Raw genomic sequence first — 119,851 nt, forward strand, 5'->3', positions numbered from 1 at the left:
CCCCATGAAATAATCAGTGACAGGTCCTCTTTATGCAGAGATGGGGGCGGGGTCAGAAAGTCCCTCCTCCAGCCCCTGTCCCACCCCCACCCCCCCATGAAATAATCAGTGACAGGTCCTCTTTATGCAGAGATGGGGGGCGGGGTCAGAAAGTACCTCCTCCAGCCCCTATCCCACCCCACCCCCCCATGAAATAATCAGTGACAGGTCCTCTTTATGGGGAGAATGGGGGTCAGTAAGACTTCCCTCTGTACGCCGTGCCGTACGCTATGTCCCCCCCTCTGTACGCCGTGCCGTACGCTATATCCCCCCTGTACGCCGTGCCGTACGCTATGTCCCCCCCTCTGTACGCCGTGCCGTACGCTATATCCCCCCCTCTGTACGCTGTGCCGTACGCTATATCCCCCCCCTGTACGCCGTGCCGTACGCTATATCCCCCCCTGTACGCCGTGCCGTACGCTATGTCCCCCCCTCTGTACGCCGTGCCGTACACTATGTCCCCCCCTCTGTACGCTGTGCCGTACGCTATATCCCCCCCTCTGTACGCTGTGCCGTACGCTATATCCCCCCCTCTGTACGCTGTGCCGTACGCTATATCCCCCCCTCTGTACGCTGTGCCATACGCTATATCCCCCCCTCTGTACGCTGTGCCGTACGCTATATCCCCCCCTCTGTACGCTGTGCCGTACGCTATATCCCCCCTCTGTACGCTGTGCCGTAGCTATATCCCCCCCTGTACGCCGTGCCGTACGCTATATCCCCCCCTGTACGCCGTGCCGTACGCTATGTCCCCCCCTCTGTACGCCGTGCCGTACACTATGTCCCCCCCTCTGTACGCTGTGCCGTACGCTATATCCCCCCCCTGTACGCTGTGCCGTACGCTATATCCCCCCCTCTGTACGCTGTGCCGTACGCTATATCCCCCCCTCTGTACGCTGTGCCGTACGCTATATCCCCCCTCTGTACGCTGTGCCGTACGCTATATCCCCCCTCTGTACGCTGTGCCGTACGCTATATCCCCCCCTCTGTACGCTGTGCCGTACGCTATATCCCCCCTCTGTACGCTGTGCCGTACGCTATATCCCCCCCCTGTACGCCGTGCCGTACGCTATATCCCCCCCTGTACGCCGTGCCGTACGCTATGTCCCCCCCTCTGTACGCCGTGCCGTACACTATGTCCCCCCCTCTGTACGCTGTGCCGTACGCTATATCCCCCCCCCTGTACGCTGTGCCGTACGCTATATCCCCCCCTCTGTACGCCGTGCCGTACGCTATATCCCCCCCTCTGTACGCCGTGCCGTACGCTATATCCCCCCCTCTGTACGCCGTGCCGTACGCTATATCCCCCCCTCTGTACGCCGTGCCGTACGCTATATCCCCCCCTCTGTACGCTGTGCCGTACGCTATATCCCCCCCCTCTGTACGCTGCGCCGTACGCTATATCCCCCCCCTCTGTACGCTGTGCCGTACGCTATATCCCCCCCCTCTGTACGCTGTGCCGTACGCTATATCCCCCCCCTCTGTACGCTGTGCCGTACGCTATATCCCCCCCCTCTGTACGCTGTGCCGTACGCTATATCCCCCCCTCTGTACGCTGTGCCGTACGCTATATCCCCCCCCTCTGTACGCTGTGCCGTACGCTATGTCCCCCCCTCTGTACGCCGTGCCGTACACTATGTCCCCCCCTCTGTACGCCGTGCCGTACGCTATATCCCCCCCTCTGTACGTCGTGCCGTACGCTATATCCCCCCCTGTACCCTGTGCCGTACGCTATATCCCCCCCTGTACCCTGTGCCGTACGCTATGTCCCCCCCTCTGTACGCCGTGCCGTACACTATGTCCCCCCCTCTGTACGCTGTGCCGTACGCTATATCCCCCCCTCCCCCTCCCATGTATGATACTGACTCACCTCCTCTCTCCATCCTGCAGGTGGCGCTGATACCCCGGATTGTCATCACCCCAAACCGCACTGAGAGCGGAGGTGAGAATGTCTGACACCCCGACATTACATACTGACACCCCAATATTGTATTCACCCCCCCAGCCTGTACAGGGGACCCCCCGACATTGTATTCACCCCCCAGTCTGTACAGGGGACACCCCCACATTGTATCCACCCCCCAGTCTGTACAGGGGACACCCCGACATTGTATTCACACCCCAGTCTGTACAGGGGACACCCCGACATTGTATTCACCCCCTAGTCTGTACAGGGGACACCCAGACATTGTATTCACACCCCCCCAGTCTGTACAGGGGACACCCCGACATTGTATTCACACCCCCCCAGTCTGTACAGGGGACACCCAGACATTGTATTCACACCCCCCCAGTCTGTACAGGGGACACCCCGACATTGTATTCACACCCCCCCAGTCTGTACAGGGGACCCCCCGACATTGTATTCACCCCCCAGTCTGTACAGGGGACACCCCCACATTGTATCCACCCCCCAGTCTGTACAGGGGACACCCCGACATTGTATTCACACCCCAGTCTGTACAGGGGACACCCCGACATTGTATTCACCCCCTAGTCTGTACAGGGGACACCCAGACATTGTATTCACACCCCCCCAGTCTGTACAGGGGACACCCCGACATTGTATTCACACCCCCCCAGTCTGTACAGGGGACACCCAGACATTGTATTCACACCCCCCCAGTCTGTACAGGGGACACCCCGACATTGTATTCACACCCCCCCAGTCTGTACAGGGGACACCCCGACATTGTATTCACCCCCCAGTCTGTACAGGGGACACCCCGACATTGTATTCACCCCCCAGTCTGTACAGGGGACACCCAGACATTGTATTCACACCCCCCCAGTCTGTACAGGGGACACCCAGACATTGTATTCACACACCCAGTCTGTACAGGGGACACCCCGACATTGTATTCACCCCCCAGTCTGTACAGGGGACACCCCGACATTGTATTCACCCCCCAGTCTGTACAGGGGACACCCCGACATTGTATTCACACCCCCCAGTCTGTACAGGGGACACCCCGACATTGTATTCACACCCCCCCAGTCTGTACAGGGGACACCCCGACATTGTATTCACCCCCCAGTCTGTACAGGGGACACCCCGACATTGTATTCACCCCCCAGTCTGTACAGGGGACACCCCGACATTGTATTCACACCCCCCAGTCTGTACAGGGGACGCCCCGACATTGTATTCACACCCCCCAGTCTGTACAGGGGACACCCCGACATTGTATTCACACCCCCCAGTCTGTACAGGGGACACCCCGACATTGTATTCACACCCCCCCCAGTCTGTACAGGGGACGCCCCGACATTGTATTCACACACCCAGTCTGTACAGGGGACACCCCGACATTGTATTCACACCCCCCAGTCTGTACAGGGGACACCCCGACATTGTATTCACACCCCCCAGTCTGTACAGGGGACACCCCGACATTGTATTCACACCCCCCAGTCTGTACAGGGGACACCCCGGCATTGTATTCACAGCCCCCCAGTCTGTACAGGGGACACCCCGGCATTGTATTCACAGCCCCCCAGTCTGTACAGGGGACACCCCGACATTGTATCACACCCCCCAGTCTGTACAGGGGACACCCCGACATTGTATCACACCCCCCAGTCTGTACAGGGGACACCCCGACATTGTATCACACCCCCCAGTCTGTACAGGGGACACCCCGACATTGTATCACACCCCCCAGTCTGTACAGGGGACACCCCGGCATTGTATTCACAGCCCCCCAGTCTGTACAGGGGACACCCCGACATTGTATCACACCCCCCAGTCTGTACAGGGGACACCCCGACATTGTATCACACCCCCCAGTCTGTACAGGGGACACCCCGACATTGTATCACACCCCCCAGTCTGTACAGGGGACACCCCGGCATTGTATTCACAGCCCCCCAGTCTGTACAGGGGACACCCCGACATTGTATTCACACCCCAGTCTGTACAGGGGACACCCCGACATTGTATCACACCCCCCAGTCTGTACAGGGGACACCCCGACATTGTATCACACCCCCCAGTCTGTACAGGGGACACCCCGACATTGTATTCACCCCCCAGTCTGTACAGGGGACACCCCGACATTGTATCACACCCCCCAGTCTGTACAGGGGACACCCCGACATTGTATCACACCCCCCAGTCTGTACAGGGGACACCCCGACATTGTATCACACCCCCCAGTCTGTACAGGGGACACCCCGACATTGTATCACACCCCCCAGTCTGTACAGGGGACACCCCGGCATTGTATCACACCCCCCAGTCTGTACAGGGGACACCCCGGCATTGTATTCACAGCCCCCCAGTCTGTACAGGGGACACCCCGGCATTGTATTCACAGCCCCCCAGTCTGTACAGGGGACACCCCGGCATTGTATTCACCCCCCAGTCTGTACAGGGGACCCCCCAACATTGTATTCACCCCCCCAGTCTGTACAGGGGACAGATTCAGAGTCGTCCAGGTTGAAGTCCCTTGAGGTGGTTGGACCCCCCCAGCACCCCTCAGTTCTGTAGATGTGTCCTCTCTGGTTTTCTTGCTTGCTGACCACAGTGACGTCTTACAGTTTCCCTCATCGAGTGTTTCTGGGACCATCCCCGGACTTCTCCAGAGGGGTCCGGCCTGGAAAGTCTCTTCAGGTCCTACTTCCTGTGTCAGACGCCCACCGTGTCACGTAGTGAAGGGTTTTGGGCCGGTTGCCGGGTGAGGTCCAGGGCAGAGGCCATCCGCACCAGGGTGACCCAGTCCCTGAAAGTATGGGGGTACGCCCTTCCAAGGGCGGGGATTTAAGGGTTAACTCCCTATTCGTCCCTGTGATGTCCTTCTCTGCAGGATTGTGAGTATTGCCCTGGGTGCCACCTGCTCCCCACCCCCATCTGGTTCATCCTCTGCACACCACCCAACCCCCCCCCCTTCCTGGTACCGGCGGACCTCCAAGGGAAGCACAGGGGGTAATCCCCATTGCTCAGGCATCACTGTAGACATCCTTGGGTGGTCCTTCTACCCTGTCTTAGGCTTTACAGTGGATGACTACATCCTTCATACCATAGAGCCCCTGGTGACGTCGGTGGAGATGTTCGTACCTAACGGCATCCGGTGAGTTCATATTACACCACCAACTGCCGGTATAATGTGATCTTCTCCACAATCACGTGTGTGACCCCGACGTGTCCTCCACCAACTGCCGGTATAATGTGATCTTCACAGTCACGTGTGTGACCCCGACGTGTCCTCCGCCAACTGCCGGTATAATGTGATCTTCTCCACAATCACGTGTGTGACCCCGACGTGTCCTCCACCAACTGCCGATATAATGTGATCTTCTCCACAATCACGTGTGTGACCCCGACGTGTCCTCCTCCAAATGCCGGTATAATGTGATCTTCTCCACAATCACGTGTGTGACCCCGACGTGTCCTCCACCAACTGCCGGTATAATGTGATCTTCACAGTCACGTGTGTGACCCCGACGTGTCCTCCACCAACTGCCGGTATAATGTGATCTTCTCCACAATCACCTGTGTAACCCCGACGTGTCCTCCTCCAACTGCCGGTATAATGTGATCTTCTCCACAATCACCTGTGTAACCCCGACGTGTCCTCCACCAACTGCCGGTATAATGTGATCTTCTCCACAATCACGTGTGTGACCCCGACGTGTCCTCCGCCAACTGCTGATATAACGTGATCTTCTCCACAATCACGTGTGTGACCCCGACGTGTCCTCCGCCAACTGCCGGTATAATGTGATCTTCTCCACAATCACGTGTGTGACCCCGACGTGTCCTCCGCCAACTGCCGGTATAATGTGATCTTCTCCACAATCACGTGTGTGACCCCGACGTGTCCTCCGCCAACTGCCGGTATAATGTGATCTTCTCCACAATCACGTGTGTGAACCTGACGTGTCCTCCACCAACTGCCGGTATAATGTGATCTTCTCCACAATCACGTGTGTGACCCCGACGTGTCCTCCTCCAACTGCCGGTATAATGTGATCTTCTCCACAATCACCTGTGTAACCCCGACGTGTCCTCCACCAACTGCCGGTATAATGTGATCTTCTCCACAATCACGTGTGTGACCCCGACGTGTCCTCCGCCAACTGCTGATATAACGTGATCTTCTCCACAATCACGTGTGTGACCCCGACGTGTCCTCCGCCAACTGCCGGTATAATGTGATCTTCTCCACAATCACGTGTGTGACCCCGACGTGTCCTCCGCCAACTGCCGGTATAATGTGATCTTCTCCACAATCACGTGTGTGACCCCGACGTGTCCTCCGCCAACTGCCGGTATAATGTGATCTTCTCCACAATCACGTGTGTGACCCCGACGTGTCTTCCACCAACTGCCGGTATAATGTGATCTTCTCCACAATCACGTGTGTGACCCCCGACGTGTCCTCCGCCAACTGCCGGTATAATGTGATCTTCTCCACAATCACGCGTGTGACCCCGACGTGTCCTCCTCCAACTGTTGGTATAATGTGATCTTCTCCACAATCACGTGTGTGACCCCGACGTGTCCTCCGCCAACTGCTGATATAACGTGATCTTCTCCACAATCACGTGTGTGACCCCGACGTGTCCTCCGCCAACTGCCGGTATAATGTGATCTTCTCCACAATCACGTGTGTGACCCCGACGTGTCCTCCTCCAACTGCCGGTATAATGTGATCTTCTCCACAATCACGTGTGTGACCCCCGACGTGTCCTCCGCCAACTGCCGGTATAATGTGATCTTCTCCACAATCACGTGTGTGACCCCCGACGTGTCCTCCGCCAACTGCCGGTATAATGTGATCTTCTCCACAATCACGTGTGTGACCCCGACGTGTCCTCCACCAACTGCCGGTATAATGTGATCTTCTCCACAATCACGTGTGTGACCCCCGACGTGTCCTCCGCCAACTGCCGGTATAATGTGATCTTCTCCACAATCACGTGTGTGACCCCGACGTGTCCTCCACCAACCACTCCGAGGCTTACCAGTGGGTCATGGTGATGATTTCTCCCCAACATACGCCTTCCCTCCTCCAAAGATCCTCCCCATCTGCTCCATCAAAATGAATCGGAAGGTATTCAAGTTATTCTCGTGGCCCCAAATCAGCACAGCAAGAGCTTGGTGCCCAGACATACTCTGGCTCCTGGTACATCCTATGACCATCCGGATCCTTTGTCCGGTGAGGTGTCCCATCCTGCTTCATGGTCCTTGGCTTTGAGGGCCTGGCTGTTGAAACCCAAGTCCTAAGAGATTGAGATCTGGACGATCCGGTCATTCCTACGCAGTCAAGTGCCGGGAAGTCCATGATTGCACCTGGAAGGCTTTCTATACATGGTGGGATTGGCGGAAGGTTAGTCCTCACCGGTATTCCGGCTTTCCTGCAGTTGGGACTAGATCGGTCCATTTACCCCCAAATATCGGCCTTGGCTATTCTTTTTTCGAAGGCCCTTGGCATCGTACTCTGGTGAGAGGCTTCATGAAGGAGGTTGCTCATAGAGTTCCCCCCGAGATGTTCTTCTATAGTTTCTTGGGACTTGAATTTGGTTCTTTCAGCGTTGCAGACTCCTCCCCTTGAACCCCTCAGAGATACATCCTCATCTAACCTTACTTGTCATTTCCTGTACACTAGCACCTCCCCTTGGAGGGTGTCAGAGCTAGCTGCCTTATCTTGTAAGGAGCTCTTCCTGGTCATTCACAAGGATAAGGTCTTTCTTCAGTCTGAGGGAGGGGGCTCCAAATTTTCTAAATAAAGATCCGGTTTAGGTGGGCCAGAGTGGCTAGTGGAAGTAGAAAATGCCCCGGTGTCAGTGAAAAAATTGCATAGTGCCTGTAGTTAGTAGAAGAACAAGGAAGAATAGTGTCCCATCTCTGGTGTCAGTGGATGGAATAGTGCCCCATCATTGGTGTCAGTGGATGGAATAGTGCCCCATCATTGGTGTCAGTGGATGGAATAATGCCCCATCATTGGTGTCAGTGGATGGAATAGTTCTCCATCATTGGTGTCAGTGGGAGGAAAAGTGCCCCATCATTGGTGTCAGTGGGAAGAATAGATCCCCATCATTGGTGTCAGTGGGAGGAATAGTGCCCCATCATTGGTGTCAGTGGGAAGAATAGATCCCCATCATTGGTGTCAGTGGGAGGAATAGTGCCCCATCATTGGTGTCAGTGGGAGGAATAGTGTCCCATCATTGGTGTCAGTGGGAGAAATAGTGCCCCATCATTGGTGTCAGTGGGAGGAATAGTGTCCCATCATTGGTGTCAATGGGAGGAATAGTGCCCCATCATTGGTGTCAGTGGGAGGAATAGTGCCCCATCATTGGTGTCAGTGGGAGGAATAGTGCCCCATCATTGGTGTCAGTGGGAGGAATAGTGCCCCATCATTGGTGTCAGTGGGAGGAATAGTGCCCCATCATTGGTGTCAGTGGGAGGAATAGTGCCCCATCATTGGTGTCAGTGGGAGGAATAGTGCCCCATCATTGGTGTCAGTGGGGGGAATAGTGCCCCATCATTGGTGTCAGTGGGGGGAATAGTGCCCCATCATTGGTGTCAGTGGGAGGAATAGTGTCCCATCATTGGTGTCAGTTGGAGGAATAGTGTCCCATCATTGGTGTCAGTGGGAGGAATAGTGCCCCATCGTTGGTGTCAGTGGGAGGAATAGTGTCCCATCATTGGTGTCAGTTGGAGGAATAGTGTCCCATCATTGGTGTCAGTTGAAGGAATAGTGCCCCATCATTGGTGTCAGTGAGAGGCTTCTTTTTGGTTGGGCTATTGGAGCCTCTTTGGTTGTTTTTGAGGGGTATGTTGGCTGTTTTTGTGTGTTTTTTTTCCCTCTGTTGTCCTCTTCTCCTCCGTTGTCCTCGTCTCCTCCGTTGTCCTCGTCTCCTCCGTTGTCCTCGTCTCCTCCGTTGTCCTCGTCTCCTCCGTTGTCCTCGTCTCCTCCGTTGTCCTCGTCTCCTCCGTTGTCCTCGTCTCCTCCGTTGTCCTCTTCTCCTCCGTTGTCCTCGTCTCCTCCGTTGTCCTCTTCTCCTCCGTTGTCCTCTTCTCCTCCGTTGTCCTCTTCTCCTCCGTTGTCCTCTTCTCCTCCGTTGTCCTCTTCTCCTCCGTTGTCCTCTTCTCCTCCGTTGTCCTCGTCTCCTCCGTTGTCCTCGTCTCCTCCGTTGTCCTCTTCTCCTCCGTTGTCCTCGTCTCCTCCGTTGTCCTCGTCTCCTCCGTTGTCCTCTTCTCCTCCGTTGTCCTCTTCTCCCTCCGTTGTCCTCTTCTCCTCCGTTGTCCTCTTCTCCTCCGTTGTCCTCGTCTCCTCAGTTGTCCTCGTCTCCTCCGTTGTCCTCGTCTCCTCCGTTGTCCTCGTCTCCTCCGTTGTCCTCGTCTCCTCCGTTGTCCTCGTCTCCTCCGTTGTCCTCTTCTCCTCCGTTGTCCTCGTCTCCTCCGTTGTCCTCGTCTCCTCCGTTGTCCTCGTCTCCTCCGTTGTCCTCGTCTCCTCCGTTGTCCTCGTCTCCTCCGTTGTCCTCTTCTCCTCCGTTGTCCTCGTCTCCTCCGTTGTCCTCGTCTCCTCCGTTGTCCTCTTCTCCTCCGTTGTCCTCTTCTCCTCCGTTGTCCTCGTCTCCTCCGTTGTCCTCTTCTCCTCCGTTGTCCTCTTCTTCTTGATGTTCCTTGGAGACATCTCAGTCTTCTCTGTATCGGCTCGTGTACTGTTCAATATGAACAAGAAAATGTGATTGTTGACTTTTCCTGTAAAGTCCATTTCTTGGAGTACGGGACACCCTCCCATCTGTGGTCTCCATGTCTTCATACGGAACTGAGGATTGCTGGGAGGTGGAGGAGTTCATTTGGGAGTCCTCACAGCTTTTTTTTTTTTTTTTTTTTTTTTTTAAGCATCCAATCACCTGTAGGTAGCAGTTACCGTTGAATCTGCCCTGGACTGTACCCCAAGTTATAGATTTGACCGGTGAGTCACATCCCATTGGGCGACTGAAATATGCAGGAGCCAATGATGGGTTCACCGACCCCCCCCCCAGATTTTATTCATCCAGCAGTCTCCATACATCTCCATGCAGCCCTTTGCAAAGACCTATACAGGACCTAGAACACCAGGAAGTGTAGAAATACTCGTAGCCTGGCCTGAAGAGCTGACACTCTAATGTGAAAGGCACAGAGGCCACAGCTGTAGTGCAGTGAGCAGTAATGGAGTCCACCATGCCATATCTGCTGTGACTTGTTTTCTCTTTGTCCTAGGTAAGGGGGCAGAGCGCTCAGGAGGCAGTAAGACGCTGGTCTCCTTTCCAGTGAAAGCGCCTCATGTCCGGCCATCGGTGTCAGGTGAGAACGCAGTCCACCCATCCACAATTCTCCAACATCTGGATGTAGGAAGGGAAAGTTCTGTGGACCCGGGGGAGAAAACAGAGAGATCAGAACCTCGTCAAGAAGAAGATGATTCCTCCTCCTCATCCTCCTCCTCATCCTCCTCCGACTCTGACTCAGACAGTGACCAGGAGGAGGCAGATCAGAGGAAGCAACCTGCTGAGAAGGAGAAAGATCAATCAGACCAGAAATGGAGCTCTAAGGACCAGCAGACACAAATAGGAAGACCAGAAACCCGAGAACAGGAAAGTCTGGGTGGAGAGAAAGCTGGAGAAGGCTTGACAGATGTTCTCCCACCTGGGAGCACACTGAAAGAGAAACACAAGATACAGAATGTACCCCACTTTAGGGAGAGGACACTCAGCGGTGGCCAGGGTCTCATTGGAGAAGAATCAGCAGATGTCGCCCAGATACTCAGTGGCCAAGATCTCATTAGAGAAGAATTAGTGGATGTTGCTCCAGCTGTGGGCGCACAGTCTGCGGAGAAGACACCCATTCGTGGCCAGGATCTTACTGGGGAAGACTTGGTGGATGTTGCCCCGGCTGTGGATCCACAGATACAGAATATAACTCAGTGTGTGGAGACACCCAGTGGTGGCCACGATCATACTAAAGAAGACTTGGTGGATGTTGCCCCCGATGTGGACACACAGATACAGAATATACCTCAGTCTTCGGAGAAGACACCCAGTGGTGGCCAGGATCCTACTAGAGAAGACTTAGTGGATGTTGCCCCCGATGTGGACACACAGATAAAGAATATACCTCAGTCTTCGGAGAAGACACCCAGTGGTGGCCACGATCATACTAAAGAAGACTTGGTGGATGTTGCCCCCGATGTGGACACACAGATACAGAATATACCTCAGTCTTCGGAGAAGACACCCAGTGGTGGCCAGGATCCTACTAGAGAAGACTTGGTAGATGTTGCACCTACAACAGGAACAGAGGAACCAGCACATGACGAGGCTCAGGCTCCAGAGCAGGCTGAGGAGGCGAGACATGCCAGCGGCCAGGGTCAGGATGTCGAAGAAATGCCGTCTTCTGATGGGAACAAAGATCCATCTGGAGAACCTTCAGTGTCTTCTCCTGATCTTCTGGGTGCATCTGATGATCTTTCACCGGCAGCTTCATGTGAGCAGAGCTCCATACAGAGATACATTGTTCCCTCTGCTTCCTTCCTGCTCTTTTCCCGGACACATCACCTGACCTCAGATGGTGCAGGAAGTCTACTCTCTTCCTGTGGCCATTTTCTGTCACTATAGGGCGCTGTGTGCGGCTGATGTGTCCATGCTCAACCTTCTTTTGTTCCCCTGCCGCCTTCATACTAGGTACTAAAACTTCTCTCGTTACTGACGCTCGCCTTGTGCGCTTCTGTCACTTCATATTCTCGCTCCCGCTATCTCTCCCATCGCTGTTCAGTAATCTCTCCTTCCCTGTGCGGCAATCTCATGGCGCTCTCTCTTCCTCTGCATCAATCTGTCATACATGGCGCTCCCGGCATGTGTTCTGTCTGTCACATTCTGCCCTCATGTGTCTCGATGTATTTTCTCTCTGGTATACTTTGTACATGGTGGTCTCCATTCTGTTCCCCCTTCTTTTTGGCCCCGCACGTTCTCATGTTTGCAGTAAGTTGGGTTTGTCATAAGACACTTTTGGATCGCAGGAGTAAGGTAAGTAGTAAGAAGAGATGAATGGCAACAGGAGCAAAATCTGGATTTCCTGCTATGAAGTGTAGGGAGCACCTGGAAGGCCAAAATCCCAACCAAAATTTAGCCTGTTACTGGGCACCTGTGAATGGCCCAGACAGAAGAATCACAGTCCAAATCTGACGTCCTCACCCTGGGAGACTCGCAGCCCCAATGTGACACCCTCACCATGGGAGACTCGCAGCCCCAATGTGACGCCCTCACCCTGGGAGACTCGCAGCCCGAATGAGACACCCTCACCATGGGAGACTCGCAGCCCCAATGTGACACCCTCACCATGGGAGACTCGCAGCCCCAATGTGACACCCTCACCATGGGAGACTCGCAGCCCGAATGTGACGCCCTCACCCTGGGAGACTCGCAGCCCGAATGAGACACCCTCACCATGGGAGACTCGCAGCCCCAATGTGACACCCTCACCATGGGAGACTCGCAGCCCGAATGTGACGCCCTCACCCTGGGAGACTCGCGGCCCGAATGTGACACCCTCACCATGGGAGACTCGCAGCCCGAATGTGACACCCTCACCATGGGACACTCGCAGCCCGAATGTGACGTCCTCCCCATGGGAGGCTCACAGCCCGATTGTGACGTTCTCACCATGGGAGACTCGCGGCCTGAATGTGACACCCTCACCATGGGAGACTTACAGCCCGAATGTGACGCCCTCACCCTGGGAGCATCGCAGCCCGAATGTGACGCCCTCACCCTGGGAGACTCGCAGCCTGAATGTGACGCCCTCACCATGGGAGACTCGCAGCCGAATGTGACACCCTCACCATGGGAGACTTGCAGCCCGAATGTGACGCCCTCACCCTGGGAGACTCGCAGCCCGAATGAGACACCCTCACCATGGGAGGCTCACAGCCCGATTGTGACGTTCTCACCATGGGAGACTCGCGGCCCGAATGTGACACCCTCACCATGGGAGACTCGCAGCCCGAATGTGACACCCTCACCATGGGAGACTCGCAGCCCGAATGTGGCGCCCTCACCCTGGGAGCATCGCAGCCCGAATGTGACACCCTCACCATGGGAGACTCGCAGCCCGAATGTGACACCCTCACCATGGGAGACTCGCAGCCTGAATGTGACGCCCTCACCCTGGGAGACTCGCAGCCCGAATGTGACGTCCTCACCCTGGGAGACTCGCAGCCCGAATGTGACGTCCTCACCCTGGGAGACTCGCAGCCCGAATGTGACGCCCTCACCCTGGGAGACTCGCAGCCCGAATGTGACGCACTCACCCTGGGAGACTCGCAGCCCGAATGAGACACCCTCACCATGGGAGACTCGCAGCCCGAATGTGACACCCTCACCATGGGAGGCTCACAGCCCGATTGTGACGTTCTCACCATGGGAGACTCGCGGCCCGAATGTGACGCCCTCACCATGGGAGACACGCAGCCCCAATGTGACACCCTCACCCTGGGAGACACGCAGCCCCAATGTGACACCCTCACCCTGGGAGACTCGCGGCCCGAATGTGACGTCCTCACCCTGGGAGACTCGCGGCCCGAATGTGACGCCCTCACCATGGGACACTCGCAGCCCGAATGTGACGTCCTCCCCATGGGAGGCTCACAGCCCGATTGTGACGTTCTCACCATGGGAGACTCGCGGCCTGAATGTGACACCCTCACCATGGGAGACTTACAGCCCTAATGTGACGCCCTCACCCTGGGAGACTCGCAGCCTGAATGTGACGCCCTCACCATGGGAGACTCGCAGCCGAATGTGACACCCTCACCATGGGAGACTTGCAGCCCGAATGTGACGCCCTCACCCTGGGAGACTCGCAGCCCCAATGTGACGCCCTCACCCTGGGAGACTCGCAGCCCGTATGTGACACCCTCACCCTGGGAGACTTGCAGCCCGAATGTGACACCCTCACCATGGGAGACTCGCAGCCCCAATGTGACGCCCTCACCATGGGAGACTCGCAGCCCGTATGTGACGCCCTCACCCTGGGAGACTCCGAATGTGACGCCCTTACCATGGGAGACTCACAGCCCGAATGTGACACCCTCACCATGGGAGGCTCACAGCCCGAGTCTAACTTTCTCACCTAGGAGATTTACAGCCCGAATCTGACGTCCTCACCCCGGGAGACTCACATTTCGAATCTGACATCCTCACCCCGGGAGACTCACAGCCCAAATCTGACATCCTCACCCCAGGAGACTCACAGCCCGAATCTGACATCCTCACCCCGGGAGACTCACAGCCCGAATGTGACGCCCCTCACCATGGGAGACTCGCAGCCCGAATGTGACGCCCTACCCTGGGAGACTCACAGCCCGAATCTGACATCCTCACCCCGGGAGACTCACAGCCCGAATGTGACGCCCCTCACCATGGGAGACTCACGGCCCAAATGTGATGCACTCACCATGGGAGACTCGCAGCCCGAATGTGACGCCCTACCCTGGGAGACTCGCAGCCCGAATGTGACGCCCTACCCTGGGAGACTCGCAGCCCGAATGTGACGCCCTACCCTGGGAGACTCGCAGCCCGAATGTGACGCCCTACCCTGGGAGACTCGCAGCCCGAATGTGACACCCTCACCCTGAGAGACTCGCAGCCCGAATGTGACGTCCTCACCCTGGGAGACTCGCAGCCCGAATGTGACGTCCTACCCTGGGAGACTCGCAGCCCGAATGTGACACCCTCACCCTGAGAGACTCGCAGCCCGAATGTGACGCCCTCACCCTGAGAGACTCGCAGCCCGAATGTGACGTCCTCACCCTGGGAGACTCACAGCCCAAGTCTAACTTTCTCACTTAGGAGATTTACAGCCTGATGTTCTCACCATGGGAGAAGCACAGCCCGAGTCTGATGTCTTCATCTAGTATTACAGCCTGTGAACTCCTTCCTCATTTAAGAGACTCAATGTCCGTGTCTGACCTCTTCACTTTGGAGACTCGCGGGCCGCGTCTGACGCCCTCGCCATCGGACACTCGCGGGCCGCGTCTGACGCCCTCGCCATCGGAGACTCGCGGGCCGCGTCTGACGCCCTCGCCATCGGAGACTCGCGGGCCGCGTCTGACGCCCTCGCCATCGGACACTCGCGGGCCGCGTCTGACGCCCTCGCCATCGGACACTCGCGGGCCGCGTCTGACGCCCTCGCCATCGGAGACTCGCGGGCCGCGTCTGACGCCCTCGCCATCGGAGACTCGCTGGCCGCGTCTTGACGCCCTCGCCATCGGACACTCGCGGGCCGCGTCTGACGCCCTCGCCATCGGAGACTCGCGGGCCGCGTCTGACGCCCTCGCCATCGGAGACTCGCGGGCCGCGTCTGACGCCCTCGCCATCGGAGACTCGCGGGCCGCGTCTGACGCCCTCGCCATCGGAGACTCGCGGGCCGCGTCTGACGCCCTCGCCATCGGAGACTCGCGGGCCGCGTCTGACGCCCTCGCCATCGGAGACTCGCGGGCCGCGTCTGACGCCCTCGCCATCGGACACTCGCGGGCCGCGTCTGACGCCCTCGCCATCGGAGACTCGCGGGCCGCGTCTGACGCCCTCGCCATCGGAGACTCGCGGGCCGCGTCTGACGCCCTCGCCATCGGAGACTCGCGGGCCGCGTCTGACGCCCTCGCCATCGGAGACTCGCGGGCCGCGTCTGACGCCCTCGCCATCGGAGACTCGCGGGCCGCGTCTGACGCCCTCGCCATCGAAGCAGCACAGCCTGAGTCTGACGTCCTTCCCTAGGGTACTCAGAGTCCAAGCGTGGCGTCCTCACCTTGGAGCCTCACGGTCCGAGCGCGGCGTCTTCGCCGTGGAGCCTCGCAGTCCGAGCGCGGCGTCTTCACCGTGGAGCCTCGCAGTCCGAGCGCGGCGTCCTCACCGTGGAGCCTCGCAGTCCGAGCGCGGCGTCCTCACCTTGGAGCCTCGCAGTCCGAGCGCGACATCCACATCACAGGAAAAGCAGAGCCCAAGTCTGATGGTGGATGATGTCCTAGAAGGTGATAGAAGATCATTTTGTCCAGGCACAACAGAAGTATCCTACAAAGATGTTTTTCAGTGTCTTTTGGTTACCGGTTTCCTGTGACCTTTGGGATCATTTGGTAAAAAATGTCAGCTAACCCACAAGGATGTTTCTTCTAAAACTTCTGTGGAAAGGTCAGCAGCCTGGCCTCTACTGGCATCACCGAGGGGGCTCAAGCATTGGAAGACGTCTGGAAAATGTCCTCAAAGACTAAGTGTGAGAAGCTGTAGTTCCATAGTTGGTCTGGCTGAAAAAAGACAAAAGTCCATCCAGTTCAACCATAGTGTAGTGTCATCCGTTGAGATTTCAATGGGTGATGAGAGGGCTACAGGAAGGACAACTCTGGGCAGATCTTTAACTGGAAGATGAAAAAGTTAAATATTGGGAAGAGTCCTGAGGCTTGCCGTATATAATGTCTGCTGTATCCGTATAGTCTTTGCTAAATGGCCTTGGTTTAGAGTCCATATCTGGTTGCCCCCATGAACTGCAGATGACAGCTGTGAGATGGAGGTCCTGGTATTGCTCTTCTGGTGTCATCTACTAGATATTCTGCCTTTGCCTCTGCTCTTAGATTCAGGGAAAGTCCATATTCATCCCGTAATGCAGAACATCTCAGGCTGTACACCCATAGATGCCTCACCAAGGGTCCTACAGACAGATACAATATAGGGGGTTTACATACAAATCGAATCCAGACGTTCGTAAACATTAGGCGGTGGTGACTATTTAGGAGACACGTCGGGTGAACACTCATACTGGGACTGGTGACAGTGCAGATACTCGGGGAGGGGGCGGGACTGTAGAATCTCCCATCTATTCCTATCACCCTTCCCATGTTTAGTTTTAAATGTTTGTATTTCTAAGAAATTCTGATTTACTGCAGAATGTTGGCCCCCCCTGCGTGTTGTCTGTAGTACTGCAGTGTGCAGGTCTTTCCCTTTTTTCTGCTGACTTTTATGATTTCCAGATTTGCACTCTAACATGTTCTCCTCTTCCTTTTCAGTGACTCCACCTCCTACATCTGCCGCTCCACCCCCAGAGGAGCCCTTTGATAATTCCAAATATCAGAACCAACAGCACCACTCATACACCCCACTTACCTTTGTGAATTATGACGTAGACCTCGCCAAGTACCGCCTCCCTCAGCCTTCATCTGGGAGACCCTCCCCCCAACATTGAGTGGGTCGGCTTCTGGGAGACGCTCCTGCTGACACTGAGACCACCTTCATCTGGAAGGCCCACCAGCCTGACGCTGAGACCATCTCCATCTGGAAGGACCACCTTCATCTGGGAGGTCTTCCTCCACCCAACAGTGAGACCACCAGTGATGGCACTGCAGATGTTCAATAAATAATAAACATGTATATTCTCTATGAATGGCTCTGTGTTGTCTGATTATTGGGGATCAGGACTTTGCAGTGTTGAAGGTTTTTTTATTTTTAACAGAAACAATTTTAGAGTCTTTTACAGCTTTCTCCAAAGGTCGCTGCTCGCTAATCAACTACAAGCACTTCTTTGAATTTGAGGGGGTCCTATGGCACTGGCATGGACCGGTGAGGGGTCCTGTGGCACTGGCATGGACCGGTGAGGGGTCCTGTGGCACTGGCATGGACCGGTGAGGGGTCCTGTGGCACTGGCATGGGCCGGTGAGGGGTCCTGTGGCACTGGCATGGACCGGTGAGGGGTCCTGTGGCACTGGCATGGGCCGGTGAGGGGTCCTGTGGCACTGGCATGGGCCGGTGAGGGGTCCTGTGGCACTGGCATGGGCCGGTGAGGGGTCCTGTGGCACTGGCATGGACCGGTGAGGGGTCCTGTGGCACTGGCATGGACCGGTGAGGGGTCCTGTGGCACTGGCATGGACCGGTGAGGGGTCCTGTGGCACTGGCATGGACTGGTGAGGGACCCTTGACTTGATGCCAGACTGGGATCACAAAGGGTTCCTTTCAGTTTTTGGAGCAGTGTATATTCTTCCCAGACCGAGCCATAGGCTTCTTCTGCTGAGGAAGGTGGACAGTCTTGCCACCACTGGCATTATTGATGAAGGCATCCAGGGCAGCCCTGAGGAGGTATTGTCCCTCAACAGTCATGTGCAGCAAGTGCTTCCTGCATGCCTGCTCTGCAGATTAACACTTTGGACAGAGATCTGTTCATGGTCACCGACAGCAGAAGAGGCCAATAACTCCTCTACACTGCAGAGATGACCTCCCAATGTTCTATGGCCAAGCGATCCAGTTGCCAAGATTGAATAAAGACACCAGTCCATCCAGTCCAACCTGCATGTGTGTTTACGTCAATATGATTTCCCATATCCCTGTATATTGCTAAGATGCCCATCTCATTCATCTTCTGAAACTATTGATACTTTCCACTGATTGCGGAAGGGAGATCCACATCCTTACCGCTCTAACAGTAGCAGGAACGGTCCTTCATGAATCTATCAATCGCTACTAAAGCTACTATTATCACGTGCAAACTCTTGGATATGGTCCCTGATCATCCCCTCCAGTAGTTTACATACTATTGATGTTAGACTGACTGGCCTGTAGTTTCCAGGAATGTATCTTGGCTCTTTTTTCTCTTTATTAGTACCACGTTTGCCTTTCTCCAGTCAGCTGATATCGTTCCAGTCCTTCAGCTGTCCGTAAATATTAGGAATACCGGCCTGGCAACAACCTGGCTAAGTTCTCTGAGGACTCTCGGGTGTCAGCCATCTGGTCCTGGTGATTTATGTTACGTTTTTCAAATCCCATTACGGTCACCGGCCACGAAGGTGCATTCTGTAATGTGCTACTAACAATACAGCCTTCTCCTTGTCATCTGTGACCATCTTCCCCCGTTCAATATTTTATGGGACCAGTAGGCTCTGAGCTCACTTTCTTACTGTTGATATGGGACCAGTAGGCTCCGACCTCGCTTTCCTACTGTTGATATGGGGCCAGTAGGCTCCGACCTCGCTTTCTTACTGTTGATATGGGACCAGTAGGCTCCGACCTCGCTTTCTTACTGTTATGGGGCCAGTAGGCTCTGACCTCGCTTTCTTACTGTTGATATGGGACCAGTAGGCTCCGACCTCGCTTTCCTACTGTTGATATTGGACCAGTAGGCTCCGACCTCGCTTTCTTACTGTTGATATGGGGCCAGTAGGCTCCGAGCTCGCTTTCTTACCGTTGATATGGGGCCAGTAGGCTCCGACCTCGCTTTCTTACCGTTGATATGGGGCCAGTAGGCTCCGACCTCGCTTTCTTACCGTTGATATGGGGCCAGTAGGCTCCGACCTCGCTTTTTTAGCATTGATATTGGACCAGTAGGCTCCGACCTCGCTTTCTTACTGTTGATATTGGACCAGTAGGCTCCGACCTCGCTTTCTTACTGTTGATATGGGGCCAGTAGGCTCCGACCTCGCTTTCTTACTGTTGTTATGGGGCCAGTAGGCTCCGACCTCGCTTTCTTACTGTTGTTATGGGGCCAGTAGGCTCCGACCTCGCTTTCTTACTGCTGTTATGAGGCCAGTAGGCTCAGACCTCGCTTTCTTACTGTTGATATGGGGCCAGTAGGCTCCGACCTCGCTTTCTTACTGCTGTTATGGGGCCAGTAGGCTCCGACCTCGCTTTCTTACTGTTGATATGGGGCCAGTAGGCTCCGACCTCGCTTTCTTACTGTTGATATTGGACCAGTAGGCTCTGATCTCGCTTTCTTACTGTTGATATGGGACCAGTAGGCTCCGACCTCGCTTTCTTACTGTTGATATGGGACCAGTAGGCTCCGACCTCGCTTTCTTACTGTTGATATGGGACCAGTAGGCTCCGACCTCGCTTTCTTACTGTTGTTATGGGGCCAGTAGGCTCCGACCTCGCTTTCTTACTGTTGATATATTTAAAACATTTCTTGGGTTTTTTTTTTTTTTTTTTTACTCTCCTCCATTCTGTCTCCCACGGTCTATTTTAGCCTTCCCAATTGCGTTCTTACACCTCCTATTGCATTCCCGGTAGTGTTGGAATGCCGAAAATGACCCTTCGGCCTTATATTTCTCAAAGGCCTTTTTTCGTTCGATTTTAGCCATCCAGGCCTTTCCTTCGCTCTTTTATATTTGTTGCCCATAGGAATGCATTGGCTAATACCTTTATGTGTTCCTAAAGAACTCCCATTTTTTTCTCTCCATGTTCAATGTTTCTAGGATCCGATCCCATTTAATGTCTTGTAATGCCGAGTACAAGAAGAAAAGTTGGCTCACTTGAAATTCCGTGTTTTCGCGTTACCCTCGTGCCCCTCTTTTATTGTGGTTTCCTTTGATTACCCTGTGATCTCTGTCGCCCAAGCTGTCCCCCATTTCCACCTCTGTGACCAGAGCCATGTTATTTGTAACAGTAGAACTAGCAATGCATTCTTTCTAGTCGGGGCATCCACCAATTGACACATAAAATTGTTCCTGCAGGACATTTATGAAACGAGGAGCCTTTGACGAGTGAGCAGTGCCTTAGTGATCAGATCCTATCCAAAAGCCTTAGATCCATCCGTCAGGGTTGGACAAATCAGGGTCATAGCTGAGAGGTGGCTGCCAGGAAGAACTGAGTTCTAGAAAGTGCCTCCTACTGCTTGTTGGTTGGCTTCACATCCTCCAATGGAATGGTAGACACTTTGTTATGACGGGATACTGCCAGATCCACCTTTTAACAAAATCCTCCTCAAACAGGTACAAGACTGATAGATACTTGGGTGATACAAACACTGTGTCAGGATATTTCCAGTCCTGCAACAGAAAGCTTTTGGTGGCCTTGGAAGCCCTAAAGGAACCTAGACTTGGAACATCGCTGGTAGCAGCTACAGGTTGACCTTCCAGTTTTAAAGTGGTGGTGTGCTGTGTACCCTATCAATAGGAGCCAAAACAGTCTCTTTGGGTTTGGGAAAAATGGCAAAAGACTGCAACTCCTCAGATGAAGGAAAACAAACCCAAAGTAGATCTTCAAAGTCCAGACAATGCTTGGACCTACAACTTAAGGCGGTGGTTACAGTGATGTGTTTAAATAGACTAAAGCACGGGTGTCAAACTGGTGGCCCTCCAGCTGTTGCCAAACTACAAGTCCTATGAGACATTGCAAGATTGCCAGTTACAAGCATGACTCCCAAAGGCAGAGGCATGATGGGACTTGTAGTTTGGCAACAGCTGGAGGGCCACCAGTTTGACACCCCTGGACTAAAGGGCAGAACATCACCGGCACTCCAAGAAATGCATTTCAGCGATTTATTGTGAGTGAAAAAAAAAAACAAAACACGGGTCAAACTACCGTACCAACCCTTAGGGTTCCCTTACTAGGGGCAACTCGGCCTGGCTTGCCGTTTCTGGGCAATGGAAGTCACGGAAACCACTCAGTCTCCATGTCAGGTGTCACTCACATCTATGGTCATGCTGTAGGAACTGGAGCCATTAGTGGAGAGTGAGCCGGAGGCACCCAATACAGTGCGATTACCCTCTCTGTGTTGAGAACCAGACATGTCGCATTGCATGGCAGAAAGCAATGTAGCTCAAGGTACGAGGCGGAGGCTCAGGTACACATGAACCTGACTATTTTAAGCAGGTGTAGGGATGGGTGACTAATGGTGACCAGGTAGTCTGGCGCAGTAGGAATGGTCCAAGGATTAGAGTAAAATGGTTTCTGCAAGCTTCCTCAATGCTGCTCGCCAGAAATGCAGCACAAACGACCCTCTCAGTGCTCAGTCCCTCAGTGCTGGACGTTTCTGTGGTAAACCAATGGAAAATTGGGGATTTAGGAGGGCCTGTCAATTCCAATGCAAGGTAGATCCCAGTGGTTAGTCCCAACAGACTATATGCAAAGTGAGTCTTTGGAGACAGGGTAAGCGCAAGTGGACATTGAATAAGATGGTTGCTTAAGTGAGCAGACCTGGAGGCCCCACTAAACTAGATAAGGAGACCAGCTAGGATGGACAGATATGGATGCCCCTCTATGGTCTAGACTCCTTGTAGTGTTTGGGGGGGTGGGCAGAGTTCAGGAACAGAGGTCCATGGGATGAAGACCACAATGGCAATACAACAGGATGGTTCAGTGCCCGGCCAATGCCAAATCAACGGAACTGCTACAGCAACACTATAAACATTAAAAGGAAATTCCATAGAAATCTCGTGAAATGTGAGAAAAAGAGTCTCAATAGACACAAAAAAAACAAAAGAACCTTTATTGTCAAAACAGAAAACCAAAAATATTCCTCTAAATTGCAAGTGGATATGAGCCGCTTCTTTCGTTGTATAAACATTGGTTATTGCAGAAGAGCAGAGACTAATGACACGGATTACCAGCTATCCAAACTCCAACGTTTGCCAGCAGTGCCAGTTTTCCCAACACCAGGTAAGGGCACAGACACAACGAACAGCGGTTCATCTCACCAGAAAACTGCAAAATTAGGAAACCACCACTAATGGCAACTGCTGTGAGGAGGTGAGCAGCACCCATGAGTAGCTGAGTGCCACCCATGGGGAGGTGAGCACCACCCATAAGGAGCTGAGCACCACTTGTGAGGAGGTACCACTGACAAATGGATGAGTGCCATCCATAAGGAACTGAGCACCACCTTTGGGGAGGTGAGCACCACCCATGAGTAGCTGAGTGCCACCCATAAGGAGCTGAGCACCTTTGGGGAGGTGAGCGCCACCCATGAGTAGCTGAGCGCCACCCATAAGGAGCTGAGTACCTTTGGGGAGGTGAGCACCACCCATGAGTAGGTGAGCGCCACCCATAAGGAGCTGAGCACCTTTGGGGAGGTGAGCACCACCCATGAGTAGCTGAGCGCCACCCATAAGGGGCTGAGCACCTTTGGGGAGGTGAGCACCACCCATGAGTAGCTGAGCGCCACCCATAAGAGGCTGAGCACCTTTGGGGAGGCGAGTGCCACCCATAAGGGGCTGAGCATCACTTGTGAGGAGGTACCACTGACAAATGGATGAGTGCCATCCATAAGGAACTGAGCACCACCTTTGGGGAGGTGAGCACCACCCATGAGTAGCTGAGTGCCACCCATAAGGAGCTGAGCACCTTTGGGGAGGTGAGCACCACCCATGAGTAGCTGAGCGCCACCCATAAGGGGCTGAGCACCTTTGGGGAGGTGAGCACCACCCATGAGTAGCTGAGCGCCACCCATAAGAGGCTGAGCACCTTTGGGGAGGTGAGTGCCACCCATAAGGGGCTGAGCATCACTTGTGAGGAGGTACCACTGACAAATGGATGAGTGCCATCCATAAGGAACTGAGCACCACCTTTGGGGAGGTGAGCACCACCCATGAGTAGCTGAGTGCCACCCATAAGGAACTGAGCACCACCTGTGAAGAGGTGACCACTACTGACGAATGGCTAAGTGTCACCCATAATGAGCTGAGCACTATCTGTGAGGAGATTTTCACCACCCATACAGAGCTGAGCACCACCTGTGAGGAAAGTGAGCACTACCCATGAGTAGTGTAGTGCCACCTGTGAGATTATCACCACCTATGAGTAGCTGAGTGCCACCCATAAGGAGCTGATCACCACCTGTAAGGAGGTAAACACCACCCATGTGTAGCTAACTGCAACCCATAAGGAGCAGAGCACCACCTGTGAGGAAGTGAGCATTACCCATGAGTAGCTTAGTGCCACCTTTGAGGAGATGATCACCACCCATGAGTAGCTTAGTGCCACCTGTGAGGAGATTATTACCACCTATAAGTAGATGAGTGACATCCATAAGGAGCTGATCATCACCTGTGAGGAGGTGGGCACCGCCCATGAGTAGCTGAGTGCCACCCATAAGGAGCTGAACACCAGCTGTGAGGAAGTGAGCATCACCCATGAGTAGCCAAGCGCCACCCATAAAGAGCTGAGCACCACCTGTGAGGAGATGATCACCACCCATGAGTAGCTAAGTCTCACCCATAAGGAGCTGAACACCACCTGTGAGGAAGTGAGCACCACCTATGAGTAGATAAGTGATACCCATAAGGAGCTGAGCACGAGCTGTGAGGAAGTGAGCATCACCCATGAGTAGCAAAGCACAACCCATAAGGAGCTGAGCACCACCTGTGAGGAGATGATCACCACCCATGAGTAGCTAAGTGCCACTCATAAGGTGCTGAACACCACCTGTGAGGAGATGATCACCACCCGTGAGTAGCTAAGTGCCACCCATAAGGTGCTGAGCACCATCAGTGAGGAGATGATCACCACCCATGAGTAGCTAAGTGCCACCCATAAGGAGCTGAACACCACCTGTGAGGAAGTGAGCACCAGCTATGAGTAGCCAAGTACCACCCATAAGGAGCTGAGCACCACCTGTGAGGAGATGATCACCACCCATGAGTAGCTAAGTGCCACTCATAAGGTGCTGAACACCACCATAAGGTGCTGAGCACCATCAGTGAGGAGATGATCACCACCCATGAGTAGCTAAGTGCCACCCATAAGGAGCTGAACACCACCTGTGAGGAAGTGAGCACCAGCTATGAGTAGCCAAGTACCACCCATAAGGAGCTGAGCACCACCGGTGAGGAGGTGATCACCACCCATGAATAGCTAAGTACCACCCATGAGGAGCTGAGCACCACCCAAAAAATAGCTTAGTGACCCCTACAAGGAGCTGTGCTGTGCCTATGTACAGTTTCATATAGGACCTATCACTTGTGTCTTCACCACGGTCATGTATGGCATGATGGGAGAAATTCTCCAAGCAATAAAACATAAAATCAGACATGTAGTGATGAAATGTCATACGCCATGTAGCCTAGAAACATGAGAAACAGACGCGCCATTTTCTATCATCCAATAGGAAGAGGCGCCGTGCTCACTAAAGCCGCCTCGGGATTGGCCAGGCCAAGAGATTGTGCTTCTTCTTGGGGGCTGGTGAAGGAAATCAGTGTCCCCTCCCCCTAAATCTCATCAGCGGCAGAGAATCCTGAAGCCTTTAACTCTACAGCCAGCAACCCTGGCGCTTCCAGCTGATTGGAGAGCTCTAGTAGGGGGCGTGGCAGACCTCTGCAGAGAGACCACTGCTTCCACACAGGAGAGCAAGGGTTTCTCCTCTGCAGCATGCTGGCGGGAGACGGGCTTTCCTACTCAGGCTTTCTTTGCACACTTGTCCTGATGCCCCTGGAACGAATTTATCTTCTCTAACGTGAAGGTTCGATTGGGATTTAAAGCGAACTTTCAATATATTTTTATTTATTATCTGTATAAAACATTTATTTTACACAATAAAAAGGGTTACAAAACATTCATAACACTGAACTGCTTCTGTAGACTGACTAATCCAGGCCATCCCATTTCTGAAGGTTTCCCTCTCATTCAGCTAGGTGTGTGTAGTCTGATCTCTCCTACTATTCACAGCATAGCAGTAGATCGAGCTGGAGATGTAGCCTCAAGCTGCCACCTGCTGGCTGTAAGCGGTGATCACGCCAGATATGTTTTTTATCTCAGACCATAATAAATAAAGAAAAAAAAAACAAAAGAGCTCCGCCTTCCTTTTTACTCCTTTTGCCTCACTCCAGGCCCGGAGACAGGGAAGGGATCACTAAAAATTTGAAATATGGGAGGTGAATTGTGTGCTTAGACCCCGTTCTTCCATCCTGGCGAGCCTGAAGAGCGACAGGTCTCCTTTCAGAGGTAAGTCTACCTCTCTCTATGAAGGCTCCCTTCTTCCCTACAGAATGGGAGCGCCTCCGCGTGGGGCGGCCCAGGGCTCGGCCAATCAGGATGCTGAAGCATCTCACGAGATGGACATCGATATTTAGAGAGTTTTCCGTTTATTTTTCACAACTCTACAAAAATACAGTTCTATCTGGAGAGTAAAATGGACATTTTGTTTTATTTCCCGGTGCGGGGAACGTACGTAGGAGGAAGCCATAGTTCATACAGACCTTACACGTGGAGTGTCCATGTTGTGCGGAAATGTAAGTACCCGAGGGTTCTATGGAGAGGCCTCTTCACATTACACTCAACACACGGAGGCCCGCGCACACCGGCGCTACATGTTCATTAACAGAGTTCAGGAGTGAGACATCCCCTTCCCCCAATGGACTCTTCTACTGGTTGGGTGACCATCAGGCGGGCTGGAATCCAGGTGGTGATTAGGGTCAGAGATCAGGAGTCAACCATCCCCTTCCCCCAATGGACTCTTTTACTGCTTGGGTCACCATCCATCATGCTGGAATCCAGGTGGTGATTAGTGTCAGAGATCAGGAGTCAACCATCCCCTTCCCCCAATGGACTCTTTTACTGCTTGGGTCACCATCCATCATGCTGGAATCCAGGTGGTGATTAGGGTCAGAGATCAGGAGTCAACCATCCCCTTCCCCCAATGGACTCTTTTACTGGTTGGGTCACCATCCATCATGCTGGAATCCAGGTGGTGATTAGGGTCAGAGATCAGTAGTCAACCATCCCATTCCCCCCATGGACTCTTTTACTGGTTGGGTGACCATCCATCATGCTGGGATCCAGGTGGTGATTAGGGTCAGAGATCAGGAGTCAACCATCCCCTTCCCCCAATGGACTCTTTTACTGGTTGGGTGACCATCCATCATGCTGGGATCCAGGTGGTGATTAGGGTCAGAGATCAGGAGTCAACCATCCCCTTCCCCCAATGGACTCTTTTACTGGTTGGGTGACCATCCATCATGCTGGAATCCAGGTGGTGATTAGGGTCAGAGATCAGGAGTCAACTATCCCCTTCCCCCAATGGACTCTTCTACTGGTTTGGGTGACCATCCATCATGATGGAATCCAGGTGGTGATTGGGTTCAGAGCTGAAGAGCAAACCATCCCCTTCCTCCAATGGACTCTTCTACTGGGCAGGTGACGATCCAGCAGGCTGGAATCCAGGTGGTGATTGAGTTCAGATATCAGGAGCAGTCCATCCCCTTCCTCCTATAGACTCTTCTCCTGGCCAGGTGACCATCCAGTAGGCTGGCACCCAGGTGGTGATTGGGGTCGGGGATCAGGAGTCAACCATCACCTTCCTCCGATGGACTTTTCTACTGGTTGGATGACCATTGCATGGGCTGGAATCCAAGTGGTTGTTTGGGTCAGTTATCAAGAGTGAACTATCCCCTTCCCCTGAAGGACTCTTCTACTGGTTGGGTGACCATCCAGCGAGCCAGGATCCAAGTGGTGTCAGAGTTCAGGGGAGAACAACTAGAATCCCTCGATGGACTCTTCTACTGGGATCCAGGTGGTGTCTTACTGGTCAGGCAACCCTCCAGCAGATCAGAATCCAGGTGGTGAATGGGGGTTCTTTTGGCACGGGGGGGGGGGGGGGGGCGAGGCTCACTCGGCAGTGAAATTCTTGGAAGCGACAGTCAGTTTTTTTAAGGTGCAAATATTACGTCGCTGAATAAAATAAAAACGACTGGGCGGCGCGTGGCCAGTGCGTCATTGTCAACACAATGTGTGTTTGGCACCGACAATACAAAGCATGGGGAGACAAGGTGCGGGTCTGTCCCTCTCACTGCAGTCCTCCTCCACTCAGCACCAGACCCCTAAGTTCCCCCGCACTGAGCCCCGTGTCCGTGTCTTCCTGGTCTGTGTCCAGAGACTCGTCATCGCTCTGTCCTCCCAACATCACCTGCTGGACTGCCAACGTGGCCCCATCCGAGGTCAGGGACTGCAGACTGTCTGTGCCTAGAACGCTCGGAGAGGACAGCGTCACTTCTGCACCTGTAAGGGAAGAAACCCCAGAATGAGACCAGCGGAGAACAGAGAACACAAAAAACACCCTAAAATCTGGTCCTCGTAGTTCATTGAGGGACACGGGAATTCAGAGACTATTATGGCGCCCAAAAAGCAGTTGTGGTGCCCAAAAAGCAGTCCAACCGAGGGGTGGCCAACATCAGAAATCACCTAAAGACCAGGCCAAGTCTGACCTATAAATTTTTTTTTTTTTGGCTATAAAATTACTTAGAACCCCTAAACACTAAATATAATTTTTTTTTTTTTTACGCAGAGGCCCTACAGAACAAAATGGTGGTCATTGCGAATTATTTTTTAACGTCACACATTATTTGTACAGGGGAAGAAAAATGTGTAATGAACTTTAATGCCAAAAAACAATACAATATATAGTCCGACTTGTTGTTGTAAAATATAAAAAAGATGACGTTACGCCGAGTAAATAGATACCCAACAGGCCATGCTTTAAAACTGCGCATGCTCGTGGAATGGTGACAAACTACCTAAAAATTTCCAAAGGCGAAGCTTTAAAAATGTTTTGCGGGTTACCAGTTTACGGAGGAGGTCTAGTCCTAGAATTACTGCTCTCGCCAGAAAGTTCGCAGCGATACCTCATATGTGGTGCGAACACTGTACACATGTGTGTGCGAGACCTATGCATGCGTTCGCTTCTGCCCATGAGCGCGTGGGGACGGGGGTGCTTTAAAAAAAAAAAAATTAAAAAGCTTTTAGTTTTTAATACTGTTCCTTGAATTTTTTTGTTTTCTTTTTTTGCTATCCCAAGAAATGTAAACGTCCCTCATGACAGCAATAAGCAGCGACAGTTCCTCTTTATGGAGACATCTGGGGGATCTTTAAGACCCCAGACCTCTCCTTTACCCCTGAAAGCATCAGATTAAAAAAAAAAACAAAAACATTGATCTCATGCTTTCCAGAAAATAAATGTCTTTCCTTAACCGGGAGTGAGGAAACGCTCGTTGCTTACAATCTCTTAGACCATAGAGGTGATCAGAGATGATCTGGTCCCCGTTCAGCTCCATGATCAGTTGCCTGGTTCAGTGCCGGGCTCTCCGATCTTACAGAAGAACCTCAGAAACACTGGTGGCCGGCGGGAGGGGGTGGGACAACCTCTACCACCACCTGTAAAAAAAATTTTAAAAAAAGATCCAGCGGTTAATTAGCCACTAGGATTGCTTTTACGTTGTAGGGCTTCTTCGGATGATAAAAATAATAACATGGTTACGGTTGACCGCTACGGCCATGGCCCCAGTGAAACTGCTTGAACAAAATGGCGTGATGTGGCAAGTGGATAAAACAGGTCCACAAAAGAATAACAGAACCTGAGGACTGACTGCAGCTCAAAGAACCACCTGAAGGACCTTATACTTAAAGCTGACATTAGTTGAGGCCTGAACATCCACCTGGCAGAACTTCAATAAATGTGAACAGGAGGTATGGTGGCCCTGCAAATCTGCGATGGCGTACATGTACGTGATTGTGCGGCAAGTGGATAAAACGGGTCCACAAAAGAACAACAGAACCTGGGGACTGAGTGCAGCTCAAAGAACCGCCTGAAGGCCCTTATGTCCAAAGCTGGCATCAGTTGAGGTCTGAACATCCACCTGGTAGAACCTCAATGGTGTACATGTATGTGATTGTGCGGAAAGTAGATAAAACAGGTCCACAAAAGAACAACAGAACCTGGGGACTGACTGCAGCTCAAAGAACCGCCTGAAGGCCCTTATGTCCAAAGCTGGCATCAGTTGAGGCCTGAACATCCACCTGGTAGAACTTCAGTAATGTGAACAGGAGGTATGGTGGCCCTGCAAATCTGAGAAACAGCTCCCTGATGCCGATGGTGAAACCCGATCTTTGGGACCATAATTCCTAATGAGGTTTTGCCTGAGCAGCTGAGAAATGGCGCAATGAGGTTCCCCTTTACACAGGCCATTAAGAATGACCAAGAGGGAGTCGGTCTTTCTAGTGGAAGCCATAGCTGCGAGGAAGACACATAACATGAACAGGAGGTATGGTGGCCCTGCAAATCTGCCATGGTGTACATGTACGTGATGCAGCAAGTGAATAAAACAGGTCCACAAAAGAACAACAGAACCTGGGGACTAATCGCAGCTCAAAGAACCCCTTGAAGGACCTTATGTCCAAAGCTGGCATCAGTCGAGGCCTGAACATCCACCTGGTAGAACCTCAATGGTGTACATGTATGTGATTGTGCGGAAAGTAGATAAAACAGGTCCACAAAAGAACAACAGAACCTGGGGACTGACTGCAGCTCAAAGAACCACCTGAAGGACCTTATACTTAAAGCTGACATTAGTTGAGGCCTGAACATCCACCTGGCAGAACTTCAATAAATGTGAACAGGAGGTATGGTGGCCCTGCAAATCTGCGATGGCGTACATGTACGTGATTGTGCGGCAAGTGGATAAAACAGGTCCACAAAAGAGCAACAGAACCTGGGGACTGAGTGCAGCTCAAAGAACCACCTGAAGGCCCTTATGTCCAAAGCTGGCATCAGTTGAGGCCTGAACATCCACCTGGTAGAACTTCAGTAACGTGAACAGGAGGTATGGTGGCCCTGCAAATCTGAGAAACAGCTCCCTGATGCCGAAGGTGAAACCCGATCTTTGGGACCATAATTCCTAATGAGGTTTTGCCTGAGCAGCTGAGAAATGGCGCAATGAGGTTCCCCTTTACACAGGCCATTAAGAATGACCAAGAGGGAGTCAGTCTTTCTAGTGGAAGCCATAGCTGCGAGGAAGACACATAACATGAACAGGAGGTATGGTGGCCCTGCAAATCTGCCATGGTGTACATGTACGTGATGCAGCAAGTGAATAAAACAGGTCCACAAAAGAACAACAGAACCTGGGGACTAATCGCAGCTCAAAGAACCCCTTGAAGGACCTTATGTCCAAAGCTGGCATCAGTAGAGGCCTGAACATCCACCTGGTAGAACCTCAATGGTGTACATGTATGTGATTGTGCGGAAAGTAGATAAAACAGGTCCACAAAAGAACAACAGAACCTGGGGACTGACTGCAGCTCAAAGAACCACCTGAAGGACCTTATGTCCAAAGCTGGCATCAGTTGAGGCCTGAACATCCACCTGGTAGAACTTCAGTAACGTGAACAGGAGGTATGGTGGCCCTGCAAATCTGAGAAACAGCTCCCTGATGCCGATGGTGAAACCCGATCTTTGGGACCATAATTCCTAATGAGGTTTTGCCTGAGCAGCTGAGAAATGGCGCAATGAGGTTCCCCTTTACACAGGCCATTAAGAATGACCAAGAGGGAGTCGGTCTTTCTAGTGGAAGCCATAGCTGCGAGGAAGACACATAACATGAACAGGAGGTATGGTGGCCCTGCAAATCTGCCATTGTGTACATGTACATGATGCAGCAAGTGAATAAAACAGGTCCACAAAAGAACAACAGAACCTGGGGACTAATCGCAGCTCAAAGAACCCCTTGAAGGACCTTATGTCCAAAGCTGGCATCAGTCGAGGCCTGAACATCCACCTGGTAGAACCTCAATGGTGTACATGTATGTGATTGTGCGGAAAGTAGATAAAACAGGTCCACAAAAGAACAAAAGAACCTGGGGACTGACTGCAGCTCAAAGAACCACCTGAAGGACCTTATACTTAAAGCTGACATTAGTTGAGGCCTGAAAATCCACCTGGCAGAACTTCAATAAATGTGAACAGGAGGTATGGTGGCCCTGCAAATCTGCGATGGCGTACATGTATGTGATTGTGCGGCAAGTGGATAAAACAGGTCCACAAAAGAACAACAGAACCTGGGGACTGAGTGCAGCTCAAAGAACCGCCTGAAGGCCCTTATGTCCAAAGCTGGCATCAGTTGAGGCCTGAACATCCACCTGGTAGAACTTCAGTAACGTGAACAGGAGGTATGGTGGCCCTGCAAATCTGAGAAACAGCTCCCTGATGCCGAGGGTGAAACCCGATCTTTGGGACCATAATTCCTAATGAGGTTTTGCCTGAGCAGCTGAGAAATGGCGCAATGAGGTTCCCCTTTACACAGACCATTAAGAATGACCAAGAGGGAGTCGGTCTTTCTAGTGGAAGCCATAGCTGCGAGGAAGACACATACAGTTGTGTTGAAAATACTAGCAGTCAGACATCACTAACCGGATCAATCACTGTTTTTGGTGGAAATGATATTTCTACATGGCAGATAATTTCCTAGCCGGTGTAGTAGAGTCATAGAAATCCAACAGACCCGACAGTCATGACATGCATGCTGCTGATTCTGTGTCATTGAATCACTCATTGAAAGGGGCGTGTTCACAATAATAGCCGTGTGGAGTTCTATTAGTGACGTCATTCATTCTTTGATAAACAGGTGGCAATGATTGCCTTTATTTAAGGAAGGAAGGCAGCAAATGTTGGACATGCTGGTTACAGTGCATTTCTCTCTGAAATTCTGAGGAAAATGGGTCGTTCCAGACATTGTTCAGAAGAACAGCGTACCTTGATTAAAAAGTTGATTGGAGGGGAAAACATATAAAGAAGTGCAGAAAATGATCGGCTGCTCAGCTAAAATGATGGCAAATGCTTTAAAATGGCAACCAAAACCTGAAAGACGGAAGAAAGCGAAAAACTACCATTGGAATGGATAGAAGAATAGCCAAAATGGGGCGGACTCAGCCAACAATCAGCTCCAGGAAGATGAAAGAAAGTGTGACGTTCCCTGTGAGGACTCAGCCAACAATCAGCTCCAGGAAGATGAAAGAAGGTGTGACGTTCCCTGTGAGGACTCAGCCAACAATCAGCTCCAGGAAGATGAAAGAAGGTGTGACGTTCCCTGTGAGGACTGTTACAATTAGAAGACGCCGATGTGAAGCTAAGCTATCTGCAAGAAGTCCCCGCAAAGTCCCACTGTTGGGAAAAAGACGTGTGCTGAAGAGGTTACAATCTGCCAAAGAGCACATTGACCGGCCTAAAGAGAAATGGGGCAACATTTTGTGGTCTGATGGAAGTAAGATTGTTCTTTTTGGGTCTAGTGGGCGGAGACAGTTTGTCAGACGACCCCCAAACACTGAATTCAAGCCACAGTACACTGTGAAGACCGTGAAGCATGGTGGTGCAAGCATCATGATATGGGGATGTTTCTCATACTACGGTGTTGGGCCTATTTATCGCATACCAGGGATCATGGATCAGTTTGAATCCATCAGAATACTTGAAGAGGTCATGCTGCCTTATGCTGAAGAGGAAATGCCCTTGAAATGGGGGTTCCAACAAGACAACGACCCCAAACACACCAGTAAACGGGCAACATCTTGGTTCCAGACCAACAAGATGGACGTTATGGAGTGGCCAGCCCAATCCCCGGATCTTCATCCAATAGAAAACTTGTGGGGTGACATCAAAAATGCCGTTTCTGAGGCCAAACCAAGAAATCGAGAAGAACTGTGGAATGTGGTCCAATCATCCTGGGCTGGAATACCTGATCACAGGGGCCAGAAGTTGGGGGACTCCATGCAACACAGATGTACAGCAGTTCTCAGAAACAGTGCGACTACAACCAAATATTCATGAAGTCATTCAAAGGAAAGCAAAATCTTCAAACATTTCTCAGTTTATATAGTGAATGTTGGAGTTTGGAAAGAAGAATACAAACACTGCTATTTTTTGAACCGTCTAATATTCACTTTTCTTCCATTTTTTTAGAGGAACAACACAAATTTGATGTATTTTTCTTCATGTTGTGATTTGGAATAGAATGTGTCGTGTTCCCAATGCATTTGTGTGGATGGAAAGAAAAGGATTAGAAGGATTTGCAGCTTTACTCACTTTTTCCAACACACTGCTATGATTTTGAACACAACTGTACAACATAAATCATATCCAAGTAATGAAGAAAAGTCTCCTTCTGATGACCTTCAGCAGGACAAAAAGGATGGGAGAACAATGTTCTGGTTGAGGCAAAAGGCCGAGTCTACCTTGGGACATTCTGGGTCTCAACACCACCACAAAACGGGCTCCTTACAGGATAAACCGCCAGTTCAGACACTCTTCTCGCAGAGGTGAGGCAAAAACTCAAACTATAAATGACAGTGGAAAGGAGAATATTCCTGATTGGCTCAAAGGGTGGAAGTGCCAAGACAACAGAAAGTCCAATGGAGTCAATGGGGACCGCACGGCAGTAGCCATGACAGACTCCTGGCACAACCGTCTTTGGAGCAAGACTGACCTTTGATGGTACCCAAGGCCAACTAATGTACTAGGCCCATTCATTAAAAGGCCAGGATTTGTCCCACATAGAATTTTCGGGGGTGAAAACGTTGTACCTTGTACCAGGCGATTTATGCCTTCCAGGAGTAATGGAAAATGTTTTGGGCAGGAGATTTCTTAGCTTTTAGCATCAGAGGATTCACCGATTCAGAGATGTCCATCTCCCAGGACCTAGGCTTCAACAACCATGCGGTTTGAAGCCAGCAACCCTAAACCAGTCCCAGGACAGAAGATCTGGAGAGTGTCAGATGGGGTGGGAGTAATTCCTCCACCCGGCCCAATCTGGAGCTGTAGGAATCATTGAAATGCCCCCATCTTGATACTGTGGAGCAGATCAGTAAAAAGTTCTAAGGGAGAAAAGATGTAGATCAGACTGTACTGAACCAACAGAGCCACCAGGGCATCCACCGCTTCTACCAGAGGATCCCTGGACCTGGAAAGAAACCTGTTCAGTTTATTGTTGAACCTGGAGGCCAGAAGGTCCACATACACCAACCCCTACCTGTGACAAAGGTTCTGGAACACTTCTGGGTGTAGGGACTAATCTCCCTGGGTGTAAGCACTACCAGTCAAGGTAGTCTGTCTGCCAACTGTCCATGCCTGAGATGCAGCAGAAGACAGAAGACAAGGCTAAAACATGTGGAACACTTTTGCCCTCCTTTGTCATTGCAAGACTTCTGGTTCCTCTCTGAAGGTTGATGTACACCACTTCTGTGGCATTGTTGGACTGGATTCTAATTGGATGACCCTCTAAACCAAATCGCTTAACGTTCCAGAATGTTGGAGACAAGGTACAATGATGTCCAAGTTCTCTTCACTTACAGGGTTCCCAGAACTCTCCCTTAGCCTGGCAGGCTGGCATCTACCATGAGGATCTTCCTGAACCATCAGAAGGATTTATTTGACTCCAGTGCGTGATTCCTAAGCCACTAGGTCAGGGACAACCTGATCCTTAGGGCCAGACTGGTCCAGCATAACAGGATGTTGTGTTGTAGGAGTCGGAGATGGAACTGGACAAACAGGACAACCGTGAAATTGGCTACCATCAGCTCCAGAACTCTCATGCAGAAGTGAAGAGTTGGGTGGCTCCTGGACTGAAGAGTCCGAGTTTAGGAACGGGGAGTTGAAAGTTTCCCCCGGGCAAGAAATACTCTGGCTTGAGTTGTGTCTAGAATTAGACCCAAGTATACCAGGCAATGAGTCAGTTTCAGGAGCAGTTCTGGAGGTTCATGGACAGCTTAACCTTCAGTTGGTCTGGACTGTTGCAGCTGCACTGTCAGCCAGAACCTACGCCAACTGCTACCTCAGGCAGGAGGCCATTCGGATATTTCACAATGGAAACACAGCAAGGCTAGTGCGGGGGCTAGCACCTTGGTGCGCAGAAGATATGTCAGGGCCAAAAACTGGAATTGCTCAAATCCCATAGCAAAGTGAAGTACTGAAAAAAAATGGGGACATTCAGGTAAGTGTCCATGATGTCCACAGAGGACAAAAGGTCTCTGTTATGAAGAAAGGCTATGACAGACCTGGTGGATTTGATTCAGAATTTCTGGGCCCAAATGAAGACATTTAGGGCCATAAGATCCAAGATGGGGTGTATGCCCTTTCTGGTGTGGGGACTAGATCGGTTGGAGTAGAACCTCTGGAACCATTCTGTAACAGGTACTGGGGTAATAACCCTGCGCTCCATAAGTTGGCTGCATGGAAATCCAGTAATCTGTGCGGTGATGTAGGTAGGTTGAAGGACATGAACCGAAGAGGGAGCTGAAAGTGCAATGCAAGCCTGAAGCCCATCTTCCTCACCCAAGCATCTGAGATGCTGGATGACCAAATGTCCCCACACTTTGGATAGTGGAGGTACCCCCATCCTGGAGAAAATTTATCTGAGGGTTTGTAGGCAGACCAGTTTTGAGGCCTGAGAGTAAAGAAACTCTTTCTGGTCTCGAGGAAGAACAAGCCTTCCCAGGACTGAGCCCCAGGCTTCTTCTACTGTGGCAGACGGGTACTCTTGCCCCCAATAACATCCTTAATAAGGGTTTCCAGGGAGCTCCAAAGAGAAAATGTCACATTCCAGGCAAACCCCACAACATCCAGACCAGCGAGGTCCAGGAATGGCTTCCAAAGCTACAGCTAAGAATCCTCTGGTCTGGAGAGCTGCGTGTAGAGCCCGGATCTGCAGCTTGTCGAGGACTATTGACTGAAGAAAAACGGCCGGAAAACGGGCTGCAGAGACATCCATCCTCCTGGTAAAAAACTATATATTTGTCACCCAGAGTCCAAATCCTACTGAAAGTGCCGGCATAACCCAACAGTCTCTGAATTCTGGTGTCCCTCAATGAACCCCAATAATCCCTCCGCACAGGAAGGACTCTGTGACCACAAAGGAGACGACCACAACACCCAACTAGAAGGATGAAGAGACAGATAGATGAGGGGGCCAACCTGACACTGGAGGGGGAAGGGGGGGGTGTCTGGTAATAGGATGAGAAAGAGGGGAGGGGGCTGAGGGAGAGGATGGGGGGGAGCAGGTCGTCTCTTGTGATTGGGGCTGGGGGAAGGTTGACTCTTGTGATGGGGGGGAGCAGGTCGTCTCTTGTGATGGTGGGAGAAGGTCGTCTCTTGTGATGGGGGGAGCGGGTCGTCTCTTGTGATGGGGGGAGCGGGTCGTCTCTTGTGATGGGTGGAGCGGGTCGTCTCTTGTGATGGGGGAGCAGGATTCTTTATTGTGATTGGGGAAGCAGGTTGTCTCTTGTGATGGGGGGAGCAGGTCGTCTCTTGTGATGGGGGGAGAACAGGTCGTCTCTTGTGATGGGGGGGGAACAGGTCGTCTCTTGTGATGGGGGGAGGTCATCTCCTGTGATGGGGGAGCAGGTCGTCTCTTGTGATGGGGGGGAACAGGTCGTCTCTTGTGATGGCGGGGAGGTGGTCTCTTGTGATGGAGGGGGAGCAGGTCGTCTCTTGTGATGGGGGAGCAGGTCGTCTCTTGTGATGGCGGGGAGGTGGTCTCTTGTGATGGAGGGGGAGCAGGTTGTCTCTTGTGATGGGGAGCAGGTCGTCTCTTGTGATAGGGAGGGAACAGGTCGTCTCTTGTGATGGGGGGAGGTCATCTCCTGTGATGGGGGAGCAGGTCGTCTCTTGTGATGGGGGGGGGGGGGGGGGACAGGTCGTCTCTTGTGATGGGGGGAGCAGGTCGTCTCTTGTGATGGGGGAGCAGGTCGTCTCTTGTGATGGGGGGGGAGAAGGTCGTCTCTTGTGATGGGGGAAGCAGGTCGTCTCTTGTGATGGGGGGATCAGGTCGTCTCTTGTGATGGAGGGGGAGCAGGTCGTCTCTTGTGATGGAGGGGGAGCAGGTCGTCTCTTGTGATGGGGGGAGCAGGTTGTCTCTTGTGATGGGGGGAGCAGGTTGTCTCTTGTGATGGGGGGAGCAGGTCATCTCTTGTGATGGGGGGGGGAGAAGGTCGTCTCTTGTGATGGGGGGGGGGAGAAGGTCGTCTCTTGTGATGGAGGGGGAGCAGGTTGTCTCTTGTGATGGAGGGGGAGCAGGTTTTCTCTTGTGATGGGGGGAACAGGTTTTCTCTTGTGATGGGGGGAACAGGTCATCTCTTGTGATGGGGGGGAGCAGGTCGTCTCTTGTGATGGGGGGAGCAGGTTGTCTCTTGTGATGGGGGAAGCAGGTCGTCTCTTGTGATGGGGGGGGGGGAGCAGGTCGTCTCTTGTGATGGGGGGAGCAGGTCGTCTCTTGTGATGGGGGGAGCAGGTTGTCTCTTGTGATGGGGGGAGCAGGTCGTCTCTTGTGATGGGGGGGGGAGAAGGTCGTCTCTTGTGATGGAGGGGGAGCAGGTCGTCTCTTGTGATGGAGGGGGAGCAGGTTGTCTCTTGTGATGGAGGGGGAGCAGGTTGTCTCTTGTGATGGAGGGGGAGCAGGTTGTCTCTTGTGATGGAGGGGGAGCAGGTTTTCTCTTGTGATGGGGGAACAGGTCATCTCTTGTGATGGGGGGAGCAGGTCGTCTCTTGTGATGGGGGGAGCAGGTCGTCTCTTGTGATGGGGGGAGCAGGTCGTCTCTTGTGATGGGGGGAGCAGGTCGTCTCTTGTGATGGGGGGAGAAGGTCGTCTCTTGTGATGGGGGGAGAAGGTCGTCTCTTGTGATGGGGGGAGAAGGTCGTCTCTTGTGATGGGGGGAGAAGGTCGTCTCTTGTGATGGGGGGAGCAGGTCGTCTCTTGTGATGGGGGGAGCAGGTCGTCTCTTGTGATGGGGGGGGAGCAGGTCGTCTCTTGTGATGGGGGGGAGCAGGTCGTCTCTTGTGATGGGGGGGAGCAGGTCGTCTCTTGTGATGGGGGGAGCAGGTCGTCTCTTGTGATACACACAGGAAATGGCAGACCTCGGGGGCTGATCTTACCATCCTCAGATCCGCCCATTTCTCCGCCATGCTGGGACACGCCCCCTGCGATGGAGTCCGGCCAGAATCTCTGCACGGGGCGGCTCTGGGCGCTCTTCTTCTTTGTCTTTGGGGTGTCGCTGGCGCTGGAGTCCAGCATTGGTTGGAGGATTCTGCGTCTGGCATTTATAAACCTGGAATGGACGAACGTCATTGGGTGAGCAGAGGCCCCGCCCCTCTGTGTACTATGGATGGACTACTTCCTGCCCCGCCCCTCTGTGTGCTATGGGTGAGGACTTCCTGCCCACCCCTCGCCCCTCTGTGTATTATGGAAGGAGGACTTCCTGCCCCGCCCCTCTGTGTATTATGGAAGGAGGACTTCCTGCCCCGCCCCCCACCCCTCTGTGTATTATGGAAGGAGGACTTCCTGCCCCGCCCCCTGCCCCTCTGTGTATTATGGAAGGAGGACTTCCTGCCCCGCCCCCTGCCCCTCTGTGTATTATGGAAGGAGGACTTCCTGCCCCGCCCCTCTGTGTATTATGGAAGGAGAACTTCCTGCCCCACCCCTCTGTGTATTATGGAAGGAGGACTTCCTGCCCCGCCCCTCTGTGTATTATGGAAGGAGGACTTCCTGCCCCGCCCCCCACCCCTCTGTGTATTATGGAAGGAGGACTTCCTGCCCCGCCCCCTGCCCCTCTGTGTATTATGGAAGGAGGACTTCCTGCCCCGCCCCTCTGTGTATTATGGAAGAAGAACTTCCTGCCCCGCCCCCTGCCCCTCTGTGTATTATGGAAGGAGGACTTCCTGCCCGCCCCCACCCCTCTGTGTATTATGGAAGGAGGACTTCCTGCCCCGCCCCCTGCCCCTCTGTGTATTATGGAAGGAGGACTTCCTGCCCCGCCCCCACCCCTCTGTGTATTATGGAAGGAGGACTTCCTGCCCGCCCCCACCCCTCTGTGTATTATGGAAGGAGGACTTCCTGCCCGCCCCCACCCCTCTGTGTATTATGGAAGGAGGACTTCCTGCCCGCCCCCACCCCTCTGTGTATTATGGAAGGAGGACTTCCTGCCCCGCCCCCACCCCTCTGTGTATTATGGAAGGAGGACTTCCTGCCCCGCCCCTCTGTGTATTATGGAAGGAGAACTTCCTGCCCCGCCCCTCTGTGTATTATGGAAGGAGAACTTCCTGCCCCGCCCCCTGCCCCTCTGTGTATTATGGAAGGAGGACTTCCTGCCCCGCCCCTCTGTGTATTATGGAAGGAGAACTTCCTGCCCCGCCCCCTGCCCCTCTGTGTATTATGGAAGGAGAAATTCCTGCCCGCCCCCACCCCTCTGTGTATTATGGAAGGAGGACTTCCTGCCCCGCCCCCACCCCTCTGTGTATTATGGAAGGAGGACTTCCTGCCCGCCCCCACCCCTCTGTGTATTATGGAAGGAGGACTTCCTGCCCGCCCCCACCCCTCTGTGTATTATGGAAGGAGGACTTCCTGCCCGCCCCCACCCCTCTGTGTATTATGGAAGGAGGACTTCCTGCCCCGCCCCCTGCCCCTCTGTGTATTATGGAAGGAGGACTTCCTGCCCCGCCCCTCTGTGTATTATGGAAGAAGAACTTCCTGCCCCACCCCTCTGTGTATTATGGAAGGAGGACTTCCTGCCCCGCCCCCCACCCCTCTGTGTATTATGGAAGGAGGACTTCCTGCCCCGCCCCCTGCCCCTCTGTGTATTATGGAAGGAGGACTTCCTGCCCCGCCCCTCTGTGTATTATGGAAGAAGAACTTCCTGCCCCGCCCCCTGCCCCTCTGTGTATTATGGAAGGAGGACTTCCTGCCCGCCCCCACCCCTCTGTGTATTATGGAAGGAGGACTTCCTGCCCCGCCCCCTGCCCCTCTGTGTATCATGGAAGGAGGACTTCCTGCCCGCCCCCACCCCTCTGTGTATTATGGAAGGAGGACTTCCTGCCCGCCCCCACCCCTCTGTGTATTATGGAAGGAGGACTTCCTGCCCCGCCCCTCTGTGTATTATGGAAGGAGAACTTCCTGCCCCGCCCCTCTGTGTATTATGGAAGGAGGACTTCCTGCCCCGCCCCCCACCCCTCTGTGTATTATGGAAGGAGGACTTCCTGCCCCGCCCCCTGCCCCTCTGTGTATTATGGAAGGAGGACTTCCTGCCCCGCCCCTCTGTGTATTATGGAAGGAGAACTTCCTGCCCCGCCCCCTGCCCCTCTGTGTATTATGGAAGGAGGACTTCCTGCCCGCCCCCACCCCTCTGTGTATTATGGAAGGAGGACTTCCTGCCCGCCCCCACCCCTCTGTGTATTATGGAAGGAGGACTTCCTGCCCGCCCCCACCCCTCTGTGTATTATGGAAGGAGGACTTCCTGCCCCGCCCCCACCCCTCTGTGTATTATGGAAGGAGGACTTCCTGCCCCGCCCCCACCGCTCTGTGTATTATGGAAGGAGGACTTCCTGCCCCGCCCCCACCGCTCTGTGTATTATGGAAGGAGGACTTCCTGCCCTGCCCCCACCCCTCTGTGTATTATGGAAGGAGGACTTCCTGCCCGCCCCCACCCCTCTGTGTATTTTGGAAGGAGGACTTCCTGCCCCGCCCCCACCCCTCTGTGTATTATGGAAGGACTTCCTGCCCCGCCCCCACCCCTCTGTGTATTATGGAAGGAGGACTTCCTGCCCCGCCCCCACCCCTCTGTGTATTATGGAAGGAGGACTTCCTGCCCCGCCCCCACCCCTCTGTGTATTATGGAAGGAGGACTTCCTGCCCCGCCCCCACCCCTCTGTGTATTATGGAAGGACTTCCTGCCCCGCCCCCACCCCTCTGTGTATTATGGAAGGAGGACTTCCTGCCCCGCCCCCACCCCTCTGTGTATTATGGAAGGAGGACTTCCTGCCCCGCCCCCACCCCTCTGTGTATTATGGAAGGAGGACTTCCTGCCCCGCCCCCACCCCTCTGTGTATTATGGGTGCAGCCACCATCTCCCATATCCACACCAGTATAAATGCGGCATCGGTCCGCTCCCCACCCCCACCCAACCCCACGCCCCACCCCGGATATCAGGGGGAGGCGGTCACTCACCAGTTGTTGACCTGAAGTAAAGTCAGATTTGTCTGAGCTGCAATCTGCTTCTTCTCATCCTCTGTGGGGTACGGATGCTGCAAGGAGGGAGGAGGACAGGTAAGTAGGAGGACAGGTAAGTAGAAGGACAGGTAAGGAGGAGGACAGGTAAGTACAAGGACAAGTAAGTAGGAGGACAAGTAAGTTGGACAGGTAAGTAGAAGGACAGGTAAGTTGGACAGGTAAGTACAAGGACAGGTAAGTTGGACAGGTAAGTACAAGGACAGGTAAGTACAAGGACAGGTAAGTTGGACAGGTAAGTACAAGGACAGGTAAGTTGGACAGGTAAGTACAAGGACAGGTAAGTACAAGGACAGGTAAGTACAAGGACAAGTAAGTAGATGGACAGGTAAGTAGAAGGACAGGTAAGTTGGACAGGTAAGTACAAGGACAGGTAAGTAGAAGGACAGGTAAGTACAAGGACAGGTAAGTAGGACAGGTAAGTACAAGGACAGGTAAGTACAAGGACAGGTAAGTACAAGGACAAGTAGATGGACAGGTAAGTAGGAGGACAGGTAAGTTGGACAGGTAAGTAGGAGGACAGGTAAGTAGGACAGGTAAGTGGAAGGAGGACAGGTAAGGAGGAAGACAGGTAAGTATAAGGACAGGTAAGTAGGAGGACAGGTAAGTACAAGGACAGGTAAGTACAAGGACAGGTAAGTACAAGGACAGGTAAGTACAAGGACAAGTAAGTAGATGGACAGGTAAGTAGAAGGACAGGTAAGTTGGACAGGTAAGTACAAGGACAGGTAAGTAGAAGGACAGGTAAGTACAAGGACAGGTAAGTAGGACAGGTAAGTACAAGGACAGGTAAGTACAAGGACAGGTAAGTACAAGGACAAGTAGATGGACAGGTAAGTAGGAGGACAGGTAAGTTGGACAGGTAAGTAGGAGGACAGGTAAGTAGGACAGGTAAGTGGAAGGAGGACAGGTAAGGAGGAAGACAGGTAAGTATAAGGACAGGTAAGTAGGAGGACAGGTAAGTACAAGGACAGGTAAGTACAAGGACAGGTAAGTACAAGGACAGGTAAGTACAAGGACAGGTAAGTAGGACAGGTAAGTAGGAGGACAGGTAAGTAGGACAGGTAAGTAGGACAGGTAAGTACAAGTAGGACAGGTAAGTAGTAGGACAGGTAAGTAGTAGGACAGGTAAGTAGTAGGACAGGTAAGTAGAACAGGTAAGTACAAGTAGGACAGGTAAGTAGAAAGACAGGTAAGTAGGACAGGTAAGTACAAGGACAGGTAAGTACAAGGACAGGTAAGTTGGACAGGTAAGTAGAAGGACAGGTAAGTTGGACAGGTAAGAAGGAGGACAGGTAAGTTGGACAGGTAAGTATGACAGGTAAGTAGGAGGACAGGTAAGGAGGACAGGTAAGTGGAAGGAGGACAGGTAAGGAGGAAGACAGGTAAGTATAAGGACAGGTAAGTAGGAGGACAGGTAAGTACAAGGACAGGTAAGTACAAGGACAGGTAAGTAGGACCGGTAAGTTGGACAGGTAAGTAGGAGGACAGGTAAGTAGGACAGGTAAGTAGGAGGACAGGTAAGTAGAACAGGTAAGTACAAGTAGGACAGGTAAGTAGAAAGACAGGTAAGTACGAGGACAGGTAAGTAGGACAGGTAAGTACAAGGACAGGTAAGTAGGACAGGTAAGTTGGACAGGTAAGAAGGAGGACAGGTAAGTAGGAGGACAGGTAAGTTGGACAGGTAAGTAGGAGGACAGGTAAGTACAAGGACAGGTAAGTACAAGGACAGGTAAGTTGGACAGGTAAGTAGGAGGACAGGTAAGTAGGAGGACAGGTAAGTAGGACAGGTAAGGAGGAGGACAGGTAAGTAGAAGGACAGGTAAGTAGGAGGACAGGTAAGTAGGAGGACAGGTAAGTAGGACAGGTAAGGAGGAGGACAGGTAAGTAGGACAGGTAAGTTGGACAGGTAAGTAGGAGGACAGGTAAGTACAAGGACAGGTAAGTAGGAGGACAGGTAAGTAGGACAGGTAAGTAGGAGGACAGGTAAGTAGGACAGGTAAGTAGGACAGGTAAGTAGGACAGGTAAGTTGGACAGGTAAGTAGGAGGACAGGTAAGTACAAGGACAGGTAAGTACAAGGACAGGTAAGTTGGACAGGTAAGTAGGAGGACAGGTAAGTAGGAGGACAGGTAAGTAGGACAGGTAAGGAGGAGGACAGGTAAGTAGAAGGACAGGTAAGTAGGAGGACAGGTAAGTAGGAGGACAGGTAAGTAGGACAGGTAAGGAGGACAGGTAAGTAGGACAGGTAAGTTGGACAGGTAAGTAGGAGGACAGGTAAGTAGGACAGGTAAGTACAAGGACAGGTAAGTAGGAGGACAGGTAAGTAGGACAGGTAAGTAGGAGGACAGGTAAGTAGGACAGGTAAGTAGGACAGGTAAGTAGGACAGGTAAGTAGAAGGTACGGCCTTCCTCTGATGCAGCTGCAGGTGATAGGTGGAGAGGAGCTCTCTATATTAGGAGATCCATCTCAGGCAGCAGGTGGCGCCATACACAGCACATCACACCTCTGCAGGGTACAATACAGTGACTTGTAATCCCGTCTGGCCAGTCCTCCAATTCACACCTCTGCCAATCCCTCTGATACTTCCCCGGTCAGCTCCCTGCTCATTGGACAGAGGGAACAATGCAGAGTCACTGTCCAATGAGGAGGCAGGGAGGTGACACAGGAAGCTGAACTACCAAACCAGGTAATGTGTGTGTCACCTGCCTGGCTGTGTGTGAATCAGAAGACTGGATGGACAGACACTTTGGTAGCTGATGCAGTGAATGTATCCAATGCTCCAATCCCTGACGATGCTCTCTGGTAACGAAACATGTTGAGGGGAGCTTAATAGGTGACGTCATCACGCTAGCTGACGGTCAGAAGTGTGGTGATTTGTGTTCATTTCATCGGTGAATGCTCCAATCCCCTGACGGTGCTCTCTGGTAACGAAACATGTTGGGGGGAGCTGCATGAGGAGACCAAACACCCCTCTGTATTACCTGTATCAGTGGGACTGCCCCCCCCCTCTGTATTACCTGTATCAGTGGGACTGCCCCCCCCCTCTGTATTACCTGTATCAGTGGGACTGCCCCCCCCCTCTGTATTACCTGTATCAGTGGGACTGCCCCCCCCCCTCTGTATTACCTGTATCAGTGGGACTGCCCCCCCCTCTGTATTACCTGTATCAGTGGGACTGCCCCCCCCCCTCTGTATTACCTGTATCAGTGGGACTGCCCCCCCCTCTGTATTACCTGTATCAGTAGAACTGGGAGTCTGTAGAGACTGGCTCAGCCCTGAACCTGTAAACTGAAGGTCACAATGCAGAGCCCGGGGCCCAAAGGTCACATGAACTCCGGATCGGCCCTGAAGGTCACAATGCAGAGCCCGGGGCCCAAAGGTCACATGAACTCCGGATCGGCCCTGAAGGTCACAATGCAGAGCCCGGGGCCCAAAGGTCACATGAACTCCGGATCGGCCCTGAAGGTCACAATGCAGAGCCCGGGGTCCAAAGGTCACATGAACTCCGGATCGGCCCTGAAGGTCACAATGCAGAGCCCGGGGTCCAAAGGTCACATGAACTCCGGATCGGCCCTGAAGGTCACAATGCAGAGCCCGGGGTCCAAAGGTCACATGAACTCCGGATCGGCCCTGAAGGTCACAATGCAGAGCCCGGGGCCCAAAGGTCAATTGTCCATTCCAGGCGGGTCCAGGTACAGCTCCAGCAGACGGATGAAGAATCCGCAGGAATGAAATGAACAAAGAAGCCGAGTGAGGACGGCCTAGACGTTTCCCAGAAGTGATCTCCAGCCTCCCAGGACACTAGTATAAAACAGGGCATGCTGGGTAGAGGAGGGGCTATACAGGGCATGCTGGGTAGAGGAGGGGCTATACAGGGCATGCTGGGTAGAGGAGGGGCTATACAGGGCATGCTGGGTAGAGGAGGGGCTATACAGGGCATGCTGGGTAGAGGAGGGGCTATACAGGGCATGCTGGGTAGAGGAGGGGCTATACAGGACATGCTGGGTAGAGGAGGGGCTATACAGGGCATGCTGGGTAGAGGAGGGGCTATACAGGGCATGCTGGGTAGAGGAGGGGCTATACAGGGCATGCTGGGTAGAGGAGGGGCTATACAGGGCATGCTGGGTAGAGGAGGGGCTATACAGGGCATGCTGGGTAGAGGAGGGGCTATACAGGGCATGCTGGGTAGAGGAGGGGCTATACAGGGCATGCTGGGTAGAGGAGGGGCTATACAGGGCATGCTGGGTAGAGGAGGGGCTATACAGGGCCTACTATTCTCCTGCAGGTGGCAGTATATCCCGACTATCTGCATTCCTGTGCCCCTCAATGGGTGAGAAAGAAATGGTGATCAAGGCACCTCCATACAATACATAGGAGGGGGTGTCCCCGGGACTCACCCCAATGTGCTGGAAGAGCCAGGACCTCATGACGTTGGTGGCTTGTTTAGGGAGGACTCCGCGCTTGTTCTTCCCAGAGCCGTCATCCGAGTGTAGAAGGCCCAAATCTTGGCTGAGCTGTAACTGTAACTGCACAGGAGAGAGAGGAGAGTCAGGGGGGGAAACGAGTCAGGAGGGTGGAAACACACAATGGGGGGGGGGGGGGGGGGAGTGGAGAGTCAGGGGGGCGGAAACACACAATGGGGGGGATAGTAAGGGGGTGGAAACACACAATGGGGGGGGAGAGGAGAGTCAGGGGGGTGGAAACACACAAGGGGGGGGAGAGGAGAGTCAGAGGGGTGGAAACACACAATGGGGGAGGGGGGAGGAGTCAGGTGGGTGGAGGGGGAGAGTCAGGGGGGCGGAAACGAGTCAGGAGGGTGGAAACACACAATGGGGGGGGGGGGGGGGGGAGTAAGGGGGGGGAAACGAGTCAGGAGGGTGGAAACACACAATGGGGGGGGGGGCGGAGTGGAGAGTCAGGGGGGCGGAAACACACAATGGGGGGGATAGTAAGGGGGTGGAAACACACAATGGGGGGGGGGGGAGGAGAGTCAGGGGGGTGGAAACACACAAGGGGGGGGAGAGGAGAGTCAGAGGGGTGGAAACACACAATGGGGGAGGGGGGAGGAGTCAGGTGGGTGGAGGGGGAGAGTCAGGGGGGTGGAAAACACACAATGGAGGGGGAGAGGAGAGTTGGGGGGGTGGAAACACAATGCGGGGGGAGTGGAGAGTCAGGGGGTGGAAACACAATGGGGGGGGGGGGGGGAGTCAGGTGGGTGGAAACACACACTGGGGGGGGGGGGGGGGAAAGAGTCAGGTAGGTGGAGGGGGAGAGTCAGGGGGGTGGAAACACACAAGGGGGGGGGGAATGGAGTCAGAGAGGTGGAAAACACACAATGGGGGGGAGAGGAGAGTCAGGGGGGTGGAAACACACAATGGGGGGCTGTGAGGAGGACACAATGGGACCCACCCGAGTGTTCTGTATGCAGATGTTGGCGGGGGAGAGGAGATTCGTCGGGGGGGGGGGGGGAGAGGAGACTCAGGAGCGTGGAGATACACAATGGGGGGCTGTGGCTGTGAGGAGGAGGACACAGTTGGACCCACCTGGGAGATCTGTATGCGGATTTTGGCGTGGGAGAGGAGATTGGGGGGGTGGGAGCACACAATGGGGGGCTGTGGCTGCGAGGAGGAAGACACAGTTGGACCCACCTGGGAGTTCTGTATGCGGATTTTGACGAGGGAGAGGAGATTGGGGGGGGGGGTTGGGGTTGGAAGCAAACAATTGGGGGAGAGGAGAGTCAGGAGGGTGGAGACACACAATGGGGGGCTGTGGCTGCGAGTGGGACCCACCTGGGAGTTCTGTATGCGGATGTTGGTTGGGGAGAGGAGATTCGGGGGGCGGGGGAGCAGATTCGGGAGGGGGGGGGAGAGGAGATTCGGGGGGGGGGGGGAGAGGAGATTCGGGGGGTGGAAGCACACAGTGGGACCCACCTGGGAGTTCTGTATGAGGGTGTTGGCGAGGGAGAGGAGATTCGGGGGGGGAATGGAGAGGAGATTCGGGGGGGGAGGAGATTCGGGGGGGGTGGAAGCACACAATGGGACCCACCTAGGAGTTCTGTATGCGGATGTTGGTGGGGGAGAGGAGATTCGGGGGGGGGGGGGAAGCACACAGCGGGACCCACCTGGGAGTTTTGGATGCGGATGTTGGCGGGGGAGAGGAGATTCTGGGGGGGAGAGGAGATTCTGGGGGGTTGCACACGGTTGGACCCACCTGGGAGTTCTGGATGCGGATGTTGGCGGGGGAGAGGAGATTCGGGGGGAGAGGAGATTCGGGGAGGGGGAGCACACAGCGGGACCCACCTGGGAGTTCTGGATGCGGATATTGGCGGGGGAGAGGAGATCGGGGGGGGGAGAGGAGATTGGGGGGGGGTTGCACACAGCAGGACCCACCTGGGAGTTCTGGATGCGGATGTTGGCTGGGGAGAGGAGATTCTGGGGGGGAGAGGAGATTCTGGGGGGTTGCACACGGTTGGACCCACCTGGGAGTTCTGGATGCGGATGTTGGCGGGGGAGAGGAGATTTGGGGGGGAGGGGGGGGGGAAGAGGGGATTCTGGGGGGGAGAGGAGATTCGGGGGGTTGCACACGGTTGGACCCACCTGGGAGTTCTGGATGCGGATGTTGGCGGGGGAGAGGAGATTCAGGGAGGAGGGGAGGAGGGAAGAGGGGATTCTGGGAGGGAGAGGAGATTCGGGGGGGAAGCACACGGTTGGACCCACCTGGGAGTTCTGGATGCGGATGTTGGCGGGGGAGAGGAGATTCTGGGGGGGGAGAGGAGATTCTGGGGGTTGCACACGGTTGGACCCACCTGGGAGTTCTGGATGCGGATGTTGGCGGGGGAGAGGAGATCGGGGGGGGGGGGAGAGGAGATTGGGGGGGGGTTGCACACAGCAGGACCCACCTGGGAGTTTTGGATGCGGATGTTGGCGGGGGAGAGGAGATTCTGGGGGGGAGAGGAGATTCTGGGGGGTTGCACACGGTTGGACCCACCTGGGAGTTCTGGATGCGGATGTTGGCGGGGGAGAGGAGATTTGGGGGGGAGGGGGGGGGGGGGAGAGGGGATTCTGGGGGGGAGAGGAGATTCGGGGGGGTTACACACAGTTGGACCCACCTGGGAGTTCTGGATGCGGATGTTGGCGGGGGAGAGGAGATTCGGGGGGAGGGGGGGGGGAAGAGGGGATTCTGGTGGGGAGAGGAGATTCGGGGGGGGGGGGAGCACACGGTTGGACCCACCTGGGAGTTCTGGATGCGGATGTTGGCGGGGGAGAGGAGATTCGGGGGGAGGGGGGGGGGAAGAGGGGATTCTGGTGGGGAGAGGAGATTCGGGGGGGTTACACACAGTTGGACCCACCTGGGAGTTCTGGATGCGGATGTTGGCGGGGGAGAGCGCCTGGGCCACCACCTGTCCCTGTGGGGTGACAACTGTCACTGGCTGGTATACAGCACCCCCTAGAGGAGAGAAGGAGACACGGCACCGTGACACATTGAATCACAGGGGGACAACACATGGAGGTGGCAGTCAATCGTTCCTACCGGCCACTGTCGCCACGGCAACATTTCCTTGCTGGAGAGCGGATGCCGGGACCACGATTCCCTGGGGACTGAGAGCTCCGCTGAACCCGCTCTGTGGAGGAAGAAAAGAGGCCAATTCAGAGCAATGATAGGAAATACCAGAATGGAGTACGGCCCGGCTGGGACAGTACCACTGGTATTACCTGTATGGGGGAGTACGGCCCGGGCGGTACCACTGGTATTACCTGTATGGGGGAGTACGGCCCGGCTGGGACAGTACCACTGGTATTACCTGTATGGGGGAGTACGGCCCGGTCGGTACCACTGGTATTACCTGTATGGGGGAGTACGGCCCGGTCGGGGACAGTACCACTGGTATTACCTGTATGGGGGAGTACGGCCCGGTCGGTACCACTGGTATTACCTGTATGGGGGAGTACGGCCCGGCTGGGGCGCTACCACTGGTATTACCTGTATGGGGGAGTACGGCCCGGTCGGTACCACTGGTATTACCTGTATGGGGGAGTACGGCCCGGTCGGTACCACTGGTATTACCTGTATGGGGGAGTACGGCCCTGTCGGTACCACTGGTATTACCTGTATGGGGGAGTACGGCCCGGTCGGGGGCGGTACCACTGGTATTACCTGTATGGGGGAGTACGGCCCGGTCGGGGACAGTACCACTGGTATTACCTGTATGGGGGAGTACGGCCCGGCTGGGGCGGTACCACTGGTATTACCTGTATGGGGGAGTACGGCCCGGTCGGGGACAGTACCACTGGTATTACCTGTATGGGGGAGTACGGCCCTGTCGGTACCACTGGTATTACCTGTATGGGGGAGTACGGCCCGGTCGGGGGCGGTACCACTGGTATTACCTGTATGGGGGAGTACGGCCCGGTCGGGGGCGGTACCACTGGTATTACCTGTATGGGGGAGTACGGCCCGGTCGGGGGCGGTACCACTGGTATTACCTGTATGGGGGAGTACGGCCCGGTCGGGGGCGGTACCACTGGTATTACCTGTATGGGGGAGTACGGCCCGGTCGGGGGCGGTACCACTGGTATTACCTGTATGGGGGAGTACGGCCCGGTCGGGGACGGTACCACTGGTATTACCTGTATGGGGGAGTACGGCCCGGTCGGGGGCGGTACCACTGGTATTACCTGTATGGGGGAGTACGGCCCGGTCGGGGGCGGTACCACTGGTATTACCTGTATGGGGGAGTACGGCCCAGTCGGGGGCGGTACCACTGGTATTACCTGTATGGGGAAGTACGGCCCGGTCAGGGACAGTACCACTGGTATTACCTGTATGGGGGAGTACGGCCCGGTCGGGGGCGGTACCACTGGTATTACCTGTATGGGGGAGTACGGCCCGGCTGGGGCGGTACCACTGGTATTACCTGTATGGGGGAGTACGGCCCGGTCGGGGGCGGTACCACTGGTATTACCTGTATGGGGGAGTACGGCCCGGTCGGGGGCGGTACCACTGGTATTACCTGTATGGGGGAGTACGGCCCGGTCGGGGGCGGTACCACTGGTATTACCTGTATGGGGGAGTACGGCCCTGTCGGTACCACTGGTATTACCTGTATGGGGGAGTACGGCCCGGTCGGGGGCGGTACCACTGGTATTACCTGTATGGGGGAGTACGGCCCGGTCGGGGACAGTACCACTGGTATTACCTGTATGGGGGAGTACGGCCCGGTCGGTACCACTGGTATTACCTGTATGGGGGAGTACGGCCCGGTCGGGGGCAGTACCACTGGTATTACCTGTATGAGGGAGTACGGCCCGGTCGGGGGCAGTACCACTGGTATTACCTGTATGGGGGAGTACGGCCCGGTCGGTACCACTGGTATTACCTGTATGGGGGAGTACGGCCCGGCTGGGGCGGTACCACTGGTATTACCTGTATGGGGGAGTACGGCCCGGTCGGTACCACTGGTATTACCTGTATGGGGGAGTACGGCCCGGCTGGGGCGGTACCACTGGTATTACCTGTATGGGGGGAGTACGGCCCGGTCGGGGACAGTACCACTAGTATTACCTGTATGGGGGAGTACGGCCCGGTCGGGGGCGGTACCACTAGTATAACCTGTATGGGGGAGTACGGCCCGGTCGGTACCACTGGTATTACCTGTATGGGGGAGTACGGCCCGGTCGGGGGCAGTACCACTGGTATTACCTGTATGGGCGAGTACGGCCCGGTAGGGGGCGGTACCACTGGTATTACCTGTATGGGGGAGTACGGCCCGGTCGGGGGCGGTACCACTGGTATTACCTGTATGGGGGAGTACGGCCCGGTCGGGGACAGTACCACTAGTATTACCTGTATGGGGGAGTACGGCCCAGTCGGGGGTGGTACCACTGGTATTACCTGTATGGGGGAGTACGGCCCGGTCGGGGGCGGTACCACTGGTGTTACCTGTATGGGGGAGTACGGCCCGGTCGGGGTCGGTACCACTGGTGTTACCTGTATGGGGGAGTACGGCCCGGTCGGGGGCGGTACCACTGGTGTTACCTGTATGGGGGAGTACGTCCCGGTCAGGGGCGGTACCACTGGTATTACCTGTATGGGGGAGTACGGCCCGGTCGGGGGCGATACCACTAGTATAACCTGTATGGGGGAGTACGGCCCGGTCGGTACCACTGGTATTACCTGTATGGGGGAGTACGGCCCGGTCGGGGGCGGTACCACTGGTATTACCTGTATGGGGGAGTACGGCCCGGTCGGGGGCGGTACCACTGGTATTACCTGTATGGGGGAGTACGGCCCGGTCGGTACCACTGGTATTACCTGTATGGGGGAGTACGGCCCGGTCGGGGGCGGTACCACTGGTATTACCTGTATGGGGGAGTACGGCCCGGTCGGGGGCAGTACCACTGGTATTACCTGTATGGGGGAGTACGGCCCGGTCGGGGACAATACCACTAGTATTACCTGTATGGGGGAGTACGGCCCGGTCGGGGGCGGTACCACTGGTATTACCTGTATGGGGGAGTACGGCCCGGTCGGGGACAATACCACTAGTATTACCTGTATGGGGGAGTACGGCCCGGTCAGGGGCGGTACCACTGGTGTTACCTGTATGGGGAAGTACGGCCCGGTCGGGGGCGGTACCACTGGTGTTACCTGTATGGGGGAGTACGGCCCGGTCGGGGGCGGTACCACTGGTGTTACCTGTATGGGGGAGTACGGCCCGGTCAGGGGCGGTACCACTGGTATTACCTGTATGGGGGAGTACGGCCCGGTCGGGGGCGGTACCACTGGTGTTACCTGTATGGGGGAGTACGGCCCGGTCGGGGGCGGTACCACTGGTGTTACCTGTATGGGGGAGTACGGCCCGGTCAGGGGCGGTACCACTGGTATTACCTGTATGGGGGAGTACGGCCCGGCTGGGGGCGGTACCACTGGTGTTACCTGTATGGGGGAGTACGGCCCGGTCGGGGGCAGTACCACTGGTATGGGGGAGTACGGCCCGGTCGGGGGTGGTACCACTGGTGTTACCTGTATGGGGGAGTACGGCCCGGTCGGGGGCGGTACCACTGGTATTACCTGTATGGGGGAGTACGGCCCGGTCGGGGGCGGTACCACTGGTATTACCTGTATGGGGGAGTACGGCCCGGTCGGGGGCGGTACCACTGGTATTACCTGTATGGGGGAGTACGGCCCGGTCGGGGGCGGTACCACTGGTATTACCTGTATGGGGGAGTACGGCCCGGTCGGGGGCGGTACCACTGGTATTACCTGTATGGGGGAGTACGGCCCTGTCGGTACCACTGGTATTACCTGTATGGGGGAGTACGGCCCGGTCGGGGGCGGTACCACTGGTGTTACCTGTATGGGGAAGTACGGCCCGGTCAGGGACAGTACCACTGGTATTACCTGTATGGGGGAGTACGGCCCGGTCGGGGGCGGTACCACTGGTGTTACCTGTATGGGGGAGTACGGCCCGGTCGGGGGCGGTACCACTGGTGTTACCTGTATGGGGGAGTACGGCCCGGTCGGGTCCCCGCTCAGGAGGGTCTCGCTGTTCATCTTGGTCTTCAGGCAGGCAATATATCGGCTACAAAAGTCCTTACAGAGTTCATTGACTTTCTCCAACTCCAGCAGGTGAATGCGGAGAACCTGAATGGCCTTCACCATCTACAGAGAGAGGAGGGAGGTCATTCACATGTGTACTACAATACACCTCCATGGTATCATGTATTCTCATCCCCTCCGCTGCAGTCCCTCACCCACACATACAGACCACGAGGCATTGGCCTTACATACCAAGCTGTCCGTCTCGGGGTCATCTGAGAAGAAGTCCTTCCCCTCCTTGTGTTGTCTCCTGACAAAGGTCTCAATGTCCAGGTCGAAGCTGGCCGAGGTGGTTCCCTCCGAACCCTGGGTGCAACCCTCACACTTCTCGAAGAGCAGAGCCAGGAGCGGGAAGAGGGGGTGCCTGGAGGAGAACGGACAACACCGGGGTGAGGAGGAGAAAACCACACCTTTGTAGCCACCATAAAACCAGCTGGAGTTCATTGAGGGACACAGGAATTCAGGGGGTTATACTGCCGCCTACAGGAGGTCACTGGCAATCAAAGCAACTAACCCCCCACCCCCATTCATCCCCAACCCCCACCCCATCAGGGGGAGGGGACACTCAGGACATTATCCTGGTGTAAACACAAGAAAAGATTTTGTCTGTCCCATCAAATCTCTGGGGGGTGGGTGGTTTGTACCCTCTGGGGGGTGGGTGGTTTGTACCCTCTGGGGGTGGATGCTTTGTACCCTCTGGTGGTGAGTTGCTTTGTACCCTCTGGGGGTGGGTTGGTTTGTACCCTCTGGGGGTGGGTTGGTTTGTACTCTCTGGGGGTGGGTTGGTTTGTACCCTCCGGGGGTGGGTTGGTTTGTACCCTCTGGGGGTGGGAGGTTTGTACCCTCTGGGGGTGGGTGGTTTGTACCCTCCGGGGGTGGGTGGTTTGTACCCTCCGGGGGTGGGTGGTTTGTACCCTCTGGGGGTGGGTGGTTTGTACCCTCCGGGGGTGGGTGGTTTGTACCCTCCGGGGGTGGGTTGGTTTGTACCCTCTGGGGGTGGGAGGTTTGTACCCTCTGGGGGTGGGTTGGTTTGTACCCTCTGGGGGTGGGAGGTTTGTACCCTCTGGGGGTGGGAGGTTTGTACCCTCTGGGGGTGGGAGGTTTGTACCTTCCGGGGGTGGGTTGGTTTGTACCCTCCGGGGGTGGGTTGGTTTGTACCCTCCGGGGGTGGGATGGTTTGTACCCTCCGGGGGTGGGTTGGTTTGCACCCTCTGGGGGTGGGAGGTTTGTACCTAACGTGGGGAGGAGGAGGTCAGTCTGTTCCCAGGGTTGAGGAAAGATGGAGGGGTAGGCAATGCAAACGGGCAGTTTCTGTTCAGGTTGGGGGGGGGGGCATATAATGGGTGGCTTGTACCCAATGTGGAGGTAGGGGCATACAATGGGCAGTTTGTACCCAGTGGGGAGGGGGGAGGGGCATACAATGGGCAGTTTGTACCCAGTGTGGAGGTAGGGGCATACAATGGGCAGTTTGTACCCAGTGGGAAGGGGGGAGGGGCATACAATGGGCAGTTTGTACCCAGTGGGGAGGGGGGAGGTGCATACAATGGGCAGTTTGTACCCAGTGGGGGGAGGGGGGAGGGACATACAATGGGCAGTTTGTACCCAGTGGGGGGAGGGACATACAATGGGCAGTTTGTACCCAGTGTGGGGGGAGGGACATACAATGGGCAGTTTGTACCCAGTGTGGGGGGAGGGACATACAATGGGCAGTTTGTACCCAGAGGGAGTAGGGGCATGCAATGGGTAGTTTGTACCCAGTGGGGGGGTAGGGGCATACAATGGGCAGTTTGTACCCAGTGGGGGGATGGAGTAAGGGCATACAATGGGCAGTTTGTACCCAGTGGGGGGATGGGGTAGGGGCATACAGGGCTTGGACAAGTTATGGAAACACCAGATAAAAGATGGTTTCCTAATATATGGTGTTGGGTCGCCTTTGGCATCCAAGACGGCCAACGATCTCCTGGGGATGACAATCAGAAGTCTTGGATGGTGGATAATGGAATCTGAAGCCGCTCTTCACGCAAAAGTCGTTCCAGTCCCGGCAGAGATGCCGGAGGCGGAAAACGAGCCCCAACCTTGTTCTCCAAAACTGCCCGTGGTGGCTCCATGATCCTGAGGTCTGGGGGGAAGGTGCGAGACTTCGTCTGCAGGCTCCTCAAACCACCAGCTGGGAATCGGAGCTTTATCATCTTGGTACATGGCGTGGTCCTCAGGAAACAATGTCTGCACCATGGGGTCGGCCAAAATCTCTACATAGTCGCTGGCAGTGACTCTACCTTTGAAGGTGATGATGGAGGCTGCAGAATACCAAGATATGGCTGCCCAAACCATGATTGCACCACCACCATGCTTTACGGTTGGCACCAGACCGTCCTGGTCATTGGCTTGGGATGGTGTTGGCCACACGTGAACACGTCCGGTGATTGGGAACAATGTCAAGCTTGATTCATCAACCATATTACAGTCTTCCATCGATCGATGCACTTCGGGGGCTGGGTCATATGGTGAGTTGAGGGCCTGCAGGGGCCGGGTCACATAAGATGAAGGTTCTGTGGATGCTGGGTCACATGATGACAAGATGAAGGCTCTTTGGGGGCTGGGTCATATGATGGTGAGTTGAGGGCTCTGCAGGGACCAGGTCACATGATGACAAGATGAAGGCTCTTTGGGAGCTGGGTCATATGATGGTGAGTTGAGGGCTCTGCAGGGGCGGGTCATATGATGGTGAGTTGAGGGCTCTGCAGGGGCCAAGTCACATAACAAGATAAAGGCTCTTTGGGGGGCTGGCTCATATGATGGTAAGTTGAGGGCTCTGCAGGGGGCGGGTCGCATGACGACTAGATGAAGGCTCTTTGGGGGCCGGGTCATATGATAGGGAGTTGAGGGCTCTGTAGGGACCAGATCATATGATGACATGATGAAGGCTCTTTGGGGGCTGGGTCACATGATGGTGAGTTGAGGGCTCTGCAGGGACCAGGTCACATGACAACAAGATGAAGGCTCTTTGGGGGCCAGGTCATATGATGGGGAGTTGAGGGCTCTGCAGGGACCAGATCACATGATGACAAGATGAAGGCTCTTTGGGGGTCGGGTCATATGATGGTAAGTTGAGGGCTCTGCAGGGACCGGGTCGCATGACGACAAGATGAAGCCCCTTTGGGGGCTGGGTCATATGATAGGGAGTTGAGGGCTCTGCAGGGACCAGATCACATGATGACAAACTGAAGGCTCTTTGGGGGCCGGGTCATATGATGGGGAGTTGAGGGCTCTGCAGGGGCTGGGTCACATGACAAGATGAAGGCTCTTTGGGGGCCGGGTTATATGATGGGGAGTTGAGGGCTCTGCAGGGACCAGATCATATGATGACAAGATGAAGGCTCTTTGGGGGCCGGGTCATATGATGGGGAGTTGAGGGCTCTGCAGGGACCAGGTCACATGATGACAAGATGAAGGCTCTTTGGGGGCCGGGTCATATGATGGGGAGTTGAGGGCTCTGCAGGGGCTGGGTCACATGACAAGATGAAGGCTCTTTGGGGGCCGGGTCATATGATGGGGAGTTGAGGGCTCTACAGGGACCAGATCACGATGACAAGATGAAGGCTCTTTGGGGGCCGGGTCATATGATGGTGCGTTGAGGGCTCTGCAGGGACCAGATCACATGATGACATGATGAAGGCTCTTTGGGGGCCGGGTCATATGATGGGGAGTTGAGGGCTCTGCAGGGACCAGGTCACATGATGACAAGATGAAGGTTCTTTGGGGGCCGGGTCATATGATGGGGAGTTGAGGGCTCTGCAGGGGCTGGGTCACATGACAAGATGAAGGCTCTTTGGGGGCCGGGTCATATGATGGTGCGTTGAGGGCTCTGCAGGGACCAGATCACATGATGACAAGATGAAGGCTCTTTAGGGGCCGGGTCATATGATGGGGAGTTGAGGGCTCTGCAGGGACCAGATCACATGACAACAAGATGAAGGCTCTTTGGGGGCCGGGTCATATGATGGAGAGTTGAGGGCTCTGCAGGGGCTGGGTCACATGACAAGATGAAGGCTCTTTGGGGGCCAGGTCATATGATGGGGAGTTGAGGGCTCTGCAGGGGCTGGGTCACATGACAAGAGGGAGGCTCTTTGGGGGCCGGTCATATGATGGGGAGTTGAGGGCTCTGCAGGGACCAGATCACATGATGACAAGATGAAGGCTCTTTGGGGGCCGGGTCATATGATGGGGAGTTGAGGGCTCTGCAGGGACCAGATCACATGATGACAAGATGAAGGCTCTTTGGGGGCCGGGTCATATGATGGCGAGTTGAGGGCTCTGCAGGGACCAGGTCACATGACAACAAGATGAAGGCTCTTTGGGGGCCGGGTCACATGATGGTGAGTTGAGGGCTCTGCAGGGACCAGGTCACATGACAACAAGATGAAGGCTCTTTGGGGGCCGGGTGATATGATGGGAGTTGAGGGCTCTGCAGGGACCAGATCACATGATGACAAGATGAAGGCTCTTTGGGGGCCGGGTCACATGATGGTGAGTTGAGGGCTCTGCAGGGACCAGGTCACATGATGACAAGATGAAGGCTCTTTGGGGGCCGGGTCATATGATGGGGAGTTGAGGGCTCTGCTGGGACCAGGTCACATGATGACAAGATGAAGGCTCTTTGGGGGCCGGGTCATATGATGGCGAGATTGGGAACAGTGTGAAGCTGGATTCATCATCCATATTAGTCTTCCATCGATCGATCGTCCGCCATTTCTGGGTGTTGCTCCGCTCTCTCTTCTTCTGACCATTAATATCGGCACTCGTGGTTGGCCGCTGCGGCTCGCCCAGGAATGTTCTGCTGATGGAGGTCCCTTCGTGTTTGTGGAAGACTGAGATTGAGCTCTGCAGCCACTTCTGTTGTCTCACTATTCCGGGTCACAATCCTGCGCCATGTCCTTCTGGTGACCATGTGGGCGGGGCTTATGCTGATCGGACGCCGGTTTCCCGAAAACTGTATACGCCGTTGTGACCTCTGACCCTGAACCTCACCACACGGCAGATAAATCGGTGACTTCGGTCACAGGGGCCCCAGCTGAGCGGCACCAACAATTCGCCGTCTGTGAAGCTCGGTCAGCTCTGACACCACTCCGGATTACTATCAGCGCACGCAGTGAATGAGGAAAGTGAGGCTTCCCACCTGTTAGCTGGGTGTCTCATCACACAGCGCAAGCCAAAGAATGTTACATCACTTTGGCTTTCACCGCCAAACATGGCGGCACTTCCACTCCTGCAAGTCATGGAGGGCTTCCATATTTTTGTTGAACCCCTGTACAAATCAGCAGTTTGTGTTCAGTGTGTGTGTGTGGGGAAGGGGGGGGACATACAATTGGCAGTTTGTATTTAGTGAGGGCGGAGAGCACATACAAATGGCAGTTTGTTTGCAGTGTGGGGGGACACAATGGGCAGTATGCAGTACGGAGGGAATCAATGGAAAGTTTGCATTGCGGGGCCCCCAATGGGAAGTTTGTGTTCAGTGTGGGGGGAAGGGGCATTCAATGGGCAGTTTGCAGTTTGGGGGCGGGGGGACACAATGGGCAGTTTGCAGTGCAGGGGCACGCAATGGGCAGTTTGCAGTGCGGGGGCACGCAATGGGCAGTTTGCAGTGCGGGGGCACGCAATGGGAAGTTTGTGTTCAGTGTGGGGGGAAGGGGCATTCAATGGGCAGTTTGCAGGCGGGGGACACAATGGGCAGTTTGCAGTGCGGGGCACACAATGGGCAGTCTGCAGTGCGGGGGGACACAATGGGCAGTTTGCAGTGCGGGGGCACACAATGGGCAGTTTGCAGTGCGGGGGCACACAATGGGCAGTTTGCAGTGCGGGACACACAATGGGCAGTTTGCAGTGCGGGGGCACACAATGGGCAGTTTGCAGTGCGGGGGCACACAATGGGCAGTTTGCAGTGCGGGGGCACACAATGGGCAGTTTGCAGTGCGGGGGCACACAATGGGCAGTTTGCAGTGCGGGGGCACACAATGGGCAGTTTGCAGTGCGGGGGCACACAATGGGCAGTTTGCAGTGCGGGGCACACAATGGGCAGTTTGCAGTGCGGGGGCACACAATGGGCAGTTTGCAGTGCGGGGGCACACAATGGGCAGTTTGCAGTGCGGGGGCACACAATGGGCAGTTTGCAGTGCGGGGGCACACAATGGGCAGTTTGCAGTGCGGGGGCACACAATGGGCAGTTTGCAGTGCGGGGGCGGGGTGCACTGACCTGTATATGGACTGTTTGTCCGTCTCCATAGGACTCTCGGCAGTCCCAGGGCTCTGCGTCCTCCCCTCCACACACACAGATTCCTGCTCCGTCTTGAAATGCGTCACCACCTGAATCTGGAGGCACAGGAGGAAAATCAGCAGGATCACCATCAGATAGGCCCCACCCCCGAGGGAGAAAGAATAAAATGCTCAGCCCCCGAGGAACTACGGATAGAATACCCCGACTCTACAGCTCCCCCTGTGGCTGTGTGGGGAGGCGGGAGATGAAGAATCCAGAAATCTCCACCCACAGACAGGAAGTGACATACATTGTACATTGGGGTCATGGGAGGCGTCATCCCTGTATTGTCATTCCATCCACCAATAGCAGCCCTCCTTTTCTCCCTGACCACCAAAGTAGGGTTGTGATAGGCCTTCCTGCAGGGAGGAGGCGGAGTCATACCTGCTGGTCCTCGGAGTAGTCGTCCATGCCCAGTCTCTCTGTGGACATCATAGTACAGGGTGTGATCACCTCATCGCACAGCCGCTGGGTGGGAGGAGAATGTCAGCGCCGCCCTGCAGGGAAATCACCGTCATTACATGGGATCTCATGGCTGCTTTTCTTTTCCCGTATTTTCACCTGCTGATCCCACCAGTGACACTTCCTGTCCTAGGCAGACCACGCCCACTCACTGTACTGTATCATTGGAGGAGCAGTGTTGTCACCCTACCGCAAGACTACAGAACACCTCCCCTCCCCCTAGCTGGAAGATGACATACTGTACTCTTGACCCCTGCACTCTGTACATGATATACTCCTGACCCCTGCACTCCCAGTACACGACATACTCCTGACCCCTGCACTCCCAGTACACGACATACTCCTGACCCCTGCACTCTGTACATGATATACTCCTGACCCCTGCACTCTGTACATGATATACTCCTGACCCCTGCACTCTGTACATGATATACTCCTGACCCCTGCACTCTGTACATGATATACTCCTGACCTCTGCACTCTGTACATGATATACTCCTGACCCCCTGCACTCTCAGTACACGATATGCTCCTGACCCCTGCACTCCCAGTACACGACATACTCCTGACCCCTGCACTCCCAGTACATTATATACTCCTGAGCCCTGCACTCTGTACATGATATACTCCTGACCCCTGCACTCCCAGTACACGACATACTCCTGACCCCTGCACTCTGTACATGACATACTCCTGACCCCTGCACTCCCAGTACACGACATACTCCTGACCCCTGCACTCTGTACATGACATACTCCTGACCCCTGCACTCTCAGGACATTATATACTCCTGAGCCCTGCACTCTGTACATGATATACTCCTGACCCCTGCACTCCCAGTACACGATATACTCCTGACCCCTGCACTCCCAGTACACGACATACTCCTGACCCCTGCACTCTGTACATGACATACTCCTGACCCCTGCACTCCCAGTACACAACATACTCCTGACCCCTGCACTCTGTACATGACATACTCCTGACCCCTGCACTCTGTACATGACATACTCCTGACCCCTGCACTCTCAGGACATTATATACTCCTGAGCCCTGCACTCTGTACATGATATACTCCTGAGCCCTGCACTCTCAGGACATTATATACTCCTGAGCCCTGCACTCTCAGTACATGATATACTCCTGAGCCCTGCACTCTGTACATGATATACTCCTGACCCCTGCACTCTCAGTACACGATATGCTCCTGACCCCTGCACTCTCAGTACATGATATACTCCTGAGCCCTGCACTCTGTACATGATATACTCCTGACCCCTGCACTCTCAGTACACGATATGCTCCTGACCCCTGCACTCTCAGTACATGATATACTCCTGAGCCCTGCACTCTGTACATGATATACTCCTGACCCCTGCACTCTCAGTACATGATATGCTCCTGACCCCTGCACTCTCAGTACATGATATACTCCTGACCTCTGCACTCTCAGTACATTATATACTCCTGAGCCCTGCACTCTGTACATGATATACTCCTGACCCCTGCACTCTGTACATGATATACTCCTGACCCCTGCACTCTGTACATGATATACTCCTGACCCCTGCACTCTGTACATGATATACTCCTGAGCCCTGCACTCTGTACATGATATACTCCTGAGCCCTGCACTCTCAGTACATTATATACTCCTGACCCCTGCACTCCCAGTACATTATATACTCCTGAGCCCTGCACTCCCAGTACACGACATACTCCTGACCCCTGCACTCCCAGTACACGACATACTCCTGACCCCTGCACTCCCAGTACACGACATACTCCTGACCCCTGCACTCCCAGTACATGACATACTCCTGACCCCTACACTCTCAGTACATGGTATACTCCTGACCCCTGCACTCTCAGGACATGATATACTCCTGACCCCTGCACTCTGTACATGATATACTCCTGACCCCTGCACTCTCAGTACATGATATACTCCTGAGCCCTGCACTCTCTGTACAAGATATACTCCTGACCCCTGCACTCTGTACATGGTATACTCCTGACCCCTACACTCTGTACATGGTATACTCCTGAGCCCTGCACTCTGTACAAGATATACTCCTGACCCCTGCACTCTCTGTACAAGATATACTCCTGACCCCTGCACTCTCAGGACATGGTCACACTCACTTTCTGTGGCCACACCCACTTTCTATGGTCACACTCACTTTCTGTGGCCACACCCACTTTCTATGGTCACACCCACTTTCTATGGTCACACCCACTTTCTATGGTCACACACACTTTTTGCAGGAGGGTGCTATACACACCACATTCTACCCCGTAAAGATTGTTCCTCTATATCAAGGTTCAGGAGTTTAGAGGTGCGTATTGATGGTGCACACATTGTACAGTGATGGGGAAGTATTTGCAGGGTGCACACATTGTACAGTGATGGGGAAGTATTTGCAGGGCGCACACATTGTACAGGGATGGGGGAAGTATTTGCAGGGCGCACACATTGTACAGCGATGGGGGAAGTATTTGCAGGGCGCACACATTGTACAGTATGGGGGAAGTATTTGCAGGGCGCACACATTGTACAGCGATGGGGGAAGTATTTGCAGGCGCACACATTGTACAGTGATAAGGGAAGTATTTGCAGGGCGCACACATTGTACAGTGATGGGGAAGTATTTGCAGGGCGCACACATTGTACAGCGATGGGGGAAGTATTTGCAGGGCGCACACATTGTACAGCGATAAGGGAAGTATTTGCAGAGCGCACACATTGTACAGCGATGGGGGAAGTATTTGCAGGGCGCACACATTGTACAGCGATGGGGGAAGTATTTGCAGGGCGCACACATTGTGCAGTATGGGGGAAGTATTAGCAGGACGCACACATTGTACAGTATGGAAGTATTTGCAGGGCGCACACATTGTACAGCGAAGGGGGAAGTATTTGCAGGCGCACACATTGTACAGCAATGGGGGGGGAAGTATTTGCAGGACGCACACATTGTACAGTGATAAGGGAAGTATTTGCAGGACGCACACATTGTACAGTGATGGGGGAAGTATTTGCAGGGCGCACACATTGTACAGCGATGGGGGAAGTATTTGCAGGGCGCACACATTGTACAGCGATAAGGGAAGTATTTGCAGAGCGCACACATTGTACAGCGATGGGGGAAGTATTTGCAGGGCGCACACATTGTACAGCAATGGGGGAAGTATTTGCAGGGCGCACACATTGTACAGTATGGGGGAAGTATTAGCAGGACGCACACATTGTACAGTATGGAAGTATTTGCAGGGCGCACACATTGTACAGTGATGGGGGAAGTATTTGCAGGGTGCACTCCTAGGTACAGCAGTAGGGGAAACTTTTTCCAGGTACACACATTTTGGGGGAAGTATTTTCGAAATGCACACATTTCCGTTGTTCACAGTGTGTGGGGAACCATTTCCCTGTCGCACATTGAGGGAGGAATCATTTCCTGTGAAAAGCAGTGCGGGGGGGAAATCATTTTCCTGTTGCACATTGTGGGGGTGTGGGGGGAATAATTTTTCTATTGCACATTGTGGGGGAACCATTTCCGTTGTTCACAGTGTGGGGGACCATTTCCCTGTTGCACACATTGAGGTGGGAATCATTTCCGCGTTACATACAGTGTGGGGGGGACCATTTCCCTATCGCACAATGTGGGGGGAACAATTTCACTGTTGCACACAGTCTGAGGGGAACCATTTCCCTGTTGCACATCGAAAGGGGGAACCATTTCCCTGTCGCACAGTGTGGGGGACCATTTCCCTGTTGCACAAAGTGTGGGGGGAACCATTTCCCTGTTGCACATCGAAAGGGGGAACCATTTCCCTGTTGCACATCGAAAGGGGGAACCATTTCCCTGTTTCGCACAGTGTGGAGGGGACCATTTCCCTGTCGCACAGTGTGGGGGACCATTTCCCTGTCGCACAGTGTGGGGGGACCATTTCCCTGTCGCACAGTGTGGGGGGAACCATTTCCCTGTTGCACAAAGTGTGGGGGGAACCATTTCCCTATCGCACAATGTGGGGGGAACCATTTCACTGTTGCACACAGTCTGAGGGGAACCATTTCCCTGTCGCACAGTGTGGAGGGAACCATTTCCCTGTCGCACAAAGTGTGAGGGGAACCATTTCCCTGTTGCACAAAGTGTGGGGGAACCATTTCCCTGTTGCACAAAGTGTGGGGGAACCATTTCACTGTTGCACAAAGTGTGGGGGAACCATTTCACTGTTGCACACAGTCTGAGGAGAACCATTTCCCTGTCGCACAGTGTGGGGGGAACCATTTCCCTGTTGCACAGTGTGGGGGGAACCATATCCCTGTCGCACACCTTGTGGGGGACCATTTCCCTGTTGCACACCTTGTGGGGGACCATTTCCCTGTTGCACACCTTGTGGGGGGGAATCATTTCCCTGTCGCACAGTGTGGGGGGAATCATTTCCCTGTCGCACAGTGTGGGGGGAATCATTTCCCTGTTGCACAAAGTGTGGGGGAACCATTTCCCTGTCGCACAGTGTGGGGGGAACCATTTCCCTGTCGCACAGTGTGGGGGGAACCATTTCCCTGTCGCACAGTGTGGGGGGAACCATTTCCCTGTTGCACACATTGTGGGGGACCATTTCCCTGTTGCACAGTGTGGGGGGAACCATTTCCCTGTCGCACACAGTCAGGCTGTTCACACTGTACACAACATTCCATCCCCCTCCCCATTTCTCCTGCAACCCCGCCCCGCCAGCCTCGGCCCCTCCTTCCCCGAGCTCCCCCGGTAACAGGAGGTCCGGCGCTGTGATTGGCCGCTGGCTGAGGCGGCGGCTGTCTATTGGCGGGTGGGGTGAGGCGCGTGCCGGAGGGGAGGGCGGGTTCAGGGCGCGCGCACGGGGAGGGGGAGGTGCCGGGGACGCGCAGTGAGGTCTCGGTGGGAGCCCGGGGGCGCGCAGGGCAGGGTGCGGGGACGGCGGAGAGGTGTGGGGTGTCGGAGGGACCGGCTGGGGGGTGTCGGGGCTGTGCGGGAGGCCGGGAAGCGTCGCGGGCCGGCGGGCGGGCCAGGTGACTGACAGCTTACCCGGTGCCAATCTTCGTCACACTGACAAGCGGCTGCAGCAATCGGGACCCGCAGGGGCGCCTACGTCATCACGTATCACGCCGCATATTACCATAAGCCTGGCCGGCGTGTGACGTCATTCCGCCGTGAGGGCCCCGATAGGTCGGACCGTTGTCTGCCTCATTAATATGTATCACGAGGGTCAGCCTACCGCACGAGACTGTCCGCGCATGCGCTTCCGCAGTGTGACTCCCTGAGGAGAGCGGCTGTGCGCGGCGACCAATCACATTCCACGTTCTAGAGTTTTACTGAACAAACTGAAGGCCGAAGGTGATTGGTGGTCGCGTGCAGCCCCTCCCCTGTGTACAATCTTCACATCTTCCCCCCCTGGAACCGAATGTTGACGGATCTCTCTCCGTGTCTTCTATGTCACTCCTTCCCAATGTCAGCTTTATGGTGGGGTTCGCCCATCCTTCATATCAGGGGTCCCGGCTCCGCCCATCTATATCAGGGGTCCCAGCTCCGCCCATACTCCATATCAGGTGCCCCAGCTCCGCCCATCCTTCATATCAAGGGTTCCCAGCTCCGCCCATCCTACATATCGGGTCCACGGCTCCGCCCAGCCTTTATATCAGGGGTTCCAGCTCCGACCAGCCTTCATATCGGGTCCCAGCTCCGCCCATCCTCCATATCAGGTGTCCCAGCTCTGCCCATCCTTCATATCAGGGGTCCCGGCTCTGCCCACCCTTCATATCAGGGGTCCCGGCTCTGCCCATCCTCCATATCAAGTGTTCCCTTCTCCGCCCATCCTCCATATCAGGGGTCTCAGCTCCGCTCATCCTTCATATCGGGTTCCCGACTCCATCCATCCTCCATATCGGGTCCCCAGCTCCGCCCATCCTTCATATCAGGATTCCTAGTTCCGCCCATCCTCCATTATCAGGGTTCCCAGCTCCGACCATACTCCATTATCAGGGTTCCCAGCTCCGACCATACTCCATTATCAGGGTTCCCGGCTCCGCCCATCCTCCATATCAGGGTTCCCGGCTCCGCCCATCCTCCATTATCAGGGTTCCCGGTTCCGCCCATCCTACATTACCAGGGTTCCCGGCTCCGCCCATCCTCCATTATCAGGGGTTCCCGGCTCCGCCCATCCTCCATTACCAGGGGTTCCTGGTTCCGCCCAACCTCCATTACCAGGGGTTCCCACTTCCGCCCATCCTCCATTAGCAGGGGTTCCCAGCTCCGCCCATACTCCATTATCAGGGGTTCCCAGCTTCTCCCATGCTCCAATACCCGGGGTTCCCAGCTCCGCCCACCCTCCATTATCAGGGGTTCCGACTTCCACCCATCCTCCATTACTAGGGGTTCCCAGCTCCGCCCATCCTCCATTACTAGGGGTTCCCAGTTCCGCTCATCCTCCGTTATCAGGGGTTCCCGGTTCCTCCCATCCTCCATTAACGGGGTTCCAAGCTCCGCCCACCCTCCATTATCAGGGGTTCCCACTTCCACCCATCCATTATCAGGGGTTTGCAGCTCCGCCCATCCTCCATTATCAGGGGTTCCCAGCTCTGCCCATCTGCCATTAACAGGGGTTCCCAGCTCCGCCCATCCTCCATTATCAGGGGTTCCTAGTTCCGCACATCCTCCATTACCAGGGGTTCCCAGCTCCGCCCATCCTCCATTACCGGGTTCCCAGTTCTGCCCATCCTCCATTACCAGGGGTTCCGAGCTCCGCCCATCCTCCATTACTAGGAATTCTCAGCTCTGCCTATCCTTCATTATCAGGGGTTCCCAGTTCCGCCCATCCTCCATTACCAGAGGTTCCCAGTTCTGCCCATCCTCCATTACTAGGGGTTCCCAGCTTCACACATCCTCCATTATCAGGGGTTCCCAGCTCCGCCCATCCTCCATTATCAGGGGTTCCCAGTTCTGCCCATCCTCCATTACTAGGGGTTCCCAGCTTCACACATCCTCCATTATCAGGGGTTCCCAGCTCCGCCCATCCTCCATTATCAGGGGTTCCCAGTTCCACCCATCCTCCATTATCGGGGGTTCCCAGCTCCGCCCATCCTCCATTACCAGGGGTACCCAGCTCTGCCCATCCTCCATTACCAGGGGTTCCCAGCTCCGCCCATCCTCCATTGCCAGGGGTTCCCAGCTCCGCCCATCCTCCATTACCAGGGGTTCCGAGCTCCGCCCATCCTCCATTACTAGGAATTCTCAGCTCTGCCTATCCTCCATTATCAGGGGTTCCCAGTTCTGCCCATCCTCCATTACTAGGGGTTCCCAGCTTCACACATCCTCCATTATCAGGGGTTCCCAGCTCCGCCCATCCTCCATTATCAGGGGTTCCCAGTTCTACCCATCCTCCATTATCGGGGGTTCCCAGCTCCACCCATCCTCCATTACCAGGGGTACCCAGCTCTGCCCATCCTCCATTACCAGGGGTTCCCAGCTCCGCCCATCCTCCATTGCCAGGGGTTCCCAGCTCCACCCATCCTCCATTACTAGGGGTTCCCGGTTCCTCCCATCCTCCATTAATGGGGTTCCAAGCTCCGCCTACCCTCCATTATCAGGGGTTCCCACTTCCACCCATCCATTATCAGGGGTTTGCAGCTCCGTCCATCCTCCATTATCAGGGGTTCCCAGCTCTGCCCATCTGCCATTAACGGGTTCCCAGCTCCGCCCATCCTCCATTATCAGGGGTTCCTAGTTCCGCCCATCCTCCATTACCAGGGGTTCCCAGCTCCGCCCATCCTCCATTATCAGGGGTTCCCAGTTCTGCCCATCCTCCATTACCAGGGGTTCCGAGCTCCGCCCATTCTCCATTACTAGGAATTCTCAGCTCCGCCCATCCTTCATTATCAGGGGTTCCCAGTTCCGCCCATCCTCCATTACCAGGGGTTCCCAGCTCCGCCCATCCTCCATTACCAGGGGTTCCCAGTTCTGCCCATCCTCCATTACTAGGGGTTCCCAGCTTCGCCCATCCTCCATTATCAGGGGTTCCCAGCTCCGCCCATCCTCCATTATCAGGGGTTCCCAGCTCCGCCCATCCTCCATTATCAGGGGTTCCCAGTTCCGCCCATCCTCCATTACTAGGGGTTCCCAGCTGCGCCCATCCTCCATTATCAGGGGTTCCCAGCTCCGCCCATTATCCATTATCAGGGGTTCCCAATTTCACCCATCCTCCATTATCAGGGGTTCCCAGCTCCGCCCATCCTTCATTATCAGGGGTTCCCAATTTCACCCATCCTCCATTATCAGGGGTTCCCAGCTCCGCCCATCCTTCATTATCAGGGGTTCCCAGTTCCACCCATCCTCCATTATCAGGGGTTCCCAGCTCCGCCCATTATCCATTATCAGGGGTTCCCAATTTCACCCATCCTCCATTATCAGGGGTTCCCAGCTCCGCCCATCCTTCATTATCAGGGGTTCCCAGTTCCACCCATCCTCCATTACCAGGGGTTCCCAGTTCCGCCCATCCTCCATTACTAGGGGTTCCCAGCTTCACCCATCCTCCATTATCAGGGGTTCCCAGCTCCGCCCATTATCCATTATCAGGGGTTCCCAATTTCACCCATCCTCCATTATCAGGGGTTCCCAGCTCCGCCCATCCTTCATTATCAGGGGTTCCCAGTTCCACCCATCCTCCATTACCAGGGGTTCCCAGCTCCGCCCATCCTTCATTATCAGGGGTTCCCAATTTCACCCATCCTCCATTATCACGGGTTCCCAGCTCCGCCCATCCTTCATTATCAGGGGTTCCCAGTTCCACCCATCCTCCATTACCAGGGGTTCCCAGCTCCGCCCATTATCCATTATCAGGGGTTCCCAATTTCACCCATCCTCCATTATCAGGGGTTCCCAGCTCCGCCCATCCTTCATTATCAGGGGTTCCCAGTTCCACCCATCCTCCATTACCAGGGGTTCCCAGCTTCGTCATTCAGAACCGAAGAAACTTGTCTTGTAAATGCCGCAAAATCTGTAGTTACGTAGTTCGTCTGGTTGAAAAAAAAGACAAATTCATCCGGTTCAACCAATAGAAGGGGGGGGGGATTATACAATCCTGTACCCACAGTGGATCCAGAAGAAGGCAGAAACCCAGCAAAGCACGATCCAATCTCCTCCTGCAGGGAAAGCATTCCTTCCTGATCCCCCGAGAGGCAATCGGATATTCCCGGGATCAATAATCGGATATTCCCGGGATCAATAATCGGATATTCCCGGGATCACCTTTCCCTATAAATGTTATATCCAGTTATATTCTGTGTATCCAAGAAAGAATCCTAAACACCCGGAATTCGATGTTTGTGAGATAAATACAACAAATTTGGTAATTATTTGAGGTCAATGTGGCAAATTCTGTAAATCTGTGATGTAATCACCTGAACCCTGACGAGTATGTGAGGTAGGTCCATGAAATCCAGGAAATATGACATGTAACCACCTGAACCCTGAGGAGTATGTGAGGTAGGTCCATGAAATCCAGGAAATACGAGATGTAACCACCTGAACCCTGAGGAGTATGTGAGGTAGGTCCATGAAATCCAGGAAATACGAGATGTAACCACCTGAACCCTGAGGAGTATGTGAGGTAGGTCCATGAAATCCAGGAAATACGAGATGTAACCACCTGAACCCTGAGGAGTATGTGAGGTAGGTCCATGAAATCCAGGAAATACGAGATGTAACCACCTGAACCCTGACAAGTATGTGAGGTAGGTCCATGAAATCCAGGAAATACGAGATGTAACCACCTGAACCCTGACGAGTATGTGAGGTAGGTCCATGAAATCCAGGAAATAAGAGATGTAACCACCTGAACCCTGACGAGTATGTGAGGTAGGTCCATGAAATCCAGGAAATACGAGATGTAACCACCTGAACCCTGACGAGTATGTGAGGTAGGTCCATGAAATCCAGGAAATACGAGATGTAACCACCTGAACCCTGACGAGTATGTGAGGTAGGTCCATGAAATCCAGGAAATATGACATGTAACCACCTGAACCCTGAGGAGTATGTGAGGTAGGTCCATGAAATCCAGGAAATACGAGATGTAACCACCTGAACCCTGAGGAGTATGTGAGGTAGGTCCATGAAATCCAGGAAATATGACATGTAACCACCTGAACCCTGAGGAGTATGTGAGGTAGGTCCATGAAATCCAGGAAATACGAGATGTAACCACCTGAACCCTGAGGAGTATGTGAGGTAGGTCCATGAAATCCAGGAAATACGAGATGTAACCACCTGAACCCTGAGGAGTATGTGAAGTAGGTACATGAAATCCAGGAAATACGAGATGTAACCACCTGAACCCTGAGGAGTATGTGAAGTAGGTACATGAAATCCAGGAAATACGAGATGTAACCACCTGAACCCTGACGAGTATGTGAGGTAGGTCCATGAAATCCAGGAAATACGAGATGTAACCACCTGAACCCTGAGGAGTATGTGAGGTAGGTCCATGAAATCCAGGAAATACGAGATGTAACCACCTGAACCCTGACGAGTATGTGAGGTAGGTCCATGAAATCCAGGAAATACGAGATGTAACCACCTGAACCCTGACGAGTATTTGAGGTAGGTCCATGAAATCCAGGAAATACGAGATGTAACCACCTGAACCCTGAGGAGTATGTGAGGTAGGTACATGAAATCCAGGAAATACGAGATGTAACCACCTGAACCCTGACGAGTATGTGAGGTAGGTACATGAAATCCAGGAAATACGAGATGTAACCACCTGAACCCTGAGGAGTATGTGAGGTAGGTCCATGAAGTCCAGGAAATACGAGATGTAACCACCTGAACCCTGAGGAGTATGTGAGGTAGGTCCATGAAGTCCAGGAAATACGAGATGTAACCATCTGAACCCTGACGAGTATGTGAGGTAGGTCCATGAAATCCAGGAAATAAGAGATGTAACCACCTGAACCCTGACGAGTATGTGAGGTAGGTCCATGAAGTCCAGGAAATACGAGATATAACCACCTGAACCCTGACGAGTATGTGAGGTAGGTACATGAAATCCAGGAAATACGAGATGTAACCACCTGAACCCTGACGAGTATGTGAGGTAGGTCCATGAAGTCCAGGAAATACGAGATGTAACCACCTGAACCCTGACGAGTATGTGAGGTAGGTCCATGAAGTCCAGGAAATACGAGATGTAACCACCTGAACCCTGACGAGTATGTGAGGTAGGTCCATGAAGTCCAGGAAATACGAGATGTAACCACCTGAACCCTGACGAGTATGTGAGGTAGGTCCATGAAATCCAGGAAATACGAGATGTAACCACCTGAACCCTGAGGAGTATGTGAGGTAGGTCCATGAAGTCCAGGAAATACGAGATGTAACCACCTGAACCCTGAGGAGTATGTGAGGTAGGTCCATGAAGTCCAGGAAATACGAGATGTAACCACCTGAACCCTGACGAGTATGTGAGGTAGGTCCATGAAGTCCAGGAAATACGAGATGTAACCACCTGAACCCTGACGAGTATTTGAGGTAGGTCCATGAAATCCAGGAAATACGAGATGTAACCACCTGAACCCTGAGGAGTATGTGAGGTAGGTACATGAAATCCAGGAAATACGAGATGTAACCACCTGAACCCTGACGAGTATGTGAGGTAGGTCCATGAAGTCCAGGAAATACGAGATGTAACCACCTGAACCCTGAGGAGTATGTGAGGTAGGTACATAAAATCCAGGAAGTACGTGAGGAAAACCCCACAGATTTGGTATATTTGATGTGTCCCATTGGAGAGATTTCCCTTCACTTCCTGTCTGATTGGTCAAGGAGGAATCCTCACGGGAGGGAATGCCAACACCAGTCTGAACCCGGACCAAGAAATCACCAGGAGGGTCTACCACGACCATCGGAGGATCTCTGGACCAGAGCACAAGCTGGTCTAGTTTTTTTGGTTGATCTGATGGTCATGATGTCCATCTGGTGATCCCCCATTTCTGACACTCAGGAAAATCTTTGGGTGGAGAGACCACTCCTCTAGATCCAGGCATTGGCAAATCAGGAAGATTTCTGGGTGGAGCGGTCACTCTAGGTCCAGGCATTGGTGTCTCAGGAAGATCTCTGGGTGGAGAGACCACTCCCCTGAGTCCGGGCATTGGTGTCTCAGGAAGATCTCTGGGTGGTGAGACCACTCCCCTGAGTCCGGGCATTGGTGTCTCAGGAAGATCTCTGGGTGGAGAGACCACTCCCCTGAGTCCGGGCATTGGTGTCTCAGGAAGATCTCTGGGTGGAGAGACCACTCCCCTGAGTCCGGGCATTGGCCACTCAGGAAGATTTCTGGGTGGAGAGACCACTCCCAAATCCAGGAGTTCATGACTCAGGAAGTCCACTTGCCAGTTTTCCGTTCCTGGGATGTAGATGGCAGAGCGAGTTGGAATGTGTTTCTCCACCCAGCAGAGGATCAGACTTGCTTCTTTCTGGGCTGCCCAACTTCTAGTACCCCCTGGGTGGTCTATGTAGGTGAAGTCCTGGCGTTATCCAACTTTACATTGTCCTGGTAGAAGAGTCCAGCGTAGGAGAGTCCGTCTTATGGCTGACTGGGGAGAGGAGTCCAGTCCAGTGTAGGAGAGTCCGTCTTATGGCTGACTGAGGAGAGGAGTCCAGTCCAGTGTAGGAGAGTCCGTCTTATGGCTGACTGGGGAGAGGAGTCCAGTCCAGTGTAGGACAGTCCGTCTTATGGCTGACTGGGGAGAGGAGTCCAGTCCAGTGTAGGAGAGTCCGTCTTATGGCTGACTGGGGAGAGGAGTCCAGTCCAGTGTAGGAGAGTCCGTCTTATGGCTGACTGGGGAGAGGAGTCCAGTCCAGTGTAGGAGAGTCCATCTTATGGCTGATTGTGGAGAGGAGTCCAGTCCAGTGTAGGAGAGTCCCATTATTATTTACATAGACAATTCAGAGTCAGCGCCCCCCACAGATATTTCAAACGCTGAATGAGATCCCCATCACCCCACAAATTCCAGACAGGAAGTCACATGGTACGTGTGAATTGACTTATGGCTGACTGGGGAGAGGAGTCCAGTGTAGGAGAGTCCGTCTTATGGCTGACTGGGGAGAGGAGTCCAGTGTAGGAGAGTCCGTCTTCTGGATGACTGGGGAGAGGAGTCCAGTGTAGGAGAGTCCATCTTATGGCTGACTGGAGAGAGGAGTCCAGTGTAGGAGAGTCCGTCTTATGGCTGACTGGGGAGAGGAGTCCAGTGTAGGAGAGTCCGTCTTATGGCTGACTGGGGAGAGGAGTCCAGTGTAGGAGAATCCGTCTTATGGCTGACTGGAGAGAGGAGTCTAGTATAGGAAAGTCCGTCGTATGGCTGACTGGGGAGAGGAGTCTAGTGTAGGAAAGTCCGTCTTATGGCTGACTGAGGAGAGGAGTCCAGTGTAGGAGAGTCCGTCTTATGGCTGACTGGGGAGAGGAGTCCAGTGTAGGAGAGTCCGTCTTATGGCTGACTGGGGAGAGGAGTCCAGTGTAGGAGAGTCCGTCTTATGGCTGACTGGGGAGAGCAGTCCAGTGTAGGAGAGTCCGTCTTATGGCTGACTGGGGAGAGGAGTCCAGTGTAGGAGAGTCCGTCTTATGGCTGACTGGGGAGAGGAGTCTAGTCCAGTGTAGAAGAGTCCGTCTTTTGGCTCCCGGTTCCAGAATGGTGAAGGGGAGCATACCCACCATCGACATTACCTGAAGAATGAACATTGTTGGAGGAGGTCTTGAGTCTAATGGACATTGTGCACACTATTGGATGGACCGCTCTCTCTCTCTCTTTTCAACCAGACTGACTTGGTAACTATGGGTAACGTAGATTCCATATGGTGGGGCGTCATCTCCGGGAATAATAGAAATTCTGAGGACCCTCTGCACATTGGTATATACCCTTCCCAGCAGACTCTGCAATAAATGGGGATATTTGGTTCACACATATTGCAATACATGCTGAAGCTGGCCAACTGCGTCAAAGTCATCCCTCTCTGGCCAGTCCCTACTCTGCTCTGCCTCTATGGCCGGTCCTACTCCGCTCTGCCTCTATGGCCGGTCCTACTCCGCTCTGCCTCTATGGCCGGTCCTACTCCGCTCTGCCTCTATGGCCGGTCCTACTCCGCTCTGCCTCTATGGCCGGTCCTACTCCGCTCTGCCTCTTTGGCCAGTCCCTACTCCGCTCTGCCTCTATGGCCGGTCCTACTCCGCTCTGCCTCTATGGCTGGTCCTACTCCACTCTGCCTCTATGTCCAGTCCCTACTCCGCTCTGCCTCTTTGGCCAGTCCTACTCTGCTCTGCCTCTCTGGCCAGTCCCTACTCTGCTCACGCAAATGCTACTGTGGACACAATGCCAGCATCGGGGAAAAGACACAATGGGGAGAGCTACAAGGTTCAGGTCTGGCTACTGACCCAACAATACAACAAACAAGAGATCCCTACGCTCAAATCCATACAGCTAGTGCATGCATTTATCCATCAGGTGCTAAAGGGGTGCAACCACATATTAACACCAGAAATTCTGAAGGACCCTCTGCACACTAGTATATACCCTACAAGCAGACTATGCAATAAATAGGGATTAATGGCGGCCATGAACCTTAGCCATTGTGAATAGTGGAAGGCGTGTAGACTCCGGTACCACCCGCAGATTGTGGCTGTGATCACAGGATTGTTATATAATGTGGGGAATAAAGTCGGGAACTTTCATACGATTTTCCTCTTTTGTGCCAGAAATCATCTAAATGTACTGGAAAAGTCCCATCAACGTGATATGGCTCCATGACCGATTAGGAGGGATGGTGCTACTTACAAATGGCTGACTACCTCATGATGCCCATTATTATTTACACAGAGTCAGCGCCCCCCACAGATATTTCAAACGCTGAATGAGATCCCCATCACCCCACAAATTCTAGATAGGAAGTCACATGGTACAGGTGAATGGTGAGATCTGTGCCCATAGCTAGACCTGGGGACAGGAAGTCACATGGTACGGGTGAATGGTGAGATCCATGCCCATAGCTGGACTCGGGGAAGATACAGTCATGGCCGAAATTGTTGGCACCCTTGATATTTCTCCAGGAAATCATGTATTTCTCACGAAACGTATTGCATTAACACATGTTTTGCTATACACATGTTTATTCCCTTTGTGTGTATTGGGACAAAACAAAAAAGGGAGGAAAGAAAGCAAATTCGACATAATGTCACACAAACCTCCAAAAATGGGCTGGACAAAAGTATTGGCACCCTTTCACAACTGCGGATAAATAAGAATGTTACAAGCATGTGATGCTCCTGTAAACTCACCTGGGGCAAGTAACAGGTGTGGGCAATATAGAAATCACACCTGAAAGCAGATAAAAAGGAGAGACGTTCACTTAACCTTTGCATTGTGTGTCTGTCTGTGCCACACTAAGCATGGACAACAGAAAGAGGAGACGAGAACTGTCTGAGGACCTGAGAACCAAAATTGTGGCAAAATATCAACAATCTCAAGGTTACAAGTCCATCTCCAGAGAACTAGATTTGCCTTTGTCCACAGTGCGCAACATTATCAAGAAGTTTGCAACCCATGGCACTGTAGCTAATCTCCCTGGTCGTGGACGGATGAGGAAAATTGATGAAAGATTGCAACGCAGAATAGTCCGGATGGTGGATAAGCAGCCCCAAACATGTTCCAAAGACATTCAAGCTGTCCTGCAGGCTCAGGGAGCATCAGTGTCAGCGCGAACTATCCGTCGACATTTAAATGAAATGAAACGCTATGGCAGGAGACCCAGGAGGACCCCACTGCTGACACAGAGACATAAAAAAGCAAGACTACAGTTTGCCAAAATGTACTTGAGTAAGCCAAAAGCCTTCTGGGAAAACGTCTTGTGGACAGATGAGACCAAGATAGAGCTTTTCGGTAAAGCACATCATTCTACTGTTTACCGAAAACGGAATGAGGCCTACAAAGAACAAAACACAGTACCTACGGTAAAATATGGTGGAGGTTCAATGATGTTTTGGGGTTGTTTTGCTGCCTCTGGCACTGGGTGCCTTGACTGTGTGCAAGGCATCATGAAATCTGAGGATTACCAAAGGATTTTGGGTCGCACTGTAGGGCCCAGTGTCAGAAAGCTGGGTTTGCGTCCAAGATCCTGGGTCTTCCAGCAGGACAATGACCCCAAACATACGTCAAAAAGCACTCAGAAATGGATGGCAAAGAAGCGCTGGAGAGTTCTGAAGTGGCCAGCAATGAGCCCAGATCTAAATCCCATTGAACACCTGTGGAGAGATCTTAAAATTGCTGTTGGGAAAAGGTGTCCTTCCAATAAGAGAGACCTGGAGCTGTTTGCAAAGGAAGAGTGGTCCAAAATTCCGGGTGAGAGGTGTCAGAAGCTTATTGATGGTTATAGGAAGCGACTGATTTCAGTTATGTTTTCCAAAGGGTGTGCAACCAAATATTAAGTTAAGGGTGCCAATACTTTTGTCCAGCCCATTTTTGGGGTTTTGTGTGACATTATGTCATATTTGCTTTTCTGCCTCTGTTTTATATTTGTTCCAATACATACAAAGGGAATAAACATGTGTATAGCAAAACATGTGTTAATGCAATACCTTTTTTGTGTGAAATACTTGATTTTCAGGAAAAATATCAAGGGTGCCAACAATTTCGGCCATGACTGTAAGTCACATGGTACGGGTGAATGGTGAGATCCGTGCCCATAGCTGGACCAGGGGAAGAGAAGTCACATGGTACGGGTGAATGGTGAGATCCGTGCCCATAGCTGGACTAGGGGAAGAGAAGTCACATGGTACGGGTGAATGGTGAGATCCGTGCCCATAGCTGGACCAGGGGAAGAGAAGTCACATGGTACGGGTGAATGGTGAGATCTATGCCCATAGCTAGACTCAAGGACAGGAAGTCACATGGTACGGGTGAATGGTGAGATCTGTGCCTATAGCTGGACCTAAGGACAGGAAGTCACATGGTACAGGTGAATGGTGAGATCCATGCCCATAGCTGGACTCGGGGAAGAGAAGTTACATGGTACGGGTGAATGGTGAGATCCGTGCCCATAGCTAGACTCAAGGACAGGAAGTCACATGGTACGGGTGAATGGTGAGATCCGTGCCCATTGCTAGACTCAGGGACAGGAAGTCACATGGTACGGGTGAATGATGAGATCCGTGCCCATAGCTGGACTCGGGGAAGAGAAGTCACATGGTACGGGTGAATGGTGAGATCCATGCCCATAGCTGGACTCGGGGAAGAGAAGTCACATGGTACAGGTGAATGATGAGATCCATGCCCATAGCTAGACTCAAGGACAGGAAGTCACATGGTACAGGTTGTCACGGTTCACCCGCACGCCACACCCACAGCGACTAGCTAACCTAGGTGCGCACGTGCGGCCGTGACTTGGGGTAAGAGGGAATAAAGGGGACTTAACTTGAATATATGAGACCGGCCGTGATATACTTTCACAGCCCGCACTACCTCTGGCCACCACTAGACGGAGACTCCAATCCAATCCAGATGGCTGACCACACACACAGGTAGACACAAATCTTACATACAATCTGGTGCACTGATTAGAGTTGAGGAGCAGCTTAGCAATCACACCCTTCTAGAGTCCCTCCAGCTATCCTACAGCTTGAACCCCTGTGTTATCACCCTTCCACTGTCCACACCTCCCCACACCACAAAAGGTAGCCTGCCACCACCCAACAGTTTATCCGCAGAACAGTCTGCTGGGACACCCCACACACACAGATCTCTGTTGGCCGATCTGTTACCTTTTACAATCTGAATGCAATCTGCCCACACACAGTGCAATTACATACAGATTAGCAATGAACTTGACTGAGCGTTTAAAGGCACTAAAATACGATACCATCTAATCTCTCCGGAGATATGAGCCCGTGCCTAAATACCCAGAAGTCACTTATTAATTTTATGATTTAATATCCCGAAAGTGGGTGGAGCATAAATGTACAGATTTGAGTAGCTGAGATGTAATCAGTAGCAATATAAAATCGGAAATTTAGTTCAGTCCTTATCATTAAGAAATAAGGTATTCAGAGACAGATGGTCACCAATTAGCATCTGAAGGGACAGAGCTTCCTCTGGAAGTGACACCTGGGTGCTAATAAGATGTTGCCTCCTACAGTTGTGACCAAAATTATTCAACCCCCAATGCTGTAAAGGGGTTTAGGGACTATAGTGTACATTTGGAATTGTATTCAGAATCAAATCCTACAAGGACGTTGTAACTACCCAAATGCAACTAAAATGACATCAATTGTTTATGTAATACAGTAGTAAATGGTTCTTATGTGGTTTCTTCATTGCCACAATTATTCAACCCCTTAAAGACTACCACTCTGAAGAACAGAGGTTCATACAGGTGCTTTCCATCAGGTATTGAAAACACCTGTGGATGTCACCGAGCAGCAATCAAGCATAATAAGCACCAATTAGGCAGCTTTAAAATGACTGTGATACTCAGCTCCTTCTAGACATTTACTGGTGTGGTTACAAACATGGTGAAGGCAAGAGAATGGTCCAGGAAGACAAGAGAAGAGGTGATTTCTCTTCACAGGAAGGGCAATGGCTATAAGAAGATTGCAAAGATGTTAAACATACCAAGAGACACCTTAGGAAGCATCATTCGCAAATTCAAGGCAAAGGGCACTGTTGAAACGCTACCTGGTCGTGGCAGAAAGAAGATGCTGACTTCGACTGCTGTGCGCTACCTGAAGCGTAGAGTGGAGAGAAGTCCCCGTGTGACTGCTGAGGAACTGAGAAAAGATTTGTCAGATGTGGGTACAGAAGTTTCAGCCCAGACAATAAGACGCACACTGCGTAATGAAGGCCTCCGTGCCAGAACTCCCAGGCGTACCCCCTTGCTGTCTCCAAAGAATAAGAAGAGTCGACTGCAGTATGCCAAAAGCCATGTGGACAAACCACAAAAGTTGTGGGATAGTGTTCTGTGGACTGATGAAACAAAATTAGAACTGTTTGGGCCCATGGATCAACGCTATGTTTGGAGGAGGAAGAACAAGGCCTATGATGAAAAGAACACCTTGCCTACTGTGAAGCATGGTGGAGGGTCAATCATGCTTTGGGGCTGTTTTGCTTCTGCAGGTACAGGGAAGCTTCAGCGTGTGCAAGGTACCATGAATTCTCTTCAGTACCAGGAGATATTGGATGGAAACGTGATGCAGTCCGTCACACACCTGAGGCTTGGGAGACGTTGGACCTTTCAACAGGACAATGATCCCAAGCATACCTCCAAGTCCACTAGAGCATGGTTGCAGAGGAAAGGCTGGAACATTTTGGAGTGGCCATCGCAGTCACCAGACTTAAATCCGATTGAGAACCTCTGGTGGGACTTAAAGAAAGCAGTTGCAGTGCGCAAGCCTAAGAATGTGACTGAACTGGAGGCCTTTGCCCATGAAGAATGGGCGAAGATACCCGTAGATCGCTGCAAGACACTTGTGTCAAGCTATGCTTCACGTTTAAAAGCTGTTATAACTGTAAAAGGATGCTGTACTAAGTACTAAGATTGAATGTCACTTGGGGGTTGAATAAAACTGATAATGCTGTGAGCACAGAAAAGACATTTGTGGTTATTTCATTATAACTGTTATGTTATATTTGTCTGACCTACAAGTGCCTCTTTAATGTAAATGTAAGCAAGATGACTGAATGATCAAAAGCAATGTCAAACTGGCCAAAACACTCAATTTCAGTGGGGGTTGAATAATTTTGGTCACAACTGTATATGTAATCAGACTCGGCCATCTTCCTGAAGCTGAAAAGAGGAACGCAGACATTTCAGCTTCATGACACCAGGGGGGCCCGATCTGTCTAGAGAGCTCTAAAAGTATATCCACAGATCAAAGGAAATGTTTCATCCTTCATAAAAGCTAAAATATTAGTTGCAGAGAGATGAAAATACTTCCTTCTGATGGGACACTCTGTAGGCTACACCGGCATATAAAAACCGTATTTGTGGCCTATGTAGAATGCCAGAAAAATGCAGGAAATGGTTAGGTGGCGCTGGAGTGCGATAGCTGAGCAGCGATTGGTACTGTCGGGATCGGACCGATGTGCTGGTGTCGGAAATTCAATCCCCGACTTGGTTATTCAAGCCGGTCTTGGCCCGATTGACTTTGGGCAGGTCAGCACCCAGAACATCCTGTGGGCGGGTACAGGACCACTCCCAGGGTCAATTGGCCAAGAACTAATGTCCCGCCTACCTCCATATCCCCATAAAGTGAGGACCCGGACATTGGGACATGGTGATTCATATGGAGCCGGTCGATCGACTGACGAATTACTGATTCTCTGACTTGCTCCATTTGCAGGATAGATCTCGGTAAAAGTTTTATCTCTGTTTTTTATTCCCTTTTATTTTATAGTGAAGTCATTTGTGTGTCTTCTTGTATTTCTGTAACTTTTTATACTTTGTACACATTTTATGCTCCGCCCACATTCGGGATATTAAAAATCTTAAAATTAATAAGTGACTTCTGTGTATTTAAGCTCGGGCTCATATCTCCGGAGAGACGGGATTGGAGAGATTGGATTGGAGAGATTGGATTGGAGAGATTAGATTGGAGGGATTAGATTGGAGAGATTAGATTGGAGAGATTAGATTGGAGAGATTGGATTGGAGAGATTAGATTGGATTGGAGGGATTAGATTGGAGAGATTAGATTGGAGGGATTAGATTGGAGAGATTGGATTGGAGGGATTAGATTGGAGAGATTGGATTGGAGAGATTAGATTGGAGAGATTAGATTGGAGAGATTGGATTGGAGGGATTAGATTGGAGAGATTAGATTGGAGAGATTGGATTGGAGGGATTAGATTGGAGAGATTGGATTGGAGAGATTAGATTGGAGAGATTGGATTGGAGGGATTAGATTGGAGAGATTAGATTGGAGGGATTAGATTGGAGAGATTGGATTGGAGGGATTAGATTGGAGAGATTGGATTGGAGGGATTGGATTGGAGAGATTAGATTGGAGAGATTGGATTGGAGAGATTAGATTGGAGAGATTAGATTGGAGAGATTGGATTGGAGGGATTAGATTGGAGAGATTGGATTGGAGAGATTAGATTGGAGGGATTAGATTGGAGAGATTGGATTGGAGGGATTGGATTGGAGGGATTGGATTGGAGAGATTAGATTGGAGGGATCCGATTGGAGAGATTGGATTGTATTGTATTTTAGTTCCTTTAAACGCACAGTCAGCTCATTGCCAATCTGTATTCAATTGCACTGTGTGTGGGCAGATTTCATGCAGATTGTAAAGGTAACAGATCTGCCAGATGGAGATCTGTGTGTGTGGGGTGTCCCAGCAGGCCAGTGTTGGGTGGTGGCAAGCTACCATTTGTGGTATGTCTGGTGTGGGGGGGTGTGGGGGAGGGGTGTGTCTGGTGTGGGGGGTGTGGACAGTGGAGGGGTGATAACACCGGGGTTCAAGCTGTAGGTAGCTGGAGGCACTCTAGAAGGGTGTGATTACTAAACTGCTCCTCAACTCTAATCAGTGCACCAGATTGTATGTAAGATTTGTATCTGCCAGTGTGTGGTCGACCAGCTGGATTGGAGTCTCCCTCCGGTGGTGGCCAGAGGTAGTGTGGCTGTGAAAGGCTATCACGGCTGATCTTATATACGGTTTTATATATTCAGAGTTAAGTCCCCTTTATTCCCTCGTACCCCAAGTCACAGCTGCACGTGCGCACCTCGGTTAGCTAGTCGCTGTGGGCGTGGCGTGTGGGTAAAATCGTGACAGGGCAGTGCATAAAATATGTACAAATATAAAAAGTTACAGAAAATACAAGAAGACACACATAGACCAGGGGAGGACTGACCATTTGGAAACGCGGGCACTGCCCGAGGGCCCGGGGGCAGTAGGTGGCCCCATGAGATGCCCCTGGTACCTTTTTCATAGGCTTTTTTGAGTTTGGGCAAGGACACAGGGGCCCCATGATCCCCTATTGCCCAGGGGCCCCATGAGTTGTCAGTCCGCCCCGGACATAGACTATTCACTATAAAATAAAAGGGAATAAAAAACAAAAATAAAACTTTTACCGAGATCTATCCTGCGACTGGAGCAAGTCAGGGAAGGTCCGCGATCCATCAGTTAATAGGTCGGGCTCCATACGAATCACCACGTCCATACCTCAAGTCCTCAATTTATGGGAATATGGACGGGGGCTGGACATTAGTCCTTGGCCAATCAATCCTGGGGGGTGATCCTGTACCCGCCCACAGGACGTTCTGGGTGCTGAAATGCCAAAAGTCGATTGGACCAGGAATGGTTTGAATCACCAAGTAGGGGATTGAATTTCCGACACCAGCAATCCAGCGCCACATGACCATTTCCTGCATTTTTCTGGCATTCTACATAGGCCACACATATGGTTTTTACATGCAGATGTAACCTACAGAGTGTCCCATCAGAAGGAAGTATTTTCATCTCTCTGCAACTAATATTTTAGCTTTTATGAGAGATGAAACATTTCCTTTAATCTGTGTATATACTTTAAAGCTCCTAGACACATCGGGGCCCCCCTGGTCTCCTGCAGCCAAAATGTCTGGCATTCCTCTTTTAAACTTCAGGAAGGTGGAAAAGTCTGATTATATATATATAGACAAATCTTATTGGCCCCAAGGTGTCACTTCCAGCCTAGAAGCTGATCTGTCTTTTCAGATGCTAATGGGTGACCATCTGTCTCTGAGTACCTAGGACTGAATATTTCTTAATAACAAGGAATGAAACTAAATTTACAATTACATATTGCTACAGATCACATCTCAGTCCAATCACTTGAATCCCACATCTACGTTACACAGGTGAATGGTGAGATCTGTGCCCATAGTTGGACGCAGGGACAGGAAGTCACATGGTATGGGTGAATGGTGAGATCCATGCCCATAGCTAGACTCTAGGACAGGAAGTCACATTGTACGGGTTAATGGTGAGATCTGTCACCATAGCTAGACTTGGGGAAGAGAAGTCACATGGTACGGGTGAATGGTGAGATCTGAGCCCATAGCTAGACTCAAGGACAGGAAGTCACATGGTACGGGTGAATGGTAAAATCTGTGCCCATAGCTGGACCCAAGGACAAGAAGTCACATGGTACGGGTGAATGGTGAGATCCATGCCCATAGCTAGACTCGGGGAAGAGAAGTCACATGGTATGGGTGAATGGTGAGATCCATGCCCATAGCTAGACTCTAGGACAGGAAGTCACATGGTATGGGTGAATGGTGAGATCCATGCCCATAGCTAGATTCTAGGACAGGAAGTCACATGGTATGGGTGAATGGTGAGATCCATGCCCATAGCTGGACCTAAGGACAGGCAGTCACATGGTACGGGTGAATGGTGAGATCCATGCCCATAGCTGGACCTAAGGACAGGCAGTCACATGGTACGGGTGAATGGTGAGATCCATGCCCATAGCTGGACTCGGGGAAGAGAAGTCATATGGTACAGGTGAATGGTGAGATCTGTGCCCATAGCTGGACTCAAGGATAGGAAGTCACATGGTACGGGTGAATGGTGAGATCCATGCCCATAGCTGGACCTAAGGACAAGAAGTCACATGGTATGGGTGAATGGTGAGATCCATGCCCATAGCTAGACTCGGGGAAGAGAAGTCACATGGTATGGGTGAATGGTGAGATCCATGCCCATAGCTGGACCTAAGGACAGGAAGTCACATGGTACGGGTGAATGGTGAGATCCATGCCCATAGCTGGACCCAAGGACAGGAAGTCACATGGTACGGGTGAATGGTGAGATCTGTGCCCATAGCTGGACCTAAGGACAGGAAGTCACATGTTACGGGTGAATGGTGAGATCCATGCCCATAGCTGGACCCAAGGACAGGAAGTCACATGGTACGGGTGAATGGTGAGATCTGTGCCCATAGCTGGACCCAAGGATAGGAAGTCACATGGTACGGGTGAATGGTGAGATCTGTGCCCATAGCTGGACTCGGGGAAGAGAAGTCACATGGTACGGGTGAATGGTGAGATCTGTGCCCATAGCTGGACTTGGGGAAGAGAAGTCATATGGTACAGGTGAATGGTGAGATCTGTGCCCATAGCTAGACTCTAGGACAGGAAGTCACATGGTACAGGTGAATGGTGAGATCTGTGCCCATAGCTAGACTTTGGGAAGAGAAGTCACATGGTACGGGTGAATGGTGAGATCCATGCCCATAGCTGGACCCAGGGACAGGAAGTCCCGTGGTACAGGTGAATGGTGAGATCCATGCCCATAGCTGGACCTAAGGACAGGAAGTCCCATTCCTTGGAATCATAGCGATGATCTGATCACTGTGTGTAGGAGGATCATGGAGTCGGCCATACTTCTTCGTTACATAGGCAGGCTCTGCTTTCTGCATACAACTTGAACTAAACTGCTCCTCATCATCCCAACACAGTCCAGGCTCTGGTGTCCCAATGGAAACAATGTTCTCCCTCAGCGGCTGTCCAGCAGGGATGCCAAGTGATTGCAGTGGAATACAGAGCTCCCTCTAGTGGCAAAAGCCTAATGTCAGTATTTTTGCATTTGCTGTGTGCTTGAGCAAGTTCTTGCAATATTTGCCTTATCTCCAGGGTTGTCCATCACAGACTCACCACTCTGCGATCCTCTTCTGGTTTAAAGGACATCCAGCATCCTTCTACCTGCTTCCTGTGAGCCCAGGGTGTCAACAAGAGTCTTACGTCATTTTAATGGCATGGCCTCCCACCACTGGAGGAAGACGAGGAGCAAATGGGCAGATGATGTCGGGTGTCCAGGCTAAGGAGTGTCATACAACGCACTCCGATCACCAAAAGAAATGTCCGGCTTGTTCTGTACTGCAACCAATCAGCTGGAAGTTCCATCAGCGAGGAAGAATCCTCATTGGCTGTCACTGGGAACCTAAACTCCATGACCAAGAAGACACCAATATTGCTGTGAGTGGCCAGATATTGTATAGACATCCAATGAGCCCAGACTAAGGGTGGGATGAGTGGAAAGGGGGAGTGGGACTGGAATGGGGGGTGGGACAGATGGTGCTGGAAGGTAGTCTTCATGGTGATATGGGCAGGAGGTGGGATGAGGTCTCCATGGTGATATGGGCAGGAGGTGGGATGAGGTCTCCATGGTGATATGGGCAGGAGGTGGGATGAGGTCTCCATGCCGATATGGGCAGGAGGTGGGATGAGGTCTCCATGCCGATATGGGCAGGAGGTGGGATGGGGTCTCCATGCCGATATGGGCAGGAGGTGGGATGGGGTCTCCATGCCGATATGGGCAGGAGGTGGGATGGGGTCTCCATGCCGATATGGGCAGGAGGTGGGATGGGGTCTCCATGCCGATATGGGCAGGAGGTGGGATGGGGTCTCCATGCCGATATGGGCAGGGGTCTCCATGCCGATATGGGCAGCAGGTGGGATGGGGTCTCCATGCCAATATGGGCAGGAGGCGGGATGGGGGTCTCCATGCCGATATGGGCAGGAGGCGGGATGGGGGTCTCCATGCCGATATGGGCAAGAAGTGGGATGGGGTCTCCATGCTGATATAAGCAGGAGGTGGGATGAGGGACTCCATGCTGATATGAGCAGGAGGTGGGATGGAGTCTCAATGCCGATGTGAGCAGGGAGGTGGGATGGGGAGGATTCCATGCCGATGTGAGGAGGTGGGATGGAGTCTCCATGCCGATGTGAGCAGGGAGGTGGGATGGGGAGGATTCCATGCCGATGTGAGGAGGTGGGATGGAGTCTCCATGCCGATGTGAGCAGGAGGTGGGATTCCATGCCGATATGAGCAGGAGGTGGGATGGAGTCTCAATGCCGATGTGAGCAGGGAGGTGGGATGGGGAGGATTCCATGCCGATGTGAGGAGGTGGGATGGAGTCTCCATGCCGATGTGAGCAGGGAGGTGGGATGGGGAGGATTCCATGCCGATGTGAGGAGGTGGGATGGAGTCTCCATGCCGATGTGAGCAGGAGGTGGGATTCCATGCCGATATGAGCAGGAGGTGGGATGGCAAACAAAAATGCCCCAGCACACTTACCAGCCAGCCTACAAACAAACCAAACTGACCCGGTCTAACAATGCACATTAAAACCGCAATGGAAGCTGCAATGCCCAAAACTCTAGGAACGCAGGATAGAGAGGAGCCTCGACGTGGGCACTGCAGCTTCCACATGTACAGTTGTGTTCAGAATAATATCAGTGTGATGATAAAAGTGAGTAAAGCTGCAAATCCTTCTAATCCTTTTCTTTCCATCCACACAAATGCATTGGGAACACGACACATTCTATTCCAAATCACAACATGAAGAAAAATACATCAAATTTGTGTTGTTCCTCTAAAAAAATGGAAGAAAAGTGAATATTAGACGGTTCAAAAAAATGGCCGTGTTTGTATTCTTCTTTACAAACTCCAACATTCACTATATAAACTGAGAAATGTTTGAAGATTTTGCTTTCCTTTGAATGACTTCATGAATATTTGGTTGTAGTCGCACTGTTTCTGAGAACTGCTGTACATCTGTGTTGCATGGAGTCCCCCAACTTCTGGCCCCTGTGATCAGGTATTCCAGCCCAGGATGATTGGACCACATTCCACAGTTCTTCTCGATTTCTTGGTTTGGCCTCAGAAACGGCATTTTTGGTGTCACCCCACAAGTTTTCTATTGGATGAAAATCCGGGGATTGGGCTGGCCACTCCATAATGTCCATCTTGTTGGTCTGGAACCAAGATGTTGCACGTTTACTGGTGTGTTTGGGGTCGTTGTCTTGTTGGAACGCCCATTTTAAGGACATTTCCTCTTCAGCATAAGGCAGCATGACCTCTTCAAGTATTCTGATGGATTCAGACTGATCCATGATCCCTGGTATGCGATAAATAGGCCCAACACCGTAGTATGAGAAACATCCCCATATCATGATGCTTGCACCACCATGCTTCACGGTCTTCACAGTGTACTGTGGCTTGAATTCAGTGTTTGGGGGTCGTCTGACAAACTGTCTCCGCCCACTAGACCCAAAAAGAACAATCTTACTTTCATCAGTCTACAAAATGTTGCGTCATTTCTCTTTAGGCCGGTCAATGTGCTCTTTGGCAGATTGTAACCTCTTCAGCACACGTCTTTTCTCCAACAGTGGGACTTTGCGGGGACTTCTTGCAGATAGCTTGGCTTCACATCGGCGTCTTCTAATTGTAACAGTCCTCACAGGGAACGTCACACCTTCTTTCATCTTCCTGGAGCTGATTGTTGGCTGAGTCCTCACAGGGAACGTCACACCTTCTTTCATCTTCCTGGAGCTGATTGTTGGCTGAGTCCGCCCCATTTTGGCTATTCTTCTATCCATTCCAATGGTAGTTTTTCGCTTTCTTCCGCGTCTTTCAGGTTTGGTTGCCATTTTAAAGCATTTGCCATCATTTTAGCTGAGCAGCTGATCATTTTCTGCACTTCTTTATATGTTTTCCCCTCCAATCAACTTTGTAATCAATGAACGCTGTTCTTCTGAACAATGTCTGGAACGACCCATTTTCCTCAGAATTTCAGAGAGAAATGCACTGTAACCAGCATGTCCAACATTTGCTGCCTTCCTTCCTTAAATAAGGGCAATAATTGCCACCTGTTTATCAAAGAATGAATGACGTCACTAATAGAACTCCACACGGCTATTATTGTGAACACGCCCCTTTCAATGAGTGATTCAATGACACAGAATCAGCAGCATGCATGTCATGACTGTCGGGTCTGTTGGATTTCTATGACTCTACTACACCTGCTAGGAAATTATCTGCCATGTAGAAATATCATTTCCACCAAAAACAGTGATTGATCCGGTTAGTGATGTCTGACGGCTAGTATTTTGAAAACAACTGTATGTGCACCAAACCCCTCTGTTATAACATGAATTGTTAGACCGGGTCAGTTTGGTTTGTTGGTAGACTGGCTGGTAAGAGTGCTGGGAAATTTTTGTATGTTGGCATTGTGCGTTGCTCTTCCATGTGCACCTAGTTCTAAATTGGAGTAGTTGCCATCTTTTTGCACAAATGGGGGATGGGGTCTTTATGGTGCTATGGTCAAGTGGTGGGATGCAGTCTCTGTGGTGGTAATGGTTAGCTGCCAGGATGTGGTCTTGGTGGAAAGTGTTGGATACACAGGAACATGTAAAGCTCATTTAAGATGTCACCACCACAAAGACACGGGTCAAGTCACCACCATCACTATGAGGACACAGGTCAAGTCATCACCTTGAAGACGCGGGTCAAGTCATCACCTTGAAGACGCGGGTCAAGTCACCACCATGAGGACGCAGGTCAAGTCAGCACCTTGAAGACGCGGGTCAAGTCACGACCATCACCATGAGGACACGGGTCAAGTCACGACCACCACCACCTTGAAGACGCGGGTCAAGTCACCACCACCACCTGAAGACGCGGGTCAAGTCACCACCATCACCTTGAAGACGCAGGTCAAGTCACCACCACCACCTGAAGACGCGGGTCAAGTCACCACCATCACCTTGAAGACGCAGGTCAAGTCACCACCACCACTTTGAAGACGTGGGTCAAGTCACCACCACCACTTTGAAGACGCGGGTCAAGTCACCACCACCACTTTGAAGACGTGGGTCAAGTCACCACCACCTTGAAGACACGGGTCAAGTCGCCACCTTGAAGATGTGGGTCACGTCATCACCTTAAAGACGTGGGTCAAGTCACCATCATCACCATGGAGACACGGGTCGAGTCACCACCAAAAGGAAGACACGGGGAAGAGGATAAATAAAACTCTTTATTGATTACATGACATTGCTACAGAATTCCCAGTCTCTTCCTATAACAGCATTACGCTGACCTATAGGAATTCCCCTCCCCCACAGCACACGGAACCGGGGCCGACCTCTGGGACTTAGGAGGCACTGAAATGTCGGACTCTTTCACTGGGGTCCCTGTCGCTGGATTCGCTCCCACGGCGCTCTCGCTCTCTCGTCAAAAAATTCAGTAGATCGATGGCAGTCACCACCCCAAACACCATCTGCTTCTTGCTGGACGAGCCGTCATTGTGATCTGCTGGGAGACAGATGTAGAAGAATCACAGAGGAGTCACCAGAGTTTCTGCAGCGGTCTCAGAGCACCAGAACATCTGAGGTGCCCTCATGTATGATGGAACCTCAACAGAGCCAGATGAGGACCAAACCGGGCCCCGGGCAGACTGGTATCTGTCACCTCCCTCCTAATAGATTGTAAGCTCTTTTGTTTTCTAAACACCCCACAATGTGTTCCACAGACATGGTGCAGAGATGTGGTGGAGAGGACTCAGACGACACGGGGAGGACCAAGACACGGGGCAGAGATGCCGATATGGAGAGGACCCAGACACGGGGAGGACCAAGACACGGGGCAGAGATGCGGACATGGAGAGGACCCAGACACGGGGCGGACCCAGACACGGAGCAGAGATGCCGACATGGAGAGGACCCAGACACGGGGAGGACCAAGACACGGGGCAGAGATGCTGATATGGAGAGGACCCAGACACGGGGAGGACCAAGACACGGGGCAGAGATGCCGATATGGAGAGGACCAAGACACGGGGCAGAGATGCGGACATGGAGAGGACCCAGACACGGGGCGGACCCAGACACGGGGCAGAGATGCCGATATGGAGAGGACCCAGACACGGGCAGACCCAGACACGGGGAGGACCAAGACACGGGGCAGAGATGCCGATATGGAGAGGACCCAGACACGGGGAGGACCAAGACACGGGGCAGAGATGCGGACATGGAGAGGACCCAGACACGGGGCGGACCCAGACACGGAGCAGAGATGCCGACATGGAGAGGACCCAGACACGGGGAGGACCAAGACACGGGGCAGAGATGCTGATATGGAGAGGACCCAGACACGGGGAGGACCAAGACACGGGGCAGAGATGCCGATATGGAGAGGACCCAGACACGGGGAGGACCAAGACACGGGGCAGAGATGCGGACATGGAGAGGACCCAGACACGGGGCGGACCCAGACACGGGGCAGAGATGCCGACATGGAGAGGACCCAGACACGGGCAGACCCAGACACGGGGCAGAGATGCCGACATGGAGAGGACCCAGACACGGGGCGGACCCAGACACGGGGCAGAGATGTGGTAGAGATGCCGACACGGGGCGGACCCAGACACGGGGCAGAGATGCCGATATGGCGAGACCCAGACACAGGGAGGACCAAGACACGGGGCAGAGATGCCGACACGGGGCGGACCCAGACACGGGGCAGAGATGTGGTAGAGATGCCAACACAGAAAGGACCCAGACACGGGGAGGACCCAGACATGGTGCAGAGATGTAAAGACGCTGACAAGGGGAGGACCCAGACACGGGGTGGAACCAGACATGGGGAGGACCCAGACACGGGGGAGGACCCAGACATGGTGCAGAGATGTAGAAATGCTGACACGGGGTGGAACCAGACACGGGGGAGGACCCAGACACGGGGGAGGACCCAGACACGGGGGAGGACCCAGACACGGGGGAGGACCCAGACACGGTGCAGAGATGTAGAAATGCTGACACGGGGGAGGACCCAGACACGGGGGAGGACCCAGACACGGGGGAGGACCCAGACACGGGGGAGGACCCAGACACGGGGGAGGACCCAGACACGGTGCAGAGATGTAGAAATGCTGACACGGGGGAGGACCCAGACACGGGGGAGGACCCAGACACGGGGGAGGACCCAGACACGGGGGAGGACCCAGACACGGGGGAGGACCCAGACACGGGGGAGGACCCAGACACGGGGGAGGACCCAGACACGGGGGAGGACCCAGACACGGGGGAGGACCCAGACACGGTGCAGAGATGTAGAAATGCTGACACGGGGTGGAACCAGACACGGGGTGGAACCAGACACGGGGAGGAACCAGACACGGGGAGGAACCAGACACGGGGAGGAACCAGACACGGGGAGGAACCAGACACGGGGAGGACATGTAGTAATGCTGACACAGGGTGGACCCAGACACGGTGCCGAGATGTAGAAATGCGGACACGGGGTGCACATGTAGAAATGCTGACAAGGGGAGGACCCAGACACGGGGCACCAGCAGACGATACAATATTGTGTGGAGTCGCTGCGTTCTAAACCCTCAGAGTTGGTCAGTTGAGAGTTGCTGCCGATGGACGGTTCCTCCTGCGGTGCGAGGACACGGAACGTTCATACCCGGCTGAGGAGGTCAGGTGTGTGTTGTGTGTCACCAATGGCATGACCACGGCTGTCCACACTCCATGCAGATTGGTCTGCAGGTGCCCCTGGCACTGGAAGAGGAATCTGACTCAGAAGAAGAAGTTGAGGGTTTTGGGGGTCAGTGTAGATGAGTGAAGGGAACTGCAGTCCCCCCAAATCCTCCCACTCCCCACCCCCACGGAGGGGCCCCCAGGGGACTGTAAGACGGTAGGAGTCGATCAGATGGCAGCACAGCCCCCCCAGGTGGATTTCCTATGTTTGGGGTCCCCAGACAACCAGCAGACCTTCAATATGAAGGAGGACAGGCCTGGCTGCTGCAGGGAAGATGTACAACTGCATCCAGTTCAGGACTGTGCTGGGACAGGTGTGCTGCAAAGCTCCACCCCTTTTCCTGACAGTACAGAGGGGATTAAATGTCATCTGCACCAGCAGGAGGCCATAGGAGGGGTAGAGAGAGGCCAAAGTCAGCGGAGAGGAGGCCAGGGAGAGGAGAGGAGGCCAGAGACAGGGGAGAAGAGAGGAGGCCAGAGACAGGGGAGAAGAGGGGAGGCCAGAGACAGGGGAGAAGAGGGGAGGCCAGAGACAGGGGAGAAGAGGGGAGGCCAGAGACAGGGGAGAAGAGGGGAGGCCAGAGACAGGGGAGAAGAGGGGAGGCCAGAGACAGGGGAGAGGAGGGGAGGCCAGAGACCAGGGGAGAGGAGGGGAGGCCAGAGACCAGGGGAGAGGAGGGGAGGCCAGAGACCAGGGGAGAGGAGGGGAGGCCAGAGACCAGGGGAGAGGAGGGGAGGCCAGAGACCAGGGGAGAGGAGGGGAGGCCAGAGACCAGGGGAGGGGAGGCCAGAGACCAGGGGAGGGGAGGCCAGAGACCAGGGGAGGGGAGGCCAGAGACCAGGGGAGGGGAGGCCAGAGACCAGGGGACGGGAGGCCAGAGACCAGGGGACGGGAGGCCAGAGACCAGGGGACGGGAGGCCAGAGACCAGGGGACGGGAGGCCAGAGACCAGGGGACGGGAGGCCAGAGACCAGGGGACGGGAGGCCAGAGACCAGGGGCTGGGAGCTCCAGGAGGGAGGCTGTGTAGATCAGACAGAAGACAAATACTTACACTGGATTTGCTCGTGGACAACCAGTGCAAAGTGATCCGTTTCCAGGATTCGGGAAAGTGTCCCCAGATTGTCATCAAGATGGACCTGAAAGAGAAATCATCATCCTCATCCTCTTGCTCATCATCCTCCTCCTGCTCCGCCAGGCTCAGACTGACCCAACACCATAATACATTGCTATGTGTGAGAGAAGCCCCCCAAGAGGATCAAAAAAGCCTATGAAAAAGGTACCAGGGGCATCTCATGGGGCCCTTGGGCAGTGCCCGAGTTTCCAAATGGTCAGTCCGCCCCTGGTCATGATGACAAGATGAAGGCACTTTGGAGGCCGGGTCATATGATGGGGAGTGGAGGGCTCTGCAGGGGCCGGGTCACATGACGACAAGATGAAGGCTCTGTGGGGGCTGGGCCATATGGCGAGTTGAGGGTTCTGCAGGGGGGCCAGGTCACATGACAAGATGAAGGCTCTGTGGGGGCTGGGCCATATGATGGGGAGTTGAGGGCTCTGCAGGGGCCGGGTCACATGACGACAAGATGAAGGCTCTTTGGGGTCGGCTCATAAGATGGCGAAAATTGGGAACATTGTGAAGCTCGATTCGTCTTCCATTGATCAATAGTCCACCATTTATGGGTGTTGCACCACTCTCTCACAGAGGCTTCCCGCCTGTTAGCTAGGTGTCTCATCACACAGCGGAAGCCAAAGAATGTTCCATCACTGCACATCATGGAAGGTTTCCATATCTTCGTCCAACCCCTGCACATCATACATTCAAAGCAGAGATAATAGGAGTTTGAACTTCTCCAGCTTCGTCCTCCTCCGTCTTACCTGCGTGAACTGCTTGTAGATGACTTTGGTGACCGGATCGGATGGTTTCACCTTCCCAGCCAGTACTGAGGACAACATGTTTCCCAGCGTCACCATCCCGAGGACCAGCCTGCGGACATTCAGCTAGCAGTCAGGTACAACAACAGAGGGAGGCGAGTAAAAGGAAAACATGGCTGTGGTATATGGTGCAGATCAGGCGTGGGACTCCAATCCATAAAAAACGTATAATGGAGACGAGCAATGAGCGGAATATGCAGACTAAGCCATCAGCTAGATGCACGGGGGTCAAACTGGTGGCCCTCCAGCTGGCGCCAAACTACACGTCCCATGAGGCATTGCAAGATTGACGGTTACCAGCATGACTCCCAAAGGCAGAGGCATGATGGGACTTGTAGTTTGGCAACAGCTGGAGGGGCGCCAGTTTGACACCCTTGAGCTTGAGGCTCCAACAATACATTTCCGGCCGCACTGGTCTGACCTCCAATTATAGGTGTTGGATTGGACCCAACAGAGATCACAAAAGCACAGAGTGAGGATTGGGAGCAGAGATCCCAGACATTTCCCCCCCCCCCACCCCGAAGACAGCGATGGGAGCCTCACCCGGACTCGGACACAATGGGAACTTGGTCAAAGCCTTTCTCTCGGAGGAGCTGGATGGTCTGACTGCAGCTGACTGTTGGAAGGACGGTCAATGGGGCAGAAAGGGACAAAGACGAGACCTTGACGTTCCACCACCTGCAGAAGATCAAGAAGGGAGACAATCAGGAGAGGAAGGGGGAAACCTGCCAGGAGGAGGAAGGGGAAAACCCGCCAGGAGGAGGAAGGGGGAAACCCGCCAGGAGGAGGAAGGGGGAAACCCGCCAGGAGGAGGAAGGGGGAAACCCGCCAGGAGGAGGAAGGGGGAAACCCGCCAGGAGGAGGAAGGGGGAAACACGCCAGGAGGAGGAAGGGGGACATCATCAGGAGAGGAAGGGGGAAACCCGCCAGGAGAGGAAGGGGGAAACCCGCCAGGAGAGGAAGGGGAAACCCGCCAGGAGAGGAAGGGGAAACCCGCCAGGAGGAGGAAGGGGGAAACCCGCCAGGAGGAGGAAGGGGGAAACCCGCCAGGAGGAGGAAGGGGGAAACCCGCCAGGAGGAGGAAGGGGGACATCATCAGGAGAGGAAGGGGGAAACCCGCCAGGAGAGGAAGGGGGAAACCCGCCAGGAGAGGAAGGGGAAACCCGCCAGGAGAGGAAGGGGAAACCCGCCAGGAGAGGAAGGAAAACCTCCGACATGACCATCTGAAGCCATCTCCTGACCACTCACCATGGCTTACTCCCCTCCAGGTCCTCCACCTTCAGGAACTGCTTCTGGGTCATCCATTTATCACTCAGGAACTTCGTCCTGTCCCGGGAGAGAACATGTCATGGAGCACGGTATCAAACATCAGGTGACAGTATAAAACGTGTGTCTGACAGGCCGTATCCCATGTGTCTCCAAGTTCTGTCCTCCCAAAACAAGGAACGTCATGAGGCCTGCCCTCACATGTATGTAACAGTATAAAACATGTGTCTGATAGGCCATATCCCATGTGTCACATGTGTCTCCAAGTTCTGTCTTCCTAAAACAAGGAATGTCATGGGGCCCGCCATCACACGTGTGTTACAGTATAAAACATGTATCTGACATGCCGTATGCCATGTGTCACATATGTCTCCAAGTTCTGTCCTCCCAAAACAAGGAACGTCATGGGGCCCGCCGTCACATGTATGCAACAGTATAAAATATGTGCCTGATACATGTGATACGGCCTATCAGACACATTTTATACTGTAACATACATGTGAGGGCGGGCCCCATGACGTTTGTTTTGGGAGGACAGAACTTGGAAACAGGCCAAATCCCATGTGTCACGTGTCTCCAAGTTCTGTCCTCCTAAAACAAGGATCATGAGGCCCGCCGTCACACGTATGTTACAGTATAAAACATGTATCTAATAGGCCGTATCCCATGTGTCACATGTCTCCAAATTCTGTCCTCCCGAAACAAGGATTGCCATGGGGCCCGCCATCACATGTATGTTAAAGTATAAAACGTGTCTGACAGGCCGTATCCCATATGTCTCCAAGTCCTGTCCTCCCAAAACAAGGAACATCATGGGGCCCGCCATCACACGTATGTTACAGTATAAAACATGTATCTAATAGGCCGTATCCCATGTGTCACATACTGTATGTCTCCAAATTCTGTCCTCCTAAAACAAGGAACATCATGGGGCCCGCCATCACACGTATGTTACAGTATAAAACATGTATCTAATAGGCCGTATCCCATGTGTCACATACTGTATGTCTCCAAATTCTGTCCTCCTAAAACAAGGAACGTCATGGGGCCCGCCATCACACGTATGTTACAGTATCACACATGTATTACATACATCCCAGCATGATGGAGCTTTGTAGTCAGTAGAAGGAAGAAGGGGAAGAGGATTTGTAGGAAGGGTGTTGGGTAGTGAAGTGTCATGTACGTTGTATGTTCGGCTCCTGTATGAGTCTTACATGTAATTGCGCACGGAATCTGGCAGGATGACGACACACCTCTGCCCCTCCTCCAACCGCTGAGCCGCCTTCACCGCTGCGCTCATGGCGCTGCCAGAACTGCCCCCTGCAGAGGTAAGTCACAGCGTTGGCTCTATTGCAGGGCGACCCGCAGGACACGAGGACTCCTGATTGGCTGCCATAGGTCACCACACAGTCCTCCGCCCTAGCCAATCACCATACAGCAAAGTGTACTCACCGCACAGAAGCCCCTCCTCCCGGATCAGAGCCCGAGCCATCAGGAAGGATTCTTCATCTTGGGACTTGTACCATTCATCCACCACCTGATGGAGACAGCCAATCAGAAATCAGGAAGGGCGGAGGGATTGGGAGGGAATACGCACCAACATGCCCCGCCCACGAGGATCTCACCGATCGGTCCAGCACAGTGGGGATAAAGTCGTATCCGATCCCTTCCACCTCGTATCCCGTCTTGTCCGTCTTATTCAGCTCATCCGGCTGCCCCAATATAGAGCCTTCCGGATCCACTCCGATCACCTGTGGAAGGAGGAAACATGGAGTGAGGGAGGAATGCGGTGCATCATCCAGGGACAGAGACTGGTCCCCGATACATCCCCATCACATGGAGGAGTGAGGGAGGAGCGCGGTACATCATCCAGGGACAGAGACTGGTCCCCGATACATCCCCATCACATGGAGACTAGAGGGAGGAGCGCGGTACATCATCCAGGGACAGTGACTGGTCCCCGATACATCCCCATCACATGGAGACTAGAGGGAGGAGCGCGGTACATCATCATGCAGGGACAGAGACTGGTCCCCGATACATCCCCATCACATGGAGGAGTGAGGGAGGAGCGCGGTACATCATCCAGGGACAGAGACTGGTCCCCGATACATCCCCATCACATGGAGACTAGAGGGAGGAGCGCGGTACATCATCCAGGGACAGTGACTGGTCCCCGATACATCCCCATCACATGGAGACTAGAGGGAGGAGCGCGGTACATCATCCAGGGACAGAGACTGGTTCCCGATACATCCCCATCACATGGAGGAGTGAGGGAGGAGCGCGGTACATCATCCAGGGACAGTGACTGGTCCCCGATACATCCCCATCACATGGAGGAGTGAGGGAGGAGCGCGGTACATCATCCAGGGACAGAGACTGGTCCCCGATACATCCCCCATCACATGGAGGAGTGAGGGAGGAGCGCGGTACATCATCCAGGGACAGTGACTGGTCCCCGATACATCCCCCATCACATGGAGGAGTGAGGGAGGAGCGCGGTACATCATCATCCAGGGACAGTGACTGGTCCCCGATACATCCCCATCACATGGAGACCAGAGGGAGGAGCGCGGTGCATCATCCAGGGACAGAGACTGGTCCCCGATACATCCACATCACATGGAGGAGTGAGGGAGGAGCGCGGTACATCATCCAGGGACAGAGACTGGTCTCTGACACATCCCCATCACATGGAGACCAGAGGGAGGAGCGCGGTACATCATCCAGGGACAGAGACTGGTCCCCGATACATCCCCATCACATGGAGAAGTGAGGGAGGAGCGCGGTACATCATCATCCAGGGACAGAGACTGGTCCCCGATACATCCCCATCACATGGAGGAGTGAGGGAGGAGCGCGGTACATCATCCAGGGACAGAGACTGGTCACCCATACATCCCCATCATGAATATTGAGTCATAGGATGAGTGTGATCAGAGAGCCCGGGGACCCCCCCTCCCACCTGAAATCAGAGAGCCCGGGGACCCCCCCCCCTTGAGATCAGAGAGCCCGGGGACCCCCCACCGAGATCAGTGTGAACAGAGAGTCTGGGGACTCCGCTCCTCAGACTGATCACTGACCCACAAGATGATTTCCTGCAGTGTCAGGAATGGAAGCCTCTAGCAGCAGTGACACCCCGAGTGACACCACAGCTCTGTATCTGCTTACCTTACACTTTGGACATTTCTCTTTCAGCTTCCGCGCCAGTCCTGTGATTGTTCCTCCAGTCCCGGCTGTCACCACCACCATGTCCAGCTGCCCTGGGGAGGAGGAAGCGGTGCTGGATCAGTAATCTGTATATAAGGTGAGGGGGCGTGTCTGGTCAGACGGTGGAGGAGGAAGCGGTGCTGGGTCAGTAATCTGTATATAAGGTGAGGGGGCGTGTCTGGTCAGACGGTGGAGGAGGAAGCGGTGCTGGGTCAGTAATCTGTATATAAGGTGAGGGGGCGTGTCTGGTCAGACGGTAGAGGAGGAAGCGGTGCTGGATCAGTAATCTGTATATAAGGTGACGGGGTGGGTCTGGTCAGACGGTGGAGGAGGAAGCGGTAAGTTGCCTTGTCATATGTTGGGGCACTGGTAGTGGTTGGATGGTGTTACCTGAGACCCCTCCCCCATGTAACCCCCCGACCCCTCCCCCATGTAACCCCCCGACCCCTCCCCCATGTATGTGGCCTCATTGTATGGATGTCCCATGCGGTTGGTTGTGGCACGTCTCTTCCCGTTGGAAGTTCATGAACTATGACTGACTTCACGGTGAGCCGGCGCTCCCTCCTTCTCCTCCACCACCTGATCTATAGATATCACAGGCTGCGTGTGCTACGTGGTCACATCTGCCGCTCCTTACCGTGTGGAGATCGCCGGCGCTGTGTACTTTGTGGTTAATCATTGATGGTCTTCTATGGGATCAGCAATCCACACCGTGTGAAGGTGGACGGCCTCCCAGCAGATGTCCCTTCCTGCTACTCCAACCGAGGGATGGAGACGCTATACCACAGAACATCTACACGTGGTGCCCTCACAGGAGACCGTTCTCAAAGTACGACCAGACAGAACATCTACACGCGGTGCCCTCACAGGAGACCGTTCTCAAAGTACGACCAGACAGAACATCTACACGCGGTGCCCTCACAGGAGACCGTTCTCAAAGTACGACCAGACAGAACATCTACACGCGGTGCCCTCACAGGAGACCGTTCTCAAAGTACGACCAGATACAACATCTACACGCGTTGCCCTCACAGGAGAGCGTTCTCAAAGTACGACCAGACAGAACATCTACAAGCGGTGCCCTCACAGGAGACCATTCTCAATGTACGACCAGATAGAACATCTGCACGCGGTGCCCTCACAGGAGAGCGTTCTCGAAGTACGACCAGATAGAACATCTGCACGCGGTGCCCTCACAGGAGACCGTTCTCAAAGTACGACCAGACAGAACATCTACACGCGGTGCCCTCACAGGAGACCGTTCTCAAAGTAAGACCAGATACAACATCTACACACGTTGCCCTCACAGGAGAGCGTTCTCAAAGTACGACCAGACAGAACATCTACAAGCGGTGCCCTCACAGGAGAACGTTCTCAATGTACGACCAGATACAACATCTACACGCGGTGCCCTCACAGGAGACCGTTCTCAATGTACGACCAGATACAACATCTACACGTGGTGCCCTCACAGGAGAGCGTTCTCGAAGTACGACCAGATAGAACATCTACACGCGGTGCCCTCACAGGAGACCGTTCTCAAAGTACGACCAGACAGAACATCTACACGCGGTGCCCTCACAGGAGACCGTTCTCAAAGTACGACCAGACAGAACATCTACACGCGATGCCCTCACAGGAGACTGTTCTCAAAGTACGACCAGACAGAACATGTACACGCGGTGCCCTCACAGGAGACCGTTCTCAAAGTACGACCAGACAGAACATCTACACGCGGTGCCCTCACAGGAGACCGTTCTCAAAGTACAACATCACATGGTGCAAATACAGGATATGTTCTGTCTGGTCGTACTTTGAGAACGTTCTCCTGTGAGGGCACCGCGTGTAGATGTTGTATCTGGTCGTACTTTGAGAACGTTCTCCTGTGAGGGCACCACGTGTAGATGTTGTATCTGGTCGTACTTTGAGAACGTTCTCCTGTGAGGGCACCACGTGTAGATGTTGTATCTGGTCGTACTTTGAGAACGTTCTCCTGTGAGGGCACCGCGTGTAGATGTTCTGTCTGGTCTTACTTTGAGAACGGTCTCCTGTGAGGGCACCACGTGTAGATGTTGTATCTGGTCGTACTTTGAGAACGTTCTCCTGTGAGGGCACCGCGTGTAGATGTTCTATCTGGTCGTACTTTGAGAACGGTCTCCTGTGAGGGCACCACGTGTAGATGTTGTATCTGGTCGTACTTTGAGAACGTTCTCCTGTGAGGGCACCACGTGTAGATGTTCTGTCTGGTCGTACTTTGAGAACGGTCTCCTGTGAGGGCACCACGTATAGATGTTGTATCTGGTCGTACTTTGAGAACGGTCTCCTTCTACATGTGGTGCCATCCCAGGAGGAGAGCACATCTGGCACAGCCTTCAGTCTGACCGAGAATGTACCATAATCCGATGAGATGGAATTGGTGAGATCGGAGGGCACGGCTTTCAGTCTCAGCCTAGAATCGAGGATTGTGGGTCGATTTTTGGTAGAGGAGAATCTGCGGTCACAATATATTGTCCACACCCTGTAGATATAGACACTTAAAGGAGAACTACACTCTAGCTCCTTCCACACATCGAAGGACAAGAAGATGACATCTTGGCCTTGGCTCTTCCGATCCCTACGGTGGTGTGACCATTGCTTTGTTTACAGTCCAGCTGTCTGCAGTCTTCTACAGTACAGTGTGGTCAGCAGAACACCGAGGACGGGGGTCCCTCTGCTGCCCCCCTATTCTGTCAGTCCTGAGTTGTCTCTGTACCCCGGAATATGAAAAGGACAGAAAAAGAAAAAGGAATCCCAGAGACTCTTCACCCCTCATAATGGAGACGGGAATAGACTGCAGAGTACCAACCATCGCACTGCGCCAGGATTTCCTCTGCGGTCGTGTCGTAGTGCGCCAGAGGGTTGCTGGCGTTCCGGTACTGAGAGAGAAAGAGAAACAATGAACATTCATGGTGGGGATATACCCCCCGAAACTGGGTTCCTCAACCCCCATAGTGCCCCCGAAACTGGGTTCCTCAACCCCCATAGTGCCCCCGAAACTGGGTTCCTCAACCCCCATAGTGCCCCCCGAAACTGGGTTCCTCAACCCCCATAGTGCCCCCCGAAACTGGGTTCCTCAACCCCCCACCATACTGTGCCCCCCAATACTGGGTTCCCCAACCCACCACCATACTGTGCCCCCCGAAACTGGGTTCCCCAACCCCCATAGTGCCCCCCCGAAACTGGGTTCCCCAACCCACCACCATACTGTGCCCCCCAAAACTGGGTTCCCCAACCCCCATAGTGCCCCCCGAAACTGGGTTCCTCAACCCCCCACCATACTGTGCCCCCCAATACTGGGTTCCCCAACCCCCATAGTGCCCCCCGAAACTGGGTTCCTCAACCCCCCACCATACTGTGCCCCCCAATACTGGGTTCCCCAACCCACCACCATACTGTGCCCCCCGAAACTGGGTTCCCCAACCCCCATAGTGCCCCCCCGAAACTGGGTTCCCCAACCCACCACCATACTGTGCCCCCCAAAACTGGGTTCCCCAACCCCCATAGTGCCCCCCGAAACTGGGTTCCCCAACCCCCACCATATTGTTCCCCATAGTGCCCCCGATACTGGGTTCTCCAACCCCCACCATATTGTGCCCCATAGTGCCTCCTGAAACTGGGATCCCCACCATACTGTGCCCCATAATGCCCTCGATACTGGATTCCCTAACCCCCCACCATACTGTGCCCCATAGTGCCACCCGAAACTGGGTTTCCCAACCCCCATAGTGCCCCCCGAAGCTGGGTTCACAACCCCCACCATATTGTTCCCCATAATGCCCCCGATACTGGATTCCCCAACCCCCCACCATACTGTGCCCCATAGGGCCCCCGATACTGGGTTCCTCAATCCCCATAGTGCCCCTAATACCAGATTCCCCAATCCCCCACCATATTGTGCCCCCCTGCTACTGGATTCCCCAACCCCCCACCATACTGTGCCCCCGATACTGGGTTCCCAAACCCCCAAAGTGCCCCCCCATTACTGGATTCCCCAACCCTCCACCATATTGTGCCCCTGATATTGGGTTCCTCAAACCCCCACCATACTGTGTCCCGTAGTGCTCCCGATATTGGGTTCCACCAAACCCCCACCATAGTGTGCCCCATAGTGCCCCTGATATTGGGTTCCCCAACCCCCCCCTCCCCATGCTGTACCCCATAGAGCCCTCAATATTGGATTCCTAAGCACAATACAATCCATTGATAGTTTCCCAACACACAACATTGCCCTATGCTGTCCTCAATGTGGGATCTACGGCCTCACCACCACCTATCTAAAAGGTTCCTCTGCCAGGTACCCGACACCCCCACCTTCCAATGCCCAATACCATCCCTAATATCAGAGCTCCACCCTCCACAGATGACCAACACCACCACCTTCCTGTGCCAGGTACCCAGGACCCCCCCCTTCCTGTGCCCAATACCGTCCCCAATATCAGAGCTCCACCCTCCACAGATGGCCAACACCACCACCTTCCTGTGTACCCTACCATTCAAAGTAATGGAGCTAAAACTTCCATCGGATGTCCAACACCACCCAACTTTCTGTGCCCCTTACCACCCCCAAGGTCAGAGCTATACCCCCATCAAATGCCCAGTACCGGCACCTTCCTGTGCCTCACAAGCTCTCCAATACCAGAGACAAACCTCCACTGGGTGCCCAATGCCACCTCTCCATACCTCGTACATTCCCAAAACTGAAACTATACATCTGCCATGTGACCATTATTGCCACCCCCCCCATACTGTGCCCAAAATTTTACTCTACCCACCCCAACTTTCCTTCCTTTTCCAATTTTACCTTCCCATGTCCCGTACCATCTCCTATACCAGAGTTCTACCCCACCATGGCCACCTTCCCATGTCCCGTACCATCTCCTATACCAGAGTTCTACCCCACCATGGTCACCTTCCCCATGTCCCCCCATACTGTGCCCAAAATTTTACTCTACCCACCCCAACTTTCCCAGAGTTGCCTCTTACATGGTATACCATTCCCTGTACTAGAGGGGGTACCATTAATCAGGTGCCATAAAATTTTACCTTACCATCTGCCCCAGTTCTACCCCACCATGGCCACCTTCCCATGTCCCGTACCATCTCCTATACCAGAGCCTTACCCCACCATGGCCACCTTCCCGTGTCCTGTACCATCTCCTATACCAGAGTTCTACCCCACCATGGCCACCTTCCCATGTCCCGTACCATCTCCTATACCAGAGTTCTACCCCACCATGGCCACCTTCCCATGTCCCGTACCATCTCCTATACCAGAGTTCTACCCCACCATGGCCACCTTCCCATGTCCCGTACCATCTCCTATACCAGAGTTATACCCCACCATGGCCACCTTCCCATGTCCCGTACCATCTCCTATACCAGAGCCTTACCCACCATGGCCACCTTCCCGTGTCCTGTACCATCTCCTATACCAGAGTTCTACCCCACCATGGCCACCTTCCCATGTCCCGTACCATCTCCTATACCAGAGTTCTACCCCACCATGGCCACCTTCCCATGTCCCGTACCATCTCCTATACCAGAGTTCTACCCCACCATGGCCACCTTCCATGTCCCGTACCATCTGCTATACCAGAGTTATACCCCACCATGGTCACCTTCCCATGTCCCATACCTTCTCCTATACCAGAGTTCTACCCCACCATGGTCACCTTCCCATGTCCCGTACCATCTGCTACACCAGAGTTCTACCCCCACAATGGGCCCATTACTACCATGTCTCTACTCCCCATTATAGTGGGCCCAATCTAACCATTTCCTTATTGGGTGCCCACCATGGTCACCTTCCCAAGTCCCGTACTATCTGCTATACCAGAGTTCTACCCCACCATGGCCACCTTCCCATGTCCCATACCATCTCCGATACCAGAGTTATACCCCACCATGGTCACCTTCCCATGTCCCGTACCATCTGCTATACCAGAGTTATACCCCACCATGGCCACCTTCCCATGTCCCATACCATCTCCGATACCAGAGTTATACCCCACCATGGTCACCTTCCCATGTCCCGTACCATCTGCTATACCAGAGTTATACCCCACCATGGCCACCTTCCAATGTCCCGTACCATCTGCTATACCAGAGTTATACCCGACCATGGCCACCTTCCCATGTCCCGTACCATCTCTGATACCAGAGTTATACCCCACCATGGCCACCTTCCCATGTCCCGTACCATCTGCTATACCAGAGCCTTACCCCACCATGGCCATCTTCCCATGTCCCATACCATCTCCTATACCAGAGCCTTACCCCACCATGGCCATCTTCCCATGTCCCGTACCATCTGCTATAACAGAGTTATACCCCACTATGGCCACCTTCCCGTGTCCCGTACCATCTGCTATACCAGAGTTATACCCCACCATGGCCACCTTCCCATGTCCCGTACCATCTCCGATACCAGAGTTATACCCCACCATGGTCACCTTCCCATGTCCCGTACCATCTGCTATACCAGAGTTATACCCCACCATGGTCACCTTCCCATGTCCCGTACCATCTGCTATACCAGAGTTATACCCCACCATGGCCACCTTCCCATGTCCCGTACCATCTGCTATACCAGAGTTATACCCCACTATGGCCACCTTCCCATGTCCCGTACCATCTGCTATACCAGAGTTATACCCCACCATGGCCACCTTCCCATGTCCTGTACCATCTGCTATACCAGAGTTATACCCCACCATGGCCACCTTCCCATGTCCCGTACCATCTGCTATACCAGAGTTATACCCCACTATGGCCACCTTCCCATGTCCCGTACCATCTGCTATACCAGAGTTATACCCCACCATGGCCACCTTCCCATGTCCCGTACCATCTCCTATACCAGAGTTATACCCCACCATGGTCACCTTCCCATGTCCCGTATTATCTCCTATACCAGAGTTATACCCCTGCTCCCATTTACATCTAAACTCCTCGAGCGCCTAGTCTACACCCGCCTATGCTCTCACCTCAACGACAACAACCTCCTCGATCCCCTACAGTCCGGCTTCCGTCCCCTACACTCCACCGAAACTGCCTTACTCAAACTCTCCAACGACCTGCTAACCGCCAAAGCTAATGGACACTATTCAGTGCTCCTACTCCTTGACCTCTCTGCGGCCTTCGACACAGTCGATCACCCCCTCCTCCTCAAAAAACTACACTCCCTCGGCCTCAGAGATTCTGCTCTCTCCTGGATCTCATCCTACCTGTCACAACGCTCTTTCAGCGTTACCTATAATGCTACCACCTCCCCCTCACTCCCCCTCTCTGTTGGGGTCCCTCAAGCTCTGTCCTCGGGCCCCTTCTCTTCTCCATCTATACCTCCTCCCTTGGCCAACTCATACACTCTCACGGCTTCAACTACCACCTCTATGCCGACGACACACAAATCTATCTCTCAACCCCCCACCTCACCCCCTCGGTCTCAGCCCGAATCACACACCTACTGAGCGACATATCAGACTGGATGTCACTCCACTTCCTTAAATTGAACCTCTCCAAAACCGAGTTTCTTGTCTTCCCCCCAGCCCGGACCCCACCCCCCATTGACTTCTCCGTCACATCCAACAACGCCACCATCAAACCCGCCCCGCAGGCCAGATTACTGGGTGTCATTCTGGACTCCAACCTATCCTTCCAGCCCCAAGTCCAATCTTTAACAAACTCGTGCAGACTCCACCTCCGCAACATGCAGACTCCACCTCCGCAACATGCAGACTCCACCTCCGCAACATGCAGACTCCACCTCCGCAACATGCAGACTCCACCTCCGCAACATGCAGACTCCACCTCCGCAACATGCAGACTCCACCTCCGCAACATGCAGACTCCACCTCCGCAACATGCAGACTCCACCTCCGCAACATCGCCAAAATCCGCATGTTTCCTAACCCCAGAAACCACTAAACAGCTCATCCACTCCCTCATCATATCACGGCTCGACTACTGCAACTCCCTCCTCACTGGCCTGCCTCGCCGCTGGCTATCCCCGCTTCAGTCCATCCTGAATACGGCTGCCAGACTCATTCACCTTTCCAACCGCTCCATCTCCTCCACCCCCCTCTGCCAATCCCTCCACTGGCCTCCACTCAGTATCCTCCACCCCCCTCTCTGCCAATCCCTCCACTGGCCTCCACTCAGTGTCCTCCACCCCCCTCTGCCAATCCCTCCACTGGCCTCCACTCAGTATCCTCCACCCCCCTCTCTGCCAATCCCTCCACTGGCTTCCGATTGTGCAACGGATCAAATTCAAAATCCTAACACTGACGTACAAAGCTGTCCACCATACTGCCCCGAACTACATCACTGACCTAATATCCAAGTACCACCCAACACGCACACTCCGCTCCTCACAAGACCTCCTTCTCTCTAGTTCCCTGGTCTCCTCCTCCCATGCCCGCCTCCAGGACTTCTCCAGGGTGTCACCCATCCTCTGGAACTCCCTGCCCCAACCCATCAGATTATCACCTACTCTCCTCTCCTTTAGGCGCACCCTGAAAACCCATCTCTTCAGGGAAGCCTACCCCACCCCCTGCTAACTTGCCGACCTCCTCCACTCTTCCTACCACTCCATCCCCCACAGCTATCTCCTCCTGTGCCACCACCCCCTCCCTCCTAGATTGTGAGCTCCCAGGATCAGGGCCCTTGATCCCCTCATGTTTTGCATTGTATTAGTATTGTTCTGTCACATGTTCTGTCCCCCTTTGTAATGTACAGCTCTGAGCGAACTATCGGCGCTTTATAAATACTGTATAATAATAATAATAATAATAATAATAATAATAATACCCCACCATGGTCACCTTCCCATGTCCCATACCATCTCCTATACCAGAGTTATACCCCACCATGGTCATCTTCCCATGTCCTGTACCATCTGGTATACCAGAGTTATACCCCACCATGGTCACCTTCCCATGTCCCGTACCATCTGCTATACCAGAGTTCTACCCCACCATGGCCACCTTCCCATGTCCCGTACCATCTCCTATACCAGGGTTCTACCCCACCATGGCCACCTTCCCATGTCCCGTACCATCTCCTATACCAGAGTTCTACCCCACCATGGCCACCTTCCCATGTCCCGTACCATCTCCTATACCAGAGTTCTACCCCACCATGGCCACCTTCCCATGTCCCGTACCATCTCCTATACCAGAGTTCTACCCCACCATGGCCACCTTCCCATGTCCCATACCATCTCCTATACCCCACCATGAGCCCATTATTACACGTATGGCCAGTGAGGAGTCTGAGGCTTGCCATCGCAGCTTCTGATCCATCCCCCTCCCCTTGGACCCCATTCTCCCCCTTACCTGATCCAAGATGTGAGAGTTGGGGATCTCATTCTTCAGCCTCCAGGCCACGCCTACATGGGATTCGGGGGAATCAAAGCGGGCGCTGGTGGGAGTCCGGACAATCTCCGCCCCGAGAGCGCGAAGGACGTCAACCTGACAGGAAAAAAAAAAAAAAAAGAGAGATTTTCATACTACAGTGTAAGGCAGATGTGATGGAGGCCATGAGGTCAGAAAAGGGGCCTCCAAATATAACAACCCCCACCCCCCTTATTGAGAGAGAGAAGAATCACACGGGTCCGTGATCCAAGCCAACACTGTGCAGACGTCGGTTCTCCAGAGTTCTGTTCCGGATTATCACCGTCTCCAAATCCGAGGACCATCTGTGGCCTCCCACCTCACTGCCCTCAGTCCACAGAGTGTTCTGGCCTCATACAGGTCCTCTTCCATGTATGTGAGCAACACTGACCCTCCGTGTGGTCAGCCAATCTGTGCCCCAGTGACCTCATGTCCAAGCTGTGCCCCCCACTTCCCTTCCCTGCACCCCCGAGACACAGTGTGCGCCTCCAACAGCCTCACCGTATCCTCTACTGGCCTCCAGAGCCTAAGGGGAGGGTGTATGTGTGGGAAGGGGAGGGTGTATGTGTGTGGGGGGGGGGTCTAAAGAACCAATCGTGCATCATCCATCACTCAGTACATCATCCATCCTACAGGACCCCTATACACCGCCCTCGCCCGTCCCACGGGACCCCTACACACCGCCACTGTCGCCCGTCCCACGGGACCCCTGTACACCGCCACTGTCGCCCGTCCCACGGGACCCCTGTACACCGCCACTGTCGCCCGTCCCACGGGACCCCTGTACACCGCCACTGTCGCCCGTCCCACGGGACCCCTGTACACCGCCACTGTCGCCCGTCCCACGGGACCCCTATACACCGCCCTCGCCCGTCCTACGGGACCCCTATACACCGCCATCATCTGTCCTACAGGACCCCTATACACCGCCACTGTCATCTGTCATGTATTCTCATTACTATGTACAGAATCCCCACACAGCACGGCTGTCATCTCTCATGTCATACATTATTATGTACGGGAGTCCCACACAGCTCATTGTCATCTGTCATGTCCTCTCAGCACTATATACAGGACCCCGCTATCATCCGTCATGTCCCCTCAGCACTATATACAGGACCCCGCTATCATCCGTCATGTCCCCTCAGCACTATATACAGGACCCCGCTATCATCCGTCATGTCCCCTCAGCACTATATACAGGACCCCGCTATCATCCGTCATGTCCGCTCAGCACTACATACAGAACCCCGCTATCATCCGTCATGTCCCCTCAGCACTATATACAGGACCCCGCTATCATCCGTCATGTCCCCTCAGCACTATATACAGGACCCCGCTATCATCCGTCATGTCCCCTCAGCACTACATACAGGACCCCGCTATCATCCGTCATGTCCCCTCAGCACTATATACAGGACCCAGCTATCATCCGTCATGTCCCCTCAGCACTACATACAGGACCCCGCTATCATCCGTCATGTCAGCACTACATACAGGACCCCGCTATCATCCGTCATGTCCCCTCAGCACTACATACAGGACCCCGCTATCATCCGTCATGTCAGCACTACATACAGGACCCCGCTATCATCCGTCATGTCCCCTCAGCACTACATACAGGACCCCGCTATCATCCGTCATGTCAGCACTATGGGACGATATCAGCACTCACCTTCTCCATACTCATCTTTTCTGGCATGACTATGATGCAGCGATATCCTTTCACTGCCGCTGCGAGGGCCAGGCCGATACCTGAAAAAACCCGAACACACATTACCCGCCAGTCCTGCCATCATTCCTGCACAAGAACTGTCTGTGTTCCCTCCAGGCCGGCCAATCACATTCACACCTTCATTCTACAGACAGCTGCAACCTGGGAACCCCGAAACAAGACCAGAACCCGAGCAACCATACACCCCCCCCATCACTGTACACACCGAGGACCCCCCCATCACCGTACACACCAAGGACCCCCCCCATCACCGTACACACCAAGGACCCCCCCTCCCCCATCACTGTACACACGAGGACCCCCCCAATCACTGTACACACCGAAGACCCCCCCCCCTCCATCACCGTACACACCAAGGACCCCCCCATCACCGTACACACCAAGGACCCCCCCCCTCCCATCACCGTACACACCGAGGACCCCCCCATCACCGTACACACCGAAGACCCCCCCCCCCTCCATCACCGTACACACCGAAGACCCCCCCCCCATCACCGTACACACCAAGGACCCCCCCCCATCACCGTACACACCAAGGACCCCCCCTCCCCCATCACTATACACACCGAAGACCCCCCCCCCCATCACTGTACACACCGAGGACCCCCCCAATCACTGTACACACCGAAGACCCCCCCCCCTCCATCACCGTACACATCAAGGACCCCCCCATCACCGTACACACCAAGGACCCCCCCCTCCCATCACCGTACACACCAAGGACCCCCCCCCCCATCACCGTACACACCGAAGACCCCCCCCCATCACTGTACACCCCGAAGACACCCCCCCCCAATCACTGTACACCCCGAAGACACCCCCCCCCAATCACTGTACACACCGAAGACACCCCCCCCAATCACTGTACACACCGAAGACACCCCCCCCTCCCATCACCGTACACACACCCCCATCACTGTACACACCGAGGACCCCCCCATCACCGTACACACCGAAGACCCCCCCCCCCTCCATCACCGTACACACCGAAGACCCCCCCTCCCATCACCGTACACACCAAGGACCCCCCCTCCCCCATCACTGTACACACCGAAGACCCCCCCCCATCACTGTAGACACCCCCCAATCACTGTACACACCGAAGACACCCCCCCCAATCACTGTACACACCGAAGACACCCCCCCCCCCCATCACTGTACACACCGAAGACACCCCCCCAATCACTGTACACACCGAAGACACCCCCCCTCCCATCACCGTACACACACCCCCATCACTGTACACACCAAGGACACCCCCCCCCCCATCACTGTACACACCAAGGACACCCCCCCCCCCCCATCACTGTACACACCAAGGACACCCCCCCCCCCAATCACCATACACACACCCCCATCACCGTACACACAGAGGACCCCCCCTCACTATACACCCAAGGACCCCTGTCCCATGGAACACAGCCCCCTTTGGAGAGGTGGGGAGACCCCTGTCTCAGCTCCCCATATCCCTCTTATGTGTAAGTCACCCTGTGCCTGTTGGGGGTACAGGGGGATCTGTCCTGATATTGGGGGGGGGGGGGTTGTGGATTGTTTACTGCCATGTGGTTGCATCACATTGTTCTATTGTGTGTCTTTCTTGGAAGCAAACTATTATGGGATGTATGTGTTTGTGTATTGGCTTGGTGGGGGGGGGGTGTCTCCAGCAGCCCTCCTTCCTGATGGGACTGTCTGTTGGTGTGTCTCTTATTGCTAGATGTGGATTGCCCTGCCCTGTGTCATTATGCAGGGAGGGGGGGGGGGGGGGGGGATGCCCTGCCCTGTGTCATTATGCAGGGAGGGGGGGGGATTGCCCTGCCCTGTGTCATTATGCAGGGAGGGGGGGGGATTGCCCTGCCCTGTGTCATTATGCAGGGAGGGGGGGGGATTGCCCTGCCCTGTGTCATTATGCAGGGAGGGGGGGGGATTGCCCTGCCCTGTGTCATTATGCAGGGAGGGGGGGGGGATTGCCCCGAGTGTATATATCTTGTATCTGTGTTTCAATAAAGTATTCTACCTCCTGGTTTACTTCAAGTCTGGTGGTCTCCTCTTGTATGGTCAGCGGTGGTGTCCGGGGATCTGTGTTCAGACAGGGAAGCGGGAGTCTATCGGAAATACCCTAGTGCAGTCTGGGTCGGTTCCGTTACATTGGTGCAGTCTGGGTCCGTTCCGTTACATTGGTGCAGTCTGGGTCCGTTCCGTTACATTGGTGCAGTCGGGGTCCGTTCCGTTACATTGGTGCAGGCGGGGTCCGTTCCGTTACATTGGTGCAGGCGGGGTCCGTTCCGTTACATTGGTGCAGGCGGGGTCCGTTCCGTTACATTGGTGCAGTCGGGGTCCGTTCCGTTACATTGGTGCAGTCGGGGTCCGTTCCGTTACATTGGTGCAGTCGGGGTCCGTTCCGTTACATTGGTGCAGTCGGGGGTCCGTTCCGTTACATTGGTGCAGTCGGGGTCGGTTCCGTTACATTGGTGCAGTCGGGGTCGGTTCCGTTACATTGGTGCAGTCGGGGTCGGTTCCGTTACATTGGTGCAGTCTGGGGTCAGTTCCGTTACATTGGTGTAGTCTGGGGTCGGTTCCGTTACATTGGTGTAGTCTGGGGTCGGTTCCGTTACATTGGTGTAGTCGGGGTCCGGTTCCGTTACATTGGTGCAGTCGCGGTCCGGTTCCGTTACATTGGTGCAGTCGGGGTCGGTTCCGTTACATTGGTGCAGTCTGGTTCCGTTACATTGGTGCAGTCTGGTTCCGTTACATTGGTGTAGTCGGGGTCCGGTTCCGTTACATTGGTGGCAGCGGTGGGATTGTGCTTCCAAGCTGTGAACACGTCCAAACCACCACCGGGATCCAAGATCAGGTAAGGAGACGTCGGTCACCCCAGTGGAGATATGGACCTGACATCAGAGTTCCCGGAGCTGCTGCGGATCGTTCTTGCACCATACCCCAGGACTGTGTCTACGGATCAGTACCTGGAGCTCAGGCAGCGGATTTGGGAGATGCTTTGGAGAGGAACCCTCCAGGTTGCTGGTATGGACAAGGACAAGTGCTATCCAACCCCAGGGGAACGGGCCAGGGACCATCGGAAGTTATGGATGCCATTCCTGGGAGAGCGACCCCAGGAGCAATGGGTGACTGAGTTGGACAGGCTGGTCCAGCAGGAGATAGAGCTGGACAACCGATATCGGGCTCTGCAATGGTACGGAGAGCAGGAATATTTAGGGGTGACAACAGAATGCTCTCCGGAGGGATATGACTTTGGTGGTCCTGGATTGCTGTGGGAGATACTTACAGATCATTTTGTGTTTGGTGATGAAGGAGAACCCACCCTGGAGGACCTGCGAGAAGACAGAGAGGCTATGTTCGGTCTCACAGGGGTCTCGGAGCTTGAACCAGATCTGGAATACCTGCTGATGAAAGAACTGCATCTGGAAAGGACATACAGGCAACTGCTAGGACATGTTCAGCAGCATGCCCAAGAATCAGCAGTGGAAATTCCAGAGACTGGAGATTTGATAGACTTCTCTGCTGAGGAGGAACCAGCAGAAGAGCCGGCAACAGACCCAAACATTAGTGAACTCTGCCCAGCGCTGGTAACATCTTCTGGGTTCCACGGACAGGAGATGGTGAACCCCCAACCCCAGACACCAGTTCCAGAGACTGGGGATTTGATTGACTTTTCTGCTGAGGAGGAACCAGCTGGCACGCCTCCAGCAGAAGAGCTGGCCTCAGGGCATGGCGTGGTTGACCTCTGCCCACAACAATCAGCACCGCAGGAGCTACAGGAAGAGGATGCAATCTGCACCTCACAACTGCAGCTTGAGCTGATCCATGGATGGGACTTCGGTCTCCACTGACACAACCCCAGAAAAGGGTCTGGCATTGGGACAGGAGGAGGTCAGCCGTACTTTGCAAACATTGGGGGTGTCCATCAAGTCAAAGTGGAGGAGACTACAGTCCCCACCTGGATACCCCAGGGATGCCGGGCAGTCGGCCCAGATCCCCCACCGCATGATGGAGTCGGCCCAGATCCCCCACCGCATGATGGAGTCGGCCCAGATCCCCCACCGCATGATGGAGTCGGCCCAGATCCCCCACAGCATGATGGAGTCGGCCCAGATCCCCCACAGAATGATGGAGTCGGCCCAGATCCCCCACAAAATGATGGAGTCGGCCCAGATCCCCCACAAAATGATGGAGTCGGCCCAGATCCCCCACAAAATGATGGAGTCGGCCCAGATCCCCCACAAAATGATGGAGCCGGCCCAGATCCCCCACAAAATGATGGAGCCGGCCCAGATCCCCCACAAAATGATGGAGTCGGCCCAGATCCCCACAAAATGATGGAGCCGGCCCAGATCCCCCACAAAATGATGGAGTCGGCCCAGATCCCCCACAAAATGATGGAGTCGGCCCAGATCCCCCACCGCATGATGAAATCGGCCCAAATCCCCCACAGCATGATGGAGTCGGCCCAGCCACCTTGTCTTCTCTCCAGCGGCTGAGAGGACTTCAGGGAGGAGGACCAGTCCGTACTTCTCCCCAGCGGCGGGTATGTTCTACGGGAGAGGCAGAGGTTGGCTGGGTGAGTAACGCTTGGTGTGGGACAATATGTTTGGGGTCCTGTGTGGGTGCCGGCATTGGGGGACTGGAGGTGCAGAGTAACTTCAGAGTCCATCCGTCTGGGATCTACTCCTGTGTTAGTCTCCTGCCGAAAGGGGAGATATGTGACGGGAGTGACTTTGGGGGGCCCATGGAATACAGCTCACTTTGGAGAGGGGTGCAGAATGATCTGTCCTAATATTGGGGGGGGGGGTTGTGGATTGTTTAATGCCATGTGGTTGCATCCCATTGTTCTATTGTGTGTCTGGCTAGGTAGGTGTGTGTGTGGGGGGGGGGGGGGGGGGGGGAGAAATGTCTCCAGCAGCCTTCCTTCCTGATGGGACGGTCTGTTGGTGTGTCTCATTATGAAATTTAGATTGCCCCGCCCTGTGTCATTATGCAGGGAGGGGGGATTGCCCCGCCCTGTGTCATTATGCAGGGAGGGGGGGATTGCCCCGCCCTGTGTCATTATGCAGGGAGGGGGGATTGCCCCGCCCTGTGTCATTATGCAGGGAGGGGGGATTGTCCCCTGAGTGTATATATCTTGTATCTGTGTTCAAATAGTCTACCTCCTGGTTTACTTCAAGACTGGTGTCTAGTCCTGTGTGGTCAGCGGTGGTGTCTAGTCCTGGGTGGTCAGCGGTGGTGTCTAGTCCTGGGTGGTCAGCGGTGGTGTCTAGTCCTGGGTGGTCAGCGGTGGTGTCTAGTCCTGGGTGGTCAGCGGTGGTGTCTAGTCCTGTGTGGTCAGCGGTGGTGTCTAGTCCTGTGTGGTCGGTGTTCAGACCAGGAAGCCGGAGTCTAATGGAAATACCCAAGTGCAGTCTGGGGTAGGTTCCGTTACACCCCCCCCTCACCATACACACAGAGGACCCCCACCCCCCTACTCACCATACACACCCACTCTGAGGACCCCCCCTCACCATACACCCACCGAGGACCCCCCTATCATCATACACCCACTGAGAACGCCCCCTCCTCACCATACACCCACCAAGGACCCCCCCCCCCCCTCCTCACCATACACCCACTGAGAACCCCCCCTCCTCACCATACACCCACTGAGAACCCCCCCTCCTCACCATACACCCACTGAGAACCCCCCCTCCTCACCATACACCCACCAAGGACCCCCCCCATCACCATACACCCACCAAGGACCCCCCCTCCTCACCATACACCCACTGAGAACCCCCCCCTCCTCACCATACACCCACTGAGAACCCCCCCTCCTCACCATACACCCACGAGGACCCCCTCTCACCAAACGCACACCCACCGATGACCCCCCCCTCACCATACACCCACCGATGACCCCCCCCCCCATCACCATACACCCACCAAGGACCCCCCCTCCTCACCATACACCCACTGAGAACCCCCCCTCCTCACCATACACCCACTGAGAACCCCCCCCTCCTCACCATACACCCACTGAGAACCCCCCCCTCCTCACCATACACCCACGAGGACCCCCTCTCACCAAACGCACACCCACCGATGACCCCCCCCTCACCATACACCCACCAAGGACCCCCCCCCCCCCCATCACCATACACCCACCAAGGACCCCCCCTCCTCACCATACACCCACTGAGAACCCCCCTCCTCACCATACACCCACTGAGAACCCCCCCCTCCTCACCATACACCCACTGAGAACCCCCCCCTCCTCACCATACACCCACGAGGACCCCCTCTCACCAAACGCACACCCACCGATGACCCCCCCCTCACCATACACCCACCGATGACCCCCTCTTACCAAACACACCCACCGAGGACCCCCCTCACCATACACACACCCACCGAGGATCTCACCCCCCGCCACCATACACCCAACCCCCACCTCCCCGAGGGCCCCCCTCCGTCACCATACACAACCCCCACGAGGAACCCCCCCTTCTGTCACCATACAACCCCCCAGTCAACATAAACCCCCTCCCCCCCATGTACACATATTGAGAACGCCAGCAATCACAGACAGCCAGGAACATATAGAGGACAGTCAGGGAACAGATTGCCCCGGGTGCAGCACAGATCCCCGAACCGGTGTGACCGGTCTATATACAGGATGTACAGCTCAACATGGGCCAATGTACAGCGGATATACAAACCCCCCCCCCCCCCCCGGGGGAAATGCCAGCTTTCTGGGATGTAAAGAGACCAGACAAAGATAAATCATTTCAGAAATGTTTCCACCTTCAATGTGACCTATAAACTGTCCAAAACCTGGGATCTTTTAGGTGGGGGGAGGTAAAAATAAAAAACGAATCTGGTTGCATAAGTGTTCACACCTTTACACTGATCCTTTGGTGACGCCCCTTGTAACAGAACCGTCCCAGACTGCACTCGGGTATTTCCGTTAGACTCCCGCTTCCCCGTCCGAAACACAGATCCACTGACACCACCGCTGACCATACAGGATGAGACAGAACCAGACTTGGAGTAAACCAGGAAGTAGACTAGTTTATTTGAACACAGATACAAGATATATACACTCAGGGGACAATCCCCCCTCTCTGCATAATGACACAGGGCAGGGCAATCTACCTTTTAGAAACAAGAGACACACCAGCAGACAGTCCCATCAGGAGGGAGGGCTGCTGGAGACACCCCCACCAAGCCAATACAAACACATACATCCCATAATAGTTTGCTCCCAAACCAGACACACAATAGACAATGGGATGCACCACATGACACCAAAGAATCCACAACCCCACCCCAATATTAGGACAGATCACCCCCCCCCCCCCCAATATTAGGACAGATCACCCTGTACCCCTAACAGGCACAGGGTGACTTACACATAAGAGGGATATGGGGAGCTGAGACAGGGGTCTCCCCACCTCTCCAAAGTGCGCTGTGTTTCATGGCCCCCCACCCAAAGTCACTCCCGTCACATACTTCCAGTCCCCCAATGCCGGCACCCACACAGTACCCCAAACAAATTGTCCCCCACAAAGCATTCCTCACCCAGCCAACCTCTGCCTCTCCCGTAGAACATACCCGCCGCTGGGGAGAAGTACGGACTGGTCCTTCTCCCGGAAGTCCTCTCAGCCGCTGGAGAGAAGACAGGATGGCTGGGCCGGCTCCATCATGCGGTGGGGGATCTGGGCCGGCTCCATCATGCGGTGGGGGATCTGGGCCGGCTCCATCATGCGGTGGGGGATCTGGGCCGGCTCCATCATGCGGTGGGGGATCTGGGCCGGCTCCATCATGCGGTGGGGGATCTGGGCCGGCTCCATCATGCTGTGGGGGATCTGGGTTGGCTCCATAATGCTGTGTGGGATCTGGGCTGACTCCTGTCACCACCTGGATACCCCAGGGATGCTGGGCAGTCTCATCTACTTTGACTTGATGGACACCCCACAGTGTTTGCAAAGTAAGGCTGACCTCCTCCTGTCCCAATGCCGGACCCTTTTCTGGGGTTGTGTCAGTGGAGACCGAAGTCCCATCCATGGATCAGCTCAAGCTGCCATTGTGAGGTGCCGATTGCATCCTCTTCCTGTAGCTCCTGCGGTGCTGATTGTTGTGGGCAGAGGTCAACCACGCCATGCCCTGATGTCAGCTCTTCTGCTCGAGACATGCCGGCTGGTTCCTCCTCAGCAGAAAAGTCGATCAAATCCCCAGTCTCTGGAACTGGTGTCTGGGGATAGGGGTTCACCATCTCCTGTCCGTGGAACCCAGAAGATGTTACCAGTGCTGGGCAGAGTTCAGTAATGTTTGGCCCTGTTGCCGGCTCTTCTGCTGGAGGCTCACTGGGTTGTTTTTCCTCAGCAGAGAAGTCTATCAGATCCCCAGTCCAGATCTGGTTCAAGCTCCGAGACTCCTGTGAGACCGAACATAGCCTCTCTGTCTTCTCGCAGGTCCTCCAGGGTGGGTTCTCCTTCATCACCAAACACAAAAAGATCTGTAAGGCTCTCCCACAGCAATCCAGGACCACCAAAGTCCTATCCCTCTGGAGAGCACTCTGTTGTCACCCCTAAATATTCCTGCTCTGCGTACCATTGCAGAGCCCGATATCTGTTGTCCAGCTCTATCTCCTGCTGGACCAGCCTGTCCAACTCAGTCACCCATTGCTCCTGGGGTCGTTCTCCCAGGAATGGCATCCGTAACTTCTGATGGTCCCTGGCCCGTTCCCCTGGGGTTGGATAGCACTTGTCCTTCTCCATACCAGCAACCTGGAGGGCTCCTCTCCAAAGCACCTCCCAAATCCGCTGCCTGAGCTCCAGGTACTCATCTGCAGACACAGTCCTGGGGTATGGTGCAAGAACAGTCTGCAGCAGCCCCGGGAACTCTGATGCCAGGTCCATATCTCCACTGGGGTGACCGACGTCTTCTTTCCTGATCTTGGATCCCGGTGGTGGTTTGGATGTGTTCACAGCTTGGAAGCAAAATCCCACCGCTGCCACCAATGTAACGGAACCGACCCCGACTGCACCAATGTAACGGAACTGACCCGACTGCACCAATGTAACGGAACCGACCCCCGACTGCACCAATGTAACGGAACGGACCCCCGACTGCACCAATGTAACGGAACCGGACCCCGACTACACCAATGTAACGGAACCGACCCCGACTGCACTAGGGTACTTCCGTTATAATACTGCTTCCCTATCCGAACACAGATCCACGGACACCACCGCTGACCATACAAGACTAGACGACACCAGTCTTGAATTAAAACCAGCAAATAGACTACTTTATTTAAACACACATACAAGATATATACACTCAGGGGACAACACCCCCTCCCTGCATAATGACACAGGGCGGGGCAATCCCCCCTCCCTGCATAATGACACAGGGCGGGGCAATCCCCCCTCCCTGCATAATGACACAGGGCGGGGCAATCCCCCCTCCCTGCATAATGACACAGGGCGGGGCAATTCACATCTAGCAACAAGAGACACACCAACAGACAGTCCCATCAGGAGGGAGGGCTGCTGGAGACACCCCCACCAAGCCAATACACAAACACATACATCCCATAATAGTTTGCTTTCAAGAAAGACACACAATAGAACAATGGGATGCAGTCACATGACACCAAACAATCCACAACCCCCCCCCCCCAATATTAGGACAGATCACCCTGTACCCCTAACAGGCACAGGGGGACTTACACATAAGAGGGATATGGGGAGCTGAGACAGGGGTCTCCCCACCTCTCCAAAGGGGGCTGTGTTCCATGGGCCCCCCACTCAAAGTGAGCTGTGTTCCATGGGCCCCCCACCCAAAGTGAGCTGTGTTCCATGGGCCCCCCACCCAAAGTGACTCCCGTCACACCCCTTTTGATGTGATTCCAGCACTCAGTCTTTTTTGGGGAGGAGTCTATCGGCACGGCACATCCTGACTCGGCAATATGTGCCCACTCTTCCAAATCTGTCAGATTGCGCGTCATCTGCGCACAGCCCTCTTCAGATCCCCCCACAGATCTCCCATCGGGTTCAGGTCTGGGCTCTGGCTGGGCCATTCCAGAACTTTCTTCTTGTGAAGCCGTTCCTTTGTGGATTTGGATGGACGCTTTGGGTGGTGGTCATGCTGGAAGACGAAGTTCCTCTTCAGGAACCCTGAAGGTTTTGTGCCGATATTGACCGGGATTTGGGACTGTTCATAATTCCCTCCACCTGGACTAAGGCCCCAGTTCCAGCTGAAGGAAAACAGCCCCAAAGCATGACGCTGCCACCACCATGCTTCACGGTGGGTATGGTGTTCTTCTGGTGATGGGCAGTGTTTTGCACCAAACATATCTTTTGGAATTGCGGGCCAAAAAGTCCATCCTTGGTTCCATCAGACCAGAACACATTCCCCTCATGATCCTGGGAGACTTCAGATGTTTCTGCAGAATGTAGCCGGGCTTGGATGGTCTTCCGTCTTCCAGTCTCCCCCATAGCCCAACATATAAAGAACACGGGAGATTGGTGTCACCTGGACCACACAGCCAGGACTTGCCAGATGTTCCTGCAGCTCCTTTCATGTTGCTGTAGGCCTCTTGGCCGCCTCCCAGATCAGTCTTCTTGTCTTTTCCTCCATTTTGAAAAGAACGTCCAGTTTTTGGTGAGGTCACTGTTGGTGATGTCACTGTTGGTGATGTCACTGTTGGGGATGTCACTGTTGGGCCATATTTCCTCCACTTGATGATGACTGTCCTCACTGTGTTCCATGGTATATCTAATGCCTTAGAGACTCTTCTGTCCCCGTCTCCTGACCGATACCTTGTAACAATGAGATCCCTCTGATGCTCTGGAAGCTCTCTGCAGACCATGGCTTTTGCTGTAGGATGCGACTAAGAAACTGTCAGGAAAGACCAACTAGAACAGCTGGACTTCATTTG

The 119,851-nt window shown here is 53.8% G+C and overlaps 3 protein-coding genes across 4 annotated transcripts; 1 reads left to right on the forward strand and 2 right to left on the reverse strand.

The window, feature by feature from the left end:
- Window positions 1–1,880: 1,880 nt before the first annotated feature.
- NDUFV3 (NADH:ubiquinone oxidoreductase subunit V3) lies at window positions 1,881–17,455 on the forward strand. The gene is made up of 4 exons (XM_089654086.1): window positions 1,881–1,981; window positions 10,256–10,756; window positions 10,808–11,515; window positions 17,082–17,455. The coding sequence occupies exons 1-4, from the start codon at window positions 1,891–1,893 to the stop codon at window positions 17,255–17,257; spliced, it is 1,476 nt and encodes a 491-aa protein (XP_089510212.1). The 5' UTR covers window positions 1,881–1,890; the 3' UTR covers window positions 17,258–17,455.
- A 4,795-nt stretch (window positions 17,456–22,250) lies between these two features.
- PKNOX1 (PBX/knotted 1 homeobox 1) lies at window positions 22,251–65,167 on the reverse strand. The gene is made up of 11 exons (XM_089654087.1): window positions 65,025–65,167; window positions 59,878–59,990; window positions 59,434–59,549; window positions 53,376–53,547; window positions 53,082–53,246; window positions 49,116–49,206; window positions 48,934–49,031; window positions 45,983–46,111; window positions 41,523–41,599; window positions 38,459–38,631; window positions 22,251–27,768 (listed from the first exon to the last, which is right to left on the reverse strand). Exons 2-11 carry the CDS (start codon window positions 59,926–59,928, stop codon window positions 27,557–27,559), a joined length of 1,284 nt encoding a protein of 427 aa, XP_089510213.1. The 5' UTR covers window positions 59,929–59,990; window positions 65,025–65,167; the 3' UTR covers window positions 22,251–27,556.
- Window positions 65,168–88,816: 23,649 nt separating this feature from the next.
- On the reverse strand, window positions 88,817–108,999 carry CBS (cystathionine beta-synthase). Of its 2 annotated transcripts, none has more exons than XM_089654088.1 (12): window positions 108,856–108,999; window positions 107,124–107,258; window positions 100,595–100,664; window positions 97,711–97,802; window positions 96,162–96,287; window positions 95,989–96,073; window positions 95,751–95,856; window positions 94,519–94,596; window positions 93,814–93,948; window positions 93,214–93,322; window positions 92,393–92,477; window positions 88,817–89,112 (listed from the first exon to the last, which is right to left on the reverse strand). In XM_089654088.1, exons 1-12 carry the CDS (start codon window positions 108,955–108,957, stop codon window positions 88,952–88,954), a joined length of 1,284 nt encoding a protein of 427 aa, XP_089510214.1. In that variant the 5' UTR covers window positions 108,958–108,999; the 3' UTR covers window positions 88,817–88,951. The 2 variants fall into 2 exon arrangements, with proteins under 2 accessions (XP_089510214.1, XP_089510215.1); XM_089654089.1 differs by having other exon boundaries at window positions 88,817–89,109; window positions 108,856–108,998.
- Window positions 109,000–119,851: the final 10,852 nt, after the last annotated feature.

This window comes from Staurois parvus, unplaced genomic scaffold (genome assembly GCF_062004578.1).
Source record: "Staurois parvus isolate SC_StPar_1 unplaced genomic scaffold, SC_StPar_1.0 ptg000742l, whole genome shotgun sequence".
NCBI classification, from domain to species: Eukaryota; Metazoa; Chordata; class Amphibia; order Anura; family Ranidae; genus Staurois; species Staurois parvus.

What these genes read in the sequence shown, in the direction of transcription:
- NDUFV3 (XM_089654086.1), top strand. Translation starts at nt 1,891, where the DNA reads ATGTATGATACTGACTCACCTCCTCTCTCCATCCTGCAGGTGGCGCTG. An exon ending in AAACCGCACTGAGAGCGGAG is followed by an intron (nt 1,982 to 10,255) that starts GTGAGAATGTCT and finishes TCTTTGTCCTAG; the next exon opens with GTAAGGGGGCAGAGCGCTCA. An exon ending in GACACTCAGCGGTGGCCAGG is followed by an intron (nt 10,757 to 10,807) that starts GTCTCATTGGAG and finishes TCAGTGGCCAAG; the next exon opens with ATCTCATTAGAGAAGAATTA.
- PKNOX1 (XM_089654087.1), bottom strand. Translation starts at nt 59,928, where the DNA reads ATGATGTCCACAGAGAGACTGGGCATGGACGACTACTCCGAGGACCAG. An exon ending in GGCCGTACTCCCCCATACAG is followed by an intron (nt 49,207 to 53,081) that starts GTAACACCAGTG and finishes CTTCCTCCACAG; the next exon opens with AGCGGGTTCAGCGGAGCTCT. An exon ending in AATGGGCGGATCTGAGGATG is followed by an intron (nt 27,769 to 38,458) that starts GTAAGATCAGCC and finishes CTTCCCTTACAG; the next exon opens with GTGCAGAAGTGACGCTGTCC.
- CBS (XM_089654088.1), bottom strand. Translation starts at nt 108,957, where the DNA reads ATGTGTGTTCGGGTTTTTTCAGGTATCGGCCTGGCCCTCGCAGCGGCA. An exon ending in AAAAGATGAGTATGGAGAAG is followed by an intron (nt 107,259 to 108,855) that starts GTGAGTGCTGAT and finishes TTTTCCTGTCAG; the next exon opens with GTTGACGTCCTTCGCGCTCT. An exon ending in CTGGAGGGGAGTAAGCCATG is followed by an intron (nt 93,949 to 94,518) that starts GTGAGTGGTCAG and finishes GATCTTCTGCAG; the next exon opens with GTGGTGGAACGTCAAGGTCT.